The 144,179-nt window shown below is 33.2% G+C and overlaps 14 protein-coding genes and 3 long non-coding RNA genes across 20 annotated transcripts in view; 8 read left to right on the forward strand and 9 right to left on the reverse strand.

Moving 5' to 3' along the window:
* The first annotated feature begins 392 nt into the window (after positions 1–392).
* LOC148306066 (tubulin alpha-1 chain-like) lies at positions 393–17,886 on the forward strand. Its single transcript, XM_088265648.1, has 6 exons — positions 393–567; positions 823–1,039; positions 1,991–2,180; positions 14,898–15,180; positions 16,049–16,405; positions 17,296–17,886. The coding sequence occupies exons 1-6, from the start codon at positions 556–558 to the stop codon at positions 17,551–17,553; spliced, it is 1,317 nt and encodes a 438-aa protein (XP_088121774.1). The 5' UTR covers positions 393–555; the 3' UTR covers positions 17,554–17,886.
* LOC148306067 (uncharacterized) lies at positions 3,349–4,651 on the forward strand. The gene is made up of 2 exons (XR_015838054.1): positions 3,349–3,653; positions 3,783–4,651. It is a non-coding gene; the product is annotated as an uncharacterized LOC148306067 (long non-coding RNA).
* Positions 10,344–11,808, reverse strand: LOC148306068 (uncharacterized). Its single transcript, XR_015838053.1, has 2 exons — positions 11,342–11,808; positions 10,344–11,212 (listed from the first exon to the last, which is right to left on the reverse strand). It is a non-coding gene; the product is annotated as an uncharacterized LOC148306068 (long non-coding RNA).
* Positions 11,810–13,845, forward strand: NO66 (Bifunctional lysine-specific demethylase and histidyl-hydroxylase NO66). The gene has a single exon (XM_088265646.1). It carries the CDS (start codon positions 11,927–11,929, stop codon positions 13,745–13,747), a length of 1,821 nt encoding a protein of 606 aa, XP_088121772.1. The 5' UTR covers positions 11,810–11,926; the 3' UTR covers positions 13,748–13,845.
* Positions 17,751–25,191, reverse strand: LOC148306070 (uncharacterized). Of its 2 annotated transcripts, none has more exons than XM_088265644.1 (9): positions 24,746–25,191; positions 22,036–22,405; positions 21,242–21,395; positions 20,134–20,222; positions 19,968–20,059; positions 19,273–19,801; positions 19,157–19,193; positions 18,559–18,732; positions 17,751–18,464 (listed from the first exon to the last, which is right to left on the reverse strand). In XM_088265644.1, exons 1-9 carry the CDS (start codon positions 24,797–24,799, stop codon positions 17,927–17,929), a joined length of 2,037 nt encoding a protein of 678 aa, XP_088121770.1. In that variant the 5' UTR covers positions 24,800–25,191; the 3' UTR covers positions 17,751–17,926. The 2 variants fall into 2 exon arrangements, with proteins under 2 accessions (XP_088121770.1, XP_088121771.1); XM_088265645.1 differs by having other exon boundaries at positions 19,968–20,056; positions 24,746–25,029.
* Positions 25,192–25,488: 297 nt separating this feature from the next.
* Positions 25,489–34,242, forward strand: LOC148306071 (heme A synthase COX15). Its single transcript, XM_088265647.1, has 7 exons — positions 25,489–25,994; positions 26,517–26,658; positions 28,481–28,613; positions 29,399–29,585; positions 30,824–31,097; positions 32,020–32,288; positions 34,022–34,242. Exons 1-7 carry the CDS (start codon positions 25,788–25,790, stop codon positions 34,160–34,162), a joined length of 1,353 nt encoding a protein of 450 aa, XP_088121773.1. The 5' UTR covers positions 25,489–25,787; the 3' UTR covers positions 34,163–34,242.
* A 1,626-nt stretch (positions 34,243–35,868) lies between these two features.
* Positions 35,869–45,970, reverse strand: LOC148306072 (ubiquitin domain-containing protein 1). Its single transcript, XM_088265649.1, has 3 exons — positions 45,470–45,970; positions 42,652–43,127; positions 35,869–40,582 (listed from the first exon to the last, which is right to left on the reverse strand). Exons 1-3 carry the CDS (start codon positions 45,549–45,551, stop codon positions 40,436–40,438), a joined length of 705 nt encoding a protein of 234 aa, XP_088121775.1. The 5' UTR covers positions 45,552–45,970; the 3' UTR covers positions 35,869–40,435.
* A 717-nt stretch (positions 45,971–46,687) lies between these two features.
* LOC148306073 (uncharacterized) lies at positions 46,688–49,157 on the reverse strand. Its single transcript, XR_015838052.1, has 3 exons — positions 49,014–49,157; positions 47,920–48,265; positions 46,688–46,858 (listed from the first exon to the last, which is right to left on the reverse strand). It is a non-coding gene; the product is annotated as an uncharacterized LOC148306073 (long non-coding RNA).
* Positions 49,158–57,211: 8,054 nt separating this feature from the next.
* On the reverse strand, positions 57,212–67,592 carry Ir93a (Ionotropic receptor 93a). Its single transcript, XM_088265656.1, has 14 exons — positions 67,425–67,592; positions 67,048–67,265; positions 66,461–66,628; positions 65,870–65,992; positions 65,304–65,408; positions 65,063–65,172; positions 64,909–64,975; positions 64,468–64,698; positions 62,796–62,958; positions 62,300–62,520; positions 61,521–61,701; positions 60,349–60,427; positions 59,448–59,605; positions 57,212–58,002 (listed from the first exon to the last, which is right to left on the reverse strand). The coding sequence occupies exons 1-14, from the start codon at positions 67,582–67,584 to the stop codon at positions 57,905–57,907; spliced, it is 2,082 nt and encodes a 693-aa protein (XP_088121782.1). The 5' UTR covers positions 67,585–67,592; the 3' UTR covers positions 57,212–57,904.
* Positions 67,593–73,424: 5,832 nt separating this feature from the next.
* Positions 73,425–74,976, forward strand: Alg13 (Alg13 UDP-N-acetylglucosaminyltransferase subunit). Its single transcript, XM_088265661.1, has one exon. The coding sequence runs from the start codon at positions 73,572–73,574 to the stop codon at positions 74,076–74,078; it is 507 nt and encodes a 168-aa protein (XP_088121787.1). The 5' UTR covers positions 73,425–73,571; the 3' UTR covers positions 74,079–74,976.
* Positions 74,977–76,807: 1,831 nt separating this feature from the next.
* Positions 76,808–80,184, reverse strand: eca (transmembrane p24 trafficking protein eclair). The gene is made up of 4 exons (XM_088265660.1): positions 79,974–80,184; positions 79,666–79,889; positions 77,887–78,030; positions 76,808–77,080 (listed from the first exon to the last, which is right to left on the reverse strand). The coding sequence occupies exons 1-4, from the start codon at positions 80,095–80,097 to the stop codon at positions 76,931–76,933; spliced, it is 642 nt and encodes a 213-aa protein (XP_088121786.1). The 5' UTR covers positions 80,098–80,184; the 3' UTR covers positions 76,808–76,930.
* A 117-nt stretch (positions 80,185–80,301) lies between these two features.
* On the forward strand, positions 80,302–86,741 carry Smyd5 (SET and MYND domain containing, class 5). Its single transcript, XM_088265657.1, has 7 exons — positions 80,302–80,439; positions 80,667–80,794; positions 81,679–81,915; positions 82,730–82,967; positions 83,659–83,836; positions 84,746–84,960; positions 85,866–86,741. Exons 1-7 carry the CDS (start codon positions 80,401–80,403, stop codon positions 85,992–85,994), a joined length of 1,164 nt encoding a protein of 387 aa, XP_088121783.1. The 5' UTR covers positions 80,302–80,400; the 3' UTR covers positions 85,995–86,741.
* A 141-nt stretch (positions 86,742–86,882) lies between these two features.
* Positions 86,883–96,148, reverse strand: Ddrgk1 (DDRGK domain containing 1). The gene is made up of 5 exons (XM_088265659.1): positions 95,959–96,148; positions 95,789–95,878; positions 94,225–94,466; positions 91,814–91,993; positions 86,883–91,578 (listed from the first exon to the last, which is right to left on the reverse strand). The coding sequence occupies exons 1-5, from the start codon at positions 96,050–96,052 to the stop codon at positions 91,315–91,317; spliced, it is 870 nt and encodes a 289-aa protein (XP_088121785.1). The 5' UTR covers positions 96,053–96,148; the 3' UTR covers positions 86,883–91,314.
* A 1,599-nt stretch (positions 96,149–97,747) lies between these two features.
* Positions 97,748–113,845, forward strand: SMC3 (structural maintenance of chromosomes 3). Its single transcript, XM_088265637.1, has 22 exons — positions 97,748–97,899; positions 97,978–98,092; positions 98,179–98,318; positions 98,978–99,136; positions 99,999–100,124; positions 100,315–100,482; positions 101,210–101,455; positions 102,139–102,368; positions 102,984–103,193; positions 103,383–103,482; positions 103,648–103,794; positions 104,278–104,436; positions 104,524–104,682; positions 105,589–105,800; positions 106,460–106,622; positions 107,428–107,591; positions 107,973–108,180; positions 108,734–108,910; positions 109,341–109,477; positions 110,034–110,214; positions 110,778–110,960; positions 111,621–113,845. The coding sequence occupies exons 1-22, from the start codon at positions 97,885–97,887 to the stop codon at positions 111,831–111,833; spliced, it is 3,612 nt and encodes a 1,203-aa protein (XP_088121763.1). The 5' UTR covers positions 97,748–97,884; the 3' UTR covers positions 111,834–113,845.
* Positions 113,846–116,691: 2,846 nt separating this feature from the next.
* On the reverse strand, positions 116,692–130,333 carry LOC148306080 (5'-3' exonuclease PLD3-like). Its single transcript, XM_088265651.1, has 11 exons — positions 130,175–130,333; positions 129,551–129,657; positions 127,964–128,125; positions 127,028–127,208; positions 126,800–126,934; positions 126,295–126,417; positions 124,364–124,432; positions 121,677–121,808; positions 120,093–120,232; positions 118,709–118,874; positions 116,692–118,127 (listed from the first exon to the last, which is right to left on the reverse strand). Exons 1-11 carry the CDS (start codon positions 130,220–130,222, stop codon positions 117,846–117,848), a joined length of 1,545 nt encoding a protein of 514 aa, XP_088121777.1. The 5' UTR covers positions 130,223–130,333; the 3' UTR covers positions 116,692–117,845.
* Positions 130,334–137,496: 7,163 nt separating this feature from the next.
* On the reverse strand, positions 137,497–142,049 carry LOC148306081 (putative methylthioribulose-1-phosphate dehydratase). Its single transcript, XM_088265636.1, has 6 exons — positions 141,827–142,049; positions 141,659–141,753; positions 140,839–140,952; positions 139,258–139,411; positions 138,321–138,523; positions 137,497–137,818 (listed from the first exon to the last, which is right to left on the reverse strand). Exons 1-6 carry the CDS (start codon positions 141,845–141,847, stop codon positions 137,740–137,742), a joined length of 666 nt encoding a protein of 221 aa, XP_088121762.1. The 5' UTR covers positions 141,848–142,049; the 3' UTR covers positions 137,497–137,739.
* Positions 142,050–143,054: 1,005 nt separating this feature from the next.
* LOC148306082 (zinc finger C4H2 domain-containing protein) overlaps positions 143,055–144,179 on the forward strand; it is a 9,288-nt gene continuing 8,163 nt past the window's right edge. Inside the window, exon 1 of one of the 3 annotated variants that reach the window (XM_088265641.1) lies at positions 143,055–143,269. In XM_088265641.1, coding sequence (XP_088121767.1) covers positions 143,211–143,269 — 59 coding nt within the window. In that variant the 5' untranslated portion in view covers positions 143,055–143,210. The remainder of the gene's footprint in view (positions 143,270–144,179) is intronic. The other 2 variants (XM_088265640.1, XM_088265642.1) reach the window with 2 other exon arrangements.

Raw genomic sequence — 144,179 nt, forward strand, 5'->3', positions numbered from 1 at the left:
GATTCAAGTAACGGGTAAATGATTTTCTATACTTATGTACATATATCCAGGAGTGTGGTTAGAATGCAGATAGCCTAGCGTTACAGCAGACAGAGAAAAAACTAACAGAGAAAACAAAAATTAGATTTGCTTGAAAATTCCCCCTTCCCTTACACCATTCGCTATTAGAAAATTTCCAAAAAACACTAAAGAAGTATGTAGCTGATATATTTTTTTTAAATCTTGCTTTCCTTACCCTCAGGATGATACTTTTTATTTTGAATAATTTTATTTCAACATATATTTATTAACAGATGAGACAGTGTAATGGATCTACAAATTATGGAGCAATAAAAAAAGTACCTACTTCACGTTATTACAAGTTTTTAAATAATTTCAATTGTTTTGTTAAATTTTTGACTTATCAATACAGCAAAATGTCTTAGTAATAAGATATATATTAATATATGTTTTTTTTAATAATTAATTCGGCAATTCTTTCAAAATTATAAGTGAACCATGATTTAGGTAAAATTGGATGTTCGTAATGATTAATTAGGACCAAAATTGTTTTAAATGCCTGGAAATGTGAGTTTGACATTAATTATTATTAAATTATTTTGATTTACTACAACCTACTGATTTAGCAATATCAGCATCTACAATGGTCACCATGTTTAGCTATCATGGCAGCGGTTTCAGAATGCCAAAGCCGTTAGAAATATAAATCCAGAAATAATGTCAAATTTATCTGCACTATGTAGCGACACTTTATTTATCAACCGTGATCGACCACTAGGTGTGTGTGAGGTCCCAAATTCCACTTACTTTTTATGTTTTAAGAGAGAAGTTATACAAATCCATGTTGGACAAGCTGGAGTCCAAATAGCAAATGCGTGCTGGGAGCTTTATTGTTTGGAACATGGAATCAGTCCAAATGGGCGTATCCACTACGAGTTGTGTTACGATGATGATTCTGCTGAAGCCTTCTTCAGCATTTCTAATGCAGGAACATGCACTCCTCGATTGGTCATGGTTGATTTAGAACCGACTCCAATAGGTAAAGAATATTAAAATATTAGTAGAGAATATATGTATTTTGTTATATTAATCATATTGTCAATGGGAATATATATGTAAGTATACTAACAGTTCCCTAGCAGAATTGCATATGGTGATTTGAAAACAATTTTTATAAAGCATTGTAAGCGTCGTAAGAAGTATGTACTTATATAAGGAGAAGGTAAGTAATTTTTCACAACTTTGCGATGCTGTTAGCGAAACTTAATTTTTTTTAAATAAAATATGCATTTACAATAATTGCTTTTATATATTGTCACAAAAAATCTTAAATTAGCATATATGTAGTATGTTCTGCCTGAAAAAGTCTTATATCATGCAAATATTTTACATAGGTATTAGCCTCCATGGTGTAGTGGTTAGGACATTTGGCCACTGTTCTGGAGGTCCTGTTTTTTTCCCAGGGGAGTCAAAATAAATAAAAGTGATTTATTTTTGCAGAATTTTGAGTATGTCCAAATACTTGTTCACAAATCTGGATTATCTCCAATTATAGGAGTTATTTTTCGACATCTCAACATAGATAAAGAAGAATTTGGAAGTCTAGGCATTTACGGGGCTGACAAGCCTCATTGGTTGGTTTAAGTGATCACTTTATACAGATGTAACATTCACCAATTCAACCCATGATTGACAACCACACTAATAATAAGTTGAGATGTCAAAAAATAATATGATTTAATTTTAGTTCATTTAAGATTTCAATACGAAGCAGTACCCTTTCCACCATTGCAGTAAGGGTTAGAAGAAGTTTACTATGACCTAAATACAGAGTTCTAAACTGTTCTTCTGAAAATCTTTGTTTTCCAAATTGTTAAATATCAAGAAATACTGTTATGTAAAACCTTCTAATGTTTTTATATTCCCATATGCCTATATATTCCCTTATATAATATTCAATATGTAACTAGTTTTTTTATGATTATGGAAGATGAAATTCGAACTGGAACATACAGGCACCTTTTTCATCCAGACCAGTTGATTACTGGCAAAGAAGATGCAGCAAGCAATTTTGCAAGAGGGTGTTATTCTATCGGGGGAGAGATGGTTGATTTGGTACTAGACCGAATAAGAAAACAAGCTGATGATTGCTCTGCTCTGCAAGGGTTCATCATATTCAGGTCAGTATTATAATGATCACAGTAACATCCTGAGATACACTACGTTATATGATTTACTGATTTCCTTTCCTCTTATTCATCACCCATATATAATGTGCACAAGACAGGTCTCTTTACGAAAATAGACGAATAGAATACGATTTATGATGATGTTACTATATCTTAATTTTTAACGATGTTTTTAACATTTTTTTAGCGCGCTTAAATTATGGACATGTCAAATTGGACGTGTCGGGCTGTGGTCCCGTGGTTAGTGTCGCGGACTCTTGAGTCAGAGTTTCTCGGTTCGAACCCACTCTATTACAATTGGATACCTATTTCTAATAATGAGTATTTTTGTAATGAATAAAAATACAAAAAATTCCCTTTTAAAAATAAAAAATAATTAACAAATGGGCATTTTACCACGCTGCAAATTTTGTCAAAATTGTCATTCATGACATTAGTTGCGCGTTATGCAAGAAGAAGCCAACTCACAAATTATACAAATGAATTAATGATTGATGTAACACAAAAAGGAACAATTAAATGACAATTTGGAAATGCAAAAGATATGAAATATGATTTTGTATGGAATTCATGCGTTCAAAACTCCTAAAGAGGATAACAAGCGTTTTCGGGTTCACTTACTACTAACTTACCTCCCTTGACAAACTTTTTTACAAAGCACTATAAAATTCTTCAAATCTATTGAGTAAGGGTGTATTATATAAATAAAATACTAGTTAAAAAAACTAATATTCAACAAGCACAAGCCTCTTTTTCAAGGACGCAGAGCGTTAATAGAATAAAATATTGTTTAAAGAAGTGATGAATTGTTTATAATTTTTTAACATGATCAAAATTACAAAAAAACCTCCCCTAACTTGAATATAATATGGAAAAACCAGACACTGGTTGGATACTCGTAAACGGTGAAAAGCCATAAACAAAAAAATGAGTCGGGTCATCACCCGAACAATATTTGTAAACGCACCCTACGGTAGCGTGTTTTCTGACGTTTCATGCTGGTCACTCACGACGAGGAAAATAGTAGATTTTGTTACATTTTCTCTGGTTTTGTAACGTTCAAGTACGAAATTTGGAAAGACGAAAGATTTCACTGCCAACCTGGCGATATGACGCGAAATCGAATACCTACAGCGCCATCATTAGTATATAAATCTTTGTATATAAGCTTCGTTCGAGTCTGGCCGGGCGGCCGTTATGAATTCATTGCACAAACTAATTTATATAATTCATTGTAAACAATAAATGACAAGCCGGGTGATCTCGTGTTGAAAATAACTATTATATATTGGAAATGTGAGTACTTCATTATTGGTAAGGCGTTTCCTCTCATTCCGCCGTTTGCTAAACAGCTGTCAAACAAATTACGCAAGAAATTTGTCTCGACTGCTGCTCAAATAAGCGCTAATTAGAAGAAATATGTATTCTATAACCTCCGGAATGACCCCATCAACAGCATTGCAGGTAATCAACTGTTTTTGTTGTTGTTTTTCATGCCTGAAAAACTGTGCAATCTTCTTTGTGTGAAATGTCATTTTGACAGTCCGTTGACAGCGAGTCTGTTTTTATTATTGTTTTTATGTTATATTTTAGGTAAAGTACGGACAACCGGCATAGTTACAAGCACATTTATTGTCATATAATGTTATTTATTGCACTATATGCATATAAAATAAGATTCAACAAACACAAAAGATGTCATTCAAAAAATAGCTACAGCACGTGGCGTATAGATTTTGAAATGGTTTTCCAGTTTTACTTATACAGTTACAAATGTCAATTTACTAGTGGGTGCAATGCTTGCCCATGTTTTGTTCACAAAGAAATAGGTATGGATGATAATTAATAAATAATATTGGATATATGATGTAAGAAGACCAGCCCGACGAAGCTTGCAATCGCAAAACCGGACTGGACTCTTTTGCTGACAAATTTCCAGCCCCCATCTGTGCTCCACGAGTAGTTTTATGATGAGGTTGGAACTCTTCATATCAACCCCTCCGAGAAGCCTGCCACTGTATACCTTATAAGACCATCTTAGTGTATACCGGTGTCTGATATCCTCATCATCGGAGATCGCTCAGTGGGTCGTAATGCTAGCAATTATTTTTCAAACATAAAAACTAATTCTGTAACTTTGTTACCTTTTCAGACTCTTGCAACTATTGGCAAATGACTTGTCGCGGCAGAAGGGTTCCATTTCCCCCATTGTGTTGGCGCTTTGGACAGTTTCATTTCCTAGCGCTGGATCAGAATATATAAACTACAGAGGACGATTCGGCATTGTTTTATTTGGATGTGTAGCCAGTAATTACTGTTTTAGTGTTTGCAGATATGTATAGGCAGATAGATGATATAACCATGAAACGTGTGTTATTGCACAATTTTCTTGGGAGTTATTCATCGTGACTAATATATATGTATACTCTCCCCCCTGAAAATAAACATATTATGCTCTTAAATATGTTTTTATTTTGTTCATTAATGACCGAGATCCTTGAAAAGTATCATCCTATCCCGCTCTCTGTGATCTTACAACATTGACCTTAATTTTTTACAGAAATGCAATCTAAAGTAACTAACTGACCATCACGCCGCTTCCGCAGGGATAGGCAGAGAGAATAGAACACCACACCACGCTACTCTTGTCTTTGTACACATTCTTCTTTACGCATCCCCTCACACATCCTCCTCCCAACCCTTCTCCGCACCCCAAAGGTGCATAGGGCACTGCATTATATAGAAGCAGTGTTATCTTGATCGTTAAATACACGAAGGAAAGGTGATCAGCCTTTCGCTTCAGGTACCAGTCCAGGGTCATATTAAATATATATTTGACTGAAAAATCAATAATATTTATTGCGACCCTCTTGGGAATCAAACCCGGGACCTCCAGCATGGTAGCCTAGAGCGCTAACCGCTACACTATGGAGGCGGACCTCATACATACCCGCCGATTATTCGGATTCCTGAATTGACCACTTTCAATTATTTTAAATACTTGATCATGCCAAGTTTTGCCCGGTCATCCTCTGCTCATGTTCCCAACAAGATTCGCCTCATAAATTTCTTTTACAATCCTTTCTTCGCTCGTTCGTTTAGATCTTTTATAACTAACTAACTAACCATCACGCCGCTTCAGGCAGAGAGAATAGAACGCCACGTCTTTGCAAACATTCTTCGCCTCTTCCACGTTCATGCATCTCCTCATACATACCCGCCGATTACTACGACTCCTAACCTGACCACTTTCAAGTATTTGGCATACCTGATCGTGCCATGTTTTTCTTGGTCTTTCTCGGCATAAATTTGTTTTACCGTTCTTTCCTCACTCATTCGTTCCACATGTCCAAACCATCTCAACGCACCTTTCTTAATTTTATTGATAATGGTTATCTCCGCTTTGCATTCCTTCCTTATTTCACTATTCGAACATCTATCATACATCGTTTTGTCGCACATTCTTCTGAGAGATTGCATTTCGACTGCACTCAGTCTACTTTCATCCTTCTTTTGCCAACTCCATGTTTTACTTCCATACATTAGAGTTGGAACCAGGACTCCGTTGTGCACTGCCAGTTTAGCTTCCGCTGATAGGCTTTTATTTGCCATAACTGATATTATTAGAGGGTATTTCTTTTTCATCGAGAATTTTAATGACTTCCTTTAATCTGACTCTATCGAATGCTTTAGTAAGACCTACAAAGCAGAGGTAAGCTGTCTTATTGAACTCTATTGCTTTTTTAACTAATTTGTCTAACAACAAATGTGTTGAACTTATTTACGTCCGAGTTCACTCGGTTTCTCAGCGTCACATATTTAGCATATTCTTCTGGTGACGGTGAGCTTCTGTATTTCAGATGGCTTTTCTTCGGCGAGTTCCTTGACTTCATCAGTAAACCATTTTATCAATAATGATTATCTCAGCCTTGCATTCTTTCCTTCTTTCACCATTCGAACATCTATCATACATCTTTTTGCCTCACATACAAATAAAACTAACTAACTAACTAACCATCACGCCGCTTCCCCGCAGGGGTAGGCAGAGAGAATCGAACGCCACACCACTCTGTCTTTGCAAACATTCTTTGCCTCTTCTACATTCATGCATCTCCTCATACATACCCGACGATTATTACGACTCTTGACCCGGCCGCTTTCAAGTATTTGACATACCTGATTGTGCCAAGTTTTCCTCGGTCGTCCTCTGCTTCTTTTTCCAACTACATTCGCTCCATAAATTTGTTTAACCGTTCTTTCTTCACTCATACGCTCCACATGTCCAAACCATCTCAACACACCTTTCTTAATTAATAATGTAATAAATAATAAATAATATATATATAAATAATAAATAATGTATGTAAAAATAAAAATAATAGATCAACCTGGCTGATCGGTGATAATATGCGTGAATAGCCTATAAATAAAAAAAAGACATTCATAATAACAGCAATGGGGGCGCGAGATAGAGACAGGCATGAATATAGAAAGAGGTAGAAAGACATTCGCCGGAGCTAGCGGTTGAGTTCGGCTTCGTCCACAGAACCAAAGATCAATTAACGAACATCTATTTACTTATATTTCTTCTTTTTTTATGGCTATTCACCCTTCTAGCCAATGCGAGTTATTTTTTATTTATATATTATTATTTTACACTTTTTACAATTTAAAAAAGATAAATGTTTGAGTTTTTATTATTTACAAAAAAAAACTTCAATTTCATACTATTTCTGTGAGCCTGAGCGGCTCATTATTAGAAAGTGGTATGAAATTGTGGTAAAGTGGTTCGAACCGAAAAACTTTGATTAAAAAATCCGAGACACTAGCCACGGGACCACAACCCGATACGATTTGAATTGAAATCGTTTGTTTTCCTGTAATTGGGGTTAGCTTCATTATTAAGTTGGTTTGTTTAGTTAGTTATTTTATATATTTCATACACATTTACAAATGATTTTCAATTAATTTTGTTTGTTAGGGGAGGTCGATGAGATTGAGATGTTAGTGGAAAATGGAATTGGATTGAGAAGACAATACTTGACATGTAAATTTATCTTAAAATTTTCGACTAAAAAATATAATATTCTGATTTAAAAAAATGATAGTTAATAATTCCGAGGGGGCGTCAGAGGCCTGCACTTGCAGGGCATTAATTGGAGACCTAGATCTTATTTCATTGGGTGCCCGTTTAATGACGGCTTCCTTTCAGACCTCTCCAGCATTAGCATTCCGTTTTCCACTAACCTCTCAACCTTATTAACCTCCCAAACTTGTTTGTAATAATTTTTATTTCTGCTAATAATTTGGATGCAACTGGCTGTCCAGAAGCTTTCAGATTCATTGTCGTTGCATGACCTAGTTGTGAAAGTAGAGTGGAGTTCCCTAGATTTTCAATTCTGCGGCGATTGCATCGTTCAGAACTATCTTCAAAAGCTGTTCCGCACGATCGCGCTTTTGTTGTTTTCGAGTCATCTTGCCCCTATGTGCGGCGCGGCGAATTGCCGGCTTTGTGAGTCAGTGACAAATTGACATTCTGATTCTGGAGAAGGGTGATTGATGCAGGGGACAGAAGACGATTGAAAGCACGCGTGGAGAAGAATCATTAAAGATATCATGAAAAACATTTAAAAAATAAAAAATATAAATTATACATTTGTGGGTTACAATAGTACATGTAGGAAGGCTCAATATATAAATACATACAGATAAACTTCACAAAAAACATAATAAGATAATAAAAAAAAAAACAAATAATTCAAATCGTATCGGGTTGTGGTCCCGTGGCTAGTGTCTCGGATTTTTTAATCAAAGTTTTTCGGTTCGAACCACTTTACCACAATTTCATACCACTTTCTAATAATGAGCCGCTCAGGCTCACAGAAATAGTATGAAATTGAAGTTTTTTTTTGTAAATAATAAAAACTCAAACATTTATCTTTTTTAAATTGTAAAAAGTGTAAAATAATAATATATAAATAAAAAATAACTCGCATTGGCTAGAAGGGTGAATAGCCATAAAAAAAGAAGAAATATAAGTAAATAGATGTTCGTTAATTGATCTTTGGTTCTGTGGACGAAGCCGAACTCAACCGCTAGCTCCGGCGAATGTCTTTCTACCTCTTTCTATATTCATGCCTGTCTCTATCTCGCGCCCCCATTGCTGTTATTATGAATGTCTTTTTTTTATTTATAGGCTATTCACGCATATTATCACCGATCAGCCAGGTTGATCTATTATTTTTATTTTTACATACATTATTTATTATTTATATATATATTATTTATTATTTATTACATTATTAATTAAGAAAGGTGTGTTGAGATGGTTTGGACATGTGGAGCGTATGAGTGAAGAAAGAACGGTTAAACAAATTTATGGAGCGAATGTAGTTGGAAAAAGAAGCAGAGGACGACCGAGGAAAACTTGGCACAATCAGGTATGTCAAATACTTGAAAGCGGCCGGGTCAAGAGTCGTAATAATCGTCGGGTATGTATGAGGAGATGCATGAATGTAGAAGAGGCAAAGAATGTTTGCAAAGACAGAGTGGTGTGGCGTTCGATTCTCTCTGCCTACCCCTGCGGGGAAGCGGCGTGATGGTTAGTTAGTTAGTTAGTTTTATTTGTATGTGAGGCAAAAAGATGTATGATAGATGTTCGAATGGTGAAAGAAGGAAAGAATGCAAGGCTGAGATAATCATTATTGATAAAATGGTTTACTGATGAAGTCAAGGAACTCGCCGAAGAAAAGCCATCTGAAATACAGAAGCTCACCGTCACCAGAAGAATATGCTAAATATGTGACGCTGAGAAACCGAGTGAACTCGGACGTAAATAAGTTCAACACATTTGTTGTTAGACAAATTAGTTAAAAAAGCAATAGAGTTCAATAAGACAGCTTACCTCTGCTTTGTAGGTCTTACTAAAGCATTCGATAGAGTCAGATTAAAGGAAGTCATTAAAATTCTCGATGAAAAAGAAATACCCTCTAATAATATCAGTTATGGCAAATAAAAGCCTATCAGCGGAAGCTAAACTGGCAGTGCACAACGGAGTCCTGGTTCCAACTCTAATGTATGGAAGTAAAACATGGAGTTGGCAAAAGAAGGATGAAAGTAGACTGAGTGCAGTCGAAATGCAATCTCTCAGAAGAATGTGCGACAAAACGATGTATGATAGATGTTCGAATAGTGAAATAAGGAAGGAATGCAAAGCGGAGATAACCATTATCAATAAAATTAAGAAAGGTGCGTTGAGATGGTTTGGACATGTGGAACGAATGAGTGAGGAAAGAACGGTAAAACAAATTTATGCCGAGAAAGACCAAGAAAAACATGGCACGATCAGGTATGCCAAATACTTGAAAGTGGTCAGGTTAGGAGTCGTAGTAATCGGCGGGTATGTATGAGGAGATGCATGAACGTGGAAGAGGCGAAGAATGTTTGCAAAGACGTGGCGTTCTATTCTCTCTGCCTGAAGCGGCGTGATGGTTAGTTAGTTAGTTATAAAAGATCTAAACGAACGAGCGAAGAAAGGATTGTAAAAGAAATTTATGAGGCGAATCTTGTTGGGAACATGAGCAGAGGATGACCGGGCAAAACTTGGCATGATCAAGTATTTAAAATAATTGAAAGTGGTCAATTCAGGAATCCGAATAATCGGCGGGTATGTATGAGGTCCGCCTCCATAGTGTAGCGGTTAGCGCTCTAGGCTACCATGCTGGAGGTCCCGGGTTTGATTCCCAAGAGGGTCGCAATAAATATTATTGATTTTTCAGTCAAATATATATTTAATATGACCCTGGACTGGTACCTGAAGCGAAAGGCTGATCACCTTTCCTTCGTGTATTTAACGATCAAGATAACACTGCTTCTATATAATGCAGTGCCCTATGCACCTTTGGGGTGCGGAGAAGGGTTGGGAGGAGGATGTGTGAGGGGATGCGTAAAGAAGAATGTGTACAAAGACAAGAGTAGCGTGGTGTGGTGTTCTATTCTCTCTGCCTATCCCTGCGGAAGCGGCGTGATGGTCAGTTAGTTACTTTAGATTGCATTTCTGTAAAAAATTAAGGTCAATGTTGTAAGATCACAGAGAGCGGGATAGGATGATACTTTTCAAGGATCTCGGTCATTAATGAACAAAATAAAAACATATTTAAGAGCATAATATGTTTATTTTCAGGGGGGAGAGTATACATATATATTAGTCACGATGAATAACTCCCAAGAAAATTGTGCAATAACACACGTTTCATGGTTATATCATCTATCTGCCTATACATATCTGCAAACACTAAAACAGTAATTACTGGCTACACATCCAAATAAAACAATGCCGAATCGTCCTCTGTAGTTTATATATTCTGATCCAGCGCTAGGAAATGAAACTGTCCAAAGCGCCAACACAATGGGGGAAATGGAACCCTTCTGCCGCGACAAGTCATTTGCCAATAGTTGCAAGAGTCTGAAAAGGTAACAAAGTTACAGAATTAGTTTTTATGTTTGAAAAATAATTGCTAGCATTACGACCCACTGAGCGATCTCCGATGATGAGGATATCAGACACCGGTATACACTAAGATGGTCTTATAAGGTATACAGTGGCAGGCTTCTCGGAGGGGTTGATATGAAGAGTTCCAACCTCATCATAAAACTACTCGTGGAGCACAGATGGGGGCTGGAAATTTGTCAGCAAAAGAGTCCAGTCCGGTTTTGCGATTGCAAGCTTCGTCGGGCTGGTCTTCTTACATCATATATCCAATATTATTTATTAATTATCATCCATACCTATTTCTTTGTGAACAAAACATGGGCAAGCATTGCACCCACTAGTAAATTGACATTTGTAACTGTATAAGTAAAACTGGAAAACCATTTCAAAATCTATACGCCACGTGCTGTAGCTATTTTTTGAATGACATCTTTTGTGTTTGTTGAATCTTATTTTATATGCATATAGTGCAATAAATAACATTATATGACAATAAATGTGCTTGTAACTATGCCGGTTGTCCGTACTTTACCTAAAATATAACATAAAAACAATAATAAAAACAGACTCGCTGTCAACGGACTGTCAAAATGACATTTCACACAAAGAAGATTGCACAGTTTTTCAGGCATGAAAAACAACAACAAAAACAGTTGATTACCTGCAATGCTGTTGATGGGGTCATTCCGGAGGTTATAGAATACATATTTCTTCTAATTAGCGCTTATTTGAGCAGCAGTCGAGACAAATTTCTTGCGTAATTTGTTTGACAGCTGTTTAGCAAACGGCGGAATGAGAGGAAACGCCTTACCAATAATGAAGTACTCACATTTCCAATATATAATAGTTATTTTCAACACGAGATCACCCGGCTTGTCATTTATTGTTTACAATGAATTATATAAATTAGTTTGTGCAATGAATTCATAACGGCCGCCCGGCCAGACTCGAACGAAGCTTATATACAAAGATTTATATACTAATGATGGCGCTGTAGGTATTCGATTTCGCGTCATATCGCCAGGTTGGCAGTGAAATCTTTCGTCTTTCCAAATTTCGTACTTGAACGTTACAAAACCAGAGAAAATGTAACAAAATCTACTATTTTCCTCGTCGTGAGTGACCAGCATCAGAATTGAGGTTAAGTTGAAGTTTAGTGTGCCGGATGTCAGTTGTGTAAAAAAACATATTTTAAACAAGATATCTTTTAAAATTTCTTTTCCGTATATTATAAAAAGTAAAAAACATGGTTGCCGATACCGAGGTCTCTTCCGCATTTTCCATTTATAAAACGTCCGCTCCGAATTCCACAAAGTCGGATAAAGTAAAGTTGAAAAACAAAATCAGGCGTCGCTTATCGAAAGAACGTAAAAAGATATTGAAATCCACGGCAAAAATGGTGGTGGATAGTATTATAGTGCCGATTCAAAAAGACAAAAAAACAAAGAACGGAAAAAATATATCTACGGACTTTAAAGGCAAACTTGAAAAGAAAGAAAAAAATACGATTAAAGCAACTTACGAAAATGGAAATTCATCTAGAGCAGATAAAATTCCACTAGCTAGCGGTAAAGTAACCAAAGCAAAACTTAAATCACCGACAAAGAAAAGAAAACTGACTATTCAATCTTCCGAAAAGGGAAACAAAGGCGCTAAAAGAATGTCCATTGAAGAAATCCTACCACTCGATAGTCCCGACTCGGATGATTCCGACGCAGCTATTACTGATAGTGCATTACAAGGAAGAAACCTTTTCGATTGGCTGATATCTCCTTACGACAATGAAACATTTTTTAAAGAAACGTGGGAAAAGAAACCTTTGCATATCAGCCGAAAACAAGCTAACTATTATAAAAATATAATCTCCACCCCCATCATCGATGAAATATTACGAACAGAAAATATATACTTTACCAAGAACATCGACATTACTTCTTACGACAATGAAAAACGCGAGACACACAACCCGATTGGAAGAGCTCTACCGCACGTGGTCTGGGATTTCTACTTGAACGGCTGCAGCGTTCGAATGTTGAATCCTCAGACCTTCATTCCGCGCCTACACCTCTTGAACGCCACTCTCCAAGAATATTTCAACTGCTTCGTCGGAGCCAACTCCTATCTCACCCCTCCCGGAAGTCAAGGATTCGCTCCTCACTATGACGACATCGAAGCTTTCATTCTTCAAATTGAAGGAAAAAAACTATGGAGGATCTACGCACCTTTGGGGCCGGATGATGTTTTACCGAGGGTATCTTCTAAAAATTTTGGCCAATCGGAAATTGGCAAACCGATCATGGAGGTCACCCTGGAAGCCGGAGATTTACTATACTTCCCCAGAGGATTTATTCACCAAGGAGTGACTGTTAAGGAAGAACATTCCCTACACATCACGCTTAGCTGCTACCAGAAGCACACGTGGGGGGACCTGTTTGAAAAACTCCTACCTCAAACTCTCGAAGCTGCCATTAGAGATGACGTGGAATTCAGAAAGGGACTTCCTTTAGATATCGGTAATAACTTGGGACTGGTTCACTCAGATTCCAAAACTCCAAGGAGAGAAGAAATTATGGATCATTTGAAGACACTCTTCACCAAACTTGCCACACATCTCACTTGTGACGATGCTGTCGATCAAATCGCAAAAAATTTCATGCACAATGCCCTTCCGCCCGTACTCTCCGAGGATGAAAAACAGCTCACAGTTTACGGAGATGCGGATAAAATGACTAAAGGTGGCATTGTTAAGGATCGTGTGGAAATCCAGCTTGATACGAAAATCAGATTACTCAGAGCAAATATTTTAAGAATGGTTGCGGAAGATGGAGTAATTCGTATATATCATTATGTAGAAAATTCCAAGGAATACCAAGGCAATGAGCCCCAGTACTTAGAAATCGACGAAGATATTGCTCCAGGAATCGAAACACTTATTACCGCATACCCTCAATATGTTTCGGTGGAGCATTTAGATTGTAAAAATGACACTGACAAAATTCAGATTGCAAGTGACCTTTGGGAAAAGGGTATAGTAATGACGGAAGAACCTTTAGAATTTATTGACTAGTCAAACAACATTGTTTTGTTCAATATTTGATCCGATATTTTTATTTTCTGAATACTGAAGTTAAAATTGTTATTTTTTATTAAAGAAAAAATCCAAAACTCAAGTATTTTTTATTATTAACCCTCAATTTCACCATAATCAATGAACAATTGATAGAGCTGACTGAGGGTAACGATGAGGTATAAGGGGTTGCAATCTGTCCAAAAAATAAGACCCGTATAAGTAGAATCCTTATTTCTTATAAGATTAATAATGTTAAAAATGTTATAGTGAGGGAGTCGAAAGATTTTTATTCCATTTTTTGGCTTTTTATGGGGCCGCATTTGACTTTTATGCCAGAGGTCCCAGGTTTGGTCCCCAGAGGGATAAAAATAAATAAATAAAAATAATTTTTCACTCTAATGTTTATTTAATATCACCCTGGATTGGTACCTGAAGTGCAGGACTGATCACATTGCCTTCATATAATTAATGATCAAAATAACAATGCATCAATACGATGCAGTGTCCTTTGCACTATTGGATGTGGCAAGTATATATATATATAAACATATATATATATATATATATATATATATATATATATATATATATATATATATATATATATATAGATTAGACGCACCAATGAGTCCATTCGCCAGGAACTACGCTTGGATGGCTTGTCTCTGGCCAATATCTGTACCCGACGGATTCTCCAGTTCTTTGGACACGTTGCGCGTGGCAACGAGGATAGCCTGGAACGACTAGTTGTCGGTAGCCTGGAGGGAAAGAGAGGGAGAGGAAGATCCCCCACACGATGGACCGATCAAATTAAGGCAGCAGCAGGCACCTCAGTGGTTGGAGCGCTACGTGCAGCGCAGTCAAGGGATAACTGGAGAAGAGTCATTGCTTCTGCAAGGAGATTAAGAGGATTAAGAGGATCAAGAGGATTAAGACGGAGAAGATATATATATATATTTATATATGTATCAAGTCCTTAATGGATGAAATGTTTTTATTTTGTACTTATTTTTTAACTTACAATGGCTAAAAATATTTCTATGTTTTAAAAAGAATGTCACCAGCGCCCATCGCCTAAATATTTTTTATCATTTGAAGGCTAGATCTCGCTGGATAACTATTTTATTAGCACTACAAAATTTTGCAGAGCGTTTGGTGGTGGCACCGGTTCAGGGTTTACAACATTATTACTGGATAGATTATGCCGAGATTATGGAAAAGTAAGCAAACTGGACTTCTCCATATATCCCTCTCCACGAATATCGCCTATTATAGTTGAACCTTATAATGCTATATTGACATCTCATGGTTCTATTGAATATGAAGATATTTGTTTCTTGATGGACAATGAAGCGTGCTATAATATTTGTGCCAGAAATTTGGATGTACCTCGGCCCACTTATACTAACCTCAACAGAATGATTGCTCAGGTAAATATCAATGCCACCCATATCAGGAGTAATAACACCAACAAGAAGATCAATAGTAGGAGTCGTAAAACAAATTTACAATAGTAGGGGCTACTAACAATTGGCCTGTCATAATTCAGAGCATTTAAATGGGATGTAACTAAATAAATATAAAATTTATAATTTAGTTTTACTATAACATGAACTGGAAAATAACAGCTTTATTTTTACTTGAAACAGTAATTTTATTTAAAGAAATATTTTCCCCACATCTTTCTATTCTGTCAAACTGGCTGAGAGATTTGTGGCGCAGCCAGCTGTCTCATACAGAATTTTTGGGAGAAAACGGGGCTGAATAGTAAATATCAAGTCCCGTGTTTATACACGGGATAATTATTATCGATGAAATAAAGGAAGGTGTGTTGAGATGGCTTGGGCGTGTGAATCGAATGAGTAAAGAAAGAACAGTAAAAGAAATTTGATGAGGTAAATATAGGAAATACTCGTAGAAGACCGAGCAGAAACTTGGCATGATCAAGTATTTAAAATAGTTGAAAGTGTCCAGGTCAGGAGTCGGAAAAAACGGCAGATATGTATGAGGAGACACGTGAATGTGGAAGAAACGAGGATTGTTTGCAAAGAGAGATTGGTATGGCATTCTACTCTCTGCCTATCCCTGCGTAGAAGCAGTATGATGGTTGGTTGGTTAGTTAGTCCTTTATACATATATGGTACATATGGCTACCAAGTAAAGTATAAAAAGAACTAATAAGTTAAAATTATTTTATTGATTGAAAAAATATAAATTAGTCATAAGTTCTAAAAATAGCACATATGCCCTTTACACTGTCTACAAAAGTTTACTGATCTTTTAAAAATTATTTTTCAGGTCATATCTTGTGTTACAGCTTCACTACGATTTGAAGGGGCACTCAATGTTGATCTTTCGGAATTCCAAACAAATTTAGTTCCATATCCGAGAATTCACTTCCCTCTGGTCACTTATGCTCCCTTCATTTCCGCCTCAAAGGCATATCATGAGAAGATCAACACGCGTCAATTGGTGAACTCGTGTTTCGAACCTCATAATCAAATGGTGAATTGTAATCCTAAACATGGGAAATACATGTCATGTTGCATGTTCTTTAGAGGAGATGTCAGTCCTACAGATGTTAATGCGGCAATCACAAGAATAAAATCGTACCACTCAATATTGTTTGTGGACTGGTCTCCAACTGGATTCAAGGTACAATCAATGTTAAAATTATAAAATATATTAGGTGGACCAAGAATCAAACCATTATTTTGTAATGTCACATTCAATTCTATTTAAAAATATTGTTGTCTTCAATACCTCTTTAATAAAAATGTAATGGTTTTGAATTAAAATATTGGATTCGGTCATTTTCAATATCGACCATATTTTTTACTTTTGTATCTTTCAAGGAGTACTCTATAGTCGGAATCAGATGATAATCAGACAAAGCAAGGTCTGGTATAAGGGTGAGGTATGATTGACGACAATAAACTTCAAAACTTATTTCACCCAGTTTTAATAACTCGGAAGTGAATAATACATCAGATATCCCATCATATGCGCAAAAGAACCTTTTTTCATGTTAATTCTGCCTTACTGTCTGAATCAGTATTTGATTTTGCGAAGGCGATTGTTTTGTTCACCTTGCATATATGTAACAAGTTGTGGGAAAAAATGTTTGTTGTTCGTTTCTTTGTTAGAGGCGAATAGCTCTTGCGGCATCCAAATACACATCATATGTACATTCTCAATCCGGTTCAAATAAAACTGCACAATAGAATAGGAAAATCCGAGTTTTCGGCTTAATTCTTCAATGGTTTAAAGTAGATCGGTCACAAACTGTTTCAGATATGACCATTTCAATATAATGGCATAATTCCTGGTTTACCTAATATTATCAGGCGATGCGTATTTCTTCTTCTGGCCTCCATCTGCGCCCAACAGTATACAGGGCACCGCATCAGATTGGCACAGGTTAACTTGATGGTTAATTATATGAAGGTAAGGCCATCAGCCGTGCACTCCTAAATCTTGGATAAAGGAGTAGACCTTATTTTGTTACCATTATCTGCACTCATTGAATAACATTCTCCCCTTAGATTGGCATTAATTACCAACCTGCAACCACAGTACCGGGCGGTGACTTAGCTCCGACGCAACGCTCTGTCGTCATGTTGGCTAACAGTACAGCTGTGAAAGTGGCTTGGGCTAGAATACGCCGAAAGTTCGATCTCATGTACAGCAAGAGGGCCTTTGTCCACCACTATGTGGGGGAGGGCATGGAGGAAGGGGAGTTTCAAGAGGCAAGAGAAGACATCGCTACTTTAGAGTTGGATTATAAAGAGGTGGAATCTTGAAAATGGATACGTATATAGCCATGCAATGCAGCGTCCAGTATTCAACAAATTGGTGAATTGTTAATTAAGCATTTATACTTTTACATAAGTTGATGTACTTATTTAACCACAACCTTCAAAAAATATTTTTAGAATGGGAAAATATAATTATCATTTGTTTTTAACCAGGCAAACCAGTAAAATGACAAATGCTGAAACACTTTTTGTATTAAATTTATTGTTTTATATTTATAAAAAAATAAACACATATTTATACTTAATAAACACATATTTATAAAATATTTATTATTGAATTAAAAAAATATACTTCCATATAAAATTATTAATTTCAAACATGCATTTGTATTTTTTTCATGATCTTTACAAGATAAAATTAGTTTGCAAAACTCTCTCCAAATGTACTCAAAATTGTTTTCACATTGCTTAGTTTAAATTTTAATGCAAACATATCAAAAACAGTATATTCCAAGTTTGCACGTGAGTTGTTTGCGAAGATTGGTTTTAAGAATTCGTTTCCAACACCAATTTTCCATACACCCTTTATCAGCTCATATTTTGGTTGATTCAATAAGTTGCAGTTTTCGACTGTAACAACTGGTAAACCATTATCAGAAAAAATTCTACACGCTTGCAAGATCATTTTATGATCAGTTCTATACAGTACGGCATTTCCGAGTAATGTAGTTGCCACTGCACTATATGTAAAACATATAAAATCATTGATTTCATCATCAACAAATACAATTCCCAGAGGTTCCCTTATTTTCAAACACATTGTTTTATTTGCATTCACAATGCACTCATCTTTGAAATCCGCACATGAGGTTGCTGCAAACTTAAGGTATGCAATAGCATCTTTTACATCCTTTTCTGCATTTTTTTTTTCTCCATTATACTCCGTAACTATCAAACTAAAACAACAATAATTCACACAACTTGAAAAAAATCAAATGCCATAGTAAGTATGTAGTATGTATTTATGATTTCTTAAAATTATTCACAGACCTTATCCAATCATCAATATTGTTCTCGAAAAAGTTGGCAATTTTTAAAAACGACAAGGCTTTCTTATCATTTTTATATGTGCCCCATGTTCCTTGCAGTTTAGTCAGTTTTATTATATCGGATTCCAGATTTAAACTTTTGGAATCTTTTTTCTTTCCACTAATTATAAAATCACTGTAATTGAAACATAAAAATTATTATACTTATTTTTGTAAGAACACTGAAAGGATAGGGTATCATAATGATTTTTTTAATTGTAAGAATAAGCTTAAAAAAAAGTAACGGTGTGATGTTATCACACGCTGAAAATAATTTCTCCATTGTGTAGCTTGCAATCTCTATAGCAGCAGTAAATATGCTTGGCAAAGGGAAGAAAATAATATGCGTAGTTATTATAATTGCAAATGTCACTACGTAACATTACTGCAATGCGGGTGATGCAATGTATGGCCCATTTACTGAAATGCTGTTTTTTTATGAATTTAGCTTATGAAAATAGAACTTGTTTATTACATGAACAAATAATGATACTCTTACTAAGATTATAATAATATAAAGTAGGTATATCATTCTCAATTAAAAAGATAATAGTACTTACCTGGGTGTTAATGGATCTTTGAAGTTGCAATAGAATCCTAAAATTATAATGTAAGTATTATTTATTTGTATAAGAAAATAATTCCAGTCTGTTAGAGTAATTTTTCATTATTTTACCTTCATCACCTCCAAGGACATAGTTTTCAATTTTAATTGCAGTGTCACACTTAGTCAGCCCAAAGCAATTCATCCAAACACACTGGACATTGGAAGCCAACGCTACTTCATTAGCTGTAGAGATATTATCACACCATAACGAGAGGGCCCAGGATCTGGCGGTGTTCATAAGTGATAAGGCTTCCTTGGTTGTTCTGAAGGATTGTGTACTCACAATGGGTATCGGATAATCTTTAGTTAAATCATTCCAAAAATATGGAGGCACATTATCCAATAAAACAACAGGTTTGAAGAGTGTTTTGTTTTCTTCGCTGTCGAAATCAGTGTGCATTTCCATATGCTTAATTCCGTGCTTATTTGCCTTTTCTAATATGCTATTCAACTTGGCAGATATTTCTTTAGTATCATCATCTGGACTATATTCTTGAGGTAAATTCCATGTCAATTTTTTAACCTTTTGAGAAAGTTTTTGTATGAATTTTTCATAAATACTTTCTTGAATTAATATTTTATTCAAGGCCCATGGCAGCTGAAAAATACATATAGAAAATATATCAAATGGATATCACATTGTCTGACAGCTACTTCTTATTTTTTCATGTTCGCTCCCTATGTGGAGAATATGGCCCAATATTCATTCCCTTTTTTCAAAAAGATTCAGATTAATTTTTCATAAGTAAACTTTTATTCCATACCATTCCTCTGTGTGACCAGGCAGCATTTATGACGACTTCAACAGCTGAATCTATATCTGAAGATTCGTAAACAATCATCGTTGTTCCAACTGCTAAAAGACAAGAAAATATATAATTCCTGACCAACATAATAATAGTCCAATCAAATAGAAAATGTAAAACATACGCATTTGAATTTGTCCCCGATGTTTTTTTAAAAGACTGAAAATCATCGATTTAGAAGAGCAATAAACTCTTATCATTGCAGAAGGAATTCTAAAGACAAATAAAAACAGGACAAAATAAGTAATAAAACAAAATTATATATTTTTTAAGAATATGTATTAATGTTGTAAAAAAATTGTGATCCATTTAATTATTTATTATCTCTTCATTAAGAAATATGCATATGTATTATATATAATAATTAGAGTGTATTTTTTTTAAACTTCAAATTACAGAGAATCTTGTATTTTATTTTGCTGAAAAATATGGGGACATTTTATGGCCCGATAGGTGTTCTTTTGTTACAAGATATCAATTAATAACCTTTGATATAATTTTCTTTATTTCTTTCTTTGCTTCCTGTCCGCACCCGGTGGTGGAAAGACATTATTCCTATACGGAGGAGAATAAGAAGAACAGTAGGTACTATTGATTAAGAAGAGGAAAAGGGGTAAAGTAGCAATGGCCAGCGCACTTAGAGTAACATATCCGTAATTAACAAGCTTATGTTAAGCAAGCTACTGCTGATATGTCGCTTACTCCTTTCAACAACGTCATGTATCAAAAATTGACAATTTTCAGTTGTGTATGTTTTCGGAATGCCTAGAAAATGTACTATATCCCGGCAAAAGCGGCATATTTTTAACTTAATATTTACCCGCTACAGGGCAGAAACTGTTGTTTATGCATTTTGAAGAAAAGGTATTGTTTTACTATTTTTTTAAATATACAAAATATTTTTCAAATGGAGAAAAAACCCTCAGGTTTTACCTAAAAAGAACTGTTGCACAGTAAAAAGTTCAATACGTGGCTTGACATTCATTTTTAATACATTTTATTATATTCTTAAACTTTAAAAATGATCTGAAAATCAAGTATTTTGATATATGACGTTGTTGAAAGAAGTGAGCGATGTATGATAAACATCGAGGTAAAATCTTAGTGAAATAAGAATAATAATAAATCACTCTAATTATAATTATGGTGCACTGTATCCAAAAATATTATTAGATAATAATAATTATTTGCTTAATATACATATATAATTATATGTGCTTAATATACATTACCCTGCTGAATGACTGAGTTCTGCAAAAAGGGTCACTAAGGCAGCCATATTTTTTTCCACTATCAACTTTACACACCTCCCGGAAGCAAAACATTGAGCAACACCAGCGAGGGTGAGCAGAGGCGATATATTTCTAACAATAATTGTACAAACACCTAAAGAAAAAAATAATAATTTAAAAACATAATTTCTTTGACATGCAAAAATGAGATCATAGCTTTCAATGCAGGTGGGTAAGATTTGGTCATTTCGACGATCCATATCTGAATCATCTAAGTGATCTGTTCAATTAAATCAGACCAGATCAATTGAATGATATATCTTACTTTGGACTAAATCGTATCGGCAGGGAAGGGGGAATTTTGTCAAAAATTCTATCATAATTATACTCAACAACCAGACAAAAAAAAGGTCAACAGTAATTTTTCACTCATAAAAACTGTCTTTTAATTTTCCTGGTGACCTTTGTTATAGCCCCTCACTTCGAAAATTGTATATAAATCAATAAATGGGTAGATCTGTGAACAGCAAATCAGTAAGCCAATCAGCAGTTGTGAACGAGATGTACTCAAAATTGGGATCCGGTCACAAATTCAATTCTGTCTTGATCATCAAGATGTGTTCGTTTATAAAGAAACTGTCTATACTAAAATATAATTGGACCCAAAAAACTTCTTTAAAAATAAGATCGGTGAATAGTGAATATTATATCAAAAGTGAAGAAAATGAAAAAAAATATACTCTCCCTGTAAATATATTATGTACACATATTAAACTATTCAATAAATTACTTACCTTTTACTTCTTTATCTTTATTAAAGAAAAGGGTTCCAAAGTTGGAATAGTAACTAAAGTATTCCGCAATTTGCTGTACAGTTTTCTTCGTGTCTTTCGGTAAAATTCCACGCATAAAATATTCAATCTGAGAAAACAGCTCCGATGAAGTTTCAATATTAGACGCCATTTTCATTAAAATACTAGCTCTCTCAAATGCAGATTTTGCTGGCCATTCTTTAGAGTCTTTTTCATCCCAAATTTGGTTATTTTCAATGCAGCGTACTTCATTATTAAGACTGTCTGTTGTTTGATAGGTGAAATTTTCATCAATTTTTTTCTCTCCATTGATCCATCCTCCAAACAAACGGGAATGGTCATTGAAAAACTTCTAAAAAAAACATATTTAATTTATTTTTAATCTATAAGGCACAGTAAAAAATATATTTTAGTCATATAATGCTTATATTATACTATCCACAAATATATATATATATATATATATATATATATATATATATATATATATATATATATATATATATATATATATATATATATATATATATATATATATATATATATATATATATATATATATATATACATATATATATATATAGTAAAAAATATATTTTAGTCATATAATGCTTATATTATACTATCCACAAATATATATATATATATATATATATATATATATATATATATATATATATATATATATATATATATATATATATATATATATATATATATATATATATATATATATATATATATATATATATATATATACATATATATATATATATATATGTCCGCCTCCGTAGTGTAATGGTCAGCACGCTCGGCTACCGTTCTGGAGGTCCCGGGTTCGATTCCCAAGGGGGGTAAAATAAATATAAGTGATTTTTTCACTGTCATATTTATTCAATATTACCCTGGACTGGTACCTGAAGCGGAGGGCTGATCACCTTTCCTTCATGTGTAAACGATCAAGATAACACTGCGTTTATATGACGCAGTGCCCTATGCACCATTGGGGTGCGGATAAGGGTTTTATTATTATTATTTATTATATATACAGTAAATACAATACATATGTGTTTTTTATCTGTCTGATTTAAAGCGGCGCATAGGCACTGCATCAGATCAGCAGATTGTTATTCACGGGGCTTTTTTTTTAAGTCAATTAGACTAAACAATGTTTGCGCTTACGTAATTACAATCTTTATTTATATAATTCCTCAAAATTATAAAATATGGTATTGTAATGAATATTTCAATTATATTTAAATATTTTTTTTTAATAAAAAGCTTGATATGAATTGAGTTCCAGGACCTTTTTTGTTTAAAAAAAGCCCTGGTTATTCATAAAATTAGTTTGATCATTAATTATATTAATGGTGATCAGTCCTGTACTCCAGTATGGAATATGCTTTTTAGGATACAGATAAGATAAGGAGCTTGGGGAAGGACATTACTGCTATTGAGATCTTTCATAATATTTAGCATGTGACATAAATTAAAACAGTTTAATAAATATAAGAGCACAAATTGAGCCCTTTAAAGGAAACCGAGCCGAAGACAAGAGCATGCTCTTGTTGTTTTGCCAATTTCAGTTTTGAGAGAAAGATCTGATCTGAAAATACGCATAGCAGTTTAACAGCTGGTGAGATGATTTTGCTTGTATTGAGTAGAGTTTAAAGTAAATTGTCATTTGTGTAGCAAAAAGTTTATTTCTTCAGTTTTTTTTTTGGACAAGTTTCAATTCTTATTTCAAATTAATTCATGTATTAATAGAATCAACAATTTGATCATCCCCCTCTTGGTTTACAATAAAGAAATAGTTTGAGAATAACCAGCAAAGCAGTGAGACCACAATCCACATGATTTTATTATGTTCTCCGTCTTTAGTATAGAGACGGTATAAAAGAAACCCTAGGACTGAACCTTGGGGCACTCCAGCAGACTGAATTGCTAAGTGAATTTTAATTTTGAAATACGGCCGAATATTCAGGTTCTTGAAGAAACGATCAAAAATGCTGTTCTTTTCAAACGTTCCAGCAGAATGTATAATGGTGGGGACTGACCGGAGCATTTCGTTGTAACATTGCTCGCGGCGAGCATCAGCGAGCATCCGAAACTATGGATGGAGCGCTCGGCTCGCTGCACTGACTATACGAATGCTCGCATCGTAACGTGTTACGTTATGACAAAATGGCTCTGGTCAGTCCCTACCATAAGAGAAACACTGTTTGAAGCTCTAATTGTGATTTCCATAACCCATGAATTTATACAATAAATATTTTTTTATTTAAACTTCATGTACAGAAAATAAATAAGTACGTTGGCGGGCTTATTGCTAAAAAGCAATATCTTTCAACCAACCAAAATATCCTGTAGGATTCACATCCATGAGGGTGAAATATATTAATAACTATCATCAAAACCTCTCTCTATCTCTTATCTGCACCCAATGATGCATAGGGCACCGCATCATATCGTTTCAGTGTTTTTAAAATAATTTTTATGTTCATCATTTATAACATGAAGGCAGGGTGATCAGTTCTGTGGTTCAGGGTCAGTCCAAAGTAATATTAAAGTAAATAATCACTCATATTTTGTTTGGCCCCCCTGGGAATCCACCCAGGATCTCCAGTGTGAATTTCAAATGTGCTAACTGTACTTACCAATTACAAATCATTTAATACTTCTAACAACTTACCTCTGCCAGTGAACCCTGCATTTTCAAGGGTGTGTCAAAATGCAATACTTCCATTACCAATAATTATTATGTTTATTGCTGTTATAGCTTATCCTTCTGCACATATATATCATAAATTATGTTACTTATTGACACTTCCAATAAGCGCCAGAGGTTGGAATCAAATATTATAGTTGGAATGAAGTAATAAAATAACCTCTTCTATATTTTTAGTCATAAATATATTTTTTCATTGATAACAGGCAGATAAACTCCAAACTTGTTTTTTTTTAAATATCATTGAGCATAGTGAATGACTGATCAAGTGCTAGAAAATAATAATAATAATACAGGAGACTCGATTTGACGTGCTGAACAGGAAAATCCGAAATCTACGATTTTTTAACACAATTAAAGTATTGGAAAAAATCCCGCCTAAATGAATTTACCAAATGCATCTCTTTTGCTCTTTACTATAAAATATTTTCTTACATTACTTACATCCACACCCAATTGGTGTACCTGCGTAAAAAAAGGAGATAAGCAGTAATGGATAGAGCGCGCGGGGTTTCATATTCGTACGAGTACTAGCTTGTGCATTTTTTTGAGGTATCTAAACAAAAAACGCAAACATGGTACGCAAAATACAAGTCTAAACATTTAAGTTTTTAATTTTGTGGCTTTTGGGATGTTTTTGACTCACTTGATAAGTACTTACGCAAACATTATTTTGGGATAGATCGCATATCATCTTTATGAGACGTGTCTCTAGGACACTGGGAAGTAATGTTAAATCAACGGGAATAATACATTTGAAAATGGATGGATTACCAGTGACTGCCACATTCACATAATGAGATTTTTTAGTTACTTGATCACTTGTCCCCCAGCCATTATTTCACTGTCACATTTGACATTACGCTCCGTCTGTCGTACTTTCGTCAGATTTTTTATATCGAGTCGATTTATCTAGAATCGTTAGATAACTAATAAAATAAAGTGGTTAAAATATTTTACCAAACACAAATTGTGATTCCACTATCTGTTTTATTAGATTGTCGAGATGCTAGGAATATCTAGATTTTGTATGAACAACATCGCGTCGAAGACCGTCTACGCGAATTTGGCAAATGGATTTCAGTGCAACAAATTCTTTACACAAGGCAATCAAATATCTCGCCCAATTTTTCTTTCAAATAATTTAAAATGCGCCAATTACGCAAAGAAATACTTTTCATATTCATCCAGCGCAAGATCACAGTATTATAAGGTTAGTGTCTTGAAACTGAAATTTTGTATTGTTGATGTTACTGTATTAGGAAAGCATAAATATTATCAACAGTACATTATATGAATGTAAATTTAAGGATTTACTGCACCAATCCAGGTCTACTATGAAATATTTGACCCAAGGTGATGACTTGCAGACATCCCCGATAAAAAAATTTCGGACTGTATTATATACAGAATATCATAAAGTTTCTCCTTTCTAAATACGAAAATGTATGTCTTCCTCGATAGTGTAGTAGTTAGCGCTTTAGGCTACCGTGCTGGAGGTCCTGGGTTCGATTCCCAGGACTGTCAAATGAAATATGAGTGTTTTTCACTCTAATATTTATTTACTATATATCCTGGACTGGTACCTGAAGCGAAAGGCTGATTACCTTTCCTTCGTGCACTTAACAATCAAGATAACCCTTTTCTTTGCGATTTAGTGCCTTATGCACCATTGGGTTTATATAAGGATTTAGAACAGAGGTGTTTAGAACCTAAAATTTATTTTGTATTCCAGGTCTCCCAATCCTTCAGAAATGGAACTCAGATGATAGTCAGGAGTTTGGCTACAAATGAAGCGGCGAAAAATGGAACTTCAAAAGCAGTCGGCTACTGGCTGCTCACCTGCTCCGGAATGGTGTTTGTTGCTGTTGTCTTAGGTACAGTGACGGGATACTTTGTTTTACTATATAGCATTTACTATGTCATGGATATAATCATTTCAAACACAAAGAATAAATAATTTTAAGTGACTAAAACTTAGTACACATCTCAGAGAAGGAACACATTCCTTATACACTATTGCGTGCTGATTAAATATTAATAAAACTATATACATACATAAGGAGATGCCTTAAGAAAATTAAAAAGTAAAATTTGGTCAAATGGGGATCTCAGAAAGGTAACAATAAATATGTTTATGTAGTTTCGGAATATATGGTTAAGTTTTTTTTTTCAAAGTTTACTATAAAATTAAGATATTTATTTAAATACAAGTGTTTTGTTAAACTAAGTAGAAATAAGTTATTCTTTCCAACTAATATTATGTCATTTAATGTATAAATATTTTAAAAATAAATGTGATATTATCTAACCATCTTTTATTATTATTTTTAAATTTGCTCACAGGGTGTCAAATAAAAAAAATATATACATATGCTACAGCATTTACAAGTTCTTTAAAAATTCCGCAGTGAATTAATATTTCAATAGTCAAAAAGCTTGTCATTCATTCAATTGATGTATTATGCAATTGATAATATTTTAAAAAAAATAAAAAACGTGTCCCAATGAAGATGTTATACAAAAAAAACTAGTTGATTTTTGGGGACCTTCATGCAAGTTGTATAAATAAGATCATAAGTTTTTTTTGCAAAAAGATAAATGGGATTTGCGTAGTATTTCAATTTAGTTGCCTGACATTTCATTCCTTACATTTTACATAACGCAAGACAGTATCAAAGGTTGTGGAAATAAAAAAAAACTGTGATTTTCTTATATTACATATTTATCTCTGTAGAGTCGATAGGTAAATTTACAGATAAAGCTATTTTTTCTATCAATATTTTATATTTTTGGTCCAATTTAACATTTAATTATCATTATTTTTTAAAATAATATTTGAAATGTAAGTTGAACATAGAAAAAATAGAAAGGGTTTGGTTTGCATATGTCTGAGTGTTTATGTTTATATATTATTTGACACATCATTTGCAGCCAGGTACACTAATAATCACTGTGATGCCGTTGGTCTGTACACAGCAAGCTGTTCCAAAAGTTTTTTTTTTAAATAAACTGCAATAAGAATGTTAAAAAAAAAATTGAGATCATTTGTACCAGAAAAAGATAGTTTTCCATGGTATTTCTTTTGAATCAAAGGTGATATTCGCTCTCACATTTTTTTATATAAAATTAAACAAATTATATTTACATACATATTTTTAAAGTGGGAACAATTATCAAAAAATAAAAATGTACAGGTGAACCTCCTTTAGCATGTTTCTAATTAACGATTATTTCATAAAACGTAGTCTAATCAAAGCTTTAAAAAAACTTAAACTTTTCAACGATAAAGTTTATTTTTATACCTTGTATTCATAAGCGGTGAAAACATTCTACGTTATCAATTTATTATGATTTTAAGTACTGCAGAAACATTATTAATTTATTTTATATGTTATTTTTGGTTAGTGGAAGATGTTGCTTCTCAACAATAAGCCCACCAATGCACATATATTCTGTACAATTTTAATAAATATTTCATGTGCTGTAATCGTCAATATTATTGAATATTAATAAAAATCGTCAAAAAATCACTTTGCTCGACTTAAAATGCAAGTGCTACTAAAAAAAAACATGCCAAAATTAAAGACGTGGATTGTTCGTGGATAGTTTTGGCTAACGGTGACTTTTACATGCAATCCCAACAATGAAATATCTAAAAAACCAGTAATGCAATATTTGTATTCCATATTGTTAAAGGTGGCGTAACACGTTTGACTGAATCAGGATTATCAATGGTCACATGGAAGTTACTGGGAGAAAGAATGCCTAGAAGCCAGGAAGAGTGGGATGCAGAATTTCTCAGATACCAACAATTTCCTGAATTTAAATAGTAATAATTTAATTTTGACTAAAATAACCTTCATTTACTTGCGTGATATCTCTGTAACAATTATTTAGCTTAAATACATACCTGCCAATCCATCTGCAGTCAGATATTAACCAAAACTCTACAATTCATCTCTGCATACCCCCCATACTCGTGTTTTGTTATCTTGCAATTTAATGATAGTTAACTACGGTATGAACTTACGCTCGTTCAAGTAAATAAAGGTTAAATTTTAATTTCACAAATTCATCAGAGAAAAAACGAAATATTGAAATTCTTAACATTTAAAACAATTTTTGGCATTTAAATCATCACTTTATTCTCAGATGCATTTGTAAAAGCGATATTTACAATGATGTAAAAAAATCCTCATAAAATTAATGTTCCTTAATTCGTTCTGGGTCTTGGGACATACTAAAAGTAATTGGTTTTCATGGTTGACGCTAGAGGTTTTTTAAAAATTAAAAAAAAAAATTGAGAGTTATCTCCATTTCAAATCCATTCAACCCATGATATTCCAAGTATTCTCAGAAAATTTATCATACCATACTATTTTTATATGCAGATTGATGTTAAAATTGTAATTACTTAGGAGATTATGCATTTTGAAGAAGCAGTCGCCATTTCTATCCTGATTTCCTGAAAATGGTCCCGGTCATTGAGCCAACAGCTCAGATATTTATACTGAAATACCCTTTCTAATGCATCTGTTCCAATTCTGAGAAGTATAACTGGCATGTAATTATAAAAAAAAACATAAAAGTGTTAATCTAGTAGTTTTCCTTTAGCAAGAATAGTGACATGACAGTATCCGAGTTCAAGAGGATATGGTGGATGGAATATGGACACAGAATGTGGGGGAGATGTATCGGTGGAGCTGTGTTCATCCCTGCTGCGTTCTTTTGGGCTAGAGGTTACCTAAACAAAGGAATGAAAGTTAGAGTTGCAGCCTACTGCACACTGGTGGCAGCACAGGTAATCATTATTCATTACATTTTATTATATAAAACAAAAATTGGTTTTTGATACAAACAAAAAAGTTTAGAGCCCAAAGAAAGGTAATTCATAGAATCTTTACAATATGTAATGAAACAACAATCATATATTTTTTTCCATTTTTATTTTATTTCACCAGTGACCGGGTTTCCTCATTACCGTCATCATTATACTGGTTTATAAACAAGGTAGAGGTTAAAAACTATGATTTTAAATAATTTTTCTGACAAAATTAATTAAAGTGAATAAATTCAAGTAGTGCCTTATAATAATGATTACATATGAAAATATATTAAGGATTTTAAGCAGGATTTTATATAAATTTTACTTCATCAATCGAATTTTGCACCTTATGCACCATACTGCTGACCCTTATCTGCACCCAATGGTGCATAGGACACTGCATTAAATTGATGCAACGTTAAGTATAATTAATTACAAAAAGCAAAATGATCAATTCTGTGGTCCAGGGTAACATAAAATAAATATTAGAATTAAAAAACACATTTATGTTTATTTTGACACCCCTGGGAACCTGGGCCTCAGGCATGGTAGCCAAATGCACTAACAACTACACTATGGAGACATACAATACCAGTCTTGTTAAATTGTAGAATACACCGGAGTAAAGTTTGTATCAATTAAAACTGTAAATGCAACAATTCTATATAAAAAAGAGTAAGAGCATGTTTAGAAGCCGATTGCCCATTAAAACTCTTTTTCAAGCACCCCTTGCATAATGAATGACTTTTTTTAGCATTCTGTCCTCTGCTGGTGGATTAGGCATCTTCCGTATCCTTCCATTTATTTCATTCTGTTGATGCTTGCAACCAATTTCTACCCCTCACAGCGGCTATGTTGTTGGACCATCTTTTTGGGATCTTCCGACACCTCTTTCATTCTTTTATTCTCCCAAGGTCTTACGAATTTTTGTTTCCGCCTCCGTAGTGTAATGGTCAGCACGCTCGGCTATCGTACTGGAGGTTTCGAGTTCGATTCCCCGTGGGGGGAGGTCAAATAAATATAAGTGATTTTTTTCACTCTAATATTTATTCAATATTACCCTGGACTAGTCCTTGAAGCAGAAGGCGTATCACCTTTCCTTCATGTGCTAACGATCAAGATAACACTGTGTTTATATTATGCAGTGCCCTGTGCACCATCGGGTGCAGATAAAGGTTTAAAAATAATTGTGTTAACTGTGTTTACTCTTTCAGGGATTGATGGGTTGGTACATGGTGAAATCTGGTCTGGAGGATAGATTCCAGGGTCCTTCCGACGTGCCGCGAGTGTCCCAGTACCGCCTGGCAGCCCACCTGAGTCTGGCCTTCATCCTGTACACTGGACTCCTCGCCGGAGCCCTCAAGGTCTTCCGAGCCCCCCCGGCCAACGCACTATACAACTTCAACCTTGCCAAGGTCCCCTCCCTCAAGGGAATCACCATCCTTTCACACACTGCTAAGGCATTAGTGTTTCTGACAGCGGTGTCAGGTAATTTACAAATAATAATAAAAACTGGTCAAATTTAACCAGTTTAACGGGTTCGGTGCCATGAGCGCGTTAACGCGCTCTCGTTTGAGCTTGTTGCTAGCCAATATAAATTTCCAATTGTAATCTTTTTTAATTAGAATATACAGAAACATCTATTAGAAGATCAATAAATACTAAAATATTACAATTTACCAATATTATCAAAGTTACAGTCATGTTTCTAAAAGCTTTCACATTTTGGTTGAACAAAATCACGCCTGCTGGGTACGGCCATATTAATACCTTCCGGCATTGAAAGGGTTAATAAAAAATATTTAATCATGTTTTTAGGTGTCTCCTAGTATGTAAAATAATTCAAGAAGAATCTTACATACAGTGGAACCTCTCATAACGAGCAAAAAATGCGAAAAAGTTGCCCCCTTAACTAGCAAAATTTTGCATACTGAGTTACAGAGAAAAGGCAAGTCCCTTTTTCATGACATTTACTTGTGAACTGGGACTTCTGCGCCAGTCAAAACAAAAAATGTTTCGCTTAACGAGTAAGATGCTAGAATGAACTATGCTCGTTATAAAAGGTTCCACTGTACATTTCATAAGTGTCTCTGCTTATTAAAAAACTTACTCAACTTAACTATAGATGGTGCTGAAAACTCACATGTGAAATAACAGGCCAATTAAAGGATATACAAGTTCCAAAATATTAGTATTGCGATTATCAATAATAGATAGAATAGTAAATGTTACATGTGTATATAGTGATCTTAAAACCAACCTGTAACAGGTTGTAAGCACTGTAAATATCCAGACTTCCATATTCTTCTTCATCTATGTTGAGATGTTGACATACAAAAGATTTTTTTATGTACTGGTCATAAAAATTTTGTAATACGTTCTATAGATGTTTTTTAATTTTTGATTTCAGGTGCCTTTGTTGCTGGATTAGATGCCGGGTTAGTTTATAATTCATTTCCCAAAATGGGGGATCACTGGATTCCAGATGACATACTAGCCATGTCTCCAACTTTGAAGAATTTCCTGGAGAACCCGACCACGGTGCAGTTTGATCACCGCATCCTCGGAACTCTAACCCTGACTACTATCAGTGCCCTGTGGCTATTAGCAAGGAAGAAGACACTTCCTCCTCAAGCCAAAATGGCCGTCAACGCACTGGGTTTGATGGCTTGGGTCCAGGTGAGCATTACATCTCATTGTTGGGCTCTCTGTCCATAGCCCGGGTTTTGTGCGGGGACACCTGCCTCCTTTCTCTTTTAACCTTCCCTTCCCGGTATTGTATACCTAGTACACGTTGCTTCTAATAACCAAAATATCTTTATAAATATAATAAATACAAGGTTAAAAGTTTAGGTATTCCTCCATAACATATTTACGCATTGATTTAAAAAATAATATTATTAATAATCAGAATTTATCGGGTACATCGGAGGTATTATATATATATATATATATATATATATATATATATATATATATATATATATATATATATATATATATATATATATATATATATATATATATATATATATATATATATATACATATATATATATATATATATATATATATATATATATATATATATATATATATATATATATATATATATATATATAAACAACGCGTGTTCACCAGAGAACAAAGATCAATGTTCTCTGGTTAGTGGTCAGTTGCTCTCGAGCAACTGGCCACTAACAAGAGCGGACCTATGCTTGTTTCGTGAGAGTTGTCAGATTGTTTTTAAATGTTTTCGGCAAATAGATCTAAATTATTATAATTTTTTACTTCATTTATAATTAATTTAGGGGATTAGCTTTGAAAGTCCGTATTTTTCTAATTTAAAATTGCTAATTTTTTATTGTGTAGTGACTACCCGACACCGGGACGCGCGTTTTATTTTAATACCGGAAGGGAAAGGTTAACTGTTCCACATAGCTCCTTCTTGGCCTTTCTCTTCCTCTCTTATCTTATACTTTCCCCTTTATAATTGTAGGGATAGGTCGTTGTATCACAGGATATGTCATATCATTTTCATTCCAATGATTTCTAGTGTTTTTTATAGTTATTTTTCCTTTCACACTTCATTTCTTTAAACCTCTTTGTCACTCTTGCATCAAGCTAATTCTCACCATCCTTCTCTAACCATAAAATTATTACAATTATGAATCCACACATGCGCAGGATGTGTCTTTCTGGGATATTTTATGTATGTTATATGTAAATGAATACATGTGCCACGTAATGGTGAGAAGTGAAATGTAAACCAAAAATTATAAGTAAATAAACTATATCTACTTAATTGAAAAACAGTAATAATACAATGTTATGCTGAAGAAATACCAAAAAGACCAAGCTATGAAAATACAGTATAAATGAACTCCCCATTTATATCATCAACATAGTTGTATTACTGTTAATATACATAGTTGTTCACACGGTAGTGAAGATAAGACATCTTACATCTCTTCTTGTATCAACATTTGTTCTCTGTTGAAAAAGATATCCATAAAAATGTTGATTATAATCCTTTGACATTTAACCCTTACCGGTCAAAGAAATTAAAGAAAGAAAGATATTTAACCCTTACCGGTCCAATGTTAAACCTCATTTGACATTGTTTTTGTCCCTCGTAGGTCGAATGTCATACGACTTTTTGTTCATGATTAGTATAATATTATGTTCAAATGCAAGCTCACATTTCTTTCACTCATATATATTACAACAGCAGAGGACAAATGAGTTTTTGCTCATTAGAATGTGTAACTGTCGACCTGGATTTAAAAAAATATATATGGACCAGGAAAGGTTTGAATTGAATATTTGTATGCAAAGGATTTAGACATTAAAAATATTCTCCTCCTCTCATCCTCCTGTTCATCTTATTTATACATTGTTTATTTTTTTAGGTGGGTCTCGGAATAACAACACTTCTCACTTATGTCCCGACACACTTGGCAGCGACACACCAGTCTGGATCTCTCATACTGCTCAGTCTAGCTGTCTGGCTGACACACGAGATGAAGTTATTACGACTGATTCCTAAATAATAAATAATATCATTGCAAAGAAATATTCCTAGATAAACTAAAAACATTTTCTAACTAATAAAAGTATTATTTTTCTTCTATATTTTGTGGTTTTGTATTTCAATAAATGAAATTATAAAACTTTATTAAAATGTATACCACTGAGTAATATTTTTTTGTCACTATTAAATTTATCTATGGTAATTTCAAAAATATTAAGTATCATTTGTTAATTTTTTTTTATTTTAAAAATACAATTGAGTAATATTATCAAAATAACTGTATGAATATATTAGTTTCATGACTTATTTTAGATTTTTCAAAATCATTAAAGATATACTTTTTTTTAAATTGCAAGTTTGAACAAAAATCAATATTCATGTAAATACTTTCTTCTCCTGGCCTAATTGTGCATAGGATACTGCTTGCCCATCAATCTCGCGCTTTAGATTCCAGTCCAGGGTGAAATAAAATTAATATTAGAGTAAAAATCTTCCATATTTATTTTCTTCCCCTGGGAATCGAACCTGAAACCTACAGCACGGTAGCTAAACGTTACACCACAGTAGGAGGCGGAGAAGATTTATTTATTTATTTTACCATCCCTCAATAAACATTTTATATGTAGCCTATAGATGGTGTATTATAAAGCCTCTAAATATATCCACCTTTTTGAGGCGTTAGACTGGCTCTCAACGCATTTATTCCAGGATGCACTTTTGGTAGTGCCATTTCATTTATATCATGCATTATAATGATGGTACTTTTCTTTCACTGATCTCAATTTTTAGAAAAAACTTTCAACCCTTGTATGCCAAGAGATGGCTAGAGTTAGATAAGAAGCTCACTATAATATGTATATCTAGTCTATGCACTATTTTAATTTTGTATTATACAAGTATAGCACTGTTAATTGTTGGCAAATTATTGTTATCTGTTTTGCAATGAGTAATTTTGAAGCTGAAACAAAGATAGTACAAAGTTGTAACTAACAATACTTAACCTGTCTGAAAAATACTGTCAGTTTTAGTATTGGAATGTGCATGTTGATCGAAGATAAAGACTAAAACTCCCCTTTACGTATCAATTTATTTCAGTATTTGGCAGCGTATAGAGGCAATTGCCCATTTCGGGTATAAATTTGAAGTGAAAGCCAGTTAGGCATGGAATAAAAAAATTAGGGATCACACAGAAATATAAAACCTCTAACATCCCATTTGTAAAATTCCATAAATTCTGCATCCCTTCTGTCATCTCTCTTTACATCCATAAAACAGAATGATGTGTATTTTTCATATATTGTAATTAATTTCAATGACGCAAATCATTCTTTAAATGATGTATTGGCATAAAAAAAACTCAGAATGTTACTGACTCAGGTGACAAAATGACCACTGAATGGAAATGGTACACACAGTAACACATGACACTATGAATTTGCAATTCCCCATTTCTTTGTCTCAAGAGTAGTAGTTAGCCTTTATTTTATGCCTAGCTCGAATAAATCCAATTTCTCATTTTAACAAAATAAAACTACTGTGTTGTTTTTTTTGCTATGGCAGACACAAAGCACAATCATTTGATAAAATGATATGATATTGATTTATGCATCGAAAACTAAACTAAAACATCTGAACAGTCTGAAAAAGAAGAAAAGATCACCAACGTCAGCAGCTCTTCCATTTCATTCCCAAAGTAAGACAATATTATAAATAATAAGATACAAATCATTGTATAATTGTTATTTATTTTTGGAGAATAAAAATATGTAAAAATAAAAATAAGCAATAAAATATTCCGTAAATCTGTATTATGTAATTACAATAATTAAGTTCAATTATGTTCATTTAACAAATTAATCATAACAATTATTTTAAATATTAGAATTTAACTAATTTTTTTTTATAAAAGTTAAACACGCACACAATTTTGTTCATTAATTTTATGCAAGACCACTTCAATGACAAAATCACCCGTTGCTGCAAAAATACACGCCTATTACTATCTAACAATCATACTTACTTTCGAGTCTTATTTTTTAATTTATGGATACAATGTGTATTGAAATTATTAATCTCTTGTTAGTTATAGATTTTTTTAAAATGTTTAATTCAAAAGATTACAAAAAGAAAACATGAAATAATAGCAATGCATTTACTATGTACACACAATATGCATTTTAAGTATAATAAAATAATGAAACAGGAACATGTTTTTTAAATAAAATACCCAATGAAAGTTATGTTTAAATCATGAAAAGAGAAATTGCCACATTTTATTAGTTCTAAGGTAAAACTCATCACGCACTGAACAGTGCCCCAGTCTCATTTTACAATGTAAAAAATTAATGACACAATGTTTTGATATTACGTGTTTTTTGTTGTTCTTTTGTTTAGAGTTTAACCATTTTCTTCAATCAGGTAACAAGAATATAATGAATTTTGCTATCACAATTAAAGAAACTGGTGATCAATAACTCTGACATTTAAAAATTTATATAGCTTTTGTACTGGTGAAATTTCATACCTCAATTTCAAATGAAAATCACCCTAGAGATTAAAAAATCTTAAAACTTTTAAAATGAAGTATTTTATAGCAATTATTTTATTCAAATTTTATTTTGAATTCTGATTTAACCGGAAAATAAGGCAATTATTATCATTAATATTTAAATTTTTAAAAATGATTACTATGACTGCTGCCTGCAAGATATGTATCAAATAAATTAAAATATCAATTTGAAGGGTTGCCGTAAAAGCTCTATCCTTGCCATACCCATCTCAATCCAAAGAAAAAAGTTCCTATTTGGCAGAGTAATTTCAGACTGGAATGACTCGCCAAGCTTAGTTGTCCTCTCAAATATGAGCCAATTTAAAAAACACTCGGATGTATTTTTTAATAAAGATGATCGCAGACTCTATATAGTGTATGAGATATAGGTGCATCTACTATAACCGAACAGTAACAATTTGAAATAATAAATACATATTATTTTAAGCTGAATTTTGCATAATACATATTCAATTATAAACTGTTAAAAAAAATATTCCCAAAGTAGTGAAATTGGTGTAAACAAAAGTTGGTTTGTTAGTAAACTATTACATAAATATATTATTAAAATGACTTTATAATGTTTGATCATAGTCACATTTGCTATAAATTTATTTGGTAAAAAAAGGGTCATACATATACCAGGTATGATAAAATTAATTTGGATCATGTAAAAATGAGAAAATACTCGAAATAGTTTTTTTTAACATTTTTTTTTTCAGATACCAAGGTGCTGCATACAAATATACGTTAGTTTTCTTTAGATATCGTGTTTTAAGTAGACAATACTTTATCAATATATAAAGACGAAATTTTTTAATTCGGAGAAACAGCCGATAATGTGGCGGTATATAAATAAATGTTATATGTACAAATTAATGTAAATGATTTAAATCCTGATGCATTTAAATACAAGATTGGCTTTTACAGAAAATGTACCAAACAAATTTTTACAGTTGAAGGAAGCTCATGTGTTTTAATAAAAATATTGTTAAAATACATATTTTAACGGGTGATATTAGAATGGGTGGTTAATTTAATATGTAAGCAATATTAATGGTGAGTTTGAATTATAAAAGATTAACATGTACATATAAGTTTATAGACTTGCGGTTATATATTAAATTCTTTCAATTTACTATTTGAAAACATATGATTTACCTTAATAAAATAAAACTCAAACTTTGTTTTTAACCACTTTATGTTCTATAGAAATACAAATCCATCCTTGAAGATGACAATGTGCTTGTGGAAACTGATTGGAATAAAGTACCAAAAATAAAAGTGGTTAAAAATGAAGTTCGAGTTTTATTATAATGTTTATAAAATGTGCCACAAAAATCAGCAAAAAAACATTCAAGAAACAGATTATTTAAGTTTGGTTAGGCTTTTAAGTAATATGTATATATATATTTTTATTTGGATGCAAAATATTTATGCAACAAGTTTGCCATACACATAATGTTTAAACCGAATGGATTATTTGAGCACATTATGACGCATTTTATAATAGATAAATAAAATATATATTTGACCGCAATCTGGTTAATTTAAACGAGAACTGCAGAAATATATAAAATATGGCATACCCCAACTGACATTATGGAAAATATTTATTTTGAGGTAAAATTAAATCAAATAATTTTTTTTACTATATGTCATTTCTAGAGGAAAAAATGTGGCTGATGTGACTTATTTATAGTTGATTTCAGTTACTACATAATGAAGGCTAGCTTTGAAATAATTACTTAAAATTTATTGAACACATCTGATATTGATAGGGCTGAAAATTGTCAGTCCAACTTGTTTCAAAATTATAATTTCAAATCTCCCCCATGGAAAAGTAGAAGATTTAAACAGATTTCCGGAGATCCTATTTCTGTACACCTTAAACAGGAGCTCGTTAAATATATTATCTAAGCGTCAAATACACGCAATTACCTTAATTTAACAAATCCCTCAGCTTAGGAACGCTTATTTTAAAGATTCATATTTACATATAAAATATTCAGTAGTATTTCAGTCCGAGCGGACTATTCAAACACTATCTATGTAGACACGAGTATTAAGATATCTAAATTGTAAAACATATGTTTATGAATGATAGCAGTAAAATAAAAATTATCCGTATTTGAGATTTTTTTTTCAAAACTGCAATCTTTATCACTTGGTAACGAAGATAAAATAAAATGAAAACCATACCAGGACCTGCCCGATGCATCGATAAAATATATTATTATGATTTTTGCGTGTGACCAAATATTGATGCAGACTGGACTTACGCTATAATTAATTAAATAAGATGGCTGTAAGTAGTGGTTGTTTTACTTTTAGCGCTCACCCGTCACATAAAAATAATTAGGTGCGAAAAGATACCATAAACAAAACTTAACTGGAGGTGCGCAGTTGAAAATTCCACGATACAAGTGGTCAGACTCGTTAATTTAAAATTGTAATAAGTTCAATAGGAATGTTACCTATTCGATCAATAGGAGAAAAGCGATTGTAGTAATCGAAACAAGATAATAATCCAGCTTTCATATTCTTCAAGAATTAAGTTAAATCTAACTTACGTAACATATGAATTTACCGTATTTTTATCTGACTTTATTTTTATTATGTTAAGAGCACATCAAAGAAAATATTTATTGATTTCCATCCGGCAAAGGTACATATTATTATCTTATTAAATACAAAAAAATATGAAATCCTTTCTACACCTTAATTTAAAACCACCTTTTCATACCACTTTGCGAACTTTATATATGTACATATTTAATAGAGATAGGTCTCCAAATTGATTTGTTATGACAAATAACTAACCAGAAGCAGTTCACAAATACATTCTTCGAATTGTGAACACGTGGCATGAAATATGACTAATTTGCTTCAAATCAAAATGACAGCTATAGATATTGGTGCAAGACACAAAACCCCAAAATTCAAACATGCAATATGAAAAGGTGGAATATTTAGCATATACCTGGTGCAATTCTCTATCTGTTCCGTTAACGTTAAAAGTATAATTTAGCCCCTCACTTTCCCTAAAAAAATTATGTCAATACAGTGCTTATCTCCAATCGGAGTTGATTTTAGACAACAGGTTTAGTGATCCGGAGGTAGAAAAAAATAGCACCTAATGACCAATGGCAAAATCAAATCATCGAGCTAAAGGAGAGACGATGCGGAACAACAATGCAAATTGATTTGAGGAATAACAACACCAGCCGTGATACCAACCGACCTAGAAGATAGAGCAAAAATCTGCAGATATCGAATGTGCCAGAAAAAGACAGATATACCTGGTCTGTTTTGCATTAAAAACTGTCACTCGCGTGCAATTTCTACGTTCTTAATTTGGCTTCATATTTTGCATTGGATTAACGCACTCCAATTGTTTATAGAACTCGTTGGAAAAGGTAAAACACAGAGGGAACGATGAGTTAAAACTCTATTAACATTAATGGAACACAGAGAATAGCGGCCATTGTTTTCTAAATACGTATAAACATTTTTTTATAAATATTTAAAAAGAGTGTTCATTATTCTCACAAAATATGGATGCATTCAATCACATATTAAATTGATATTTTTAAGTTTTAAACAAATTGTTCACCGAGACGTTTTTGGGTCGGTTGAAACCAAAATACTCAATAAGCGGCATCAGTCTCTTGTGTGTGCAGCCACTTTCTCGGGTGAGAGTTACATCAGTCGGAGCGGGCGGAGGGGGGGGGGACGGGTGCACTAGCTGTCGGAGAGGTCCTCTGTGTTGACGATGACCTGCACCACGTAGCCGGGCTGTATGTGAGCATCCTCCACCACCAGTTTGTCTCCCAGAAGTTTGCCCCCAAAGAACCACCTTTGCCGTGACGATTCAATGTTCTCTTGTCTCTGAAAATGTTGAAAAAAATTTAATCATTAGATATGATTGCAAGTCATTTTTATAATCAAGGCAGTGTACAATAACACATTTTGTACGTCGAACACGGCTCCTGAGTCCATACAAATATTGCAGCCATACGTTGAACACAGGAGTCGTGTTTAGTAAAGATAAGGATTCGTAGCCAGTTTTATGTGTTTTGAAAACACAAAAAATACACTTACAGTAGAACCTCTCATAACGAGCAAAAAAATGTGTAAAAGTTGCTCCTTTAACGAGCGATGTTTTGCATAATGAGTAATAGAGGAAGGGCAAGTCCCTTTTTCGCGACATTCACTTGTGAACCGGGACTTTCGCGGCTTGGGAAGGAGGTTTTGGTAAACCCAAGGAACCTAACTTCTGCTTGGAAAAAACTTTGGCCAGAGTGTGTTGTCAAATGTGATTTTGAAACAGTAACTGTGGAGTCTACAGTCAACAAGATTGCGTCATTAGCCAATATCATGGGACTCGAGGTGGATAGCAACGATATTGAAGAGCTTGTGAAAGAGTACAGCCAAGAGCTAACCACCGAAGAGCTTATGGACTTGCATCGTGTTTCACAGCAAGAAATTATAGAGAAGAGTTTGTTAATGGAGGAGGAAGAAGTAGCAAAGCAACAATCTTCTAGCACAACAAGAGAAATGCTGAAAGCATGGGAAACTGTCGCATCGTACATTAAGAAGCATCACCCTAATAAGGAGGTGGCTATTCGTTCTACAAATTTATTCAATGGTAATGATGTGACAAATTTTCGCCAAATTTTGAAGCGTCGGCAAAAGCAGATATCTTAAAGCAGTTTTCTAGTTAAAAGTTATTAATTATTTGTCATAAATTCATATTTTTATTTACGTTTTTTTTTTCAAATCTAAATTATATTTCAAGTTTTTACACTCCTTAACAATTTATAAGTAATTTTATTTGAATAAAAATTACAAAAAAAATTATATAAAAAATTGAGTTTTCTTTCGGCCTGCAACACATTATCATATTTTACATTGATTTGTATGGGAAAAATGTTTCGCTTAGCGAGTGTTTCGCTTAACAAGTAAGATGCTGGAACGAATTAAACTCGTTATGAGAGGTTTCACTGTATTTATGCGGTTCAAATAGAAAGCAGAATTTGATTTTGAAGTTATGGGGTTTTAAAAAATTTCCAAATATAAGTTTATTTATATGACATTATTTTATACGTAGTGAATGTGTTAAAAAATAAAAAAAGGATGAAGCGTGAAAAGATCATGCCAGTAATACAGTAGCACTTTCTTACGAAAAGCGGTCATATAAGATTTTTTATCTCGCTAAGGAAGCTCTTGTAAATATAATTGGTCATTTAATTACCACTTGATTAGCGTGAACACATAAAAAATGGACAGAGAATAGACTAATATAGAATAACAGTAAAAAGTATAAACTTTTTTGCCGTGGGGTAATTTTATTAAAATATCCTTATATCAGTATTTACTCTGAATACACTAGTAGATTTCTTTACAATTACGTATAACCCAATAATTCCAAAGAAAGGAATGTATGTATATATATATATATATATATATGTATCATATATATAATTCTTTTAATTAAATCTGCCATCATATGTTATGTTCTAATTTTAACAATACCGAAATGTTATTTTAAACAAATAATATTTTTAAAATATAATATATTTTTTTATTGAATGAATATACTTTTTTCGCATACATGCTGTTTTGCTGATTTCAATTGATATAAACAAGTATCATGTCGGTAAAGTTTACTTTACTTTTATCTAGTAAAAGAAAAGAAAGAAACCTGTCAACATTTTAATTAAATACTTGTTCCTAGTCTAGTTTTGTGAAAATAACACAATTGCTCCAAATTTTGATTGCCTGTGCTGAGTTAAGTAGGCTCACATTCCGCATTAAACATAATATGTTAAATATGTTAACATAATATGGTAAATATGCACCTCTGAAATTTCTTAATTTGGTAAGTGTGCCTTGAATACTCTGGGTTATTTATGACGCTCTAAAGCATTTATTTGTGTACTCGACAAGGTGTGTACCTGTAATTTCTTCTTGCACTGCGCGACGGTGTCCCTGGAGTAGACGGAGAGCTTGACGTCCTGGCAGGTGGTGGAGAGGCGCAGGCGCAGCGCGGCGGGCGCGCCGCCGCCCACGGGCTCGGAACAGTCGGCCGGGGAGTCGCGCCCGCCGCCGCGCACCATGTTGATGGGCGGCGACAGGCAGTAGATGGGCACCTGGTAGCGCGTGCCCAGCTCGTCGTAGCACTCGGTGAGGTAGCCGTTGGGCACCGACACGCTGGCCCCGTCCAGGATGGCCTGCGCCAGCTCGAAGTCCGAGCCCTCGGCCGCCAGCGCCGCCGCGCGCAGGGCGTCCCAGATCTCCTTGCGCCCGTCAAACGCCGGCGCCGTGTCCCAGAACTCATCCCGCTTGCTCCGCAGCTGGCCCTCCGTCAGCGGCACGTCCGACTTCCATCGTATCGTCTCGTGACACAGAGGATGATTTTTTCTGACGCCACCTTCAAAATATATTTTCAGAATTACATTAATAAATTATCAAAACATATATGACTGCCATTTTTTTAAGCGCAGTGTTTATTGTAAAATTACATATATTTGATGTTAACTTCAGAGCTTACACGAATGATTTAGTATCTATCTAAATGATTTTTAGCTTACTTATAATATTAGTTATTGTTATTTTTTAAAAAAAAAACAATTGTTCGAGACGAAAAAGTTTTAAATAATAAATAAAAGATATCATAATCACACTGTGTGATGTAAATGTCACAACTGATAAAACAAATCATAATAAATAAAAAATAAAGTCGAGAAGAGTCATAATCTGCTAGAATCATCACAATGACAACTCTTTTCCAGAGCTTTTATTTTTTGTTTCGCATGCACGCATGACAAGCTGTGACTTGAAAGTGCGTAAAATGAGTTTTTTTTTTAATGTATAAGTACATCTTGCTAGATATCTGGTATCTGCCCAAATCACTATCTGTTTCATATTTAGATTATACACAAAGATATTGGTATGTATATCATATCTGCGCATATACGATACATAATTACAATAGGCTTTAATTTCAAACGTACAATTTAATTTCAGTCTGAAGTAACTGATGTTTTCCAATAAGCTTTTTACTGCCAAAGTATACAACATGTGATTTAGGAATTGATTACCTAACCTCGGTTAGCAAAATCAAATAGATATAATGTGGAGTGCATGAGATCCCGATATATTGTTAGTAAATATGATCTACATTGACTAAATATGTAGATACATTATAATATGTATATCTGTTACACTTGTTACACCGCTGATAGCACCATTAAGAGAATATCTTTATATTTTATGATAATGGCGAAGATAAAAGTACAGTGCGATAACAATATAGTGTAACTCGGTTATAGCGTCATTAAAAGGACTGATACATTTTTGACATCACGGCGGTCCCTTATATTTATGAATTTCTTATTAACAGCTTTCCATATTTATAAATACTTTATTTTCCTTTTTTATGTTAACTTCGTATAGAATATGGACGAACATTATCGTCCAAACAAAATTAGTCCTTGAGCTTATAATTCAAAAGAATAAAACTGTCGTGATGTTTGTAGATTTCTTCCCCTAGTTTATCGAAGGTTTTGTACAATTATCCGTGATACCAACTTCACAATTCAGATTTTAATCAAACGATAGTTGAGTTAGTATAAAACCATTCACCAAGATTTTAGTCTGCCAGTTTCGAGATAAACATATAGCAATTGTACTGACAAAGAAACGGGTATGTCTTAAAATCGTTAAACTATAATCTTGTCTAGGAATATCCAAACACAGTTAAGATTTTTTTAAAGTGTCTAACCGCAAAGCTTTGGATATTAATAATAAAATTACCTTTCTTTAGGTAGTACTTTATTTGATCTTTTTTTTATATAATCTATGTTAATCTTTGGTTTGTTGATACACATTATAAAAAAGCACAATTTGTGCCAATATAGAAAGAATATAATTATTTAACAGAATCAGTGCAATATGTGTATAAAAATATTAACTTAAAAAGAAACTTTGCCGGCAAATATGATAGGTTTTTAACAGGACTGTGATAATGAATCTTGATTAAAGATATATAATTTTATAAATAAATCATCCGTAAGTTATATTAGTAGAATTAATGTTAAAAAAATATCTACAAAAAAAACTGTGTTGCGATCCCCTTAAAGTCATGTGCACACATAAGACACCAGATATACTATAAAACCTTATTTAAAATTCTTCGCGCTTCCTTTATTTTGTTGAATATTGTGTTATAGCCAAGACAAATTGAATATTGTGTTATGTACAATGTTGACATTGTACAAAAGTGCATGAATTTCAAAGTGGGACCAATTTAACTATTGCAGATATGATTTTATAGTCGAGTTAACACAATTTCCAAAGTCGATATAACCAAGCTTCAATGTGATACGAAATTCTAGTAATTTCATACACATACCTAAAGAACAGTATTGTAAATCACAAAAATAATCTTGTCAAAATTGTTAGTGGCTTTGTTTATTTTTTCAAGTTTTGCAACACAAATCTTGTATTTATATGGCAGTATGTATAGACATATTTTTGAAATGAAAGAGTATATTCCTACTCCAAATATCTTTTGTTCCCGGAATACAGCCTGAATGAATTGTCACGTCACATATTATCAAAATATCAAAGACCCGCAGGCTGACTACATTTTGTTGCATATAATATTATAGAAAACAAGCAATTAAACTACGATAAACTGTTGGCAACAAATCTATGTTTGCGACCCACATGAACACAATCCAAGGTTGATAATGATGCAGCCGAGTTTACCTGAATTTGGTCTGGAAACACTGCCTGAAGAATCGTCGATAGCACCACTTCTACTGCGAGTTACCCCTATGCAACCACCCATTTTGTTGACACCAATTTCACTACCATTTCACGTAAATTTATCCATTTTTATCGCGACCAACCGAATATTTCCCAATATTCCTAATCACCTTTCAATTTGACACCGGCAAACTTCCGCGAGACGGCATATCGAAACAAAAGTTAGAATACGAGTATCTGCACTCTCATATTTTATCACGCCATTATAGACTTTGTGAATTGTTTGTATTGGAGCTACTTTAGAATACTCTTCAATTAATTTAAACTGATCACACAGATGATACGAATAAACGTGTTATTACATTAAAACTTAAAAGGAAAAATAAAAAAAATGAATTACATAATTGTCTTCATTATTAAAGGCACAAAATACGTCAACATTTTATAAAATTCTGGTTTTATTTAGGGTTTCAAAAGCGATTGGCTAGGGGTAATTATTAAGGTGGTCACGTGCACCCATCTCGAGAGCTAAAATGTATGTAGCCTTCCGTGTAAAGAATTTACGATGATACCCGCTGTAAAAAATTGATATTTACCTACTTACGAAAATAAATATAAGAACCGGGGCAGGTAGTAATAAAATTTTGCCAAAAATATGAAAAAGAAGATTTCGTTCAATCCTACCGAAAAACTCTTTCTTTGCAAATACTTTTTTTTTTGAAAATCAAAATAGAATCTCTCAGTAAGATTCAACATTTTTTTTAGGGGTGCTGTACCCGTGTTTGGACTTGTAAGATTATTTTACTATTTATTATCTACTAACAACGTTTATTATAACCCCCAGTACAATCGGCTGGTAATATTTAAAAATAAAAATAAGTAAAATTCGATTACAATGGGAGTTTAAATATCCTCTTTCTTATTTTTTAATAAAGAAATATTGAAAATCAAGAGTTGTATATTTAAATTTTTATCTTAGTCCTTTTATTAATTTTTAAATCAAGTCATCGTGATAAAGGGCTTTTTATAAATTCCTACCACCTAATAACTTATTATGTTTTAATGTTCTTTTTTATTTTCTCGATCACTTTAAATCTTCAAATGTCAGCGGTACAGTTGTTAAGAATTTATGCCACAAATTAAATAATATGATTACAAATCAAAAAAACTTATAAGGGAGTTGTGGAAATGTCATCAATAAGGGATTAAAGAAAACACTTTATAAGGAAACTACAACATGTTATTTATTGTTTAGTAAGTAATTAACACCAATGCATATTCGTGAAATTTTCCTTGCTTTTGTACGTTGGTCCCCACGATCCGTAATTTTTCTTTTCTTCTTTCTTTTCTACTTGAGAGTATTTGCGATCATTTTCTTTGACATCTTTCCTGAGAAAAAAAAAACAATGAACACGATATAAAATACAATTATAAAAATCATTCACATTGATCAGGACAATAATAAATTACGCACTGGTGGTATGGTGGTATATTTAAAGCTATTTTCTTGAAATTTCAAACAACAGATAAATAATTATATTGTATTTTTAACAACGTTGTCATTATGAAATCGGACGTAGATCCGCACTGTCAGGTTACTATCAAGTTGATGCTATCATTTTTTTAATATTTTTTTTTTTACCTTATAGAAGTTAAGTTAAACTTATCTTCACTACGTCGTTAGAGCGTTATTCCCTTGGGTATCTACCACCTCAAGAAATGGGGAAAAAAACCTTCAACAGCTGAATTTAAAACAATAAACGGAATATGATAACAATTAAACACGTCTTACCTAACCTGATTATGAATTATACAAAAATAATTTTAGCATTTAGGATCAACAATTATTGTTTAAAGATTTTTTTAGTTAGCCCGAGATGACCTTATTTACAGATTATAAATTGAAATGATAGTACAAAAAAGTTCATATCCATTTAAATAATTCAAAACCATTTCGCCAAATTTAGCATGCTATCACATCATATGATGAAATCTAAAGAATTGAATTACAAAAAAAACTTCATTCGAATCGAATTACAAAAACACTATTTTTCAATGCATTAAGAAAATGATTTTATCGGATACATTTAAATTCTGCCTTTAAGTTTTGAAAGCGGATTTTATTTGATAGACCCAGGCCAACGATATCCGGTTCTAACAGAGGACTTTAATGTTATGAGTAGTATATATGTATTTTGTTCATTGCTTTGTTTACGGTTATTATTTTTATATTTTTATATTTAATTTGAAGATTTTTTTCATAAATGAATGTTTTTAAACTCACAAAAACTTAACTTGGTACATTCTGTAATCTATAGATAAGTAAGTGGAACACAAGATTTTTGGCCTCGTATTAAAAAGAATGATACCGAAAAATTAAATTAAAAAACAATCTATCGCATCCAGAAGACATACAAAATATTTATAACATATTAAAGACAATTTCTTACTTGTTATCTGAGCCCAAGTTGACATTTCCGTGGACTTTGGAAACCTGTTTGCATTCGTCACCTCCAGCCATTTTCTTGGTTTGGTTAAAGAACGATAAAATATCAAATTAAATCCTTCAGGATACCACTCTCTGTCGAAATTTATCACTTTATCTAATTCCCAGTTGTCGAAATCAAATACGAACTTCAAAGCGTGTTTTTGATTAGTTAGTTCCTTTTCTAGGGCGTGGTGTAGAAAGTGTTGAACTATGGCACGTGCTGTAGTTGTGTTAGCACTTGGTGTTCCAGTCGGTTTCCAGTATTAGCTCTCCTGCTTCCTTTACGGGTGCATAAGTTCTTTGCTAACCTGTAAATAAATTAAATCATGCATTATTACAATAGTTTTGTTCGCCTCCGTAGTGTAATGGTCAGCACGCTCGGCTACCGTTCTGGAGGTCCCGGGTTCGATTCCCGGGGGGTCAAATAAATATAAGTGATTTTTTTCACTGTAATATTTATTCAATATTACCCTGGACTGGTCCTGAAGCGGGGGGCTGATCACCTTTTCTTCATGTGTAAACGATCAAGATAACACTGCGTTTATATAAAGCAGTGCCCTATGCACCATTGGGGTGCGGATAAGGGTTTTATTATTATTATTATTACAATTATCGTAGTGGTTATTCGTAGCTGATAACGAACAGACAACAGTGATTTATACATTACCAATCACGTGGGCTCTTGGGAAAATTTTGAGTGTTATTTTTTCAAATTGAGCCATTCCACATCACTCTTATATTCAAAATTGGTATATTTACATCTAAAATTAAATCACTGTATTTTTTTATTAGTTTACTCCGAAATTAATCAATACCCACTTTAAACAGAATTTTTTTAATATTCAAAATTGGTATATTTACATCTAAAATTAAATCACTGTATTTTTTTATTAGTTTACTCCGAAATTAATCAATACCCACTTTAAACAGAATTTTTTTAAAATGTTATTTGTAGGTAAAGAAATGGCTTCCTTTGAACAGACACTCCTTAATTCGAAAACATTGAGACATTTTGTTTGGATATTCGATAAGTTTAAGAAATGCGATGTTTCTTACCTAGGAAGAAATTTGTCGGTCGCAGCGAATTTTGGACGGAATTTTGTCATTGACACATGAATTTTCAATAAACGACAAGAAAAAAATCTAATAAAAGATTTTCAAAATGCTTCCTCGTAGTACGAAGACAAGTGGGAAACTAATATCGAGTATCTCCTCGGCTGCTTTAAATAGGACCGGTCTCCAACACAACCTGTTCTCTCATCATTGCCACAATTTCATTGAATTTATAATTTTAAAAATACTGATCAGCATCCAACCGAGTGATATTCACTTCAGGTCCACCACTAGGAGAACGATTTGCCCATTCGCACAAGACTTATTGCAATTCAAATCACTCTACAGCGGTGTAGTGGTTGGCGCTTTTGGCTACTGTTCAAATCCCTGAAAAATATTTTGACCCCCTGGTCAAAATAAGCCTTCGTAATTTCTTACTTTTGCATTTATAAAATTTCACCCTAAACTGTTAGCGGAAGCGCGGGACTGATCATCTCGCCTTCTTGTAATTGACGATAAAGATATGACTCTTCGATACAATGCAGTACCCTATCCACCATTTGGAGTAGATAAAGAGTTGAAAGAAGGAGAGAAGTAAATTGAATTAGATAGATTACGCATTAATAGAATAGATAACTTCAACCCTTACTGGTCCAATGTCGAATCTCTTTCGACATCGATTTTTTCCTCTTAGGTCCCATGTCGGATGTTATTCGACATTTTTTTCATCATTAGTATTATGTATTTAAATTCAAAGCTTACATTTTTGTCACTCGTATCTATTTATTACAACAATATATGGAGCAGAGGACAAAAGTTTTTTTTCCAATTGAAATGTAACTGTCTACCTAGATTTTTTTTTACAATTTTGAGGGACTGGAAAGGGTTAACTTAACATTTGCGCCTTTATTTATAATATGTAAGTATATATACAAAATATGTCATGTCAAAGACATGTCATATTTTGTGAGACTGTCAATCCGTATAGTCAAAAAGGTGAGAATAATGATTATTGTAGCTAAATGTAAAGTTATATTTACTACTTCTTTATGGAATTGACACCTTGGTCTTTAATTTTTCCATCTGAATTTTCATGCCTGTCGATCTGTCAATCCTTAGCTTCTTCCACTTATTCTGGTGATTCGCGAGTCGTTAGAATCTCTTCAGCCGGCTCTGAACAGGAGACGTTTCGTCGTCAAACTCAAAACACCATAATAGAGCTACGTGACGCGGAGTGGGTTTTCAAAATGAATTAATTGCTTAGCAACAAGAAGAAAAAATAAACTAATGTATTTGTTTACTGAATAAGTTTTCTTATAATTAAATCGTGTATTCCAAAAATTATTCTTGAAGATTAATCTTTACAATTGTTTAAGTGTGTGAATATATATTTCAATTAAAATTTTTCTTTATTTCTTTGTGTTAAAATATTTTTCAAAAAACTATGTAAAAAGAACTCCACCGACTATATAAATAAATATATATATATATATATATATATATATATATATATATATATATATATATATATATATATATATATATATATATATATATATATATATATATATATATATATATATATATATATATATATATATATATATATATATATATATATATATATATATATATATATATATATATATATATATATATATATATATACAAATATATTTTTAACAAATAAATTAAATACTAAAAAATCCAGTACCTGCATTATATTATATGCTCACGACTAATATTTTTTTTTTTTAAAACGACAGTGTTTTGCTTAAATATACTCAGATGGATATTCAGCCAATCTAAGTGATATAGACATATATTTTTAGTCAAACCGCATAAAAACCGTGTAATACGAGTATAATCCTGTACACTTACTTACACGTATGTATTTTGACCACACTTGCCGCGGGTTTTTTCAGGGTACGAAATTATGTAGTAAAAATAGTAGTATGTATAATATATTATTCGCAAAAAATATATATCTATCTATCTTCACAAATTTCGAGGTGAGGTGGCCGGTCTTAAGATTCATATGGCATATTTTCATCATAAAATTTAACATAAAAAATATTAAATTATATTGGATCAAAAAAATATGTCTACAATTAACTGTGACCGTGTAAATCTCTGTCCATATTTGCGCATTTTCAAATTAAATATATGAAAAATACAAAACTATCAAACATATAAAATTCGAACAGTTTTCACTCGGATAAATTATTTTTAACGCCAAAGGGTATTTGAAAAGATAACTTAAATTCTTTATTTTATATTCGATGGCGCCGCATCGGATCGATAAGGTGTTGACTTGAACGTTACTTATATAAAGGTAAGGTGATCAACCCTGCACTCCCAAATTTCGGATATGAGAATGGAATAAACTTGATGGCATACAGATAACGTGAGTGAAATATGTCAGGGCGAAATAAAATGGAGGAGTAATAAAGGCTGGAAAATGATGGTAATTTATAGATTTGAAGTTGAAATTAAGAAAATTATAGTATTGACCTATAAAATAACAAGCGAGTGTCTGAATTGGTATAAACTAAAATTAGAATTGGATATGAGGTGTTACCCAAAAAAACTGAAATCGTTTAATAGCACCCGCACAGTTGGATTTTTTTATAATAATCCAAATAATTGATATTCGTTTACATTTTTTTCTATTCTTGACAATAAGGTATTAGATGTATAATAAAAAAGTAATAAATAATTATAAAACAACACCAATAATGCATTAAAACCTTTTTTAAATTCCAATGAACAGATATATAATATGTTTAAACATTTTAACTCAAAGGGTTAATAAACACTCATTGTGGCATTATTCATAGTTTTTTGTTATTTACACGATTTTTAAAAAATATTTTCGTTTGATTTTATTATTCAATTACGATTTTTTTTAATATTTTGAAAGAGTTTACATACATTTTAATATTTATTTTTGTCATATGTACTCGTTTATAATATTTAATATTACTAAACTACATATTAAATTAAATTGAAATTTGTGACCCAAATTTACCCATTCATAGTAGACATAATATTTTTGGACCATGAAAGTTAAGGGTCACGTACAAACTTTCAAGAGATGGGGGACTTTATTTAGTCCTTAGTATTTGGACTTTGTTAGTCCTTTAATTTATTGAAATTTCAACGTAGGTTGAACGCAATTATGTTTTTTTTATTTTATTTTCTTATTTTAATAATATAAGCCATTTTTGTACTGCGGCTTCCGTTGATGCTACCAAGGCCACATTTATACTAATTTTTCAAAAGTTGTATATATGAAATATTATAACAATTACAACTGCAATCCATTGAATGCTTTTAATAAGTAAATAGCTTTTCCCCCTCAGACGATAGGTGAGTTTTGGAAAGGTTTCAAATTAATGATGATTTCGTGTATTTGGGTAGTATGTTTTCTAGGGATCGAAAGATTGATAAAGACATAGAAAGGAGAGTGAATGCGTCGAACAAAGTGAATGGTGCACTGAAATCAGTTATAGCAAATAAAAATGGAAAGCGGAAGCTAAACTGACAGTGCACAACGGAGTCCTGGTTCCAACTCTAATGTATAGAAGTGAAACATGGAGTTGGCAAACGAAGGATGAAAGTAGACTGAATGCAGTCGAAATGCGATCTCTCAGAAGAATTTGCGACAAAACGATGTATGATAGATGTGCGAATAGTGAAATAAGGAAGGAATGCAAAGCTGAGATAAGCATTATCGATAAAATTAAGAAAGGTGTGTTGAGATGGTTTGGACATGTAGAACGAATGAGTGAGGAAAGAACGGTAAAACAAATTTATGCGGCGAATGTTAGTGGGAAAAGAAGCAGAGGAAGACCGAGAAAAACATGGCACGATCAGGTATGCCAAATATTTGAAAGTGGTCAGGTTAGGAGTCGTAACAATCGGCGGGTATATATGAGGAGATGCATGAACGTGGAAGAGGCGAAGAATGTTTGCAAGGACAGAGTGGTGTGGCGCTCTATTCTCTCTGCCTACCCCTGCGGAGAAGCGGCGTGATGGTTAGTTAGTTAGTTAGTTTATTTTTAAATTAATTTGTCACCTTTCCAAAAATTATCGTTTTCATTTAGACTTCCACATTCCCTCGTATAAAAAGATGTTTCGTATCTATTTCGTGTTGAGATACCTAATATATCTCGAAATATTGCCCTCTAATGTTGGATACAGTGTTTAGAATAATATTTTTTGGCGTTGCTTCAATTGTTTTGGAAGCTGCGTCCTATAATGGCCAGAATTTCTACTTTTTTAATAGGTATGTTGCAGTTTCTGATACCTAAGGATTTAACATAATGTTAAACATGTATTGTAAACGTGCTAAATAAATTTCTTGTTTAAAACGGTTGTAATAAAGATGAGCCTTAGAATCAGAGGTTTCACATCTATTTGTTAAATTATCTATTATCTAGCTTTCAATTTTCGGTGAAATAAAAGGTATTTATCAAAGAATAGAAAATTTTGTTATATTTTCATGTAAAACTTTACCTACTTTTTATAACTGAATCGTTTGGAAGCTAGGTAAATAATTCCAAAAAAATGTGCATTCTCATGGAATTAGGGAAAAAATAATTTGATGGTAAATGGGTGACAAAAGTATTTAATAAAATTAATATAATAGAAAAATATCAAATCAAAGACTTCGGCGTTACAAACCTCTTTTATATTTATATTTTTTCCTATTTTTTTTTAAATTTGTTCTAAAAAATAATTTCATTCCCTATCTAAATTCTTATTAATAAAATATTTTCACGAAATTTTACTACAAAATTTTAATATTTAATTTTACTAGAACGCCATACCAATCTGTCTTTGCAAACAATCTTCACCTCTTTGATATTTATGAATCTCATAGATAACGCCGATTATCCCGACCCCTGACCTGGCCACATCAAGTATTAGAAATCCTTGATCATGCCATATTTGTTTCGGTCTTTTGTTTTATTTTATAAAAAAAAACATAAATAATTATAATTAATCCGAATATAATTTATTTTTTCTTTGCAAAATGTTCATCTTTGTTAATGTTGCAATGTAAGTACCTATTGCTGATGTCTATCGGAAATTTACGAGCTATTATCTATGAGCTCGCATCCATAACTAAACTCTATACCAGGCATGGGGAATCTTTCTATTTCAAAAGGCCACATTCACTTATCTCATTCAACATGAGGCCGCAGTAAAGAAAACTTTGACACCCCTACTATAAACTAAATATTTTTATTATATCACAATATAAATTATGAAAAATCCAATTAAAAAAATATGGAAAAATGCCTATTTACAAAAATTGGCATCAGTCAAAAGGCCGCACTAGAATAGCCAAAAGGCCGCATGCGGCCTTAAGGCCGCAAGTTCCCCATGCCTGCTCTATACTATACCTACCTTATTATGATTTACTTTGACGTTTTTATTTTATTTTCAATGATGTATGAAAAGAATAATATTTTTATTTAAGTTACTGAATAATAAATTTAATGCAATTTTAATTTAGGAACATAATTATTTTTCTTCTAAATTATATTGACAGTAAATTCACAGTATTTTTATATTTCTAATCAGTAAAATAGTAAACAGATTGATCTTTTTCTGCCCTCTGTCCGTTCAAGTGGTGCAAAGGGCACCACATCTGAACAACGCAATGTAAACTGAATTGTTTGTCTTAGCTCCATTTTTTTATTCATAAGTGGAATATATTTGGGATACAGACAAAGGTGAGGGAGCTTAGAATGAAAGAAGTGACAATAGTAATATGGGAATGGAAATGAAGTAAGAAGAGTACACAGGAAAAAGAGAATAGCATCAAATAGCCAATGCATTTGACGTTGCAAACCCGTACTCTTATAAGCTAGTGAAAGCTACCGCGAAAGTGTACAATTTCCTTGAGAAAAAAGGCATGTATTTTTTTGAAATCATACTTTTTATTTCTTTTCAAAACATTTTATTTGTATTTTTTTAACCATGTTAATTGAATATTCTCATTTCATTGAATGTTGAAGAGCTCTGTTTTATCAAACGTAAGATTTTGTTTAAATTGCATCATCTTTTAGTACCTACATTATATACATAATATATATTAAATTATTTTATATTTCAAGTTTATAGTTCCCTTGCTATGTATATAAATATATATATTGCAATAGAATATATTACTTGAATTATTAGTCACATGAGTATTGTTGTAAATTATTTTATGATTTAAAATATTGTTTGTACATATACTCGTATATACCTACATATTATTGTAGGTAGTTTTCTACAAAATGATTTTTTTATGAAATATTAATCTACCTTTGGGTTCTTTATAGAAGAGTGGGAATATAATTTTGTGGGAATAAGTTTTTTTTAAATTCCGGAATTTAAATAAATACGCTATATATTGTGCTGTATTTTTAATTAGTTTTTAATAAATAATACAATTTTTTCACATCAAGAGAACTCCAATTTAAAACGATTTTTCATGCCAATATTCATTTAATAAACAGGGTATATGAAATTAATATTATAATGAAAAATCATGTGTATTTATTTTGATCCCCCATGGAATCAAACCCGACACCTTCACAAACGCGCTTACCATTACACTACGCAGGCGGACTAAATTTGATTTCATTAGAGCTGTAATAAATATCAAAATTATAAATTTATTAAATACGAGTATAACAACTCATTAGTATCGTATAGGACATTAATTATATTGAGCTAGTACCAGGAAATATTCGGTTGTTTTTCCATATGTATTCACGAAAACATTTGCCTGTCTATAGAGAGTATAAGGGTCTCTAAAAATGTATAGTGATTTTAAAACAAAATAACATTTTAATTATGAAATGGAAAATCACAAAGTTAGTGCTTCAAATAAAAATTATAGAATCCTTACTGTCCATCAAACCCCATCCCTTAGTTCTTCTCTCTACCTTTGCCTGCCTTATTATCATCAATTTGTAATTTTTATATTTTTTTAATGTTTAAGTACTATCTGCCCTCTGATTGCAAACAGCTATATAAGGTATCAAACGTTTTGACCAATATCACTAGTCTGTTTTTAGTTGGTTGCACAGACTAACTAATTTATATAAAGACCGCCAACTGCCTCGATTTTTTATGGCTGGAAGTGATATTCGCCAGCGGCCGGAAGTGACGTAAACGGCTAGAAGTACTAAGCTCCCGGCTGGGCGTGACTTCGCCGCGGCTGAATGTCAAATCCACCCGCTGAAATATTTATCATTCATTTTTCAGGTTAAATGGTATTTATATTGAAATTTGTTGTATTACATATTTTCAAAATTATAATATTAATATTACAAAGAAGATATTTCACTTTCTAAATTTATTTATTTCAGTGTAAACAAAAATAGAAAGGTCACGGCTAAAACGCGACATTTATAAAAAGAGTTCAGGCGATTAATAATGGTTACTCAACTCAGCCTTACAATGGTAAATGGCAATGGTAACTTTTTTGAAATTATTTTCTCAAACTATGTATAAATATAAGGCTTTTCAACAAAAACAAAAACAATAGAATTTTCAAATTACTATATTATATTTAAAATTCTAGAAAATACAATATTTTAAAAGGGCGGAAGGAGTGCCCACCACTTTCTGAAGTTATGTTTCTTAACGTGGGTGCCAGCGCCCCTTTGTGGGCGTTTTGGAAGTCTGGCTAGGCGTTTTTAATTTTTTTGCATTTGGGGGGTGCTGCAGAAGTTCAAGGGAGCGTTGTGTCAAGTAAGAAAAACAACACCTTCATACGCAAAATTTAACTTTAACTTTGGCATAATACTCAATATTATCAAGTTCTTCATATATGGATTTCTATTTTTCTATCGAGAATTGTCTATAATCATAGTTTGTCTATACTTATTTGAAATATTTGAACAACTTGTTGGTATCTCGTATTTTTCGTTCCCGTTTTGGTGTTTTTGTTAGTGTATTAGTGTGTCTCGTCATTTCTGGTCGTTTTTTGCACAATCTGACGTTTACGAGTCGACCCCCCCTGGTTGGTTGCACAGACTAACTAATTTATATAGTTGGTTGGAAGATATTGCTTTTTAGCAATAAACACCCGCCAATGTACTCATTTCATTTATGTACATGAAGCTTAAATAAATAAATAAAAATTGCACAACAGAAATTCAGTTTCTCTTTATTTCACACAAAACCTAACATTTACTAAATTATTAACAAATATTAATAAAATACAACCCTATTGGGTAGTATTCTACGACTGTAGAGTATGATAAAACGTAGAATTACGCTAATCAAATAAAGTAAACAAAATATAACACACACTTATAATTATAAATTTATCACTTATTAATCCTTTTCTACTCGCAATTTTTGACTGCAAGCAGTTAAAATTTTTCAATCAAATATATTCTACTATTTATCAATAAAACTAAGGTGTCGGTCAGATTTCTCTGCGTTTTGAATCACGATTGAGTTTGCAGTACTCTTAGTACCACTTGAGTGTGGATGAGAAGACAGCCAGGAATAGAATATTATAAATATGTAGAAAAAGTATCAGAAATGTTACCACTACCGTGGTAAATACATGGACAGTTGTAAAGTATGGCAAAATACTAAATTAATTTGGTTTTATTTTTTAACATACTTGTACTTATAGTATTTATTAAAGAGTGTTCGGCAATATGGTAAATCAATTTATTCGTCTCTTTAAAAAAGGTCAATCAAAGCTTGCAAAGAACGTATTTTATACATTTATTCTTTTAATAGAACTTTTTGATAAATCTTCTTTTAATACTCTTTTATTACTGTTTTTGGTAAATTATTTTTAAACATTTTATTTTTTATTCAGAATTAAGTACAGAGAATGAAGTAAAAGTGTAACTTTAATAATTTCAGTTGACAAATGGTCGAACGGCCCTTTTTTCTAGTCGTTGAAAATATTTCCTGCAGAGCCATTCAAGACATATTATGAAGAAGGCGCCCAAAAAACCTGAAAAAATAGAGATAAATTAAACAATAAAGAAATGATATAATTTAAAATATGCACTGTCTGTTTCGTATACGAATTCGTAAAAAAAAGGACATTTATGTAACTCAATTGTGCGATAGTCTGTCGGGAAAATTAGTATACCGATATATACTGATAATTATAGGTTAATTAGTATGCCGATAGGTACGTTAGTACTAGGCTATATGTGCGCGTTAGTACGCAGCTAGGTTAGAGTCCGGCCAGGTAAGTACCTACTTAAATTAGCACGAGATTATGTGGCTGAATACATTAGTTAATACAATTTTAGGTATTTTACTGCTTGTCATGTCTCTGTTAGTACGCGAATAGGCGAATAGGGAATACTTATTTTTACGAATTACCGAGCTTTAACAATTTAACGTGTTTTAAATAAAACCTGAATCATCGTGTTTAATTTTTTGAAATTGAATACGTTATTGGTTCAAAGATCATTTTAAAGATACGTAAAAAATATAATTTACATTAAGATACCGTTTTACCTTGATTTAAATAATTGCGGAAATAATTTGAGATATGTATGACAATATTATTATGTTAATATTATTGGTAGCAAAGAACGAAAAGAAGTTGGCATTGATATTTACAGAATTATCTTGTTTACTTGAGAATACAGAAAATATAAAGTCAAAATACAACTTTGTGACATAATTACATCCACATAAATATATGTATGTAAGTATATACGATATCACTATTTAGTCAAATATAAATTTTAATTTTATTGTCTCGGTGGAGCTGATAATTAGTTATACAAAATGATAAATGGTGACGTAATCCAACAAGGATATAAAAAAATAAATGGTAGATAGAGATCCTTTTTTTTGGGCAGTATTTTTAATAATTTTCAAATAATGAAAGGTACATAAGTATATAACGTCAGCGAAAAATACAATAACCGCACAAACGACTTTGGAGACGGAAGAATCTCACTTCATTTATTTGTCAGGAATTGTTCCATATTCAAATGTTTTAAAAATGTGCCGTTTGATAGATTTCAGTATCTATGCGTAGGTACCTATACCGCTTAACGTAGGTAGGTATAATTTATGAATGTGTTCATCAAACAGAACGCTTTTTATTTGAACTTGATACAAAATTTAATTTAAAGTATACGAAGTGAGATTCTACTGTTTTTTAACTCTCAAAATGGTGAAATATCAAAAATAAGGTGATAGTAGTTTTTAAGGGCTGATAAATAATAATATGTGCAGAATACTTAGACTTCGAAAAATAATAGACAAGTGATACTGAGGTTAGTAAGAAACGTGTACTGTATTTATTTTTCTTTTCCATTTAACCCTACTGAGCCACAGAAACGCGTGACCGGGTACAGACCGTAAACATGGCAATCTCCCTAAGACACAGCTACGAAAACGGTTGGAACTTTTGATAAGATAATTTCTTACCCAAAAACAACACAAAAAAGCATCCTTGCATATCGTCCATGTTGACAGTGTGATTGTTCACTTCAGCAACTTTTCCTACATTCCAACAGCGGTCTCTATTGGGAAGGTATTCACTTAGCCATTTCTCTATTAAACCAACTTGGTGCATGCGTTTAATCCTGTAAATCAATTTTATTATCACGCAAAAATTCAAGTTTAAATGATGTACAGTGAAACTTCTTTCTATCGTTCCTCGAATAATCGTTTTCCCGGATGTGTCGTTTATTTCTTCTATCCCGACTTAATTTCATACTAAACTAAACCGCATCAATCGTTTCTTTATCACGATTTACCGCATTTATCGTTCGAATTAAGCTGCATATTTGATACATTTTGTTTGTTTTTTTACATTATTTCCAATTTTCTTACATTCAACGGCAACGTATGGGATAGAAACTATCGAAAGCTTTGGTAACCGATAGCAGGAGAGGTCGATATTAATGAAAAGGAGCCGCTGCCTGTACCTGCATTTCCAAAAGCGTGCACTCTTTGAAAGAAAATTTTCTACAACGCACATTCAATAACCGATGCTGAAAAAAATACTATTTGCAAAGCCGAAAATATACTATTGACTTACGAAAATAAAACACTTAAAAAACAAAAGTATTTTTTAAAATTCTATTCAGGTTTGTATTTTTTTAAATAAAAACATTTGCATCTGAAACATGTATTCTTCTTAGAATTTTAGCCTACGAATGGTTATGCAGATTGGGAGGACGGTATCTTTACTCGGTCGTATTTATTTGCGCATTGACCTCTTAATCTCGCATTCATAGATTATTTTAATAGGTCCCTTTAAAAACGATAGATAGAGGTTTCACTGTACTTAAAAACAGACAGATGTTGCTTTCAAGATTCTTACTCTTCGTTGATCATGGCGAGATATGGACTGTTCTTTCCAAGAGCGATGGCAATGTGTTCATCTACAAACTCCTCTGTGCCTAAAATACAATTGAAACTAATTAGTAATTGGTACATTGTGTGATTTTGGATCTATGAAATAAACTCACGCAAAGTAAAATTACTTGTAAATCTACGAAACGAATGTTTTATGGTACTTTTTGGTTTGTTGATTATTTTAACCCTTACCACTCCTGTGTCAAGTGTGGTTCGATATAGTATTTATTTATTGGAAAACTTAAAATCTATAGAAAATTATCAAATCATTAAAATTAAAATAAATAAAAAAAACATATAAGACTCACCCCTACCTAGACTCCATACCAAAGAATATTTTTTTAAATTTTTAATTTACTTTGTTTATTTTTAATTTTAATTTTAATTTACTTTGTTTAAAAAAATATATGTTTGTAAAACGAACTCCCTCTGTAAACACAAGTATCTACTTTATTAGAGAGGTAGAAACGTTATATTTGAAATGTATTGTATATTTACCAACTATTTTGTATTATTTAAATATGTATTTTGTAAAAAAATTTCAATTTCAATTTTTCAATAATTATGTTGTTAGTGTCGAGTTTAACCCGACATTATATGTCGCATATTTCTTAAATAATATAAATAAATGAAAATATTTTTTTACTCTACAATATTCCAATACAAAACTAATCCGAAACCCCTTTATCCGTGTTGACTATCAGAAAGCCATCGGTGCTAGGTAAAAAATAATATTTAAAGAGAGATTTTAATTAAGAAACGAAAAAACAACCGAGTAGATATTTATTTTAAAATATTATGTGTTGCAACAGAGATAAAAAAGACTGGAAATATTTTTTTAGGGGGAATTTGAAGGTCTGGGCTGTAATTTGGCTTACCTACGACATGTCATCGGCTGAATCAAAAGTATATTTAATATTTTGATAGAGTATTTGCGTGCAATATTTTGAATACCTGTATTGGAAATATTGTAACAATAGTTTTAAATATACGTGATGCTGTTATGTAGCCAGTTGTTTTTACAAAACTCGTTACGTTATAGAAGCAAATATAAAAAAAAAGTTAAGGTTCTCTAATTGGTGTACATTCGTATTACTTTTCCGTTCAAATAGAAAAAGGGAAATAAAATGCTCTTACTTAAGGCGAAGTCACATCTGTCATTCTGCAAAAATTCCTTCTTCATTATATACTGGAGGTTGATTTTCCAGTCCAGAAGAGCGTGTCTCCCTTGTCGGACTAGATCTATCGTCTCTGACGTCTCACCATGGTGCATGATGGCTCCGGAGTAGAGTGCTTTGAATTTCTTCTCGTCTATCTCCTGCGACACAACAACTGAACAATTACTACACCGTCCTCTACTTCTTCTTCTTACGAAGTAATCTAACATTACACTCTGTTGTGTTGATTATTAATTACACGAAGGCAAATTGACCCGTCCGGCGTTTTGAGTATCAATGCATGGGGATTCAATAAATATAATTGTCAAAAATCATTTATATTCATTTAAGCCTCCCTGAGAATTGAACCCGGGAACTCTAGAATGGTAGCCAAACAACTACACTTGGGAGACGGGCTTTTTCCTTTCTGTGCAAAAACATTTATTTACTTATTTAAACTTCATGTACAGAAAATAAATAATTACATTGGCGGGCTTACTGCTAAAAAGCAATATCTTCCAACCAACCAAAAACATGCTCATATTCAGGATCTGGATTCATTTAATTCGTTTTTATTTTCACCCATGTCCACCCTTACCATACATTTATTATTTAAAAAAATAATATATTTTATATACTAATACAAATGTATGTAAGGTGATAAATGTATCACCTCGACAAATATCGTTATAATAATATCGTTGCATACTTTTGATAACCGGTAATGCACGCCTTTAGTAGAAGGATGAGAAAGGTTACCTTGAGAGAGTCCTCCAGGAAGGTGCCCTTGCGCATGCTCCAGGTGAGGGTCGAGGAGTGGTCGAGCAGCTCTCGCACGGTGGTGACCGGAGCCTCCTGGCGGGGGAACGTGAGGAAGGCCACCAGATTCCCGCAATACGTGGTCACGACCACTAGCACTACTAGCCACCATGTGCCTACAACCAGGCGCCCGCTATCGGCTTGGGGAAGGTACATACCACCTGACAATAAGACATGCAAATGAAGATAACTCTATCATCAATGGATATCACCATTGTGGTCCACTAAAGGAGTCCACTTTGCTTTTCTATGTATAGTTTATGTATTTCCCTGAAGTTCGCCTTACGCATGTGTTGTTTTACAAGGAAATTATATTTTGTGTTATAAAATTAAAATGAAAACCTATTGGTTTCAATTTTTAATATAAAAAAATGGTATGCACACTAGATGATTGATGACACATTCATATTTGATTAGGTTTAACATTATCACAAACCTTGTTGTAGCAAAGCGCCATACATGTACCAAAGGCAGTTATGTAAAGTGGCTAATCCTCCTCTTTTAACATTGACGCTCTCGTCATAGAAAGGACTCAGATGGTGGACAATAAATAGAGCCGGTCCCATCAGGATTACAGAAAATCCCAGACAAAGCCACGTCTGAAAAGAAAATTTAATTATTATGTATTTTAACATTTCTATTTAGACTTGCATTTTCATTCCTGAGACGTTCGGAGTAGATACACTCGGTCAGCATACCTAGTTCGGTGATGTAGTTGTGATAGAATTTATCACCCAATAATGGACTCATCTGACACCAAGAGGGAACTACTCTAGGAGATAATGCACCAAAACTAGGCTCCCTGTCGTAAAAGCTGCCTGGTTATTCGAATATTTTCATGTCTATTTTCATTAGGGAGAAATACCGGATTTGATATACTCTACAAACAAAAGGATTCTTTTTGCATTTATTAAAAAAATCCAATATACAGGGTGGGGCGTGGTCACTTCCTTATTTTAAAAAATCATAACACAAAAAGTATTGTCGATATGGACTAAATTTTTTTATATATAGGGGCATATTTTAAGTTTATTTGATTTAGTTTTAAAAACGACATCTCGAAGATTGCTACTGTTCTCGTCAATACGCTAAGATAGGCGATTTATTTCGAATTTTCTGTCAGGTTTTTCCAGCATATCTGTGCCTATTTTGGATTAGCAGCAATAATATTCTCCTTCAGCTAACCAAGAGCCTTTGGAAGATTGGTAAATCAATATTTTAGGTTAGCTGCGAAGAAAATGGTCACAGGAAGCTAAATCTGGGGATCGCGCTGGCATCTTAAGTTCGCCCCTAAAAGAGATGCACCCTTCAAGAAGATGTTCCGGCAAAAAAAATGAAAAATCATGTCGCGTGAGTCGTTGCATCATCCAATTGGAACCACATATCCAATACATCTCTTTCTTTGAGTTTGGGTATAAAAAACTGGAAGAAACGGATATGACGACGTTTTCAGGCATCCTGGTGGTTCAGTCCATCTTGTTTCTTCTTCAAATTACCAGTATCACTGAACATGTCTACCCACATTGTAATGTATGATACGTGATATAAAACTCAATTTACGATTAGTCACACGACCTGCAGGCGCGATATTGAATTGTTTTCTGAATGCACGCTGAGTTGCGATGACGGAATAGCCGAAGGAAAAGTATCAGTTTAGTGTCCATGGCATGATGGACACTAAACTAACCTAAAAAAAAAGATCCCGTGCTTTCAAACGCGCTTTAGAAACGCGTTCTAGAAGTAACTGTCGTTTTGTGGCGAGAGTGTATATATTAAATTACAGACGTAGTTTGTCCCCTCTTAGAAAAACGATATCCACTTAGGCTGACCACAACAGTAGTAAAGGGTGTTTAACAGTGTTTTCCATAGTAATATCATATATTTATCTAAATATTGTATTGGAAAAATATATATCGATATATAATCGAGTCAGATTGTGATCCCATGGCTTTGAGTAAAAGGTTCTAGGTTTGACCCCCACTCTGCTACAACTTGGTTCTCATTTTCAAACATAAGCCGCTTAGGCTCACCAGAAAATAGTATTAAATCAAAATATTTGTGTATATCATAAGAACACAAATATTTTTTTTCGAAAAAAATGTTATTACATCAAATGCAAAAGGTGCCATGAACAGCAGAACCCGACTAAGCTCTCTGGGTCTCGCTACCAGGAAGGCATAAGGCTGCACGCTGACTGGCATGGTAAAGTTCACTCTGTTCTTCCTGTCTTGTGTTACAGTGAAGGCGCTAGCGGCCAGCAGCACTCCGCGCGTCTCTAGGATCCTAATGGCCTGCTCGATAGAAGCCTTTCGTCGTTCTTCAGGATCAGAACTCTGTAACTAAATATAATATTTTACCAACTCGAACAAACATATCTGTCTGTTCTTTATACAATTCTGTGGGTATTTTTTAGACGATCAAAACTAATTATTCAATGGTTTTAGGCACTTCGCAGAATATATATTTTGTGTTAAATAGTATAGTGGGCAGTTATGTTTAATGATAATATTTTGTACTTAGTTGAGGGATAGTTGATATTTAATATTTACCATATAATGTCCTTCATAGGTGTCGTTCGAAAACTCATCCATCTGTTCGGGCAATATTACAGAATACCTGAAAAAGGAATCAAATCAAATTTCATACGTATTTACGATAATACGTTATTTATCCCAGCTGAGTATATATTTTTACTACACTCACGAAAAATTCAAATTTTTAGACAGTTCGTTGACAATGTCGAATACAAGACCCCTGTGTTCTCCCGAAAGTCCACCAGACTCGTTCATTGTTAGGAAAGACCACGGCGGATTCTGCAAAAAGAAATGTGAAAGTGTTCAATTTAAACTTTTCCTACATATAATATAACTACTAATCCGAGTATTGTAGATATTTTATAGCTAATATATAAAATATCCAATCTTGTAAAAATTGGTATTCTCACATGAATGGCGACTATAGGCAAATGTCTTCCCCTGAATCCGTGCTCCACATGAGGAAACATTTCATCTTCCATTCTCAGCCCATCCACTGGCCTCCAATATCCCACCTGTATCAAGTTAGAAAAAAACATTAATAAGATACACAGTAATATAATACTATCGGATAAAGACAACCATAATAAAGATTCTGAACACATTGAAAAGTTTAAAAAAAATTAAGTGATATAAAAATAGTTTATTCGTTGATAATCACAACTGATTGATTATCTGTACGCGCACTTTGAAACATCAGGCTTTTTACTGTCATTTGACATAACTTTTGTGTATTTTGTTTCCTTTTTGGACTCTTAATTTCACTAAAATTGTTTTTCTGTGTACTTAAAACAGTGTTTATTGTTTTTATTATTTTTATATTGAATGATGTCTTCGCTTTATGTATTAATCATTACGTAATTTGACTTCTTTTGGGCTTATTATTTGTCCAGTTCATGATGCTATTTTATTTCAAAAGCTTCCATAGGTATACCATATTTGGTAATAAAAAATGTTTTTCTGACGTGAAACTCACCTGAAGTAAATTGGCATTTTTCGAAGTATTTGTCTTCTTTTGAAAAAATGTCCCCCAAGTATCGGACGATCGAATTCTCCAAGACGTGCAGTTGTTACATATACTATTCGAGGTCAGGTATATCTAAGAAAGAGAAACTCAATTAATTTACAACGTCATATAAGTATATTTATGTAGATGTGTAATATTTTATATTCTGGTATATATCTGCGTGGCTCAGGAAGATGATCTCTTTGCTTGTTATATGTGCTGTGGATGGCCTATCACCATCTGGAACGATTCTGGACCATCCTTATAACTTCCGGGGGAAATGAGAGTCCGGCCTTTAATAGTATGTTCCCTTTTGATGGAGCTCTTCATCACGACTGTCTTTAATCTATAGTTCTGGTTAACACAACATTTCTTTAGTGTCTGCGCCGCCTGTTACATGATTAAAGGATTGTAGACAAAGTGTGGATAGATAGGCCAAAAAATACTCAAACATATTAAACTATTGGATAGATATTATATATAACATTCATTTCGATTTAGCTATAATCTTAGAAAACAAAATTAATATTGAGTATTATATACATGATGTGTGCTTCTAACCTCCACTTGTTCTACGAGTGATATGCCTCTTTTCTGTTTGTTTGGTCTGATGGCTTCCCACTCTTCATCTGATACTTGAGCTGCCATCTGAACTTCATCTTGGATGGCGCCATCAAGTGCTAACACAAAACCTCTTAATAATTCCCGACATTGGCAGATCAACCCGCTCTGAAAACATGTGAAAATGTTACGTTAATTTTTACCATTACGAAGACCTCATCTTGTAGAATACAGGGGGTGAAGACCGGCCTGACTTGTTTGTTTAGTATGAAGTTTTCATTCCAATATAAACATTTTAGGGTAAATGTTAACAGGCTCATGTGTCGTGTTCCACTCATTTGTTAACCTCGGATGGCGTTACACTGTTGAGTAAAAGTACCTAGCGTATATAAGATTTTTTTGGGCTCACAGAAAACATCATTCGCTGATACTCAGAATGAGTAGTAGTACACTCTCCTGAAAAAAATGAACACGCATTCCCACAAAGGTACTTTCCACTGAAAAGCTCCCACGATATATTAGTTTCCGCGAAAAGTATATAAGGGAAACATAAAAAAAAATCACTGGTACCAAGTAAACGAAATTACCTTACAAGACGGTTCATCTCTAGTAACGTTGTAAATAATGGCGATATTTTGTCCTTCTCCCATCTGATCAGCTATACTGGTTAAATTGTCTTTTGTGCCATCAGTATCTGATATAAAATACAGCCATTGAGCCTTAGGGTGGACCATCCCCATAGACTTGGCTACTTCCAGTACTGACAGCATTACATCGGTGGTCACGACTACAGCAAAATTTTCTCCTACAATTAAAACAGCGTAAGTTATCAATCAATTTGTTACAGATTCATGTGTATCAGAGAATAAAGCAACTAATTGCGTCAGACAAAATAAGATTTTATTAAAATACCAGCGAAGTTTTCAATTATTGTATTTTTTCTTAATTATATACAAAACCTTACCCGTAAATTTTAGTCTTAGTTTAGAGAGGGTGGTGGATATTTCCTTTCTGCGTTCTAAATTGTCGTTTTCGTGTTTCATCTTGAAAACAGATACAGCAATTGATGAAACAGATTTGTCTCCAATTTCTTGAGTCATTGCTGTTACCACGCGACTCACCATATCACGATCTGCGCTCCAAAAATGCATTTTTAACAGTACACCGTATTGGCGGTGAAATAAACCCATAAGTTCATAAATAAACTGAGCGTAAATTTTTATTATTTATAAATAAGAGCTTTTTACATAAATTGCCAAGATAATGTAATGTTATTATACAATATAGCATGATGATAAGCTGCAAGTTCGAGAGTCACATTTGGAAAATTGTTGAGAAGAACGGCTTATATTGTGTACAAATTATTGATTTTGATGTACCTCTAAAAATAAATAAATATCACAATTTTTTGTGATTTTTTTCAGGGGCTGGATTTCACACAGTTAACGTTTTACTACAAAATGTAAAAAAAACTTTAACTTTACTTTAATTCGGTAAAAAAAATCGGTTTAGATCCTCGTCGTTCTATTTTCTTAAGGCTTTTGTTTTATTCTTTTTTCAATATCTTTTTATTATTTTTTTTTGACATCTCATCAAAGATGAAGATGAATATGGAAGTCTGGGCATTTACGGGGCTGACGACCGTCATAGGCTGGTTTAAGTGATCACTTTACACACGTGTAACATTCACCAATTCTACCCATTATTGACAACCACACTACTCAAATTCATGGAAGTTCTATATATATGAACCAATTTAGAAACCTTGTTCTTGAATCACTAGAACTTCACTAGAGACATCTATTGGTGAGATGTAAAGAAGCTTTTTATTAAGCAGAAACTCTTATATTATTTTCTTTTTCTTAAACTTGAAAACGGAATTTCATTTTCTGTAAATTATTTTCTTCTTACAAAGCTTTTGTAAAATAAGTAAAAAAAATATCTTATTTTTCTCAAAATTATGAAGAAAATAGTTAAAAGCCTCTCCATGTTTAGATAATATGGAATAACGAACGAGAGAGAGAATGTGAAAACGTTAAATATTAAATTCATGTCTCTTTATTTTGAAATTCTGTCTCATAAATATCCATAGATTTCTATAAAAAAAACTTGTACAAATATTTTAAGGTATAAACTATGTGTATTTTTTTTTTAAATATGTTGCAAATCATGCAATGAGATAATCTGGAAGGTCCTGAAAAAAAATTGAGCCCAATGGATTTGTCTCCCGATGTCGACGCATGAAGCGCGATAAACTATGTTCTGCACTTTGCTCACAAGATACATTCCTACGTAGATTGACCGGCCCTGACACGATTATTCACCTGTGAATGCACTTTGCGAATAAATTATTCAAAGTTGAACTATCATCCATTGCAAGTGTGCCGGTCTTAGAACCATCGCTCCGAAAAGGCCCCAGCGCTATCTGAGGCCATGTCGTGGTAAGAATATTCGACGCTGTTAGTTATGATTTTTTATTTTGTTTGGGGAAGATCATGTGTTACAAATATTTTATGATGTATTTTTCGTGATTTCGTTCTCAGTAACATCTTCTTGCCCACAGATTCTAACAGGAAAAGGTTCACGGGTATATGTCCCGGGTTTGGATATGCCCAAAGTGACAGACAACTTGCCGGTCAGTTATGGGGAAATGAGGGAATTCATAGTTATTAAAATGACTATTTCAAACATCCCAATAATTTTTACATGTATAATAATAACTATATTGGGGAATTTATTTGATTAATTTTTCGGATTAAAAGTAATGCGACAATAGTTGCGTGAAGCCAGGGGATCGAACTGGAAATCGCACTGGGAATCGAACCCGGGACCTCCAGTAGGGTAGCTGAGCGTGCTGATAATTTCACTACGGAGGAGGATATTTTAAGATTTTCCCTTGATAATTATGATAAAATACATAGCAGTAAAAAGATGATAAAGAGGACTGAAAATTCCTAAAGGATATTTAAAGAAGCATTGAAAGCTGTTCCACCGCATTCCCAGATCTGATACAGAAGCATCTAGGCTTCCTGACAGACCTTAGGTAGGCAGAGAGGATGGTACTCCACACCTACTGTCCTGACATATCTCTCGCTGCTCATACTGCTCGCTTCCTTCACATCCATGCATCTAGTCATACATGTTCTCCCGTTCCACACGTCCATAGCACCGTAAAGAAGTGAATAGAGCGCCTCACTGAGGGTGTCGTCGTGCAGCACGACGGCCGCCTTCCAGCCGAAGGCGCGGCGCGAGCGCACGTCGAGCGCCAGCTGCGGCAGCTCCTGGCCGCGCGCCACGAGCGGCACGGCGAGCGCGCCGCCGCGCGGCAGGCGCGGGCAGTCGGCCGCCGTCACGGCCAGCAGCGCCACGCGCTCCGCCCGCGCCGCCGCGTGCAGCCGCCACGTGGCGCGGCAGGACGCCACGCTCAGGATCGCGGTCAAGTCTATCAATCAATCAACAAGTATATTATTAACATATCGGTTTGATTTCACCATTCACCGGTTCGCTGCCACGAGCGCGTTAACGCGCTCTCCAATTCTGCGCTCGCCAGGCCGGCCATACAAAATGAGCGCGTAAACACGCTCTTCTTTGAGCTGTCGCAAGCCAATATCAAATCCAATTGCGATATATTTTTAATTAGAATATATAGAGACATCTCTTAGGAAGATCAAGAAATATTAAAATATTACAATTTACTGATATTATCAAAGTTACAGTAATCTTTTTAATAAAAGCTTTCACTTACAGTCAATTATCTCTGATACAGGATTACCGACTACAGTTTTTTTTACCGACTACATTTTCGTGCAACATTTACATTTATTGGAATTTGTAATCTAAGTTAACATTTAACAATTAATAAATATATTTTATAAACGTATTAAATATATTTTGTAAATGTGTTTTCTGTATCAAGTTGTGACAACCCTGACATTTTGTGAATATTTGAACGGTGTTTTTTCTGAGCAAATGGTAGCTCAAATGCCACACGGTGTATATATTTGGCAAGTTTTCATAATATCCTTTTTATCTGTATACAATTTTTTATTTTTTTTAAGTTTTAATTTTGTTGAAAAAATCACAGCCTGCTGGGTACGGCCATATTAATACCTTCGGCATTGAAAGGGTTAAAAAAATATTCAACCCTTCGCTGCATCGCATATCAAATTTGTTTCATTGCCAAAAGTTAATGTTCAAACGTTCATTAAAAAATATAAACAACCATTCGTTGTATAAAAATGATATTGAAATAGTATTTTAATTACACCATATAAATTTATACATACATTTGTATAAAAAAAATTGTACAAAAGAAAATTCTATTTCTCATAAGAATAACCATAGCATGCTGTTGCCAATTTGATATATACAAGTATTTTCTTAATTTTTCCTTGTTAAAAGCTTTCCATTATTTTTTTGAATACCTCGAGTAAGATACAATACATTTTTTTAAATTTAAATAAAAAATCATGCAATGAAAGGTTAACGCTTTCCATTCCTCGCCATAGACATCTCTCTCTCTCTCTCTCTCTCTCTCTCTCTCTCTCTCTCTCTCTCTCTCAATCCTGTGGATTGGTTTGCAGCAACAAATGACACCTCATTCGCCAGATTTTTGTTTAGAAAGATGGACCGTTATATTCTGCATTTTCTGGTAAAATTCGTAAAAAAAGGTCGCCTAGCTGAGTACGGCTCTCAAGCGTTTATATATGTAGCTCAATTTTAAATTTGAAAACAACAGTGTTTTGATATTTAGACGAATATTTATTAAAGAAAAATGATTATTAAGTGTATTTTATGTATAATATATTCTTGCTTATGAATAGATTAATAATATTAACTTTTGATTAAAAATAAAAAATAAATCTATATATCGCTCACTCCTTTCAAGAACGTCATAAATCAAAAATCGTCAATTTTCAGGTGTGCATGTTTTCGGAATGCCCAAAAAATGTACTATATCCCAGCAAAAGCGGCATATTTTTAACTAAATATTTACCCGCTACAGGGCAGAAAGTGTTGTTTTTGCATTTTGAAGAAAAGGTAGTGTATAATTTTTTTTTTTAATAAACTGAATATTTTTCAAATGGAGAAAAAACCTTCAGGTTTTACCTTAAAAGATCTGTTGCACAGTAAAAACTTCAATAAGTGGCTTGATATTTATTTTTAATACATTGTATTATATTTTTAAACTTTAAAAACGTTCTCCTGAAAAATCAAGTTTTTTGATTTATGACGTTCTTGAAAGGAGTGAGCGATATATGTATATTTGCCCGTCAACCGATATTGGAAGGGAAATAAAAAATATGTAATCTGGATTTGCCCAATGATGTGTTAGGATTATGTATGGTGTATTTAAATAAATAATGTATCCTTTATATAAATAAAAGTTACCGCTTTTTAATGTGATACTCGTCCAAGAATAATAATGAACATTGACTCCGCCGTGTTTCAGTTCTTCTCTGGTCAGTTCCTTCATATATTCCTTAATACTCTCCAGCGTTGGCAAATATTCATCTCCTAAGTAGTCCCTATCAAGTACGATAGCTGTAAATAAATTATTCACATCAATGAAAAAACATCATCTCATATAATATTTCTAGTGCACTGATGATTGATATGGTTACCGAGCATCAGCTTTTTAGCTGATCTTAGACCACATTATATTTAAACCCTCAGTATATTTAAAAGAGCAAAATTACCGATGGATGCATTAGCTGATATCAAAGATGGAAAATCTTCGGCTCCATATATACAGTTTACGAACACTCCTAATAGAATTACAAACCCGTCCAAACATTTCATCCTTCGCTTCGTCCAAAACTAAGGAATTATGACCGATACACGTCATTTTCTTTGATATATAAAGTATCGTTCATTATTAAAAGGACACAGGTGTGAGCCATTTTCATTATTATCAATCTGTATTTATTGTTATTGAGCGTCATTTCTATGTTATTAGAACAAAACACACGTGTGATAAATGCTATTATTAAACGCGAGTGAAGAAATAAGGGTTGTGTGCTAGAAATTTCAGCACGAAAGCTGAATGGTTAATGTCGTTAAAAGGTCACTTGCTACGTGGAAAACTTAAACGAGAAAAAATATCAATACATATATAAGACAATACCATTTTTTCCAATGACAAGAAAATGAAATATTAAACTCCATTTATCTATTAATCTTAAATTCCATTATTTTTCTGAGCTGCGGGATGCGGGACCGACTTGGAAGGACGCAAAGAAGCTAAAAGTTGACAGAAAAGTCTGAAAGCATTTTGTGGATTCCATATGATCCACACAGAGATTAAATATGGATTGACAAGTTCGTGTATCCAAAAGCACCAAATAATAAAAAAAAGTATATCTCATCTATTAATATTATGCTTTCGAAATAAATTGGTATAAGTTTGTTATATATTTTTGAAAAATACAAGGAACCACGAAAATATGTACTTGTGCATCAGATATTTATAAGGCTCACGTGAATTATTTAAAAATATATTTAAAAAATAAAGCTCCATCATAAAATTTAGTAAAAAATTGCGGTTTTCACCATTTGATTTCAGCTCGCTTAATTTGTTTGTGTGACCCATTTTTATTGTATTACTTAAAAAATACTTGAGTGGATAAAATATTTAATTGTATCCTTATGTGTGGGACGAAAATGCAATGATGAGGCGAATGAACATTATGAACAAAATTGAATTTTCGCAAAATTCGGGTTATAACTGAAGGTGCATTAGTTATATGCATTTTCCATGACGTTATATTACGGGTGAATATATTAAATGTTTATAATAAATATATAAGTGAATAATTAAATATTTATCTGGATATTTGATCAGTGTTCCGAACATATTTGTGATCGCACGATAATTTTGAACGCAGTCTCATATTTACTATTTTAGGGTTTTCTTCTGAACTTACACGTTTTTATAGTTTGTGCGAATATTTGAAAGAAATTTGACAGCTATTGTCAACATGTCAACAGCTGTCAAGTTTCTAGTAATATCGAAAGATATCGCGTTCTTTTAAGTTGATTTATGTTGTAAACCTAGACAAATTAATTAAATAGGTTTCACAGAATTTACGACGCAAACCTACAGTCAATCATGACTAAAAACGTATTTGTAACAGTGGGTACAACAAAATTTGACGAGCTATGCGACACAATTATGAATACAAACACTTTGAAGGTTCTAAAAAATCTTGGATATTCAAAACTTACTGTCCAAGTTGGAAATAGTCCAAACAACTCCACAAACTTTTCTGCAGCCGGCATTGACGTAACAATCTACAAATTTAAAGATAATCTTATGGAAGACATGAAAAATGCTGATTTAGTAATAAGCCACGCCGGAGCTGGAACGTGTCTAGAAGTTTTAGATTTAAATAAACCTCTCTTGGTTGTAATTAACACCAGTTTAATGGATAACCATCAAATTGAAATAGCGGAGCAGCTGCAAATAGATGGGCACTTGTACTATTGCACATGTGATACTCTCGCGGATACTTTACAAAATGTAGACTTCTCTATCTTAAAGCCGTACCCGAAAGCAGACACTAAACTATTTTTCGAATATTTGGATCATACCATGGGGCTCAAGACTAAAAGATAATTTTAAAAAATGTGTTCCACGAACCTTTCAAAATTTGACAATCTGTGAGTAGTGGGAGCCCTTAACTTCAATGAATAATATTTTTTTGGAATGAATCATCAAATACCCACAGAGGGTCCATATAAGTTGTATTTGTTGGCCCTCTTTTCTTTCTTAACCGCCCTACTCATACAAATGTACGTAATACATCCACTATTTTGAGAATAAGCATCTAAGATTCAATATGTTTTTCCCATAGACCGCACCACACAAAACCTTACCAATAAACTTGAAAATATTTATTTTTAACTCTGCATTGCAAAATAAATTATTTTAATATTCTTTTATTGTGTCATTATTGTCTTGTTCTAGATATATATTTTTATCATCCTTGTCCATCAATATCAATTCTATCCTGGCATAATGATGTTAAGAATAGAAAAATCAATAATGCAATGTAGGTACTGAATATTATTTATTAAAATAAAACAGATCAATTGATGTCTATGTTACAAAGCAAATTTTCAAAATCTTATAAAGCTTCTCCTTATTATAATTACTCTCCCGAAAATAACATATATATATGATGGTCTGCCGGTAAAGGGTTAGTTAACGCTTAATACAGGTAATTCCCGGTGATTGCGAAACCAGTGTTATACCCTGAATTTGTTAATGCGGTTTTTAACACTTGTACGGCAACTTTGGTGTAGTTAGAAGATTATGAGCGAGTGAGTGCTGTAAAGTGTTGTTGTAATGGATTATTTGACGATTGTAGAGAAATTTTACATAATAAACGTAGAGAGGCTAAACAAGGTAATCAGATTCTTTTTTGTAGTGGAAAGTGGAAAAAAAAATTATATTTCATGACACTGTTATTTCATGATTATTTTTTAAATAAAACATCTTTTAGGATTATAAAGTGTTTTTTTTTAAATCCACCATTGATTTAGGTATTTTGCTTATTGCGGCCATGTCCGGAACGCATCTTCCACGATCAACAGGAGTCACCTCTATATGCATGTATTTAATCACTACATAATCAAATTATTTTTCCTTCAGGATAAATTAGGTGAAATGGGAAGATTCAATTATTAACCACATTCTTTTTCACACATCCCAAAACTCTTAAGGTTTTGATTATGAAGCGATTAATTTACGTCAAGATTTAAGGAAGGTACCAGGGAAACATGTCTAATACATGACTTTAAACAAACTATTCCTTATATGATCACAGATTATACATAAATATGGGCAGAAATACTAGAAAAATCCTTAGCTGTGGTCAGTCTCACAAGTATGTGCACTAATTAATCCTAAACTAAATAAATACAACAAGGAATACAGTGAAACCTCTATCTATCGTTTTTAAAGGGACCTATTGAAATAAACTATGAATGCGGGAAAACAATGAATGCGGGATTAAGAGGATAAAACACTAGGAGATACGATTGAGTAAAGATACCGTCCTCACAATCTGCATAACCATTGGTAGATTAAAATTATAAGAAGAAAACAAGTTTAAGATGTAAAGAAATGTGTGTATTTATTTAAAAAATACAAAGCTAAACAGAACCAAAAAAATATTAAAGTTATTACTTTGTAAATAATCTTTCATCGACATTTGTTTTTTTAATGTTTTATTTCTGCAAGTCAACAGTACATTTTCAGCTTTGCAAATGATATTTTTTTCGGCATCAGTTATTGAGTGTGCGTAGTAGAAAGTAAAGTAGAAGGTACAGGTAAAGTAGAAGGTACAGGCAGCGGCTCCTCTTCATCAATATCGACCTCTTCTGCTGTCTCCGTCAACCTTGCGTCACACGAGCTTTCGAAAGTTGGAATATTGTCGTCGAAAGTAACAAAATAGTTAAAATCTGTCGAGTATCTAAACTTTCTCTCTCGAAAGTTTCGCGCATCGTAACAAGTGCTGTCTGGCGCCGTTAAAACACAGAAAAAATATAACAAATACATAGCGTAATTCAAACAATGAATGCGGTAAAATAGTGGATTGAGAAACGATCAATGCGATCTATTTTTGTATGAAATGAATTTGGACTAGAAGAAATAAACAACACATCCGGGAAAACGACTATTCGAGGAACGATAGATAGAGGTTTCACTGCACTCATTGAATCGGCAATTACTTTAATTCCATAATCTATTATTAATTGTTTTGATTTATAATAATATTTATGAAATAAATGTTATCAAGTCAATAAAAACATCAGCACAATCAGCATACGTAAGTGAAAACATTATAATTGAACCATCAAACGGAATTTATAGATTTTTTATTTTAGTTTTACTTAGTAAATACCACTATTCCTGAAAATCTATGGTGACATGCGTTTCGATGCGTTCCGCATCATTTTTAAACTCCTTATACGTATACGGTGTTTGAAAATGATGCCGAATGCACCGAAACACGTGTCGCAATGGATTTGAAGAAATAGTGATATTTACTAAGTAAAACTTAAATTAAAAATGAATAGATTTTACCACAAAGTGACTGCCGAATCAATTAATGCAATTTATAGATTCCTAAAATAAAATTCATTTTATCTTTACATACATGTAGAACGCAAGATGTGCATTTTTAAAATTTATAAATTCAGCTTGATGGTTAAATAGTAAATTATTTATTTTATCCCGTAGGATAAGCCCGGATGGAGTTAGACATCTTACAGATTAAGCCGACAATATGTAGATCAATAAAAATTGTATTCAACTTAATTAAAAATTAAACGAACTGGTATTTTCATTATAATTTAATTAATACACCTTAAGGAAATTTGTAACAAAACAACCAAATAGTACAAACACATAAATTATGGATAAGATAATGAAGATGGCCAGAAAAGTCTATCACAACATAATTAAACTAGTTTTTTGGCTTCAAAGAAACTCTTGAGATGCTTCATCTGCCACGCTCCCATGGATACGAGGATGCTGGTCTGCAGGAGACTCCACCACAGGACTCGCTGGTTCGTACTCTCTGATGTGTGACGGAACCTTTCCTCTCGGTACTGAAAAATGATTTTTCCATCAAATATTTCGATGACACATTACAGATGATTCAAGAGTTTAGCCATGTCATAATTACCATGTCCTTTATATTTTGGTAATTCAATATCTAACCAGCAGTTTCGGAAAGTGCAAAACTAAGCATAAAAATTTGCATTAAACAAAACTATATTTCATCATATCTAATTTTGTTACCTATTTACCCGCTGTTCGGACACAGTCAATAATGTCCACCACACATTTGACACATGCTGTGTGCCAGCACTGTCCAAGATTCAAACCCCAACATCACAAAAGAGGTTATTCAAATTCTACTGATTTTTTTATAAAAACGCAGCTTATTTTTCATACTATTGATATTAAATAACCTATGATGATCTAAGGAACTGCCGAAATGAAATATGTATATTTAAATTAACGTTTCACAGCAACTTGGCTTTTCTGTTTGAGAGTGAAAGAAACACACAGTACAAAAGGTTTGTGTTGATAGATTTATAAAATATCTTGCCTTTTTTCAAGTTTACGATGATAATAATGTCTAACTTATATCCAACCATAATCTTCCTAAGGAAATTTTAATGATTAGAATAAATAAAATAAAAAATACAAATTAGTAAATTTTAAGCCGAATTCCGTCCCTATTGACAATTTTCAATATCACATATAAAAAAAAACTCACACACATACACTACCAGGTATATTTGATGCTAAATTTTAATTAAAAAATCAGAATCTTTGCTTTCCTAATACTTCTCATTCTGCTAGCTTTAATTAATATAATGTAATACATAATTATAAGTTAATTTACCCTTTGGTAGTTTTGTTCCTTAGTGATTTGTTCCACTTGATCCAACAATTGGCGAATTCGCAACTGCAGCTCTGTTAACTTTTCCTTTTGAGCAATATTTGCATAATCAATAGCGTGCTCTCCTACTTGGATATCGAGGTGAACCTTAAATAAACAAAAATAGCTTCATTTACCAAAATTTTTTTAATTACTCTTTTTTCCTTTATTAGCAATTGATGTAAAAGAAAAAAAGAGGGTAATGAGTATCAGTATTATTATTTCCACGAGGAAAAGTTGCTGAGATATGACAAACACATCCTTGAATATTGGAACTACAGCTGTTATGCTAATCCATTTTTTGAAGTTATTAATTTATTCATTTATACACCAAAAAAAGTCGATGGAATTACTGAAAACAAGACTTAACACAAGTAAATAGGTAGTTTAAAATAAGAGATCAATCATCTCTCATAGGATAGAATGCAAAAAAAAAGCGTACGCTGCAATATTTTTATCATTACTCTTACGGTGCAGGATCCGATTTATCTCTATCTTTTGGTATTGTCTATAGCAGGCATGTCAAACTCGCGGCCCGCAAGTATTTTTTTGCGGCCTGCGGTGATATTTTTCATTTATTTTAATTCTTAATTGTTATATATTTTTTTGTACGGGAACATATGATTTTCTTTTATAAAATCATCAAGTTGGATCTACTGTACCTCATGTGACTATCTTTGATAGTAAATTATTCGCTTGAAGCTTCATAAAAATGAAAATTAAATTGTTGAGTTTTTTTTATGTGGCCCGCCGGCGTACCCAAAATACCTTATGCGGCCGTTGATGCCTTTTCAGTTTGACACCTCTGGTCTATAGTGTTTCCCGTCAGTCACGCATTTTGCACTAATCCATTAATTGTCAATTTTTGGTTGTACATTAAATTGGCAGAAACATATGTCATGCCGTCGCTTGTATTCTATGTTTTCGTTTACAATTTATCATGGCGGCTAAGGTAAATCAACCTTTCTGTGAGGTCGCCAGGTTGGCGATTCTCACTATAACTGGGTGATCTAATTGGTAAATTTATGATAATTAATTTTGTTTTAATTTTAAGGAATAACCCGCAAAGTGTCTATTTTAGATGTTTGTCTGCAGGTAGGATAGTAAGGATAGGGAAGGTAAATGTGAAAAATACATCACAAACACCCAGACCAATTGAAAATAAATCTTTCTTAAATTCATTTTACAAATGGCAGGAATCGAACCCGCGACGCCAGTTTCGTAGTCGAGCGTCTACCCAACTACCCAACTACGCCACAGTGCCTGCTATAAAATACTTAATTTAAAATTATCCATTTTGTGACTCTTGACACGATATATAAGAGGAATTTGAAATTACTTAAAAATCATCTTTAAAACACTTGATAATTCAGATAAAAAATAATTACACTTATATTTTAAGAAACTCGACAAACGTTCTTGGAAGGAGTATATGTAATAATTTATTGTGAATGGGATCATTTCACGTTGATAACTTATTTTACCTAATGTTGTTGGCTGGAACCTTATCATCCTAGGGTTAAGTATTATATCGATTTCTTACACCGTAAGATAGTATTAATAATTGATATTCAAAATGAGAAATAGAAATTTCTCATCGGGAATATTATATATATGACTTTTATATGAAATATGTTTTGAAATAAATAAATGTTAAAGTAAGAAAGATTCCGTTGTTTCCCAAAACCTCAATTTTGTGATAGTGAATACATTAATCAGTTACGTTAAACTATTGATACATACCCTGAGTTGGGATCCACTGAACCAGGCCGTGCTATTGGAATACATACAGATGACGTGTTCTCCGGGAGTATGAGACGTGAACGAGATCATTCCCTCGGAACTATAAACCCTACTGAGCATAGTCTTATCATCTGGATCCCTGACTTCTACATGCATGCCAATTCCAGGAGATGATGGCATGTAACCACCGGACCTCGGATCATAGAGCTCGACCTTATAATTAACTGGAAACAAAACAATTATTAACCGCCTCAAATATCACCACGACTAGACAATATAAACGATTTAGGAATAAAACAAAAAAATACCAATGACAGTTGTCTCATCGGGGATTTCTTCAATGAAACATTTCCTTTCAGTTTCTCCTATGTGAAAGTATAGAGCGGAAGAAACTCCGAAAATTATAAATAAAGCTAATAGTACAGCCCGCATCTTGAATTTTACTTTAAAAAAATAATCATAAATAACCTACGAAATACCAAACACACGTCAGCTCAGTTGTCTATTAACTTTTTAAATAAGGCTGACGAGTGTGAATATAAACAGACAATATATTTAAGTAGGTCCTATCGACTTTTTTTTTTTAGGTTATAGTGCTTTCGTTCTGAGTTAAACAAAATGGCAGCATAATCTGCTATGGCAACATAGCAACGTCAAAAATATAACCTCAATTTTTTTTCTTTATAAGCGAAAACCGAAAACCATTTTAAACGACGTGTCAAATTAAAAACAATAATGGCGGGATACGAAGTAAGAATGATTAATAATCAAAAGGTATGATATGAATAATTTTCTATAATGTATAAAAAATATATTTTTGTATATTATTCTTTGCTTAGAAATAACTATCGCGAATTCCTAAATGTTTACAGTTCATACACGTGTAAAAAGTTTTTTTTAAATGTTTATGAAATGTTTATTACAAAGATAAACTGAATACAAGTTATATATTAGTGAGTTGATTGAAAGTCACTGCTGATGCATATTTTTTTCTTTTTCAGGGTAAAGGACTCTTTGCTACAAAGCATTTTAAAGGGGGTGATGTTATCTTTGAAGAATGTCCAATTGTCTCCTGCCAGTTTGCTTGGAATGAAACATTTAAATACTTGGCGTGTGATTTGTGCATGCGGTAGGTGTCTTCAATACTTTAATTTTTGTCAGTAAACAAAGTTCAAACACAAAGGAAATACAACATCCAGGTCTATTGAGCGCAACTCGTGTCTTCGTCTTCTAACTCTTTTCCGCATCCAGTGGTGTATAGTGCATTTGCGTCGATCGACGCAGTGTTATCTTGATTACTAATTACATGAGGTAAAGGTCATTAGCTCTGGGTGATATCAAATAAATATTGGATTGGAAAATCGCTTACATTTATATGGACTTATCCGTGAATCGAACCTGGGACCTACAGCACAGTAGGCACATACGTTAACCACTACACTACAGAGGCGGACACTCTCTACTCGTGTATTCAATGCGCTCCAGATTCTTGGATTTAGGAGTGGAATATCTTTGAATGAGTTGTAGATAACGGAAATGAAGGAAATTACCACTATATGAAAAATAAAATGGATGAAGAATAATAGGTACTATCATAAAACCTGATATCTGGCGGTAGCTTCAGAAAATGCACTAATAAAAAAGAATGTGTTGTGTTCTCATACATTATTTAACGATTAGCATTAGCTTTGTGGAATAACATGATGATTCAAGTATAAAAATAAAACACTTGTATAAGATCATTTTTTGATTGAATCAAACTTTTCATTGAAAAATTGTCTTATGGTGGGGGCTGACCGGAGCCATTTTGTCGTAACATAACATGTTACGATGCGAGCATTCGTATAGTCACTACAGCGAGCCGAGCGCTCCATCCATAGTCGGAGAACTCGCCGCGAGCGTTGTTACGACGTTACGTTACGACGTAATGCTCCGGTCAGTCCCTACCATTATACAAATATTTTATTTTTATATTTAGTGTACTTATTACAGTAAATATAATATTGTTTTCAGGCCTTTAGAAACAGCGCAGCAGAATGTGAGACGCCTTGCTGTCAAACCCAACTTGGAGCTACCGTATCCCGAGTGTTGCAGTACTCAAGTTGACAAGATAGTCCAGTGCGAAGGGTGCGGAGTCAAGTACTGCTCCCAGTCCTGTAAAGATAATGCCTTCAGCACCTACCACCAGATGGTGTGCCGCACCACTTCGGATTCGGGACATCCCATAGCGATGCTCTTGGAAGCTTGGAAGTAAGTTTTTCATTTTTATCTTTCTGATTTTTTGTTGAAATCAAATATTTTTAGTTTATATTAGCAATTTTAATCTAATTTTATTTCTGATAATATCTATTGCATTCTTGCCAGTGCCCTTTATTATAACCTAAAATAATAATGTTGACCCACACACAGGCCATGCCTTTGTGGAATCTTTTTTTGTATTAATATAATGTATTTTTTGTACTTGTAAGTATAATGTATTGTGAAATACAAAAGAATTTAAAATAAAAAATAAAATATATTTAGTTAGTTAAACCATATCTGCTCTCTATGTGGAGCATATAGTCCACAAACTGGTTCTAGGCTTTTCTGTCGGCTGCCAGCTCCCTTAAATCCTCCCAAGTTAGGTCCGTGTCCTGAAGTTCAGAAGAAAGATGCCAACAAATTGTCAGCAATGGTCGTCCTGGTTGGTGCGAACCTGATGCCTTGTAAAGTAAAAGAGGCAAGCTTGATTAAGGCTCTCAGAAAGCATGCGGAGTATGCCGCTATCCTAGCCTATGCCTAGCCAACTGAATCGCCATTTCTTGACAACAGTTGATATATTTAGTATACTAGCAAGACTATACACATTTTACTTCTCCTTTATGACCTTCATCTTTATCATTAATTACCTGATGACCACCACGTCATCAGTCCTGTGTCTTCCAGGGTGGACATGAAATCTCTTATTTTTCAAAGTAGATAGCAAACTGCTCTACTGTTTTTCAATTGCTCAAAATGTAGGTGCACCAACTCTACATAGCTGCATATAAACAGATAATACTAATAATATATTGTATTCTTTTAGACAGATGCACTATCCCCCCGAGACAACAAACATCATGTTGTTGGTCCGTATTCTGGCCACGATCAATCAGTCATCGGATCCGGTGGCCGTCTCCAACAAGTTCAAACAGTTCTGCCACCGAACAGTGAGCGATGATGCCCAACTCGCCCACAAACTCCTCGGAGATAAGTTCATCGGACAAATTGGCATGCTGAGAGAATTGACTTCAAAAACAATGGCAGGAGAATATATAAAAGAGGTAATATATTTTAATAATAACTCTTTAATACATTTGGCAACCGTTTAAAACATAGTGTAAAATCCTTACATATTTTGTAAATTTGTAGAATGTTTAAATTTCATTTACAGTCCATCGCTTTCACCCACTTATGTTATTCATGTACATTTCACATTTCAATTCTTAAAATATTTTTATCTCTTTCTATTTTCTGACTTCATAGTGTAGTAGTTAATGTGTTTGGCTACCGTGTTGCAGGTTCTAGATTCCGTTCCTAGGGGGTTTAGTTTTTATTCACTCTTATATTTATTTAATATCACTCTGGACTGGAAAATGACGTACATGATGTCTGCATGTAATTAACGATCAATATAGCACTGGTGATGCAATGCAGTATCTTATGTGTAAGGGATAAAGGTTGAAAGAAGAAGAATTTCCACTGAAGATGGCCTTTGATGATGACCAAAACTTAGAGGAAAGACACCAGAAAAGTATTGAGTTGAGTAAATTGAGTGCAGAAAAAAAATAGAGAGAGAAGATTAAAATACATTTATTATGGAAAAGAAGGAAGAGTCCTTCAGCAAGTCAAACATCTCTGAATACCGGTATTAGTGATGGTTTAACATGAGCCCCAAATAGAACCTCTGTTAATTTCCCAATCACTCGTTCATAAAAGGAGAAAGGTAGAACTGTACTTTTGATTTGATTTCAGTTTCTCACACCTGAAGGGTTTTGTTCCCTATTGTCATTGATAGCCACTAATGGACAGGGAATAGGCACCAGCCCATTGGCCCAGTGGGTCAACAACACAGCTGATATTCCATTGGAAGAAGCAGAAAGGAAAAAGCTTGATGCATTCATTGACAAAGTATACGAATACATTGAAGGAGGTAAATAAATGAAAATCTTTTTATATCATAAATACAGGTGGCCCTTTATCTTCGCACAATTCTCTTTTTGCACATTTTTACAAATTAATTTTGTCGATAATACGCAAACATCAAGGGATTATGCGGACGCAGGCGCATTGCAATACAGCAGTTTGATTGAAATAATATACGAAGGTTTAATTGAAATCAGGCCTTAACAAAATTAGATGGTGAAAGCTGCATGTAAATTGAAAAAGTTGAAACCACTGGGTGCATTTTCAGTATAATTCAAAACATTAGTTAGGTTTTTTGCTAATACTAAATAGTTTTTTTTTGGGTTTTACATATATCATAAGAAATTGAACATTTTTGCCTCAAATATGTTTGATGATTCATTCTAGATTCAGATGCATCTTACCTAGACACGAGTATACCTGTTTTTTTTGTTCTTGGTTTCATATTCACATAGCAAAATGAAATGCGGTTGCATAATCATGGGTAATGTAAAATTATGGTAGATTTATACTTATTTATATGAAGATGAAATGGGAATATATTCAATTTTGTGTAAAAAGTTAAAAAAGCCAAATTAGCAGTTCGCAATGGAGTTCTAGTCTCAACACTGATATGTGGATTTAGCAAAAGAAGAATGAAAATTAAATCATGGGAAAGTTGGGTAGATGCTGTACTGAGAAATTGGCATTGTAGGTTCGATTAGCGCCAATTGCAAATTCAAAAAAAAAATTTTTTCAATGGGTCTGAGTGTTTGTGATGTATTTTTCGTATCTACCTTCCCTATCCTTAATTCCTACCCGCAGACAAGCATCTAAAATAGAACCTTTGCCAGTTACATATTCCTTTTTTCCTAAAGTTTATTTATCATTTCAAACTATTTCTTATCTTATTATTATATATGAATGTTTATTTTAGAGTCTGACACATTCTTGAATACCGAGGGATCCGGTCTATACCAACTTCAAAGCTCTTGCAATCACAGCTGTGTACCGAATGCGGAGCCTACCTTTCCTTACGGAAACTACTGCTTGCAATTGAAAGCTCTCGCAGACATCAATCCCGGAGAAGAGATCTTCATCAGTTACATTGACGAATGCATGCTAGGGAGATCAAGGCATACGAGGCAAAAGGTTGGTCAAATCTTGGGCATGTTAGATAGCTTCTTGATTTTATTTTCACATCAACATACTGTGAGTCTGCTCACCTGGCTTTAGAGTCAGACCACGTGACATATCTTTTAACATTATTTTTTATTTATATGTACAAACACTATCTGCCCGCTTATTTCAAATGCTGTATAAGGTTAAAACCTCGGCCAATATAGCTCTTAGATCAATTAAGATCTGTTTTTGGTTGGTTGAAAAATATGAGATAATATACAGAAACCTTAACAACGGGAGCTAAACTAGCAGTATACAAGCTCAATAGAGTCCGGGTATTAACCCTAATGTATGTAAGTTAAGCATATATGTAGTTGGCAAAAGTAGGATAAAAGTAGTCTGAATGCAGTTGAAAAGCAATCACTCAGACGAATGTGCGGCTGTATGATGAATGATAAACAGTGAGACGATGTATGATAAACAGTGAGATAAAAAAAATACAAGGCTGAGATAAGCATTATCGATAAAATTAAGAAATGTACTTATATGTATTGAGATGGTGTAGACATATTATGGAACGAATGAGTGAGAAAAAACAAAAATATCATGAAAATGGATAGGAGACAAAATGATCGGCTGGTATGTATGAGGAGATGCAATGAATGTGGAAGAGGCAAAGACAGGGTGTTGTGGTGTTCCTTCCCTCTGCCTACCCTTATTACATATATTATTCAGTCTGCCAATATACATTTATTCTGTAAAAGAAATTAAATAATTAAAACACAGAAATATTGAAAGGTGCAGAGGCATCTAAAAGGTACTCACCGGCAGTGAGAAGAGGAAGTGAAGTTCACTATTAAATATTCAACACTTAAAATGTTAGGTAATATACAAAATTCCCATTTAAAAAACTAACGGTATTGTTTTGTACACAGGAATTGGCTGACAACTACCTTTTCACATGCACATGTCAGAAGTGCCTGAGTCAGGCGGGCGATCCTGACGAAACCAGCGCCGAGGAGATGAGTGAAGATGAACCGGATCTGGAGGACATGTCCGATTGATGTTCGAACTTCTTCAGTCTCTGCTTACTGGGTAACTGAGAACTCCGCATGCCATGCGTTCCATCCTCGCCAGACACTTGATTTGTACAATGAAACTCTGCTATAGCTACAAATTGACTTTAATTTACAATTCACAAAATTTAAACGGGTACCAATAAAAAACGTCTGCGATTTTAACTCGTATACATCAATACATGTTGGCTACAATGACGTAATATTTGTTGTTTAGTAAAGCAGAGTGATCACTCTGCTTTACTAAACAACTAATATAAGTGATGGATGGTTTCCATATTGTTCATGCAATTTCATACCAGACTTAAACTTGAGTGGAGAGGGGGTGGCTGCTATGCAAAGGTACCTGCCTATTGAAATACCAGGTTTTTTAAATATACTTGCGTGCCTCTATACACACAGTGAAAGATATACTTAATGCACTTGCACATTTTACAACATTTTCCTTATCCAAAAGGGAGATCTGTGATGTCAAAATTTATCTGAAATAAAGTTCTCGCATGCGTAATATTTTTTGATTTAGGCTTTCATAACATATGGTTTCTTAATGTTTTCCTTATCCGAATGACAGATCTGTACCTCTGTAATGTCAAAAATTAGTTTTATTTGAAATAAAGTTTGTGTATGAATGATACTGTTTAATATTGACAAAGTTGGTCATACTGATGACGTTTATTTTTCACATATTGCGATTTATAAGTGGTTATTAAAATGATGTTTACCATCAACGGTAACGTAACCTGCGATCGCACTGTAGATATGTTGGATTTTTAGGAAACCTTCGTGTGACAAAGTAGAATTTCAATATTTTCTTTAACTCCGTCTGGACATTTTGTTTAAAAGATCCAACAAATTTTGCTCACATTATTTTTCACAATTCAAAGAAAAAAATTAACAGGGGGGTGAGATTTGACTCCTGAAATTCTCACTGACGGGGAAAAGAGATATCACCTTCATTAATGGTGGCAAGTTCTGACATATCGGGACAAACAGCATCCCTTCTATAGATAAAACAGTGGAAGCTGAGATTATTTCGACTAATATATATGTAGAAACCCATATAAGTACTTGGGAAAAGATCTTCAGCAAAGAATCTGACTAGCTTTACTGAAGTTATCAAAGGCACAATAATTAGATGCATTAATATTTTTATAAAATAGATGTTAATTGGAAGAACCCTTCATTAAATATTAACACATTTCGGGCGGGTGTTTTTTTTAAGCCTGTCCAAAGTGTGTTAAATACCTTTCAGTGAAATCTAATACATAGTTTTAAACGCATTATAATTATTACTGTAAAATTTCTTTTTTATGTTTTCCAGCTTTTTATATAGAAAAATTGTAGTCTCATTTTACCTTCTTATGTATTAAATTAAATAAATCCCGATTTTAAATTACATTCGGTGTAAAAAATGGTAGCTTAAATGTTTTCTCACTCCCTTTATGGTATTTATTTTCATATTTTGAAAATTTGTTTATTTTTAAGCATTATTTTTAGTTGATACATATTTTGAATTGGGTTCTGATCCCGTGGATAACATTGCGGACTCCGATTAAGTGTTCTGAGATTCGATCCCTCTCTGCCACAACTCAATTCCTGAAAATAGTATTGAATTGAAATATGTATTAGTGTAGATTATAAGAAAATTAAAAAATAATGTTTTTATTTTTATAATTATCAATTTCTAATAATATTCCTAAGATATCCCAAACCTATTTGGTGATTAATTATATTTCAGAATATATTATGTTTGTATTTTATACATGTACATTATTTTGATATGTGCATTTTACATACATATTTGGTTATGTACTCAAAACATCGACGATAAGTCTCAAATCTTCCGGTGGAACTATAATTAAGTTTCGGTATCCTTGTTTGTCAAGGCTAGAATAAAATTTTGAATATAAAATGTAAAAAGCCTGACCAATGGGATTTCAAACGAAAGTAAAATATCGACATCAAATTAATAGAAAAAAGGGATTTTTAATTAATTTTTTTGCCCTTGTTGGAATGCATTAAATGGAAAACTAGACTGTAAGAAGGTTGTCTTGTGACTTGATAGGTTTACACTTATAAGTTGATATATTAAACGAAGGCTTAATTTAGTTATATACGAAAAGTGAGGTGCTCTCTGTAATATAATTAATAAGTGATTTCATTATTAACCCTATCAGCACCAATTGGTGCATAGATCCAAATCATATAGACCTAGTATATGTATGCATGCATAAAATTAAATCTCTGTGCTAACTTCCTTGTTTTAACCACGGATGTTGCCTATGTTGGTTTCCAAAAATATTAATTGTGTCATCAATTGGACCGTATATGTATGTATACAACTTTTTGGAATTCAAGTGTGTAGTGGTCAACAATAGGTCATAATCTAGCCGATTGCAAGTCTTAAGCTCTGTATATGCCCAAACTTCCATATTCCTGTCACAATAAAAATTTATTTATCTATGTTAAGAAATCAATAAAAATCTTAACATAAATAACTCCAAACAAGTGGAGCAAAAATCCAGCATTTGTGAATAAATGCATTTGAATATTTTAAAATATTATATATGATTTCCATACACAATTTAAATAATAAATAATTATATATATACACATATATAATTTTTTAATAAGAGATAATTATAAATCAATTAAATAGCATTACACTCAAATATAGTACCTATTAACCATATTTTAGATACATAAGTCATTCCAGTTTTATCCCCTACAAGCTTTTGTGCCAAGATATCTGAAAAAATTATCTGAATGTGACAAGTAAAATTTTTGCATATTATGAAACTCAATATTACTGATGCATTTTGCTTAAATACTATTTTTTGTAATAACTTGATGTTTGTAAAAAATAAATCATTGTAAATTTCATTATCTTCGTAACTGTATCATTAATTAATAAAACAAATATATAAACACCAACTAATTTAAAATATCCCTTTTCTATTATAAAAAGTATAGTCGGTAGGGAATATTTTTTTCTAAATTCCATTGGCTGTAATAGTAAAATGTGATCCAATAATAATTGTGACAAATTATGATACATAATAAAAGAGTTTATTAAAAAAATGTTTGTTTATTTATTCATAAAAATATCCTCACTTTAATACATAAATAATAGTCATGGCCCATAAGTTAAATAATATTACATATATAATAAATACAAAATACGGGTCAGGATGTTGGAACCAATAACTATCCACTTAAATGTGTATTTGATGGCAAAGTAAAAATAATAAGCTACATTTTAAAATAACAAATTCATTTTAAAATCCATCTCTAAATAACTGGAAAGCAGAGTCAAAATTCAACAGGTGTTTTTACAATACTGTTGATAGTTGATTGTAATATCTCAGGAACGCCTTTTCTGGAGAATTGTAATTCTAAAGTAACACCCTTATATATAATATTTTGGAAAACATATTTACATAATTTGTATGTACATTCCGTATGCCATATTTCACTATGTGAATTTTCTATTAAGTTTGGAAACTCGAGGTCTTTCATCTTTGTTTGTTAATATCTACGAAAAAATTTAGAAAAAAATACAAAATGAAATAAATATATTTCAAGAGACACTAAAATTATTTTTGAGAAAGAAATACGAAGGGAGTATTTACACGGTTTACAACCTTTGTTTTCAATGACAGATCGTAAGCCCTGTAAATTCAAAGACTTCTATATTCTCTTCTCAAAAATCTTTTGTCAATCTCTCTTGACATATCTATAGTAAAATTTAACATAATAATCCTTCAAGATTGCATCTAACATTTGTGCTCACAGATTTTGACCTATAAATATTGAGTATGCATATGTATGTAATTTTATTAATTGATACATAAGAAAAGTTATTCAATAAGCTTCAAACTATAAAGCAACCTTGATATGATTTGTCATAAAAATGGTGCTGTGTACATAATTGGACATTATTTTCTTGATAAATTTTTTGGGGAATCGTTTTTAAAATATTCTTTACAATTAAGTTGCATTTTTTCTGAGGATTTTTTGTTGTTTGTTTGAGGTTGTCAGGAAGTACTTCTACTTGCTTAAATCATTACTTCGGTTAATTTTTCGCAATGAAGACAAACCAGTAAATATACTCCACTAGGTTCAACCGATTCAATTCAAGAAAAATTATATTTTAAAACATAATATGTAACTAATATCATTTCTGACTAAATAAGACTGCATAACTCTTACATTTAATTATTACCAATATATTTTTTTGAAGACTTGTTTCTTTGAAAGATCTGTTTAGATAATAATTTAAAGGGAAACAGTAACACATTAATGCCGGGACAAATTATTGTAAAATATGCCGTAGGGCAGTTCCACTTTGCTACATAAAAAGGTATAAGAATTTGGTTATTCATTTTGTTCAAAATTAAAATGTTAATGCTTCAAATACATATAAATGGACCATAAGTCCTATATAATAATGGGTTGAACTTCCAGAGCTTTTCAAATGTTTAAATCCTTTGTAATTACTTGTACTTCTTATACTTGGTATTTATATTTGCCAGGTAGCCTCTGGCAAAAAATATGTATGGATAACTGGGGAATAAATAATATGTGATAAGAAAACTTCTAATCTTTTTATAAAAATAAATGTGAGCCAAATCGTTCCCTGGCAATAATATATTACAAGAAATTTGTGCAAAGCCTTAGGATTTCCATTTTTATAAAATTCAACAGAAAATTTAACAGTGTAACAGTTTTCTTTAACCTTCCCCTCCCGGTGACATGTATTTACTATGTACAACTCGACTTTAAAATGAGAATATTAATACAAAATATAGTAGATACGGGATCAGACATTTTGTATTCTTCTATAATATAATTGTGTATTACATGAAAGTATTTAAATATAAAGTTATTTATTTACAGCGACGGAAATAAATAATTTATAAAAAAAATCGGGAATAAAATACCAATACACAAGCATTATATAGAGTGTACACGCATGTCGTTGGAAGTTTAGTAGTGCACAGACCATCGTAATCGGCGTCATGTTGCTACGTTACTGCGGCTACTTGCGATGTATTTTTTCTCGTTTTCAGATACTTACCAGAACTAACATAACAAAAATGTTACATTTCAACTTCAACTATGGTCAATAAAAGCAACATTTTGGAATATTCAAATTTTTCCCATTTTTAAACCACGTTTTCATATGGTATACAAAATACATATCACCGGTGCACGCGAAATTTTTTAGCAGCATAAGGGAAAGGTTAAACACAACACGTAAATTAAACTATGTTTGTATACATATTTCTTTGTTATTAAATAATGGTTAACTCTGTATCGTCACAGGAACCAAGTTGATAAGCTGGTTGCTGCTCTCAACTAGGTCAGTTATGGAAACGCGTCCCCTCTGTTTAATGAACTTGGCGACATTTTCCAACTCCTCCTGCGATATGTAAATGAACTTCCCCCTATCGTCCACCACCCCCGTGAGGTGGCCTTCGGCCTGCAGAGTGGTCAGCCTGTCGATGGCGGCTTGCGTCTTCAACTTGAAATGGCCCGCCAAGTCTTCAATCACAACCACCTTGTTTGTCTGAAAACCAGGAAACGTATTATTGTCTAAAAAAAACTAATTGCCGTATTTTAAATCGTAAAAGTAAAGATTTATTTTTCAATTTATTTTGCTTCAATTCATTAATTCAACTGGTTAGAATCCGTGGCTAATTTCGTATCTATCCAAAACCACGGTGGCTTTTTAATGAAGATTTTATTAATTTTTAAATGAACAAACATTTTTGTACATAGTGTAGATTAATAAACTCTCTTACCTTCACATACTGAATAAATTCTTGAATTAAATTCTTCTCAGAATCATCATCTCCCTCTTCCTCAAAACCTTCCCCCTCCACGGAGAAAGCAGCCTTCATTTTTAAGTACTCCTCTTGTTCTTGTCTCTCTCTTTCTTCAATTTCTTTCTTCTCTTCTTCTTCGCGTTTCAATTCTTCAGCCTAAAACAAGCAAACACTACATAGTAAAGAATTGCATTCGCCCAAATTTTGTTTGCAAATACTGGCTGGATTTGCTCCGCTATAGGCTAATCATATCAAGATTTTTATCAACACCTTAATGACCGCATGTAAATGTATGATATATAGGCCTATAACCGCACGCATCGGCGATTTTGTCCAAAAATTCATCTGTAATAAACATACACTCAAGTGGCAATGGGCAGGACATATCTGTCGAAGAGACGACGGTTGATGGGGAAGAAAAGTATTGGAATGGCGCCCAAGAACTGGCAAACGAAGCATCGGTCGACCCCCTACAAGATGGACTGACGATATAAGAAGAATAGCGGGAGTGACCTGGATGCGGAAGGCGGAGGATCGAAGAGGATGGAGACTCATGCGGGAGGCCTACGTTCAACAGTGGACGGACACAGGCTGATGATGATGATGATGAAACATAGAGGCAAAACCATCTACATTTTCAAAGTTTTCTGGATTTTTTTTAACTCCTAGAGTTCCACAAAAGCTGATTGTTTCGTAGAGTGTCAGTGTCTGACCAGTCCATATCATCAACATCCCCGTCAGAATCATCTTCAGAATCACTCAAAACCATTGGCATAACCCGAAGACCTCTTATGGCTTTTCTAATTATTTAAAACCACTATCGACTTTACTGTCACTTCTCTCAATATTCGGTCGGACTATAAAAAATATCACAGACACTCAAGATAAAAGGGCCGAATCCAGGTAAAGTATCATAGTCATAAAATTTTAGAAATGAGATACAAACATTCATGAAATCAACTCGTAGACATGACATGAACCTTTCTAACCTGTTAACCGGGCGGGACGTATAAATACGTCAAACGTAAACAATATCGGGTACAGGTAGTACGTCCTTGAAATATATGTTTATTATATTATATTTATAGGGTCCGCCATCTAAAGTTTTTTTTTTCAACTAGTGCTTATTTCGTGAATGGTAACACTTAGCTCATGTCTGATTTGACAGATAATTAGTTTTATCCTTCCGCTGAGCGAATATGGTTGTGTATACGCTTGAACAACGCTGGGAAATATTGCGACATTACTTTGAAAATCATGGTAATGTTGCAGAATGTGTGCGAAAATTGCGTACGGTTTTTGGAAGAAGAGAAGCACCGTCAGCTCCGTATGTTCGTTATCTTGTGAAAAAAGTGAAAGAAACTGGCATCCTCATCGATAAACCAAAGCGTGAAAAGCCAAAAACAGTGCGTACACCCGAGAATATCGATGTTGTGGCAGAAAGTGTGCGTGAAGCGCCATCAACATCAATTCACCGTCGTTCTCAACAATTGAACATTTCGGAGACATCATTGAGACGAATTTTGCATAAAGACCTTGGTATGACGCCATACAAAGTCCAATTGGTTCAGGAGTTGAAGCCAACTGACCATCCAATGCGTTTTCGCTTCGCTGAGTGGGCCTGCGATCGACTTACAGAAGATGCCGATTTTGCCAAAAAAATCATCTTTTCGGATGAAGCTCATTTTGATCTTGGCGGGTATGTAAACAAGCAAAATTGTCGTATTTGGGGCACAGAAAACCCGCACGCATACATTGAAAAGCCGGTACACCCAAAACGAGTCACTGTTTGGTGCGGATTTTGGTCCAGAGGCATAATTGGGCCATTTTTCTTTGAAAATGAGCAAGGAGTGGCCGTTACAGTCAATGGCGATCGTTATCGGGCCATGTTGAACGGATTTTTGTTCACAAAAATTGAAGAGGAGGATATTGGCAACATTTGGTTTCAACAGGACGGCGCTACGTGCCACACAGCCGAAGCTACACTCGATGTTTTGCGCCCTGTTTTTGAAAAAAAAAAGTTATTTGGCGGACCCTTTATATGGACGTAAATTTTTCGAACAACAAAGGTATTAGTCATCCATACATGTCTCGACATGAATTTAAGACACGGAGTGAATCAGTATTCGCGCCCGTTACAAGTTGCATAATTGGACAGCGGACCGCCCGGTTAACAGGTTAAGTAATAAGAATAATAAATTTGGATAATTTATAAAGCGCCATTTTCGTAAAATACTACCTCAAGTATTGTGAATTTACTTTCGAATGAACAAATGTCTTGATTTACTCAATGGATGTCATTGAGTTCGACTACTTAAAAAACCCGCGATAATGCGAGACCGGCCCTAAGCGGTCAGTTCAAAATTAAATTTGTTAGCTAGAAATACCTTTTCCAACTCTGCTTGCTGCTTTCTTTCCTCTTCCCGGAGTGCCTCCCTGGCCTTCCTCTCTTCCCTCGAGTGCTCTTCCGCCTCCCGAGCCGCTTTCCTCTCGGCCTTGGCCTCCAGCTTGGCACGCTTCTTGGCTCCTATCTTTCCATCTCCCGCAAACATATCCACCTGTTCTTCTTCATGTTGGTCGTCATCATGCTGCTCCTCCTCTGGCAGTGCATCTTGGCGCTGACGGGCAGCTGAAAAAGTAATATTTATTAAAATAATTTAAACTTGCTTTATTTTACGTTTTGATTTTGATTTTATTTTATTTTTAATTTTATTTATGGCTAATGCCTTTAACCCTTTCCGGCCCCCCAAAATTAAAAATTTTAAAAATCTAGGTAGACAGTTACATTAAAAAAAAACTATTGTTCTCTGCTCCATATACTGTTGTAATAGATAAGAGTGACAAAAATGTAAGCTTGGAATTTAAATAAATAATACTAATGATGAAAAAAATGTCGAATAACATCCAACATGGGACCTAAGAGCAAAAAATCGATTGGACCAGTAAGGGTTACCAATATTAACAAAAATATGTACAATAACAATAAAGAATACACTAATAAAAATCATCATTTACAATAATTATCGCTATCAATGACAATAGATTTTCAAAACAATTTGTCACATAAACGACTAATACATACAAAACAAAATCTGGAAAGACTTTCAGATTGGTGCAATAAAAATAAACTATCTAAACTCACAAAAATTACAAATTATGAGATTCTATAAAAACAAGAAACCACTACTTTTTAATTAAACGATTTATAATAACGGTAGTTTGTTTTTTCTTCTGACCACATCTTCACCCGATCGTGCATAGGCCACTGTACAAACAGCGCCAACATAATCACTGTATTGTGAAATTAACAGGATCCATCCTGCAGTTTATTATTTTATTATTATTAAACCATATCTGCTCCCTATGTGTAGCATATGGAGTCCACAAACTGTCTCTAGGCTTTTCTGTCTGCTGCCAGCTCCCTTACATCCTTCCAAGTCAGGTCCGCAGTTCAGGGTAGTATTAAATCAATATATTTCTACTAACTTTTATCCCCGCCCGATGGTACAGGGGCCACTGCGTCACATTAGCACAGTGTTATCTTGATCGTTAATTAAGGCAAGGTAATCAGTTCTGAACTTCAAGTACCAATCCAAGTACAATAACCATTTGCACTAAACACTACAGAGGTAAACACCAAATAAATGTAAAAAATCATGTATTCACTTTTTTTTAAAAATCAAAACCGCCTTATGTTTCAACTTCATCAAAAAAAGGAATAACCCGCAAAGCCTTTACTTTTTAAAGGTTTTTATGCAGGTAGGATAGTATGGATAGGGAAGGTAAATGTGAAAAATACATCACAAACACCCAGACCAATTGAAAATAAATTTAAAAAATAAAGCATTGATGAAAATAACTGGAGAGATTTGAGTGAAACGTCTAACCATTATGACTCCCCATGAAGTCTTCTTCCCTACGCAACTAAACAAAAGTCAGGGTTTTCCTCACCATTTGCTCTCATACGGGCCCTCTGGTTCCTAGCTGCCTGTAGCCTTCCACCAGCTTGAGGTGCCACTGCCTCTGGTTTCCTGATTTCAGCTGCAAAAATGTATGATCTGTTAGCAATGTAAAGCAGGATACCAAAAACCTTACTTTCTGTTTTGCACAAACATGTTTACCTGGTTTAACGCTAAATGGATACAGAAATAAAACCACACCCATTCCAATAAGCAAAAATAAAGTTATAATTGCAAGTACAATGTTGAGATCCATTTTTAATTTGAAATGAAACAATATTTAATTATTATAAAATTTTGATAATAACGCAAGGAACATCTGGTGCCGACTTGAATGACAACCATAGAAACTAAGTATATAGAAATAAAATGACACTTGACAGCGAAGTACTTTTTTTAATGCCCTGTTGTCTAGGATAGCGTTTCGATTTACAAATAGTTATCATTCAATGTAAATAAGTACCTACCAGTTTGAGAGTAATAATTTTATAATAATAAATAATTTCAGATAATTTGCAAAGCGTCATTTTTGTGCCATAATACTTCTTCAAGGATGCTTTTAAAAAAGTGTATAAATGATGATGACAATGATAAATAAAAAATTAAACGTCTTCAATCGGCCACTGCCATTATGAAATGTCAAGTAGTCGGAGTCTGGGGAAGAAAAAGAGGAGCCGTATTATTACGCCTTCTTTTCAGTCTTCTTGGGCTGAAAATGGCCAAGATGCTGGATGGGACGCCTATCTGAGCAATGGTCACGCCGGAGAGTAGCTTCTTGAGCTCCCCATCACTGTGGATGGTCAACTGCAGATGGCGGGGGGTGAACCGTGTCTTCTGGTTGTCTCTGGCAGCGTAGCAGGGCACCTTCAACACCTTGGCAGCTCGGTACTTCATGAAGGCGGCGAGCTACGTGAGCGCAAAAGTCCAACTTTTTCGGCGAAGCAGGATTTCAAGTCAAGAAAGTTTTTCTACTGTAGGTACAAATTCCTTCTGGAACTCATTTTTATTCAACAATCAGTTGCATTTCATAATTTTTCAGATAAAAATAAAATAAAGTGGGTTCATATTATTTTTAACCTCTAAGCTGCTCGATTTCGAGTGTCAAACTTTCCGTCCCGTGCTGGATTATTTTACATTACAATATTTTTGACAGTCCGCCTCCGTAGTGTAATGGTCAGCATGCTCGGCTACCGTTCTGGAGGTCCCGGGTTCGATTCTCAGGGGGCTTTTATAAATATAAGTGATATTTTCACTCTAATATTTATTCAATATTACACTGGACTGGTACCTGAAGTGGAGGGCTGATCACCTTTCCTTCATGTGTAATCGATCGAGATAACACTGCGTTTATATGAAGCAGTGCCCTATGCACCATTGGGGTGCGGTAAGGGATTTATTATTATTATTATTATTTATTTTTGACAAAAAAAGCATATTTTTGCCTATTTTTTGTTGTGAAACTTTCGGATATCCATCATAGATGTTCACAGTACACAATGCACTTTGGTGATTATGTTTTTATGGTGTATTTACACAAAAATATTAACATTTACGGACTCGCGGCCTAAAGTATGGCGGCTGTATAAAAGACGCGGCTGTCGTATCTGCGGAGCACGAGCCGACCGGAAGTATTCACGATAAAGTTGACACTAAATTAAAATAATTTTGATATTTTATGACAATAAATCAAAGAGAACTAATTTATCCATGCCTCGAACCAAATTTAAGTGCAAAAATTATCCGTAGGTGTTGATATAAGTACGTAAAGTTGAAAAACGACTATGCATGCGATCTGCAGTCAACGGTACTTCTAAAAAAAACGACAATAGATGCGATCCGCAGCTTACGGGTTAACAAACATGTAAAGATGTATTTCAAAAAAAATGTTGCCGCTAATAGGAAAGTACTCTTGCCGCCAATTTGTCTATGATATCTGACGCACCGCCATTTTGCCTGTTGTGTCTTGTCTTGTGCCCGCTATTATTGGTTGTCAATAAAAACATTCGGTGATATTGAGTTAAATGGTAGTTAAATGTTAAATAAAGGGTCTAAAGAAGCGACTCATTGCTGAAATAACAACTTTCAACAATGCACATTAAACAGGTTTAGTGATTTTTAAGTTATTCTGCTGTGATGCTTAAGTGGAATAGTTTGAAATTGAAACTAATGTTTTGTTTTCAGGTAATAATTCAAGGTTTTAAAAGTTACCGGGAGCAAATAGTCGTCGAGCCATTCGACAAACGGCACAATGTTGTCGTCGGGAGAAACGGTTCCGGCAAAAGTAACTTCTTCTACGGTAATTTTATCAAGTGATTGTTTTTTTTTGTGCAATGGGGTTCTCCATCATTCGGTTTTATCGCATTGTTTATTGTTGATTTGCAGCGATTCAGTTCGTGCTCAGCGATGAGTTCTCTCACCTTCGGCCCGAGCAGAGATTGGCTCTACTCCACGAAGGCACTGGACCCAGGGTAATCACCGCTTATGTGGAGATCATCTTTGACAACTCTGACAACAGAGTCCCAGTAAGAAAAATATATTTCTCAGTTCTAGGTGTTATAAAATCAAGTGACCGCACGTTGTATGAATTGGTTATCTTTTCATATTTGCATGTCTTCAATAAATGATTTGAAGATAACAATTTCATTACAAAACATGCACTGACCTATAGAAAATTCTAATTTGATATAATATGGACAAGTTTCCTTTTAAAATAATAACTACATTTGAAATTCCATATTTCACAGTCGCTTATATTACAGTCGCTTATATTACACAGTCGCTTATATTACACTTTTGTCTTCTGATGTGATTCATTAATTGTCAAATTGTAGCTCTGTAGCAGATAGTATTTGACTATCGTTCTGGATACCCCGGGTTTGATTCCTAGGGGTCTTAAATAAATATTAGGGATTTTTCACTCTAATATTTATTTAATATAATTACGGACTGGTAATTAAGTGCAGAATTAATCACTTTACCGTCAAATGATTGTAGAGTTTGGCTAAATTGAGTTAGTTCACTATGCATAAGTTCAACTGTAGTTTTATTAAGAATTTTGTGAACATTAAAAAATAATTTTTGAATAGGGATGTGGCCGAATCATAAGTGACAACTTCTTTTAAAGAAGGTTATAATAAATTTGGTTTTTCAATTTGATCGTTCATGTTTAGTTTTATTTTAGATTGACCGCAGCGAAATATACCTCCGAAGGGTGATTGGCTCCAAAAAAGACCAGTTTTTCTTGAACAAGAAGGTGGTGCCTCGAACTGAAGTGCTGAACCTGCTAGAGAGCGCAGGATTGTCCAACTCCAATCCGTATTATATAGTCAAACAGGGAAAGGTAATTGTTCTGTTGGTAACTTCAAAATATATACAGTGGAACCTCTCACAACGAGCATAATTGGTTCCGGAATCTTAATCGTTAAGCGAAACACTCGTTATGCGAAACATTTTTGTTTTGACTGGCACGGAAGTCCCGGCTCACAAGTTAATGTTGTTAAAAAGGTACTTGCCCTTTCTTTGTAACTGCGAAATGTCGCTTCTTAAAGGTGCAACTTTATCCCATTTTTTTGCTTGCTATGCAAATTACTCATTATGAGAGGTTCCACTGTATTTTGTAATTCATTTTTAAAACACTGCTATTCGTAATGCTTTTAATTCCATCGGGACTTACTGAAGATAGTAAAAGTATGTAATTTTTTGACTGTATCCTTATCTTCACAAATGAACTCACTTGAAATATTGTGAATAAAGTAACTGGTCTCAATAAGATGTTTTCCGGTGTTTCATACAATGTATTATAATTAAGGAAAGAATTACACATGCATAAACAAACGTTTATGCTAACTTACTAGTTTCAACCAAAGATGTTCCCAATGAAGTTTTCACCGAAAATGTGATTTTTTTGTCACAAGCATTTATGCAATTTTTAAAATTTTGAGTAATGTGTTTGTCCGTCATAGGTAGAATGGTAAACGTCATATAATGTATGAAGCGATACAGGTCGTAAGAAATGTAAATATCCAGATTTCTAGATTCCCATCTCAATAAAATAAAAACTTTTCCATCTATGTTGCAATATAATTAAAAAACTTCATAAAAATATTATAATTCCACCACCAAATGATATTGATTCCAAAAATAACATTAATTTTGTCCCGTATGTATGTAGGATTACAATAATGTTTATATATATTTTGTAGATTAACCAAATGGCCACTGCTCCAGATTCTCAGAGACTGAAACTGTTAAGAGAGGTGGCCGGAACCCGCGTTTACGATGAAAGAAGAGAAGAATCAGTTGTTATTTTACGAGAGACTGTTGGGAAGGTGAGTCTGCGGCTGTCTCATTTATTACTTTGGCAATTGTTAATTTCTTTTGATAAAATAAAAGTGAAACCTTTTTTTCCCAAAATGTAGTTACTGCTTTATTACTATGCGGGTAAATATGGTCCTTTCCCTATAATCGATCAGTTGTAAAGTTTGCGTTGTTTAATAATGCACTTTGTCCGCTTTGTAGGTTGAGAAGATTAACGAGTTCTTGCGTACGATCGAAGAGCGTTTGAAGACCCTGGAAGAAGAAAAGGAGGAGCTGAAGGAATATCAGCGCTGGGATCGCTCGCGAAGAGTTCTAGAATTCATCATCTATGAAACTGAACATAAGGAAAATAAGAAGAAACTAGAAGAGGTATGGCACCATTCAACCTGTTCCACTGTGGTTGCTTTTCAGGAAGAATCTTTGTATGTATTAGCTGCTAACCTGAATGCCCTTGAAGTGAGGTGGTATTTTACGAAAATGGCGCTGTGTAAATTATCCAAAATTATTATACTTGAATATTGACAAAATATCAGTTATGTTCACAATTTCAAAGAAGATATGAAATGGAATATCATTAGCTTGAGTTTTTTTGTCTTTAATTAATGATTTTTTTTCATATGTCGTAATAATAAAAGCTTTTTAATTCAACCAATATCTCAATTTTTTTATTATTTTGAAAAATATTGAAAAACTTTTATTCCTTTGATAATTTCATACAACCTTTCGATATGATATTTAAAATAAAACAAAAATCATTTTAATAAAACATTAAGACCGAGCATTTTAATAAAACATAAAAACATGGCACGATCAGGTATGCCAAATACTTGAAAGAGGTCAGGTTAGGAGTCATAACAATCGACGGGTATGTATGAGGAGATGCATGAACGTGGAAGAGGCAAAGAATGTTTGCTAAGACAGAGTGGTGTGGCGTTCTATTACCCCTGCGGGGAAGCGGCGCGATGGTTAGTTAGTTAGTTAGTTATAAAACATTAAGTTGATTAATTTTCAATGACAGTATTTTGTAAAGAATAAATGTGAATTCCTTTACATATGGAAGATGAGTAGATTTTGGATTGTGAATTTCCATTTCCAGCTGGAGCGGCTGCGCACGTCGAGCAGCCGCGAGCAGCAGCAGTACATGGAGCAGGTGCGCGAGGCGGGCGAGCGGGTGCGCGACGCGGGGCGGCGCCTGAAGGAGGCGCGCAAGGAGCTGGGCGGCGCCAAGGACACGCGCGACCTGTTGTCCCTGGAGCACCAGCAGCTGCTGCGCGAGAAGGCCAAGCTGGACATGGCCATCAAGGACCTCACCGACGACGTGGATGGAGACAACAAGTCCAAGGTAACAACAACAGCCCTCAATCTGGAATCACAACCAAGTATAAATAACAGTCCACCTCCGTAGTGTAGTGGTTAGCATATTTGGCTACCATGCCGGTGGTCCTGGACTGGAACAAGAAGCGCAGGGCTGATCACCTTGCCTTCATGCAATTAAAGATCACACTGCTTCGCTGCGATGCAGTGCCCTATGCACCATAATGTGTAGCAGTGTATAACAATGGGATATAGGATTAGTAAAGCAGAGATTCCTGCTGGTTTTATACATACTACCATCTCACTGTTTCACTGCAGGAGTAGGCAGAGAGGATGCCACACTCTTCTGTCCTAACATACACTCCTAGCCTCCTTCACATCCATACATCTAGATATACATGTGCCACCCGAGAAGTAAAGTAAGTAATTATACATGCCCTCCGTTTACGTAGACTTTTGACACCGACAGATTTTAGGTTCTGATTGATCTGGTCGTGCCAAGTCTTTTTTTGGCCGTCTCTGTCCTGTTCTCCCGTTCACATTCGCCAAATGTACACATAATTACAAAAGCACAATAATGTAACCGTACTGGGTTTTCCCTTGCGGAGGGCACTTGCACAATACATTTTAGTAAAGTAAATTGTTCATGATATGCAATAGGACGACGCAATGATGGAATTGTTAGAATTGAGTGGTATGTGCATTGTGCAGGAACGGGCGGAGCTGGAGCTGGAGCGGCTGCGGCTGACCATCGCGGAGAAGGAGCGCGAGCTGGAGGCGCTGAAGCCCAAGTACGAGGAGATGAAGAAGCGGGAGGAAGAGTGCACGCGCACGCTGGCCCTCAACGAGCAGCGCCGCCAGGAGCTGTACGCCAAGCAGGGCCGCGGCAGCCAGTTCACCTCCAAGCAGGACCGGGACAAGTGGATCGAGAAGGAGCTCAAGTAATTACCCCACCACCCCCCCCATGCACGTATAGCACGTGCCAATCTGAGTCAAAGTCAATCCAATAATGCAAACTTACTCAACAAAACAAATTAAATTAAATTATTTTCTATTAAATTATTACAAAACCCATACATTATTCAGTCTTAATATTTTCAGTTTCCTATTTGTGACCTTTTTTAGGAATATTAAGGCAGTAATGTTTATGTCCGCCTCCGTAGTTTAATGTTCAGCACGCTCAGCTACTATACTGGAGGTCCTGGGTTCGATTCTCAGGGCGGGGTCAAATAAATATAAGTGATTTTTTCACTCTAATATTTATTCAATATTACCCTGGACTGGTACCTGAAGCGGAGGGCTGATCACCTTTCCTTCATGTGTTAATGATTACAATAAAACTGTGTTTATACAATGCAGTGTCCTTTGCACTATCGGGTGCGGATGAGGGTTTAAAGATGAAGATTTTCTATTAAAATATTTACAAAATCTCAGGATTCTTGAGTCTTGATATTTTCGGTTTCCTATTCATGACTTTTTTTAGGAATATTAAGGCAGTTATTTTTATGTAATTTTTTGATAGAATTGTATAGATTTTATGTATTATTATATTTTAGATCGCTAAATAAACAGATAAAGGACAAAAAAGAACACGAGATAAAATTAAAAGAAGATTTGAAAAAAGATGCTGCCAAGTTGACGGAATTGGAACAGAAATTGTCGGCAACCGGAACCGAAATGGAGAGGCAACGGGAAGCCATCAACGAACACAACCGTCAATACTACGAATGCAAGAAAACTAAGGACCAATCGCAGAGCACCAGGAAGTAAGGCAATTGCACATTTATTACACGCTGAAAATCAAGGGGATTTTCAGTATTTTGGATATAAATTAAAACTCAATCAATGAATTTATACAAAATAAATATTTTAGTATTTAATTTTTTAAATAACGATTATATATTTATATCTACTTTTCTGGATAAGTAAGTTACATAGTGCAATATTACTTACAGCGAATTATGGCGGAAGGAAACCACAATGACACAAAATTTGTCTTCACTCAAAGAGGACCTTGCCAAGGCGGACCAGGCTCTCAGATCTATGGCGGGCAAGGTAACCTACAGAGTTATTTTAAAATTCTACTATATACTAGAAACTTAAATAATTGCCAGCAACCAGAATTTTGTTTCTCAATGAACTTTGTCGATATTTTATTCATTTTACCATACTCTTTTTGTTTAAAGATTTGTACTCTATTCCATTTTGTTTTATTTTCAGCCCATTTTGAATGGAAGAGACAGTGTCAGGAAGGTCTTGGACACATTTATTGAAAAAGGCTCTGAATGGGCCAATATAGCCAACGCCTACTATGGACCTGTCATCGAGAACTTTAGCTGTGAGAAAACTATATACACCGCTGTTGAGGTAAGTTCTTTGATATTAGAGCTCTGCTACTTTTTATATTACTGTTACTTTTGATATTTGAGAATATAAAGGTGGAGAGACTGACACATCGCTCGCGGTGAGTATCACCGAGCATCTGAAACTATGGATGGAGCACTCGGCTCGGTGTACTGACTGCCTGTGTTACGTTACGACGAGCTCCGGTCAGTCTCCACCTTAAGGGTGTTGGGAGCGTTATTAAAATTAAAATTTATTATTGATATTAATTTTAATGACTCAAGTGTCTTTACTCCTACTTTGCAACTGTCGCTGTTCTGCCAGCAACTATGTATTTGAAAATAGAAGGAACTATGAATTGAAGTGTTCTATTTCCATATTTATTCTTAACTCTTACGATTATCATTCCTCTTTTGAGGGATACTTTTTACTAGCTCAACTATGATAACCATCCACGATATTCACATACTGAAAGTGACTTTATATCTATGTTGATTTTATCATCAGGTAACTGCCGGAAACCGTCTATTCCATCACATTGTCGAGTCCGATGTGGTAGGAACTAAAATTCTCAAGGAAATGAATAAGCAAAACCTTCCGGGAGAAGTCACATTCATGCCCCTGAACAGGCTTCAAGTTAAGGATATGGTCTACCCGCAAGACAACGTGAGTATCTCTTTACTATTGACCTATCATATAATGCGAGCAAATGCCGGATTCAGATTTCTTGACTTGCCTTCACCTTCCTTGCAGAACGCTATTGCTATGGTGAACAAACTGAAATACGACAATAAGTACGCCAAAGCGATGAAGTACATTTTCGGGAAAACTTTGATCTGCAGAAATCTGGAGTGCGCTACTGAACTGGGAAAGACTTTCCATTTGGATTGTGTAACTCTAGAAGGAGATCAGGTGCGTAATAGTAACGCTTTTTATTTTGGCAATACAGGAAATGGTAAATTTATAATTAAAATTTTGTTTAATGCTTTTGTTACTTTGAACACCAAAAATACAAATCTCGAAACATCTCTGCAAATTCTGTGACTAAAAGTTTTTAAGTTTTAATTAATATTTTAAATAAACAAGCAACAGTAAACTGTGCCGATTTGGAACAACATTTTGAGATAATGTATAATTGTTCATGTTTTATTTAAATAATGTGAAAATTCAATGCAAATTAGCCTTTAACTAAATATTTTACCAAAGGTATCTTTTAAAAATGATATTTTAATTTTTAGATTTATATATCGCTCACTCCTTTCAAGAACGTCATAAATCAAAATACTTGATTTCTCAGGAGAACGATTTTAAAGTTTAAAGATATAACACAATGTATTAAAAATAAATATCAAGCCACTTATTGAACTTTTTACTGTTCAACAGATCTTTTTAGGTAAAACCTGAAGGTTTTTTCTACATTTGAAAAATATTTAATTTATTTATAAAAATAATTAAACAATACATTTTCTTCAATATGCAAAAACAACATTTTCTGCCCTGTAGCGGGTAAATATTAAGTTAAAAATATGCCTCTTTTGCTGGGATGTAGTACATTTTCTGGGCATTCTGAAAATATGCACAACTGAAAATTGACGATTTTTGATTTATGACGATCTTGAAAGGAGTGAGCGATATGTTTGATAATAATAATAATAATAATGATAATTCATTTTATATTCACATACATCCTTGGAATGCATATTTCTGTTGCGTGTGAAGTTTGTCATTTTGTGTAAAAAATTAAAAATGTGAAAATAAGTTTTAGCTCTTGCTAATGGATTGATATAGCATTGCATATTGGATGGTTTGTGTGCGCAGGTGTCTTCTAAGGGCTCCTTGACAGGAGGGTACTTCAACCAGGCGCGATCCCGCCTGGAGATGCAGAAGACCAGGTCTGAGCTGATGGAGCAGATCGCCGAGTCGGAGCGGGAGCTGGGCACCCTGCGCCAGGAGCTGCAGGCCACGGAGGCCAGCATCAACACCATCGTCTCCGAGATGCAGAAGACGGAGACCAAGCAGGGCAAGGCAAAGTGAGTCCAGTGTTACCTTTTTTAAAAAACATTTGTTAAAATCTTTGTTTTTTGTAAAATGTATAGTCTTTATTTTTATATTACTTTTATACATAATTTTATAAAAACACATAACTAAGCAGAATCCGGGATGGATTTTTTTTTTTCACTTTGTGATTTAAATATAATAATAATAAATTTGGATAACTTATATAGCGCCATTTTCGTAAAAAAATACCTCAAGGGCGCTTATATATATGTGTTCACTTGACAATGTATCTTGTAATTAAATCTTTTGTAAATACATATAATAAACCACCAGCAGTCAAATCCTCATATATATTACAATATATCTGAAATATTAATTTTGGTCACTTTTTATCTGGTAGTTTTGTGTATAAATGTCAAATATAGACATAAAAAAATTCATCTGAAGTCAAAAATTTCCTTTTTCCTTTTAAGTTTTTTTTCTTCATCTTGTAACTTATTTTTCATTCTTTCAATTGGTCTCCATATTATAGCATATTTTTCATTCTTTCCTTTCTCATTCAGTTGAATGTCTCAACATGTCTCTGAAACTCTCTCATGCAGTTTTCACTTCATTCATGAGATCATACAAAACCCTAGTGTATTATTGTGTTAGTATATCTCTTGTTTAAAATTGACTGTTTATTATTCAGGGACATCTTCGACAAAGTTAAGGCCGACATTCGTCTCATGAAGGAAGAGCTGTCTTCCATAGAGAGGTTCCGAGGTCCCAAGGAGCGGTCCCTGGCGCAGTGCCGATCCAACCTGGAGGCCATGCAGGCCACCAAGGAGGGCTTGGAGTCGGAACTGCATCAGGTAATATATATCATCGCTGCACTCAAAATATATACATATTATGTGGTTTAAAAAAAAAACAAATTCGGTATTTAAATATGTTTATTATGGACATGTGCACTTTATACTGTATTTATTTAATATTATTTAAGTGTTACCAAATTTAAATAATAAAAAATCAAAACTTATATTTAATATTGTGACAAAAGAAATGACTGCCAGGTTATTACAGATCAATTAGGTGCGGTAATTGTTTTTTTAAATTTCTGCGAAAAGTGTCAATCAAACTGAAAAAATAAAGCATCGTGTTTGTATAAACACCGTGTCGTGATATGCTTGCATGAAAAAAAATTGTAGGCGGTTTTTTTTCAATTAAAAATATATATGTTGGTGATATAGACAAGCGTTCCCTACTTAATGACAAATCCAATCAATATCGGTATAGCACACAAACAATTTTTTTATGGCTGTGCCTATATCGACACACGGCGCTCAAGAGACAAAGTGTCTTGCCAAAAAAGTGAAAGACAGCATCTAAGGGGTTAAATGTCATTAATCTTTAAAAGATTAATGACATTATCCAAAAGTAAGAAAAAAGAAGAAGTTGCCACAGTGACTCCTACGAGTCACTGTGGCAACTGAGGTTATTTACTAAATTCTTGCTTTTATTTGCTTCTTTTAAAAAATATATATTTGTAGATAATGCTTTAATTTATCAAGTTTAAAAATAATTCCTGTAAATAGTTGGTCCCAGAACATTACAGGTATCGGCCATTGGAACCCGTGCCAGTGGAATATTGTCGGTAAATGTGGTGGTTTTGTTCAGGAACTGATGGAGCAGCTGTCCACGGCTGACCAGGGAAAGGTGGACGAGTTGAACGACGCCATCAGGAGACTCAGCCAGGAGAACAAGGAAGCTTTCAGTGCCAGGATGAACTTAGAGGCCACCAAGAACAAGCTAGAGAATCTGCTCACCAACAATCTTATCAGGTACAGCTTAAGTCAATCAGTAAAAAAATTGGTTCCGTATTTCTAACTCCATCACATATATTTGACATCAAAAAGCCGAGAAAATGTAACGAATACCATTCCAATTGGGTAACCAAAAAGTAAGTCTCCTGGTAGACACATTGGGTATCTGTTCTGGAGGTCCTGGGATCGATTCCCAGGGGTCAAGTGATTTTTTCACTCTTAATATTTATTCAATATTACCTTGGACTGGTACCTGAAGCGGAGGACTAATCACCTTAATTAAGATAAAACTGCGTTAATGTGATGCAGAGCCCTATGCACCATTGGAGTGCGGATAAGGGCTTAAAGATGAAGAAGTTTGTACAATGGTATCGGTAATGAGATGTGATTTCCCTCCAGGCGCAAGGACGAGCTGGTGCAAGCTCTGCAGGAGATCTCGGTGGAGGACCGCAAGCGCCGCCTGTCCAACAGCAAGACCGACGTGGCCGCGGCCGAGAAGCGCATCAAGGCCATCAACAAGGACCTGGAGGACATGGACAAGAAGGTCCAGGACGCCGCCAAGAAGGAGAAGAGCCTCAAGACTGAGCTGGAGAAGTGGAAGATCAAGGTAAATGCCGCATAATGGTCAACCATGTCATTTATTGTAGTAACACATGATTAAATTATGTTAACACTCTCCTTATCATAAATCCTTCACTTTGTGTAATATGTACCACTTTTATAAACACTTATTCGTGACTATCGGTAATTATTTTTATGACCTGATGATGAAATAATTATTCCGAAACTGGCAGTCACGAATAATTGTTTATTAAATACAAAGTGAATGATGAATGATAAGGAGAGTGTTATATTACCATACCATAAAGTTATCAATGCTTTTATTTTAATATGCAAAATAAAACACTTTTTTACCACTCCAATATTATATTGTTGCAACTAGTTTCGGAAACTACAGATGCTTCTATCTACGGGTTTGAATATAAACCTGAAGATGGAAGCGTCTGTAGCTTCCGAAACTAGTCGTAACGATATAATATTTGAGTGGTAAAAAATTAGTGTTTTTTTTTTTTAATTTAATGGTCAACCTATTGTTTTCATGTTTTTTTTTTATTTTGACCATGAATTTCTTTACATTTTTCTTTTATATTTATTCTCAGGAAAAAGAGGCACAAGATAAAATGGAGGAGGATTCAAAAGGCTTAGAAAAAATGGCTTCCAAAGAGGTCTTAATCCAAAGTAAAATACAGGAGTCTTTAGATAAAATAGCTCTCCTAGGAACGTTACCACACGCTCCCGATCTTCATAGCAAATATCAAAAAATGTCACTCAAAAATGTAAGTATTTAAGACATTCATAAATTTTTCAATTTAAGTGTTCACTCGCATTCTAGGTTCATCTGTAAACAAACGCCAGCCACGGTGGCTCTTTTGGAAGATTTTAATACAATTTTATGGCAGTGAAGAGTTAATAACTAGAGATTAACAGAACAATGTTGAATACAACATCAACAATGTATACAATTTATCAAAAGGCATCCGGAAAGCTGTTGTTGATGTGTGAGCAAGCATGGTTTTTTTCTATGTTTATTCTCTAACTTCACACTCGATTATGTAACACCTAATTTGTTTATAGTGAAATAAGTTATGGCAAGTACTGTTGATTATATTAATCTATTTGTTTGATCAATGTGTCCTAAGGAAAAGGAGGAAATTGTAGCCATTTCAATCCAGTTTTCTCATTGTTGTATCTTAAACATCATTTCAGCTATTCAAGGAACTAGAAAAGGCTAATCAACACATCAAGAAATATAATCACGTTAACAAAAAAGCGCTGGACCAATTTATTAGTTTCTCAGAACAAAAAGAAAAACTGTACAGAAGAAAGGAAGAACTGGATGTTGGGTGAGCAATATATCCATTATTCATAAAACAATCTTTCAAAACGTTAGATTCACAACTAGTAAATCATGAATGTGTGTTTATGTATGTAGATATGGATAATTGGTGTTTTTTTCCGTATTGAATTTGTTTACTCAAAATATTTTTGATGTTTTAGACCCTCTATTTATATTTCTTCTTCTAATCCTTATTCCCACCCAACCGTGCATAGGGCTCTGCATCATATCGGTGCGGTGTTATCTTAATCTTCAATTGGCTTGTAAGCAAGGTGATCAGTCTTGCGCTTTGTATACCAACCAGTCCAGGGAGATATTCAATAAATGTTATTTTTTTGTGAATCGAACCTGAGACTTCCAACACAGTAGCCAAATGCACTAAACATTACACTATAGAGGTGGACAAAACCAATTTTAAAGGCTTTTAATTTTGAATCTAGTATCTAAGTTACTGAACAATGTCCTAAAGGTTATGGAACATTTACTGTACTCGGTGTATTGTTTATTTGACCAACCAACGCTTGCATTGATGGGCATCATCAGTATTCAATTTGTCATTTCAGAGGAGAGAAGATTCGGGAGCTGATTGATACTCTCGAACACCGAAAGTTGGAAGCGATACAGTTGACTTTCAAGCAAGTTAGTAAAAACTTCACGGAGGTATTTAAAAAACTGGTCCCGCAAGGTCGAGGCAGCCTCATCATGAGAACGGCCAACGAGGACGGAGTGGAAATCAGGCCAGAAGTAAGTCATCTAACTTGTTACTCGTTTGATCTTTTAAAATGTCACACAATTGAATGATTAAAAAAGGACTTTCTGAGGTATCTTAAAAAAACTATCAAGAATTTACTATCTAATGCTGTTGAAAATTTGACAATGTTTAAGTTATTTAAATGGTTTTAAATTTTCAATATGTAGCTCATTATGTTAACTTTATTTTAGCGCTAATGACTCATTTTTGGTTTTTGTTTCAAAATTTTAAGTGTGCTTTTATCGTTTTCAGATGTTATCTTTTTTCTCTCTTGTTTTATTAATTATATGGTATGTTTGTAATTTTGTAAAGTAAAAATGCCTAATTTAAAAACATTTCCGAATTTCCATACCCTCTGGACTCTATTTATTAATGTAGTTAGAGTTATATGTTATTATGTACACTGATGGTAAAAAAATATATTTGAAAAAACTACAACTAAATGTTGGGCTTTTTAAAAATTTAAAAAAGATATATCATCCCATCTGTGAATTGCATAGTTATTATTAGATTTTTTTTGTCAATAATTAGCGATGTGATATTGAAATCTGTGCAGGATGCGAATGCCGAGCAGTTTGTGGGCGTGGGCATTAAGGTCTCCTTCACGGGAGGCGATGCGGAGATGAGGGAAATGAACCAGCTCTCCGGCGGACAAAAGTCCCTCGTGGCATTGGCCCTGATCTTTGCCATCCAGAAGTGTGACCCCGCACCCTTCTACCTGTTTGATGAAATTGACCAGGTAACCAACCATGTTTTTTATTGTCACAGTGTTGTTGTGTATTCCGGTGGAAGATATAAATGACCAATGGTTTGAGAATCATTAACTTTAACCTTTCCTTTTGTGCTTTTTATCAAAAATAATATTTTGAAACATTTAACGATTTGTATTAAAAAAAAGGGAAAGTTTTCTTTAATAATATGGATAAGTAGCTCTTCATATATGGGGGAGTTAAAGACACAGTATTTAAAGTGTGTCCAAATTTTTGTTTACTATATTGCTGGCTTTGCTCCTCTTACAAATACTTTTTCGCTGCTGTTATTTTTGTGTTGTAATGTCAAGAATGACAGTTTTACTTTTAAAATTGCTCTTTTTTAAAAATTAAATTTAAATATATTATTACGGGGTCGTGTATCGGTAATAATAACTCGTAATTAGGATGCAATCGGTTTATTCAACAGGTCGCTATGACAGTACAATGACAAGTGTGTGCAGTCTCCCCTGCTCACACTTGTCTCTCATAAGGGTATAACATAAACATTCCCCGCGTACACCCCTGTCCTGCCCCTAGCGGGCGCTTGGTGTCATAGTTTAAGTTGTTGGAATTATTTGGCTGTAACATTATATTCTACTGTACTAATTTCACATTGTCAACACGTTGTGTATCAATTTGGCTACTAGGCCCTGGACGCGCAGCACCGGCGTGCCATCGCCGACATGATCCACGAGCTCAGCTCCTCGGCGCAGTTCATCACCACCACCTTCAGGCCCGAGCTGCTGGAGCACGCGCACAAGTTCTACGGAGTCAAGTTCCGCAACAAGGTGTCCCACGTGGAGTGCGTGTCCCAGGAGGAGGCTCGGGACTTCGTAGAGGACAGCACCACGCATGGATAGACACATCAAGCGCAGAGACGCGCTACCTGTGTGAACATTGACTAATCTATTTTTAAAGTAATATATTACAAGTTTGTTGAATGAATGATTATAAAAAATTAAAAAATTGTGTTTATTTCTAATTTTACATAGGTTTAATTGAATGTTGGTCTTCAATTAATGTCATATAAATAATACATTTATTCATTTTTACGGATTACGTTTACGATTGTGGGCGTACTCAGCAGGTTAATTCACTAACCCGCCAACTGAGTTTTCCGATTTCGCTTTGAAAAATATTGTTTTATGGTAATTTTATCGCAAATTTCTTTGGATTACAAAACTTTTTTTGAATTATTGAAAGTTGTGCATGAAAACAATGTTAAGATAATAAAAATTTTGTTATTTTTTCAAATTATAACAAAATTTTAATTATCGTTCTTCAAAGTAATGAAGTTTTCCTGTTTTATTTGTTATAGAAAATTTTATATTTAAATTGTTTAAAAAAAAGGAAATAGCAACTTTAACAATGTAACTAATTGAATCCCAGGCATATATTCCAAGATATCGACCCCATTTAGAGAAAAATCACTAACTGCCAAATTCTGGGGTGATCTCATAAAACACCGTAGTAAAACCAACTGTCATCGCGGTTTTGATTTCTGCCAATTAAAGATGTATTTTCAATACGTCCGAGTGTTATGCTGTATTTTCCTTTTCCCCGATCTTATCTGTAGATAAGAATACACCCTTAATATAGAGCTTCAATATATTTAGTGGCATGTGCTATGTATGGGTAGACTTAGGTCACAACGGCAGCTGTTGGTTAGTGATTTTTACTAAAATAGCGACGAAATTCGTAATGTCCTATTAACAAGTATTTGTGTGGTTATACAAAACCATTATATAATTTATGAATCTTCCAAAAAAAACTGATAACACAATTATTATCCCTTATCACTCCTTGATTTCTCAATTATGATTTTTTTTACTATTTTATAAATCAATTACTCAATTGATATACATTTTTTTTAAACGGTCTTACAGTAGTTCTGTATTGTAACATTGTAGAGTGTATTATTTTTTTTATTTGTATTATTTTCAAAATTGTGCCAAATGAAGTGAAACTGGAGTCTGAAGTCTACATAGGAGTGCTAAGGGTTAATATATTAGTGTTGCATTACTTGAAATGGAGTTCACTTTGTAAAACTGTAATAAATTAGGAGCTTAATAATTTTGAATTAAACATTTTTATTTTACATGTTTTCAAACTCGAAATTGTGTTATTAGGTAAAAAAAATGTAATAATCTTTTGATGGTACTTACGATACTACGTTCGATTGACATTAAGTTAATATGATCATATCAAATAAATATTAGAGCAAAAAAAATCTATTATTTGCGAAAACATAAAAAATGGAAACTTAAAATTTATTTTAGTTTGACTTATTAAGTTCTTAATTTGATGATAATTGTGTTTTGTTAGCAAATAAATTAATATAAAAATAACTCTAGACAAGTACAATTCTTACTGAAATTAAGAATTGTGTAACTTATTATTGTGCGACTTATCGCAAGGTTACAAAAATGCTGTTTTTGTTAAGGTAATTTTGCAATTTGAAAATAATTGTATTTAGTATTCAGATCTTATAAAAATTCCTTAAATGTTTATCTGGTATTCCTCCTTATTGTGTGTAAAGGTACCTTTATTGTTTCGTTCTTTAAACAAAGTATTCAGAGTTAATTACCTCGAGAGTGTGTAATATCTAAAGCCTGGATTTTCAAATTTGAAAAGCTGCGCTCGTTTATTTTTCATCTGCTGTAAATATGCGTCATTTTGATACAGTTCATATTAGTTTCTCTTTACTTGTCAAGTATGTATACACCATTATCAACATTTGGCTCGTACATCCCGGTCGAAGAGCACTTGACTAGAGTTGTACAATCTCATTCTATGTTCCCTAGTTATATGTATGTATGTAATTGTTAACAATTTTCCTTAAATATTTATATTAAAAAATTAAAAAATAAAATCATTGTTTTATTTATTAAGTTTTATCAAATCGAGTGAAAATAAACGGAGCTTTATTTTCTATCAATGGCGTCCATACCGCATTTCAATAAGGATAAGATTTTTATGTTTATTGTTATAAACAAAATAATCTCATTGTTAGAAAGATAGAGGGAAAAATAAAAGGCAAGAGAGGAGAGGGGACCAAGGAAAAGTCATGTGGACCAGCTAAGAGAAGGCAGGCGTCATCACATACACAGAGAATTAAAATTCTGTATTTGGATAGAATGGTTAAATATCAACTGCGAAAAGAGTATCCGAAAGTCATTCCCTGCTCCCCAACATCTGCATACCCAACTACGCCAGTACGCAACTAAGTAGACGCTCGACTGCGAAACTGGTGTCACGGGTTAGATTCCCGCAAATTGCAAAATAAATTCAAGAAAGATTTATTTTCAATTGGTCTGGGTGTTTGTGATGTATTTTTCACATTTACCTTCCTTATCCTTACTACCCTACCTGCAGACAAGACTAATAGTCTTTGCGGGTTATTCCTTTTTAAAAATAAAAAAACAATTTACAACAAATTAACTTTTTAAACACTACAGACATATTTTTTGATTTACTGTGTAAAATAAGTTGTATTTTGTCTGAAGTCAGCACTCTTCAAATCAATCAACTCTTCAAACTTTTTATATTCGTAATAAAAACATGGCCATTTTGGAAGAGAATCTTTGGGATTTCTTTGAAATATGTATTTTGATGAGGAAAATCTATTAAAGTTTTAAAAACTAAGCTTGAAATATAAATATATATGTATATATAGAGATGACACAATATGCCACAGAATTTTACCTGTCATGTACTTTTGAGCGATGCTGAAATCACAATGGAGAATAAAAAAATATTTAAAAAAATTGTTTATTAATCAAAATTCTTAAACCGATACACATTATTATGTATATGTTACAATTTTCGTTAAATTTATCACACATTTATTAACCATGGCTGCAGTGTATGCATTCCAGAATGAAGTAAATATATATAAAAAAAAAAGTCATTCCGTTACATACATGCAGCCATCATGAGATCAGGGAATTACCCATATGAATACTTTATGCCAAGACTTAAGTTCAGAAAATGAAGTGACCTGGGAATATTTAAAATCAATGCTTAGTTCAAAACATGAATTTAAAAAGTATTATTTTGAAATGACAATTATCGAAAAAGGTTGGATTGTCAAACTATAATTCACTTTATGAATTATCATAAAATGTAAATCATTACATTTTTGCGCTTAAATCTAGACTGTTAGTATACATTTTATTATCATTATCGAGTTAATGTCATCTATCTTAGATTGAACTCATTGAATGAATTTTACTTTTGTTAAATTTTTTTTACATTTTATCCATTCTCAGGTTAAAAATTATAAACAAATCATAAAATAGCAAAAGACTATTCTCTTGAGGTTTTTATCTCCAGTGTAGCCACCTACAGGTGGAAATGGGATATGACAAAAAAATTGTACCTCGAAAAGTTCTCAGATACTACATTAACACCTATCACTTGACCTTTAGTTTCCACTTTCAGTTTATATTGATGTTTCTGAATATTTTATATTTGCTTTCCAATAAAATGACATTTTTGTATAGTAACGGTTTAGATTTGGGCGTTTGAATCTAAGTACATTGACATATTTTCAAAATAGGTTTAAAAATAAGACAAATTAGCTCTAAGAAAACATACACATACAAAATTTAGCTTGTTTATCGAACTCATCCACCTAAACCTCGTTGAGTGGTTGCTATATACTAACATAACTAACGCTGTTAAAATGTCTGACCACAAAGTTAATGCTTTGAATATTAAAAACTATAAATAAAGTATTCATTCATTTGAAAAATTTAGTAGAATTAAAGGAAAACTAAATTTATTGAAGAACAAGGTGGTTTAAATTATTAATGATACATTTTCTGAACACAAAATGGATTGAGTTGGAAATTACTCATTAATTTATAAAAGCTATGCATAATATACAACCTAAGTTTATGCACCTATACTTGAGAACAGACTATAAGAAGAAAATGATGACAGAGTACGTATTTACAGGTTAACATGTTAAAAACAATTTTTTAAGTGAAATTAGAAATTCAAAATGAAATTTTGATGAATTTATGGCATTGTTAATTTACAAACAAACCGTACAGTTTCCCCCGGTGTATTTTTGCACAGTGTATAGAACACAGTATGTATATGTAGTAGCGAATTGGAGAGGTTGAAATTGTGATTTAGCAAGTAAAATTTAAATAAAAAGTTAGAAATTTTAGATTGCTTCCCTTCTTAATGAATGACCGAACAAGACAAATCTGTAACAGTGCTTATGTGCTGATAAAAATAGACAGGTGCGGAAATATTTAAAAACTATTTTTTTATATAAAAAAATTTGTACCGAATCAATTTATTATACATATGTTTATACATACAAATGCATCCTTAATATTATTGAAGGCCTCAAAATATTGCAAGGCACATTTTACTATTTATAAATATATTTTTATTACGAAACAACCATCTCAGAATGAAAATATGAATCCAAAGAAAAATTTAGTAAAATAATATAATAAATTATGATTACCTTTTAATTACTTTATATTGTAATTTAAGATTGTTTAAGCTAAAGCATCATCAGTTTAATTATAATTAAAATAAAATTATTTTAAGTTTTCTGAAATATTTAATGGATTTATTAGAATTTATGCTTTTTGAAATTAATCCATAATAGATCCATAGACAGTTTTCATTCTGATTAAGTTTAAAATGCTTCGATATTCGTGAGTTTGCCCTTTTAAATATTTTTTTAAAATATTTATTATGAAAAATTATGCATTTTTTTTTACCTATAAAAAAAATATTGCACGATACAAGTATATTTCAATTCCACAATTGCAAGTAAAGTCAACCAAATTACATACATAATACATTTTTACAAAAGTTCATAATAATGCGCTCGATATAAAAAATATACAAAAAATAAAACTTTTTTCTTACATAATGATCGCACTCTAACACTTAATGGATGTAACTCCTCAAGGCGATACAACAAGATATATTAGATATCTAAATAGGCACGAAGTGTCTTTTTATAGAAAGGGATTATGGAAGTGTAAGCATTTACAGGGCTTACAACCTGAAATGATCAACTTAGACACTGTGTAATGTTCACAATTCTGCCCATTATTGAACATTCATACTGTCTCATTTTTGAAAGTTATAGTATATATGTATAGTATTTTGAACAACTTTTTTATCTGTGTTGGAACTGTCTTTTGTTGAAAACTTATATCCCCTTCGTATAAAGATGCTTCGTCTTTGATAGATTTTGCTATGTTGATTCTTATAAACAAAGTGGGGAAAAAATTTGGTCTAAAAAATACTGACAGTGTTTCTGGGCAGCTGATTCACAAACTATGCCCTACTGCACCAGTTGATTGTAGAATACTTTGACAAGTAGTAACGAATGGGCCCAAGGCGCAGCAAAAAGAAATGAAAAAGTCAAACGAATGTATTTTTTTTAAATAAACGATTTGTGCCATATTCATTTTCTTACACCTATCTTTAAAAAACTTACATATGTATTATAATTATTATTCATTAAAATGCTTGACGATTAAGATGTAAAAAACTTCCTATTTAATTAAATTGCATAATATTAATGGTTCACATGTTTTCCAATATTCGGATGACATTTATTTAGTAAATTTGAAGGCAAAAATATAGAGTCAGCGAGGTGTGGGCAGAAGACAGATCTCCTGGCTCCGGAATATATAAGATTGTACGGGGATTAGGACTGTCGAGACGCTGTTTAGAGCTGCCTAAGACAAGGACATTTACTTAAGTGATAGTCGACGTCAGGGGGACCTGACATGACTTGAACAGAAGAAGAAGTAAATTTGAATGTTTCTTTAGAATGTTTCTTTAGGTGGGGGTCAATGATAGCTATGAAATTTTTGGGGGCGCGGCTAAAAGTATCCCTTGATTAGCGGCACGGCATACGGCGATTCCCAGTCTCTGAGGAACACATCTTCCAGTTGCTGGCGTATGCCGAGCGTGCCGTTGACCCGGTCCAGGGTGTCGGGTTCCTCCATGATGATGGCCACGCCGGCGGTGTCCTCGAAGTAATCGCCAGACCAGTTTGACGTCCCGATGTATGCGGTCTTGTCGGTGACCATGTACTTGTTGTGATTGACACGCGCAAATGGGATCTTGAGCTGTTCTGCAGTGGCCGGTACTACAAATCTCTTCTGCAAAGGAAAAAAGAACAATTTTGGTGTGTTATAATTCAACTTATATGAAATAATTAACTTTTTTTTAAACAGTTGTCAAAATCAAATCGAATCGGTTACAAATCAAAGCTTCGCAAGCTTTGATTTGTACTACAAAAACCTTTTGGATTGAAAACAAATTTAATTTAAAAAAATCTCCATATTTTCAATTATTTTAAATTAAAAACAAAAATCTAATATGAAGATTTCACAAAAAAAGAACAAATAATAAAAAATAGGAAATAGTTTTCTATTTCCAAGATTAGAATTGATTTTTTAAAATTTTGTCAACAAAAAAAGAATCACTTTAGACATTCATTCTACTCTCATCCATTTTTTGCCTATTCTGTGTATCATTTCCATACATCAGTGTTGGCACTAGTACGCTGTTGTAAACTGCCAGTTTGGCTCCCATGGACATATTTTTGTTTAAAATCACTGTACTATAATGAGGGTAAACAATCTTTGTTTTGTCTTTGTGTTATTTAGGTATATTTTAGTCTAGGATCATTTAAATTTAGGTTAGTGAAAAATAATTAAAATAAATTGTCGGAACTTACCACTTGAATATCAACCTTAGGGTAAGATCCCGAGAGGGCGGTGAGTGACCTAAGGAAGTAGTCCTCAGCAGGTCGAGAATGGTTCCACCAGCTGATCAGCATCCGGATCTGCACATTCTCTTCTATCGCGGCTGCCCGAATAGCGTTGTCGATGTGCGGCCAAAACCTATCGCATACAGCACTCAGTATCCAGTATTCATAGAGTATTGCATTTCTTGGCTAAATATGATGTTAGATAACAGGTTCCCAAACTTTTTTAGTCTAGCCCCCCTATCAAAATTTCTTGTCAAAGGGGAAAATAAAATGCCCAGAATGTAAAAAGAAAATGTGATAAGAAAAATATATATCATACTTCTTAGCACTTCTATCTATCTCTGTAAAAGTCATCTAGTGCGCCCACAAGGGGGTGTTATTGCCCACTTTGAGAAATAATATGTCAGATGAATTTAAAGTACATATAATGGAATAGAGACTAGGGCAGCAATTACAGTGAAAAGATAATGATTTATCTAGACGGTGTAGTTTTCTTGCTAGTGTTTCTAACAGTTGCTTCTAATAGTTGCTTCTAACGACTTTGGCACTTTGAAACTGATCAATCAGTATTATAGTTATCGAAGTTAATGGTACCGAAAAGAATATTACTGAATACATATTTGTTTTGACTGGATAAAACTAAAATTAAAGTTAGCGTGTTATCTTTTCACTGAAATAATCTGTGCGTATCAACGATTTTTATGCTAATATTGATTTATAATCAACCTAGACACCAGTCTTTAGGTACCAACCTAAAGGCGCAGAACTGACCACATTTCCTTTATGTAATTGACAATCAACATAAGACTGCATCTATATGATGCAGTGCCCTATGCACGATTGGGTGCAAATAAGGTTTTAAAGATGATAAGAAGATAAGGTTGCAAATAAGGTTTAAAAGAAGAAAGATATATGAGTGGAATATATGTCAGAATGCAGATGACACGAGTGAAGGAGCTCAGGCTGAAAGACATAAGCTGTTACATGGGAAAGAAAACAGAGAAGGAATAAAAGGAAGGAAAAGGGGAATAGCAATAATGGTTTAAGTGCTCGGGGTTGCATAACCACACTCCTACTAGTTTGTGTCATTTAAACACTGTATATGTGTATAAGTCTCTTTAGAACATGGAGACAGGATTCGGACTAAACATCGAGTAATTGTTTAACATTAAAGAAGTCTAGATCCTGACTTGAGTTTACAACATTACGCAATTTACAATTATCCCAGAAGTAAAGTTTGGATCTAAAATTTCAAGTATGAAAAGAGGTGTTTGTTTGCAATAATATATATATATAGTATAAACCGAGTAATGTTGGTCGTAAAAATGAACAGTTCCGATATGGGACTTACTTTTGTTTGGGTGTGTATATAGTCAGGGGAATATAGTCCATAACAGCGATGTACACAAACTTCTCCGCTGTTTTGATGACATTTACTATGGCATCTATATCATTAGTGCGACCTTCGGGACTCAAGGGAGCTGGCGAACTCTGAAAATATTATTTATTGTAACTGCGGACACTTGGTAGAATTCCATATTGAATTGTTGGGTAATGTATCCAAAATAAAACAAGGATAGTTGGATTGAATTCTACATTTATTTATGTATATGTTTATATATGTTAATACTACATTTATATATGTTAATACGTGACGTACGTCACGTATTAACATATTAATCATTTAATTCAATCCAACAAACCTTGACCTAAACCGTAAAACCGTAATTCAATCCAACAAACCTTGTTTTATTTTGGATATATTACCCAACAATTCTGAAAATATTGGTAACTTTAAGGTTAAGGTCATCATAAATTATGAAAATTATGTAGATAAAATGTTTTCACATATTTAAAATTTATTACGAGTATTTATTGATTTGACATTAACTTTATGGAATAACATGATATGAATATTAAAAAATATATAAAAAAAAAAAAAAAAACAATGGTCTCTATTTTTTTTACATTTTTATAAATATATTTTGACACAAGTTTAATAACGTAGCTTGCAACTCCTCATCCAGATATGTTAGAGAAATAGGATTAGACAGAAATAATCAATAATAGTACACCTACACACATGTACACTTCACTACTACCTGTCGGCTGCCAGTGCCACTGCCACTACGCGCACAGACACCCATCCGTGTGCAAGTGTACGGCATGTGTGCTATACACCCAGGAGGTAATGAGCCACTTTCCGTTATGGGCATGAGTTGCAAACTATTTATAACTTTTCAATACCAGATCACACACCCTGAACTCATTTTTAGAAAGACAATAAAAGAGTGACCATAAAGGTACAATAAAACATTGAATTAACTTTAAAAAAATTGCTTTACATTTAAAATATAACTTCCTGCTTTAATTGTTTTATTTTTACCGGACGCGCTGGACTAATCACCTTGATTTTATGTAATTATGGTCAAGATAAAATTGTATTGACGGCATGCAGTGCCCTATGCATAATTTATTTTCCATAAACTCTTTCTATTTTTTAATGACATATTTATAAAATTACATTAATTTTTAAATAAAATTATGATTTCTCTAATTTTTTTATATAATTTTTTTTCCTCCTCGCTAGCGCATTTGGCTATTTTATGCTGGAGGTTCCGGGTTCAATTTACAGGGGGATAAATGAATATCGGTTTTAATTTGAATATTGATTTATTATCATCCTTGACCAAAAGGTTCAGGAATGCCTTCTTAATTAACGATCAAGATAACACTGTCTATGTGATGACGTAGGCTACACACCATTGGGTATTATAGGTATTTTAACAAAACACAACTTTTTTGTGAATTGAACTTGGGATAAATAATTACGAAGACAATATTATTTTAACACAAACATCAATTTATAAGTTGGGACTTTTGGGAAGAAAACATAATGAAAAACTACTACATATGTACTTCATTTTGTACTTACTGAAATATAAGTGTTGAAGGAGTGTCCGTCAAGACTAACGTTGAATGGGGTATCCACATTGAATAATGTATGCAAAGAAAGCGGCCACTCATCGGGTATAACGGCATCATCCTTCCCCAGTGACCAATAAACCTGCCAAAAGGTGATTGGTATTTTAAAAACATGTTTGTTAAAAATAAAGGCCGTGATGTGTTTATGAAGAGCAAAATATTCATGCATACCAGTCTAATACTTCTGATCTGTCCATATTCATGTGACGCACTTCGTCATGCTTAATTTTCCTCGGTATACCTTATATCCTAATAAAAGATACTGTTCTTTTCTCATCCAATTGTTCCACATGTCCAATCCCTCTCAATACGCCTGTCTTGATTTGATAGATAATGCTTGTCTCACCTTTGCATTCTTCTCTTATTTCACCATTCGAACAACTTTCAAACATCATTTTGCTAAACATTTGTGATTGCGTTTCGACTGCATTTAGTATGTTTTAATTAATTTTTTGCCAACTCCATGCTTCACATACATTAGACATTCTGTACATTAGAGTTGGTACAGGGACTGAGTTGCAAACTGCTATGTTAGGTTTCAAGCTTTAGAACCCAATTAACATATTACTACTACTGCTAAAAAAATCAGTTTAATGAACCAAAATAATCTTTGATTATTATCTATAGCTGACTCCGCCTCCAAAGTGCGTCAGCACACTTGGCTACCGTACTGGAGATCCCGGGTTCGATTTTCAGGGGGGGGGGGTCAAATAAATATAAGTGATTTTTTCACCCTAATATTTATTCAATGTTATCCTAGACTGCTCCCTGAAGCGGAGGGCTGATCACCTTTCCTTCATGTGTTAAACATTAAGATAACACTGCATTTATATAATGCAGTGCCCTATGCACCATAAGATGCGGATGAGGGTTTGAAGAAGATAGCTGAGACTCTTATGAGAGATTTACGACATGCTTGATGGACACAGGTATTTTATAGACACAAGAACTGCTAAAGTGTGAGTGTAGGTACAAAGTATACTCGCACATTAGGTAAATCAACATGCAGGAATGCATAATGAACACACTCTGCAGTATATAATGTTGGTAAGAGTATATTGCTATTGCATGTCAATAGCCAACATGCAGTAGCCTGCATTGCTACAGCCCTGTACTATGCACCATGCACTGCAGACACTTACTGCACAAATTATGCAAACTAACTAAATTCTGCACTTCATTAAAATTATGCGGTTTAGTGCCATTTTGTGTACACGCATTTGATACTGACTATACTGAATAATTATTTCCAATGAAAGTCTCTGTAGTGTATGTAGAATGCGGTTGGTACCGTATGTAGAGGTTTCAGGTTCAATCCCCAGTGAAATAAACAATAATATAGTCAAACTTCCGTAGGACAAACATCTATTTTACAAAGTTCTCTAGATAACAATGATTTTTATACATGTATTCAATATATAAATTGAAAGATTAGGATATTCATACCAAATTTAAACTAATAACTCTAAATTTACAAGCGGGTGTACAATATCATTTAAGAAATTTCTAAATTCCAAATTAGTGATAAACCATTCACCCATATTTTGACGGTGAAAAAAATAAAGGATGGGTAAAAAAAGCAGAAAATCTTTCAGCTAGTAGTATGGAATTTTTTTAAATGTAAATATTGTTTTTCTAACTTATGTTTATACAGTATCAAACAGATTAATTGGAACAGAACTTATTTTGTTGAATTTTTGTATAAAGTTTTGTAAAATCTTTTGTTTATTAGTCATATCACAAATTAATATTTAATAGATCTCATATGGGCTTAATCAATGATTTTTCTCTTCTTGCCATCTATTATATAAGGTTTTGGTACGTGGATGCCATTTTTTCGTCTCGAAACCATACCTGAATTATGGACAAAATGAGCTTCTCCACCGCAGTGCAATCGATTTTGGAGAGCCGATTTTTAAAGATTGCAGATAGATTTTCAATAAGGTTTGTCTGGAAAAATTCTTTACCAGTCCAACATAGTTCATTGTGTGAAGAATTTCATAATTTTTTTGGATTTGTGGCAAGGGGTTAAATCCTGCTGAAATATTCCATTACCATTTGACCTTGCTTCTGTATTTCTGGTAGTATCTTTTCTAGTGGAATTGGGTGATACTTCTCGCTATTCATCATCTCAGTTACTGAAAGAAGCAGCCCTGGTCCATAGTACGAGGAACACCCTCAAAACATTTTTTTAGAGGGTGTTAAAAATGTAAATATAACATATTATGTTTTTTATGTTTAAGTTTTAATTAAAAAAAAATAAAAATAAAAAATTGCTCACTGAGAGTCAAGTATTTTTTTTTTTTTTTTTTGTATTTAATTTAAGTTTTTTGTATTTTGTATTAACTAATTATACTTAGAAACCTATACCCTTATACCCTGTACTATGACTATTTATTTTGTATACCCACACACAGGCCATGCCTTTGTGGGATCTTTTTTTGTATTTATTTTTATTTTTTATAAATATTTTTTGTTTTTGAATTTATGTAATGCAAAAGAATTTTAAATAAAGAAAAAAAATGTGTTTGATACTGTACATATAACATTTCAAAATGAAACATTGAATATTCTGTTTTTTTATTATTAAAGCTACAATTTGGTGACTAAAAATAGCAATTCATTTTAATTACTCACCTCAAAGATTTTGGCTATATCTTGAGTCAAGCAGGAGCAATTGTATGCAACAATTCCTAATTCTTTCACCTGAAAGTACAACATAAAAAAACTTTATAGTAAAAAATATATTTTATAACATTATTATACATTTTAGAGACATATCAATATTTAGGAAAGAAGTTATGAAATTAAATAGTAAAAATAATCTTTTGCCATCCCTTTTTTGGAACTAGGGAGAAACAAACTAACAGTTGAATCAAACTTGATTTAAATTTATGTGATTCCTGGCATAATTTATAAAGTATGGGTGGTTATATTTTAAAATAACCTCCTCCCTAACAAGAACCCCTTACTGCCCACCTAAAGATCCCGAATTGTGGTTTACAATGTTTTCCCACACATCGTAAGACGTAATATAAAATAAAAATATAAAACCCTTACCCGCACCCCAATGGTGCATAGGGCACTGCGTCATATAAACGCAGTGTTATCTTGATCGTTTACACATGAAGGAAAGGTGATAAACCTTCCGATTCAGGTACCAGTCCAGGGTAATATTGAATAAATATTACAGTGAAAAAATCACTTATATTTATTTTACCCCCCTTGGGAATCGAACCTGGGACCTCCAGAACGGTAGCTGAGCGTGCTGACCATTACACTACGGAGGCGGACAGAAAGACTTAGGAAAGATGAAAAAAAATCCTTAGTAAGTTATCTCAAATTTAATCTTTTTTTATCTATATGAGTAGTAGGTCAGTGAAAACATACGAAATGTGCATAAAATCACACTATTATTTTGATAGAATAACATAAAAATAAATTTAAACCGTTATTTGTCAAAATTAACAATATTTGATAAATATAAACCAGTTTACATTACAATGATTAAAGAAAACACTTCGTTTTTTACCACTTGAGTTTTATTATAGACTACATGTTTCAGAAGTTAAACTTCCATCATTCAGGTCTGTATGGTAACTTATTGAGTTATTATACAGACCTGAATGATGGAAGTTTAACTTCTGAAACACGTAGTCCATAATAAAACTCAAGTGGTAAAAAACGAAGTGTTTTCTTTAATCATTGTAACATGTCTTACCACAAAGTTGATGCCGAAACAATAAATAAAATATCAGTTTGCATTAAACTAATATTTTTATTTTTTTACTTGTCCATTACCCTCAATGGCTTCATTAAACACAAAATGAAGGCATCGAGGGTATCAATTATAAAAATTAAGTGGAGCCGTTCAAACATCGGTACTAGCACTTATTTCCGTAGGTAAGCGGGATAATTAACCAAATGGATTAATAGAGATCTTATTGATTCCATGTTAGTGTAATAGTTAGTAAAAGACCTTGATGGACGGAACAGGCCGGAATACTAAATTAATTAATAATTCAGTCAAACACTGGTGCCAAGAGTAAATATTAAACGATAAATATTTAAGGAGCTTAATGATGCTATCTTTCCTTATTTGGACTCACAAATTACTGAATCAATACATTTACATGTCATTAGACAATGCTCAAATGTTTACATTATTATTATAGGTTATTCATCAATCAATAAGTTTATTACAGCATTTATAAATAAGTTAACTTGAAGTATTTATTTAATAATAATAGAAAAGTAAATGAGTCACCCTATAATAATTTTTAGTAATTTTTATGAACTTTAAAGTTCAGTTGTCTTTTACAATATAATCAAAATAAGAAGGAAAAAAATATGTAAGTTTTATAATATTCCAAAAAGGCCATGTTGAATTTTTTCTTTGTTTTTTATGGCTACACTTTCCTTTCCTTGATCTTTTTTATGACTATTTTTTATAGAAATAAACAATGCTTATTTTAGGACTATCTGCTTGCTGTTTAATATTTGCTCAGTGGTCATAAGAAAAAAATCAAAAGCAACACTTTGTATTGATTTACTCGCTGCCTTTTTACCTGTGTGAGAGATCTCCAATCCATATTAGCACTGCCGATGTAAAAATGTGTTCGATCAACTAGCCATAATTTTGTATGAAGTACTCCGCCTCCCATTAGTTTAGGAAAATTTACGCTTCTCACCTAAAAATATAAATTATAACACATTTCTGATACTTACTTGCGGTATTTATAAAACAAATTATTTTCATAGACGCTCAAAAGTGAAAAGGTTTGCAATATAATTTTGAGAATTTAGATTCAAAGCACTTTACATTAAAAAAGTATTATAAGAACAAAAAATAAAGCAAATATTCAATGTGCCCATAGATTTTGAAAGCATTACATCATTTAATAGCCAATTTTAGATCTAATGATAGATTTATAAATATTTGAGAAGTCACGAGTTACGAGTGATCGGGTCTAAAATAAGCTGATAAGAACTATATAAATAATTCAAAAAGTGTTTTTGGCAATTGGAGCGCTTTTACTTTTTAGAATAGATGTGGTATATAACAATTTTAACCTGAGCGGCTTTCTTTTTAAGCAACAATTCTGTGTCGGTATTGGGATTGCTTTTTGTTGGTGCACTTTGGACGATTTTAACCGTCAACTGCCGCTTAGTACCAGCTTGATATAAAGCTTGGAATACTTCCTCTCCCTGTTGAAAAATATACAGAATTAAGAAATCCAGTCATTATATCCAAAACATGATCGATAGTAAAGTGTTATTGGTTTTAATTATTATATATACCTTAATCGAAGATTTATGTGAGTATGTTTCATTTTCTCTAAGTGTCCAATATAAGGATGCTATTTCTATGGTGCTTGTAGCGGATTTTATAAGTTCCAGCCAAACTTTTTGAGTTTCTGGATATTTTGTTGCATTCGAGGGAAACAGGAGACCCTCGGGAATTGTTTCAACTAGAGATACTCTAGAAAATTAATAAGAATTTTGTAACACACTGTACATATATTATTTAATACTTTTTATTGAAATTTTTCATGTATTACATAAAAGATAAGAGAATTCCATTCATTTACTAGGCATTTTTAAGACTAGATTTAAAATTTCTATAATACAGTTCGTCAGATATTTGTCCGCCTCTATAGTGTAGAGGTTGGCACATTTTTCTATTGTACTGGAGGTATTGGAGTCGATTCCCAGGGGGGTTAAAATGAATAAGTGTTTTTTCACTATGATATTTATTTAATATTACCCTGGACTGAGACCTGAAACGCATAACTGATCACCTTGCCTTCATATAGTAAATGATCAAATTAATATTGCATCAATTTTATGCAGTGCCATATGCACCATTAGTGCGGATAAGTAAGATAAGTACTAATGTATAATATAGTTTAATATCATGATTTTTTAAAGGTAAACACTGTCATCTCACCAGAGATGTCTCTAGTGAATTCAAACACAATGTTTCGAATTTGAACAATATATTTAGAAGTTCCAAGAATTTGAGTAATGTGGTTGTTAATCATGGGTAGAATTGGTGAATGTTACACGTGTGTAAAGTGATCACTTAAACCAGCCTATAATGGTTGTTAGCCCTGTAAATGCCCAGACTTCCATATTCTTCTACATATAAGTTGAGATGCCAAATAAAATTATATAAAAAATAACTCTTAATTGGAGCTAATCCAGATTTGTGAACAAATATTTGGTTACAAATACCTGCACTGTTCGGAACATTCCGGTGGATGCTGCTGCCTCAGTATCACATTGGCCACCGCATTGGAATGCTCCAAGAGCGGCACAAGTACCACCAGGACTATCAAGATGAAGATGACTGATATCGGTATGCAGGAAGGCCGGCACCATGTGTCTGTACCCCATCTAACAAACCAATCACACATGCAATCACCTGAATACAGAACTATCATAATTGCTTTAAAAAATTAAAAGGAGGTAATTAAACCTTTGATAGTGATTTCTCTCAAGCATTAGTAGTATTTTCTTTTAAATATTTAGATTCATAATCTTTGAACAGCTATTCATTCAAGTTAAGAACTTTCTGCATGACAAAATCAGTAGCATAAAGAACACAGTTACATTTATCGAATTGGCTTTTTTGTAGAATTCCCTTTTCCATTATTATTAATATGAATCAAAAGACAATTTATGATTCCTCTTAATTAATTTTTTTGTGAATTTTGTTTCGCCATACGGGGGGTTTAATAAAACTGATTAAAAAAATATATATGACTACAGATTCCCAGGAGATCTAAATAAATAAAAGTGAGTTTTTACTGTAATTTTGATTTAATATTGTTAATATAAGATCATCCTGATTTTACGGAATTAAAAATCAAGATAACACAGCTTTGATATGATGCAGATAATGGTTAGTTGATAAAGATTCAGAACACATTCCAGGTTAAATCATAATGTTTTTAATGTTCTGTAAAGTAAGCCTAAATGGTATTGATTGTTTCACGGGACAAGCTGATATAGTTTCATTTTGTTGGCCTTAGATGCTTTTATTAACACATTGTTATCATATGGTTTTTTTTCATCAACCCCGATCCTAATTATACTTAGACAGTCTGCCGCCCGACCCTCAGTATATTAATCACAAGTAAACGCAAACCCGATTCCAATCTATACAATTTTTTTTGGCATCGCTCAGGCTCTACTAAAAGTAAGCAAAGAAAACACTCATAGCTTCTCCTGCTCTCTACCAACAGTATGTAAAATACGCTCTTAAGCGTTTCCCGCAAACAATGTGTGTTAATAACTGTTTGCCCTGCCAGTTACCTCAAATGGCTGATCTTCAAAAGTGCATCAATTTAGAGATTGCCGCCAGTTTTTATATATCAGAGGGGTAGGGCCAGATAACACATTCATCAGAACAATTACAGAGTTGCACAAAATAAAAGAGATTACAATTGATGAGAGACTTACACAGATTTACACCCAAGAATTAACAATAAATATGGGAGTTGAACACTACAATGTATCGTTCTGAACATTTTTAATTTGTTGCCGAGGGATGTTAGAGGTCTAAATAAAATATGAAACAAAGGCAAAATAAAGGAATGGGTAAATGATCAAGAGTTAATTTTATGAATATTGTAAAATGTTTATATTCTTAATTTTTCTCTGTTTTTTTGTGTTAAAATTGTTAAAAAAAAATATATATATTAAAATAGAACTCCACCGACAAGACACACAAGGTGGCTTGGTGGGTCTCTGCAAAAAAAAAGTTCTAAATATGTAAACATTGTAATTTAAATAAATGTATACAGTAAAAAAAAGTACCTTTTAAGGCCAGAAGAGTCTTGGCGCAACATAAAGCTTTGTTCCCACTGGTCCAAGTCTTCGTCTGCGGGGGACGCATTCCCGATACTGCTATTCTCCAAAACTGTCTTCACAGACATTCAAAAAAATTAGCTAAAATACTACACTTAGCCATATTTATACAATCACCAAAACTTTATCACATATTTTGATTATTTGATTCCACATATTTACACATTCAGCGAGCAAAGTCAGATATGCAGAATTACCACTTTACAGGAGTGCCCTCCTGTATTTGAATTGAATTAAAAATGTAAATTAAAATATTACATAATTTAATAAAATTTATGTACTTAGTAATTTTACCCATCAGGTAACTTAAAAAGATGTTTATTCAAGATAAAAGTAGATTGCCAAAACAGAATTGTCCAAATATTTTGATGTAATTGAAGCCGATCATTATTTTATTTGTTTTATAATAAAATACAAAGCATTGAATGAAAAATATTTACCAAATTTATCAAAAAATTCAAAAATATATACCGAGAATTTATGTTTTAACGATGAGATGGCAATCATTTCATAAATGAGTAAAACGATAAAGTAGCAAACAAAAGAAAAAAATTACTTTAAAAAAGAGCTTACTTTCTTTTTGTTGTATTTTGCTTCGAGAAAAATATTTTTCCAAAACATTTTAAGAAAAAAAGTTGGTTAAAACCCAACCAAAAATACTTCAAAACAAACTTTTTCAGGCAACAAAAAAAGTTTAACAAAGATTAGTCATTTGTCATGTGTCAAAATATTATTTTTCCATATTTTTATGTTGCCATATCATAATACAAATATTTCAAAATATTTACTCCAATAGGCTACTCAAGTAAGAACTATTAGTAGAAATGAGAGAAAATATTTTGAAAATGGGAAATGACATTATAAAAGTTGATAAGGGATGAGTAAAATAATTTAAAAAGGCATGAAAAAGCCGGATTATCCTTATAAACACATTTATTGGTAAAATGTTTTTTGCTTATTTTGTAAGACTTTATACACCGCGTAAATACACTTTCTATACACTTTTAAAAAATCAATATAAAATGGAAAAGATTCACATCTAAATTCACGATCAAGATAAATTAATAATAACCTAAAAATATTAATTACTAACACTTTTGAAAGCGTAAATTAGGAAAACAACGAACTTGAAAACACGACCAACACAGTAAATAGTTATTTACGTAATTTATATACGAAATATTGTTATTTTCACTTTCAACATAAACGTGAAATTAATTTACGTAGCATAACGTTTAAAAAAATCATAATTATTGTCGTATATTCGCAAAATGCTTTGGTTGGTTAAACAGACAAAACCCAAATGATTGTATACTATTAATCCATTGAAACCATCGGTAAAATATAAATTTTCCGCACTCCGACAAGTTGTGACGGCCGATAGGACACGACAATCAAAGTGCACTAAGGCAAGGCCACTGAAAGCATGAATACATAGGTTTATAGAGCCTTCGCATGCATGTTACTGTTTTGTCGTAGAATTGCATATATTTGTGTTTTATACATATGCAGAATATGTACAGGTAATAAGGTAGCCAACCTCCCTAGCATATGTATGTTGAAAAATATATATTTAGTAAAGGCCTCTAAAATAAACCTGCATGTGTGTCAATCGCAAGGATTAGTGTTTATTTTTAACTTAAGGTTATTGCGGAAAACTTTGTTGGTTTTTGTGTATTTTGTGCATAATGTTTTTTGTTGTTGTGCCACGGTATTTTATCAAAATGTTTATTGTGTTAGTAAATAACCACTCACTGAGATTTGAGTCTACCGCTTTCGAAATTTACTCGTCTCTTCCTCAGGACAAATCATTACCAGCATTTATGTATCACAATACCACACTAATTATACACAAAATATTCGTCACATGCGTTGTTTGTTGGGCCTTAATCTCCAGATTACAACAACAACAAAAACACACTTATAATGAATATAAATATGAAGCAACAAGGGAGTCGTACGAATTAGCATTGTCCAAGTTACACAAGCTAGTACGGGTATGCAACTCCCAGTGCCCAAGGCATTGCTGTTATTATTCCTTTATTACCGGCTACTCTTGGATTTTCTTTCCAGTATACTAGTGATGTTCTTCACCCTGAGCTCCTTCACTTACGTCATATGTATATTCCATTTAATATTTTACAGTCCTATTTCCATGTATTTAGCGATCAAGTTAATTCCTCGATCCGATGAGGTGTCATGTGCACCATTTAGGTGCAATTAAGGAAAGAAAGTACCTAATCACGATTAAACAAATATATAATATGAGAGACGTTTTGGAATCATTTAAAAAAACTAACTCAAAATTGTGATTGAAACGTTTTTTGGTTTGTTTCTTAAATTAGTTAGAGTTTAACTTTACATTTAAAAATATTAAAATATTAGTTGTTGATTATTTCCTTTTCCAGGATGCCGTCTTTAGTCTGAGATCACTGGCACTGTGATCATTTTGCTCAAGCTTTTATTAAATCGCCATCACATATGTACGTGTCATACGCAAAATAAACATACATGCATTTAGCATATACATTTACAGATGGCGTTACATATTTGGTCCAGTGATCCCATGTTTTTATTATTTTTAAATCATTGCTCGCTTGTAATAAAATGAGTAGTTGATATTCATGTGAATTTAAAAAAAATGAAGTTCACATATTGAAGTTTAAAAGATTTGAGAATGTGCGATTATTTTATCAGTCATTATCAACTTACCGAAAGCCTTTTCTTGTAGCCGGAAAACGAAGAAGTTTTCTTTGTTCTTGGTATCAAAATTTTCATGTGATCGGGTTCACTGTCCCGTCGCGGGAACTCATAGTGGACGTTATTAGAATTATTTCCATAACAAATATTATTCGTATTGTTCACCTTAACTAAGATACTACACGTCTGCGAAGCTATTTGGAACAAGCCATCCTGCAGCTTGTGGTGATTTCCGTGACTGCGCCCGAAACCTAAGTTATCCCAGAAATGGGGCATAATTCAATCGCGAAAACAAACTGTCTTTGTTTACTACGAAGCACTGCAAGTTTCAGTCAGAAGTTACATTTTATTTCGGATTGTTTTAGCGGATTTCTGTGTAAGAGTTACGCCTCAGATGCCGGATAACTCCTACCCGTTTACTCGGTTGTAACCGTCCACGCGCGGATATTTGTGCCAAAAATGTACAACACGCTGATCTTGACATTTTTGAGTATCTTCGAAGCGTTGCAAGGTCAATATTTGGTATAATCCGCGCAGTGTATAGGTCGCGTGAATCAACCACCTTGGGCTGTATCGGCTGGCGAAGTGTGTAGTGGTTGAAACCACCCCCATCGTTACTCACTAGCTCGCTACCTTCAACCCCACTACAAATACAAATTAATTTTTCCATCGTCAATTTTAATCTACGTAGATATAACAAGAACCGTATGTACCTATATTCAATACACGTTAATGGATAGAAAATTGAATGGGTGAGGAGGGCTAAGCGCGCCTTATCTAGTGATTTTTTTTATTTAATAACACGATTTATTAATTGATTCGGCAGTCACTTTGTGATAAAATCTATCCATTTTTACTTTAAGTTTTACTTTAAATATCATTATTTAAATAATGGTATTCACCAAAATTTTAATTAAAAATGACACGATCTGACCTACTAAATAGTGATTTAAGCTTGGTGATAAATATCACCAAGCGTGAAATGATTTGTGACATTTCCACCATGGGCGCAATTCCTGATAATCATAATTTTGTTTATTACACTAAGGAATGTAAGTATGCTATGTAACAAACCATTTAATTTGAATCACAGATTCTCAATATTTTTAAGATTAGCGCCTCTTTGCTAAAATATCTCACCAATGGGGGAAGAAAATTGGAAGAACGTAACCATAGAGGGGGGAGGAATGAAAATATACTGCCTGCTTCCCAGCCCTTCATAATTTATTTATTTTAATATCTATATTTTTTATTAGGGAATTCAATGGATCAGTTATATTAACTTATATACATATACATATATGTGATAACATTAAAATAATTTGTACTAGCCCAACAATGAAATTGGTCATTTTATATTTATTTACGCATACTTTTTTTATAAAAGGGTGTAATATTTTATTTAGTATGAAACATCTGAGTGCAGATATGAGTCAAAGAAGAAAGTCTAATTTACCTAATTTAACTAGTCTAATCTAACCTAATCGATTATGTAATATTAAGCTTATATTATTTATTATGTTACATTCAGTTACACTTCCGATAAGAATCCAGCAAGCACGAAACGGCTACTTTATAAATAACGAAATTCTTTTAAAAGCATCGACAACCTGTCATTGGAAAATTATTTGCAAGCTGTTACCAGCCGTAATTTTTGCCACGATCAATGTTTAAATATAAATTTACTTTAAAGTAGGTATATTTACAAATCTACGATGTATTAATATCGTCCAAATGTTACGCGATGTCGTAAAAATGTACCTGCAAGATTAGGGATTTACGCTCTCCGTTGTGCACTATTGATCTTGCTACTTTTTTACTCAAAGTATCAAATTCAAAATATTCGCAGTCAAATGTACGAGTATAAAAAGATATTACAGTTACACATTTAAGGTTATGATGCCGTAAACTTTTTTTTATTTATACTGCGGTTGTTGTACTAACAGATAGAAAAATAGTAGACTGTTTTTTGCTAGTTGATTTGAAATTTCATTGTTTCTTGACAAAAATGGTGCATTTTGTCATTTGGTAAGCATAACTATGGGTCCATATTGAACTTTGTATTTTTGATTGATTCATTTCGAGCATTTTTACTTAACAGTATACAAAAATATAAGTAATCATAAATAATGTGGCTTTTTAATCACTAGGCATAACCCGTCCAATTATTAGGACTATTATGTTAACATTTTTATATACACCATTCATCGATTCAAAGAAGCTGAAAGGTAACACATTTACTCGGAATTGCGATGGAAATAGAAACATCAATATTATTAATTATACGTAATAAATAACCAGTGCCAGCTCTGGCGCCTGTGCGATGACGCAGTTGTCTCGGGCAGCATTTTGGGTATCACAATAATATGTAAAAACAATTCTGTAAATATGTGCGAATTAAAAAATCTACCTTCGTTGACGACATTATATCCCAATAAATCCTTAATACCTTAAAATGAAAGGGAACAGGGCCGACAATTTTTTAAAGTCGTCTATATTTTTATATTGACGACGTTAAAAAATCGTCGTCAATCTAACAAAAACTAAAACCGAACAATTTTTGGTAGATTCTTTTTTAACCCTCTGAAATCAGGCAGTGAGGTAAAATGAGTTTTTGTTCAGTTGAATAAAAAACACCGGTCCTGATAATGTCCAGCACTGTAATGTGAAGACGGTACTTTACTGAACATTATGTACCTATTACGAATATTAGGAACAACGTTGAAGCTAATGGTATCATTTTCTTTATTATTTTCTAGAAATTTGGAATTTGAGTCATAAAATGGCTGTCGCGTGTCGCAATGTCATAAAATGCATATGGCTACTTGCTTTGTTTAAAATACAATTTAATTAATGTTTTATATTATTCACAAACTAACAATTTTCTTGAATGTTTTTTAAAAAAAATATACCTTCTTTTGTATGGGAGTGATTTTATTTAAGAAGGTTTATCATTACATTTAATTTTAAGGGTTAGTTCACACGCCGGTATAGAACGCGTTGTTTATATGTGAATTTCCCTCCGGCTGTTTTCTATTGATTACATACATAATAAAAATACGCATACGCTATGAAAAAACTATTTTACCTCCTCTGTATAGAGTACCTCCTTTGTATAAAGGCAAATGTTTTCGCGAATGCATATGGAGGATTATCCGGTTTCTCTTCTCTTCTCCCAGTTTCTATTTGACCACATCCTGGCATCATAAATACAATACGCAAGAAATCGCCTACAGATGTCTCATTGTAGAACTAATGTATTTACCTTAAACACCTACCTCCAACATCTTGCATTTCAATATTTGCAGAGATGTATAAATGTAATTTTGGTTCGAGTGTATTTGAGCCTTTTATATTTGCACTACTGCCATCTATGTTTGAGTAGATTCAATATTTGTTAAACTGTATTGGAGGAATACTACTATAATATACTGTTAAAGTGAATTGCGTATGCAATGGTGCATAGGGCACTGAATCGTATTGACGCAATGTTATCTCGATTGTTACGTGAAGGCAAGGTGACCAATCTGCGCTTCTGGTGCTATTTCAATATTAAATAAATATTGGAGCGAAAAATTACTAATACAGTCAAACTCGGTTATAACAAGGAAGACAGGACCGACTGAATTTGCTCGTTATAACCGTTACTCGTTATATCCGTGAATAGATATTTTTTATAAACATGCCCATCACATGATGACATAAAATATCTGGACTAGTCACATAACAGAATAAGTCGCAATTCAAACAAAAATACATAATTCACCCGCTACACACATGTCATATTGTTCTATCAATCAACTTTTCATATAAAATTTGGAAAATCTTGCACTTCTTGTAGTATAAAGTCTAAAGTTTCATCCATTCGTATGATCAAAGTCCTTATTTTTTTCGGTCTGTGGTGTTCTTTTCAAATGCAGTTAAAAATACAATGTTGACACTGTGGATGATGAAAACTTTTTACATACTTAAACATTTTTTTCACAAGTAATTTCCACGTTTTCACAAATTGAGAAACACTTTCTCTTATTAGTGACGTGTTTATAATTTGAGGTTTGTTTTTAACTGACCTGCTCTAGAATTGATATGACATTCCCCATCTCGTAATTTTTACTATGCATTGTCCATGGTAAACATAGGACATACAAAAAATGGAAAGTATCATAAAAATCTCCCAAAACAAGCATAACATCCATAAACTAAAAAAAAGGTTGTTCATTGTAATGAAGTGCTGAACCTACTGACTTCTCAAAGCTTGGATGTCGTACATGCAATTTCAACTATATACGCGGATACTTTTTTAACGTTGTCAGTAAAATACCAATTAGGTACTTAGTATCTCAACTATTGTCATAAACATCATTTGATCACGGCGGCATCAGTCTAGTTAACTGCCGGTCGGATTTTATTGCTTAGGGTCGAAAATGATATTAAAAACGAAAAAATCGACACGTTAACAGTTTTAAGATTTTTTTTGGCGGTATTTTTACTCGTTAGCCGAGAAATAGCTCGTCATAACCGTGCATAAATGTATGGAGAAAATCACAAACCAAAATGTTAACGAACTTTTCCTTGTTTTATCTGAGATCTCGCTATATCCGTGCTTGTAATAACTGAGTTTGACTGTATTACACTACAAAGGCGGACAATAGTACAACTATGATTTTTTTTTTGTACCATTGTTGCTAGAATAGGATAACTATTATTTATCTAAAAATCCAAACAGAAAGTGTACACTTCTTTTTATAAACCACAATATTTTTTTAATCTATCTATGACAGAGGTAGGTAAGATCCAGTCATTCCACATCAGTGGATCTGTTTCACTGAAGTAATCCAGTTATTAGGACTGGATATCAATTGAACAGTGGACCTTTTCACCTATTCTGTTTTTTGTTGAATTCATCTGGAGAACAAGCGTCTGGATTCATAGTCTTTATTTTTTACAAATCTGATTCTACACACATATCTTTGCATTGTTAGAATGACCTAATAAAATCAGACATTCAAGAATTCATGTAATCTGCGGTGGCAGGAACAAATAGTAGGCTTCAGAATTCAGTTCCAGGCGTCAGAATTATGCATGGAACCGGTCTACATACTGATTTCTGTAAATTGCTTCAAATGTCAAATCTTTCCTGTAGTTACTACAGCAATACATATAATACACAACAATTGATAAAAATAATACTAAAATTATATTTTTATAACATAATATATTATACTTGTACATAGATACACCTTATGAATCAGAATATAGATGATACTATGTATATTAGTTGATTTCTTTATAACAGGGATATCATATTTTTTGGAAAATTAACAATATTCCAAGCATATTACAATTCAATAAATCAGCAACATAAAAATGTCAGACCTACAGGGTCAGTATTTTAAATTAACAAAGTAAATATGTGAATAAATGTGAGCTCCATAGTTTTAAAACGGCAGTTCTGGATCAAGGCCTAGCTTTTTCATTTCTACGGCCATTTCAAAAAGGTAATCATAACATTCAGTCCTGAAACATAAATCAAATTAGACTCATAATAATAAATTTCAATACTCAAGACATTTGACCATAGATTTGATTATTATTGCATAAAAAGTGAATAATTTAGTAATCCGAAAACTAATAGTATAACGGTAGGTGTAAGACAGAATATCCATTATTTTACTAAAGGGCAGATTCAATTAAGTAAAATATCAAAATAAACAGGTAAAGTATTCCTGCATGTGGGACTGAATCTGATAATGGAGTGATTCCATCATTTTATTTACTATATTATAAATTATATAAGGCAAAATAATCAGCTTTACTCATTTTGCAAACACTATGACCTAATAATAAATATATTGCAATTCAGCTACAATAGTAGCTGAAGTGCAAAGAAATATATGCAAAAGCAAACAATTTATTGAGTTTCAATTCTGACATATGCACTGCAGCCTGCACATCTTTTTACAATGGCTGACAAGAAAGCAAATTGGAACAGTGCAGTATAATTAAATATTATCCTTACATAGTTTTAGCAGTTTGCCAGGAGTCTCCCCACACATATACCCCGTGTCTTCTCACTAGGATGGCGCTGGTTCCGGGGTATTTCTGAAGAGTATCAGCCATACTTTTGGCCAGATCTTTCTCAAACGGAGTATTCTCTATTATTGGAACTACCAGTTCTTCGTCATATCTCAGATTTCGGTTTAGCCGAGCATCTTTAATACCCTGAAATATAAGGCAAAGATATGATTGCTTCTGACTAAATAAATAAAAGCGGTCCTCGCTGAATGATCAGATTTTGTTTCATAATTAAAATATAACTTTGTATTTACAAGTGATTTCACTATAAATATTTTATTATAATTTATTTATAACACCTACAGGTTTCAAAGCTAACCACTTCTTTTTCAAGACTTAATACTTAAACACTATTTACTGAACAAAATTCAATAATTTTTGGCCGCTAGGCAAAAGAGCTTACATTATTACTATAAAACAATAATAGACAAGGTGACACACCTTATGAGATAAATCAGAGATTTGATGGATTTGACATAGTATTTAAGGTTTATGATAGGTCATTTTAGGTGTGAGAGATTATAAAAGATTATAAAAGATCAATCAATAGTGAGATTAACTCGGAGACCTGTCACAATACATCTACACAGGTGAAAATGAAGTTCATCAAACAACACAGCCATTAAAAAGTCAACTTAAAAACACAAAAATAAAAGGGTGCAAAAAAATCGCAAACAAAATATTATCATTTTTATCGGGTATATTTTTGTTTTCAACTTGTGAAATTTCAGTTGATATGATTCCTTAACACAATTCTGGAAAATCAGTCATCTCTATCATACAATATTTATATTTTTACATTGATATTATAGTTAAATATAAAATAATACAATTTTAAAGAAGCAAATTGATATAGAAACAAATAACAAGCAGTCGTTTACTTTGATCATTTCTTGGTGGGTAATGCGAAACTCCCAATCAGGCCAAAGCAAAGTAACTCTCACGGCATGTGGGGAGTGCGTGTGTATCACTGCACCAGCATTTCTATTCCGATACGCTAACATAAAAAGTGGAGTGCACTGGCTTTTCGTCAACCTACAAACATATCATTTGTATTACACATTAGCAGTACCATCTGCCAAATTCTGGAATATATCCTTAATACCAGAAAGAAACACTTATATACAACAGTTGATCTTTTCTATGTTGATATATTATCCAATATAAGTGTAATTAAAAGATTCAATACAGTATTACTCGGAAAATTGGAATTAACATATAGATCTTGTTGCGCACAATTTAAATATCTAATTTAAATAACTGCCGGTCGTCACCCACTCTCAGCCCCAGTCTCCTACCCTTTGTAAGAGGGAGGGACAGCCCGCTCGTGCTTCGTTCGCTCCCTTGCTAGCCCTGAAAAGGGCCTTTCAGCAGTCCTGGTCCGACTCGCTGATGCAACAAGAGGAGACGAAATCAGCTCGAGCCAAATTTCCGTTCGAAATTATCGTTCACCTTAACAGTCTTGAAAAAGACTTTCTAGCGATCCTGGTCCGACTAGCTAGTTCGATAAGGTGAAGCGATGAAATCTCAGGAGAATTCGGCGGCAGGTACAATCGGCGAGAAGTGGCGATTTCACAGCGAAAGGAGAACACAGCGAGGTAAATGAAAACACGGAGGTTGACTTCAGACTGATTTATTTACAAAAATATCCCCTATATATACCCGCTCTGGGTGCCTTGCCGCAGCTCCGCCCGGCTGCGCCTGACCAATCGCGGAGGGGGGTATGTCCGCCAATCACGGCGTAGAGGGAGCGAGGGCATTCGTGTGCCTCGCTCCCTCTAGCACGTATAAGGACATCCCCACTCCGCTACCTCGGCGCAGTCGAGCGCGCACCACAGAGCAGTATAGAGAACAATTATTTTATTCTTAAAAATATCTTAAAATAACTTAACCTAGCCTATTCTACGTCGGCTACACTTCCAAAAGATGTCCGATACAGATCTTGTATATTAAAGTGATTTGGCGACATATTGCATAGTTAAAAGAATGAATGTTTAAGGAAAGTTTGTACTTATGCTGTTGAAAACCATTGCCTTCAATTTTTAAGTCAAGTAACTAGGCAACATCAATGCAAATCGAAAGCTGTACGATAAGAGCAAAGTACAAAGTATATAGATCCTAACTTAGTCCGACTCCTAATGACGTCACACCCGAAGTCATTACGATTTAGGTATCTCAGCGGTAACTTAAAAGTGTAGGGTTCAATCCTTTATATCTACCTTACTTTTTCACAAGTTTCAGTAAGAATATGGTAGTCTCGTATTTTTTATATAATTTTTTTTATTTTAAATCATTCGTTTATACTAAAAATAAAATTACCCTATTAAAATTCTATGCACCAAATAATAATCTTGTTTTTATTACAGATTCTCAAGCATAATAAGTAAAGTATTAAATACAGTATTCTTATGGTTTATCATTAAATATCTTTAAACTGAAAACTTTTATTGTATATTACTTACATCTTTTCAGGAGGTGGTAATTCGAGATCTTCGTCATCAATAGTCTGTACAAACATATCATCCGGCTTCATTCTCTCTTTCTGTACTCCTGAGGGAGCTATAAATATCTTTGTGCTGCAATAAATACAAAATATGGAAAATTAAAACAAAGAATATGGAAAATTATTATAATAAGGTATCAATGCAGGACTGATATTCAGAATATGTTAAATTTAGTGGGACTCTGGGTTTTGAATGTTCGAAGTAATCATGAAAAAACATCCCCATGAATAAATCCCAAAGTTCGCAAATGAAATTTAGAGGCAGACAAGCTGATCTTCTTCTTCGTCGGAATTTTCGTTTGTAGCCCAAATTATTCTTAACCCCAGGCATCCGTGACCCGAGTTTTAACTGTAACTTTTCTTTTGGCCTATCTCGGCACCTCAGTGGTGCGTGGGAAAATATACTTTTCATTTCATTTTCAATATAAAAAATACATACAAAAAAATTGCTTTATTCAACTCTCAAACATTAAAAAAAAGGTACCTAAAGAAATTAACAACACTCCAAAGATACAGTTATGGTCGACGATTTTATTGCATAAAGGTTAAATCGTTCATTTCAATGAACAAACACAAAATATTTTAGACTTAGGCATAATATTTATATTGAGACATTGACAGTAAAAATGATCCCTTACATTAGAATGTCAAATCAGTATTATTGTATTATATTTGTAGCATATTTAGGTTAATCAATGTAATATTATTATTAACATAATTTAATCTTAACAAAAACCATCTATCCCATATCTAGATTGTATTTTAGTGTTATAACCTACCCATGTTTGATTGATATTCCGCCTCCTGTGCCAGTGACCCAGCCGAGGTTATAGAATTGCTTGCACAATTCGGGAATTAAGACTCGTGGATGTTCCTATAGTAATAAAGATATAATTAAGGTATAAAATATTTAAATACCAAATAGGTTAATTATATCTGAATTTTACCGGTGGTAAGTCACCCATCATTTTGTACTTCAAATGAATATTATGTTGTATGTTCCCTCTAAATAAAGTCAGAATGTGTGGTGCCTATCAGTGTAATAACTAAGGTCAAATATCAAATAAGCTTATCTGAAACGAAACAAAATAAACAATTGTAAACAAATGCCGTAAAAACAAATTCACAAATTTTGACTCCCGCTACATTAGATATCTATGGTGAAACAGCAGTGCCGACTGTATAAAAATGTAGACTACACGTAATCTAAAATAAAAGCCGTACATAAGTTGTGCCCCGGACGCTAACTAGTTATAGCGAGTGTTTTTGCCTAGAATTTTCACTCATGAATTACATGAAATTATAGTAACTTTAAACATAAAGAGTAAATCCACTCACGAGTAGGCATAGGTTATGAAACTTATAAAGTTGAAGCCTGAGTAGGGACATGATGAACGGTGTTGCATAAGCCGTAGCTAGATTTCAGAGTCACTTGGACGTTAGGTAATTAAAAAAAACTAACTAGTTATAAAAACTCTGTTGAAACCATAAAATTGGATAAAATCTCGATGAAATAGCTAGTGTTTTTGCTTATAATTTTTTTCTCAAGAATTGCACTTTTAACACAAAGTAAATCTATACACATTTAGGAAAAGGCTATAAAACTTGAATACCAATCAGGGAAATGGTAAGCCGTATTATTAACTAACTAACTAACTAACCATCACGCCGCTTCCCCGCAGGGGTAGGCAGAGAGAATAGAGCGCCACACCACTCTGTCCTTGCAAACATTCTTCGCTTCTTCCACGTTCATGCATCTCCTCATTCGTACCCGCCGATTGTTACGACTCCTAACCTGACCACTTTCAAATATTTGGCATACCTGATCGTGCCATGTTTTATACAAGCCGTATGCATGTTTTATACAAGCCGTGCCGTGTTTTATATAAGCCGTTTGTTTTATATAAGCCGTATTACAAAACCTGTAATTCACAACATCAGCCTCAGTTTTGGAACTAATTTTATTTCACATACCAAAACGACGCAAAATTAAATAAAAAAATGTTATTTAAAAATATTTTAGGACAAATGTGGATTCCCAATACAAAAATTACATGTATTTTTGATGTATTTACCTACCTAAAATATTATAGTATGGTATTCCAAATATTAATTATTTAGGAGGCGTTGCAGATATATTAGATAACAAGGTAAGAACTTTAAAGATTAAAAATTGGGATAGATATAAAAAAAGACGGTAGGTAACTTATCAACCTTTTATCGATCTGGCATCTGGCAGCACAATAAAGATTAATGTAATTTTTATAACATCGTTTTCGTCTCGAAATTTGATCACCGATGTTTTGAGTGAGACTAAAAATTCATAATAATATGACAGCGGTGAATGAAAGAGAAATATATCACAAATTGGAAGCAATGAAAGATATAAGGTAAGTCCGTGCATTGTTATTTCTACATATCTTCGCGGCGTCAACTTGATTTATGCAGGAGCATCATGGCCGGATAAACACTTTAGTGATTTTTTGTAGCCTTAGTATTTTTCTCGCACCTGTGGACCGGTCGATATTATTCTCATTATATGACTGTATAATTAATGGTGTTTAATCCTTCTACAGAATACCGTTTGAATATGTTATATTAGTAAATCTTATATATTTGATTACTTTCATTAACTTGTTTTGGAAAATATCTCAATCAAATAAAATTTCTACAATTAATGGTATTAGAATGTTAAATTTTTTATAGTATTTTGTATATCTAATTGTCATTAAGGATGTAAAACTGAATATGCAGAAAGCGAAATTTTTATGGAAGAGTTGAAAAAGTAAATACATTATATTGACACTACTGCTGTAATGTATTAAGGAATATTATTTGATATTAAACAAATGTTGAAATTTTTAATATCGTATTTCTATGCTATGAAAATACTGCCTACATTATCAAAAATGATTTGGTCCAAAAAAATCTGCTAGTTGAGTTAACACACAGTTTTTCATGTGTTTTATTCCTAACCAAAACTTAAAATTAATGTAACGTCTTGCAACTGTCTTTGCTCATCAATGTTGTAAATAGGTTATCTTTAATATGTCTTGATAGATTTATTTATTTTTATTTCATAAAACACATACTTGCAAATTATAATAAAAAGCCCTCTCTGAGTTTTCCGATGCCGAGGGCTCATTTTACAATATCATTTACAATGTACAATCATACGATATGGCCGATACGATCTATTTCAGATCTACCCACTTCCATTATCCATTTATGAATAGCTCCATTTATATTTAGTTTCCTTTTTTAATGACATTTTTGATAGTGGATGCAGGTTGTTCAACA

Source organism: Brachycentrus maculatus, unplaced genomic scaffold (genome assembly GCF_059751285.1).
Source record: "Brachycentrus maculatus isolate JH-2025_06_01 unplaced genomic scaffold, ASM5975128v1 h1tg000255l, whole genome shotgun sequence".
In the NCBI taxonomy this organism is placed as follows: Eukaryota; Metazoa; Arthropoda; class Insecta; order Trichoptera; family Brachycentridae; genus Brachycentrus; species Brachycentrus maculatus.

Coding starts and splice junctions, on each gene's coding strand:
- SMC3 (XM_088265637.1), top strand. Junction 100,125..100,314: donor TACGAGAGACTGTTGGGAAG/GTGAGTCTGCGG, acceptor TCCGCTTTGTAG/GTTGAGAAGATTAACGAGTT. Junction 103,795..104,277: donor CTATATACACCGCTGTTGAG/GTAAGTTCTTTG, acceptor TTTTATCATCAG/GTAACTGCCGGAAACCGTCT.
- Smyd5 (XM_088265657.1), top strand. CDS start 80,401: ATGGCGGGATACGAAGTAAGAATGATTAATAATCAAAAG. Junction 80,440..80,666: donor GAATGATTAATAATCAAAAG/GTATGATATGAA, acceptor TTTCTTTTTCAG/GGTAAAGGACTCTTTGCTAC. Junction 82,968..83,658: donor CAGGAGAATATATAAAAGAG/GTAATATATTTT, acceptor ATTTGATTTCAG/TTTCTCACACCTGAAGGGTT.
- LOC148306070 (XM_088265644.1), bottom strand. CDS start 24,799: ATGGAAGTATTGCATTTTGACACACCCTTGAAAATGCAGGGTTCACTG. Junction 22,406..24,745: donor TGCAGGGTTCACTGGCAGAG/GTAAGTTGTTAG, acceptor TGTTTTTTTTAG/AAGTTTTTCAATGACCATTC. Junction 19,194..19,272: donor TGTCCTTGGAGGTGATGAAG/GTAAAATAATGA, acceptor TTATAATTTTAG/GATTCTATTGCAACTTCAAA.
- LOC148306081 (XM_088265636.1), bottom strand. CDS start 141,847: ATGATGGGTGACTTACCACCG. Junction 139,412..140,838: donor TTACCACCTCCTGAAAAGAT/GTAAGTAATATA, acceptor ATATGTTTGTAG/GTTGACGAAAAGCCAGTGCA. Junction 138,524..139,257: donor CCCACCAAGAAATGATCAAA/GTAAACGACTGC, acceptor CTTATATTTCAG/GGTATTAAAGATGCTCGGCT.
- Ir93a (XM_088265656.1), bottom strand. CDS start 67,584: ATGGTGAGTCGCGTGGTAACAGCAATGACTCAAGAAATTGGAGACAAA. Junction 67,266..67,424: donor ACTAAGACTAAAATTTACGG/GTAAGGTTTTGT, acceptor TTTTAATTGTAG/GAGAAAATTTTGCTGTAGTC. Junction 61,702..62,299: donor TCCTGGAGGACTCTCTCAAG/GTAACCTTTCTC, acceptor GTTGTGTCGCAG/GAGATAGACGAGAAGAAATT.
- LOC148306080 (XM_088265651.1), bottom strand. CDS start 130,222: ATGTTTTGGAAAAATATTTTTCTCGAAGCAAAATACAACAAAAAGAAA. Junction 126,418..126,799: donor TTAAAAAGAAAGCCGCTCAG/GTTAAAATTGTT, acceptor TTATATTTTTAG/GTGAGAAGCGTAAATTTTCC. Junction 118,128..118,708: donor CTAAGGTTGATATTCAAGTG/GTAAGTTCCGAC, acceptor TTTCCTTTGCAG/AAGAGATTTGTAGTACCGGC.
- LOC148306072 (XM_088265649.1), bottom strand. CDS start 45,551: ATGGGTGGTTGCATAGGGGTAACTCGCAGTAGAAGTGGTGCTATCGAC. Junction 43,128..45,469: donor TGTTTCCAGACCAAATTCAG/GTAAACTCGGCT, acceptor TATATTTTGAAG/GTGGCGTCAGAAAAAATCAT. Junction 40,583..42,651: donor AGTGCAAGAAGAAATTACAG/GTACACACCTTG, acceptor CAACATTTTCAG/AGACAAGAGAACATTGAATC.
- eca (XM_088265660.1), bottom strand. CDS start 80,097: ATGCGGGCTGTACTATTAGCTTTATTTATAATTTTCGGAGTTTCTTCC. Junction 78,031..79,665: donor TCAGTGGATCCCAACTCAGG/GTATGTATCAAT, acceptor TGTTTATTTAAG/GTTCACCTCGATATCCAAGT. Junction 77,081..77,886: donor AGGAACAAAACTACCAAAGG/GTAAATTAACTT, acceptor ATCATTTTTCAG/TACCGAGAGGAAAGGTTCCG.
- LOC148306071 (XM_088265647.1), top strand. CDS start 25,788: ATGCTAGGAATATCTAGATTTTGTATGAACAACATCGCGTCGAAGACC. Junction 26,659..28,480: donor GTTTGTTGCTGTTGTCTTAG/GTACAGTGACGG, acceptor ATATTGTTAAAG/GTGGCGTAACACGTTTGACT. Junction 29,586..30,823: donor GCACACTGGTGGCAGCACAG/GTAATCATTATT, acceptor TTACTCTTTCAG/GGATTGATGGGTTGGTACAT.
- NO66 (XM_088265646.1), top strand. CDS start 11,927: ATGGTTGCCGATACCGAGGTCTCTTCCGCATTTTCCATTTATAAAACG.
- LOC148306066 (XM_088265648.1), top strand. Junction 15,181..16,048: donor TCAACAGAATGATTGCTCAG/GTAAATATCAAT, acceptor ATTATTTTTCAG/GTCATATCTTGTGTTACAGC. Junction 16,406..17,295: donor GGTCTCCAACTGGATTCAAG/GTACAATCAATG, acceptor TTCTCCCCTTAG/ATTGGCATTAATTACCAACC.
- Ddrgk1 (XM_088265659.1), bottom strand. CDS start 96,052: ATGGATCTCAACATTGTACTTGCAATTATAACTTTATTTTTGCTTATT. Junction 95,879..95,958: donor TCCATTTAGCGTTAAACCAG/GTAAACATGTTT, acceptor ACATTTTTGCAG/CTGAAATCAGGAAACCAGAG. Junction 91,994..94,224: donor AGCAAGCAGAGTTGGAAAAG/GTATTTCTAGCT, acceptor TGCTTGTTTTAG/GCTGAAGAATTGAAACGCGA.
- Alg13 (XM_088265661.1), top strand. CDS start 73,572: ATGACTAAAAACGTATTTGTAACAGTGGGTACAACAAAATTTGACGAG.